Below are 144179 nucleotides of genomic sequence, written 5' to 3' on the forward strand. Positions count from 1 at the left end.
GAGGGGGGAGGGGTGTCTGTGCCCCCGGCCGGGCCGTGTCGGGGGCTCCCCACTCCGCTGCGTGACGACCCGCGCAGGAGAGCGCGTGGGGGGGGTGCCCCCGGCTGGCCTGGGGGGGGCCCGGGCCCCCGGGAAAAGGTAAAGCGGGCCATCGCGGCCGACTAACACAAGATAATACTGCCTAGGTGTTGAAGTTGACAGGAATGGGGGGAGGGGGTAGGCCCCACGGGGGCGATGGACACATAATGCTGGGCTGGGACAAGGCCCAAGACACTGCAGATTACCCTTTCCCCTCATTTATGTTATGTTGCATGCATATGACCAAATGCTTAACCGATATATGTTAGGATGTTGAAGGGTTGATGCGGAACCCCCACCCCCACACACACTATCCCACGAGGGTACTGACAGGCACGAAGGCTACTAGGCCAGAGGACGTGCCCCAAGCAAAGAGGGCGGGGGCCTGTGCCCCGGGCTGGGCTGGGTTGGGGGCTCCTCGCCCCGCCGCGTGACGACCCGTGGGGGCGAGCGCACGGGGGGGGTGCCCTCGGCCGGGCCGGGGGGGCCCGGGCTCCCGGGAGAGGGGCGGGGGCCTCCACGGCCGACTGGCACCGGCTAACACTGCCGGATAGTGAAGCTAATAGGGATGGGGGGGAGGAGGTGGGCCCCACGGGGGCACTGGGCACATGCTACAGGGCTGAGACAAGGCCCAAGACGCCGCAGGTTTTCTTTTTCTCTAATTTTGTTTATTGCTACTAACCAAATGTTTAGAATGTTTACATTGTTTCAATGTTTGAAGGTTATATGGTCATCACAGACCTCCCCCACTCACGCTACCTTTTGACTTACGAGAGATCCGACACGGATGTAGGCTTCATGGCCCAGGGCCACGCATTAGAAAGCGAGGTACACATAGACTACCTAGACACACTACGAGCCGTTAGGGGCCGACATGGATAACGAACCCCAAGACTTAGGGGACCGGTAACACGACAACCCGCACACCCACGAGTGCTGCCACGACACTCGCGACCTCCCTCGACCCCTCTGAGGAAGGGGTAATAGACCCCGGGTAGGGGGTCACCTCACACCCCTGGTGGGAAGGTGACTAACCCGTCCCGGGCAACCCACATCCTAGACAGCGCCTTGACGGACGCTGGTTCACCACAGACTGACTACTCACCCCTGTTTCCCCCCACCCCCCCCTCTCTTTCTCTCCCCAACCCCCCCCCCCCTTTTTTTTTTTTTTTTCCCTTTTCTTTCCCCTTCTTTTCCTTTTTTCCCCTTCTTTTTCCCATACATACCCCCGCCAACGGACTATCCCCCCCCAGACCATCACCCTGAGGTCCCCCAGGTGGCCTACCATGGCGCTTCGACAAGCGGACCTCACAATCACCACTATCAATGCTAGAGGGTTGAACAAACCCGAGAAACGCTCAAGCGCACTGAGGGACTTCTATAAATCCGGAATAGACGTGGTCTATATCCAGGAAACACACTTCAAAGAAGGGCTCCGGCCCAAGCTGACGGACCACAGATACACTAGAGGGTACTATAGCGACTTTAAGAATAGCAAATCAAGAGGGGTCGCCATATTACTCCACAAGAGGGTACCATTCCACGAAACGGGAGCCGAAACGGACCCGGAAGGACGATACCTAGTCCTAAAGGGCACCATATCCGACACTACATATACCTTTGCAAACATATATGCCCCTAACCAAAGACACTACAGCTTCCTCAAGCGCACCTTGCGTAAACTGCTAACCTTCACAGAGGGCATACTAATTATGGGAGGGGATCTCAACTTGACGCTGGACCCTAAATGGGATTCGTCCTCCGGGTCCTCAAGGGTCCCGACCCAACACCTGACACACATCAGGGCCCTACTTCGACGATCGCAATTGATAGACTGCTGGAGAGCGCACCACCCAGACGAAAGGGACTATACGTTCCTGTCCCACCCACACAACACATACTCACGACTTGACTACCTTTTCACGACACACCACCACCTAACCCTGGTGAAGACAACGGAGCTGGGAACAGCAACGTGGTCTGACCATGCACCGGTGACGCTCACTATCTCCTCACCTCTATATAGGCCAAGGGCGACCAAGTGGAGGCTGAATGACTACTTGTTGTCCATGCCTGACGTCCGGACCGAAACAGAAAAGATACTGACGGACTACTTCACTTCCAACACACCAGACCAAACCTCACCCACATACATATGGGAGGCACACAAATGCGTAATAAGAGGACACCTTATACAAAAGGGGTCGTGGTTAAAGCGACAAAGAGAAGCCCGCATCACGTCACTCATACATGACATACAGACGACAGATGACTCGAACAAAAGAGACAACCTCCCCTCATTACAGGCCAAGCTACTTCAGCTAAGAAGGGAACTATCCACACTATTAAACGCTAGACACCATAGAGAGGCGGCCAGACAAAAGACGTTCTTTGAGACCAACAGCAATAAAAGCGGAACATTGCTAGCGAGAATGCTGACCAAACGCAGACAGCTGACGTATATTGACAGAATGAAGGACGGTCAAGGGAGAGTGCTTCGCCTTCCTGCCGAAATTCACAAAATCGTACGCTCCTACTACACAGACCTTTACTCCCTACCGACCCCACAAAACACGCAATCACGAGCCAACCTTATGACCCGGTTAACTAACTTCCTCCAAAAAAACACACACACACACCTGGAACCAGAGGTAGCGGAAGCACTGGAGGAGCCCATCACGGTAGAGGAGATAGCAGGGGCTGTCAAAACATCCAAACTGGGCAAATGCCCGGGGCCGGATGGCCTCCCACTGCGCTACTACAAATGCTTTGCAAAGATCCTATACGCGCCGATGCTATCCTCCTTCAACGCGATTAGGGACGGGCACCACCTGCCTCCACAATCCCTCAGGGCACACATCACACTCATTCCAAAAGAAGGGAAAGATGGCGACTGTTGCCGCAACTACAGACCCATCTCCCTTATAAATAGCGATACGAATCTCCGAGCAAAAATCCTGGCGACCCGCCTGCAACCGCACGTCCCTACCCTGGTACACCCGGACCAGGTGGGGTTCGTGAGGGGACGGGAAGCCAGGGACAACACGATCAGAGCCCTATCAATAGCCCACGGGGAGCAGGGGGGAGTCGGGGGCCTTCTCCTGCTATCCACAGACGCGGAGAAGGCCTTCGACAGGATCGGATGGCCATTCCTATTCCAGGCCCTTTCGCACCTGGGCATGGGAACACACATGAGAGGTTGGATAGAGGCGCTCTACAAACAGCCCAAAGCCCAGATACTCGTGAACGGGGCTCTCACAGAGGACTTTACAATACAGAACGGCACTCGACAGGGATGCCCCCTGTCGCCGATCCTTTTCGTTTTAGCATTAGAACCATTCCTGCAGGCAATCCGGACCAACCCGGACATCACAGGGGTAACCAGAGGCGGGGCACAACACAAGGTCGCGGCGTACGCCGACGACCTTATCTTCTTCGTTTCTAAACCCGAAATCTCACTCCCTAACATTGTAAGAGCCTTTAAAGAGTACGGAGAGATCTCTAACATGAAAATTAATTTCACCAAATCATACATCCTCAACATCTCCATACCCAAACAACGGGAAACACCCCTCCGCCAGAGCTTCTCATTCCAATGGGCAGACTCTAAAATCAGGTACCTGGGAATATGGCTCACCCGCAACACCATGGACCTTTTTAAGGAAAACTTCGCCCAGATGCTGGCCTTGTTTAAGAGAGATACAGGGGAATGGTCATACCCCCACATCTCCTGGTTTGGACGGGTCCAAGTCGTCAAAATGAATTTCCTCCCACGCCTACTGTACCTGATGCAGACGATACCTATACGTATCCCCAAGACATACTTCGCGACCCTACACAGGACCTTAAGGGAATACGTATGGAATGGGAAAAAACCTAGGCTAAAATTCTCTCAACTCACTCAGCCAAGGGAGAGGGGGGGCATGGCATTGCCAGACTTCCACCTTTACTACCTAGCGTGCCATCTCCTCAGAATAGTGGAATGGTCCAAAGGCGCCGTCCACAAGCAATGGAAGACGGTGGAGGAGGGGATCCCCATAGAGTTGGCCCCTTGGTTACCCAGAAGGGGGAAAATGGAGGCACCTAAATATGTGAGACACACTTTACAAGTATGGTACAGCATAGCTGACAGAGCTAGCCTAACCCCGTACCCGTCACCCTTACTACCCCTGACACACAACAAGGATTTCCCCCCGGGACTAGACCCGCTAATCTTTAGGAGCATGATACCTACCCAACTACCTAGACTTCTCCACCTAATCGCACCAACAGGCCGGAAGACCCTCTCAGACCTCATAGGCGACCGGCCCCCGACCTTCTCACAGACACTCACACACGCACAAACGACGAGCTATCTCCGGACCCTGCCACAGGGCAGGGCCCTACACCGTACCCCGACAGAGTTCGAGCGACTGTGCCTAGACCCGGAACCACTCTCACACGGGATATCAAAGCTCTACGGCATGTTACAAACCCAGATCCCCATTGAAGCCCCTAGATTTAAGGGTAAATGGGAAACGGCCCTGAACCTGCAATTAAGCGAAGGGGAATGGGACAAAATATGCACACTGACACACCACTGTGCGATCTTCAGCAGACACCAAGAGGCTGCATACAAACTGCTCACACAATGGTACCGCACACCAGACATACTACACAACATGCACCCAGACCATGACGCAAAATGTTGGCGATGCGGGACTGAAATCGGGACACACCTACACATCTGGTGGTCCTGCGAGAGGATACAACCTTTCTGGCGGGGGATACACAAACTAATACAGAAATTCTCAGACAGCCCCCCCCCCTACGAACCGGCAGCAATGCTCCTACACCACACCAAGGTGCCCGACAACAGATACAAACGCTCATTGACTATACGGATCTTAAACGTTGCCAAACTTCTCATCCCCCTACACTGGAGGGACACGGTGGCCCCTACCCTCAGGGAATGGTTTGCGAAAATGGAGGACCTCAGGGTGATGGAAGACCTACACCTGACGGCGACGGACAGAGCCCAGAGGTACCTAGACACATGGACACACTGGATTCTGACAATGACTGGAGACAGACTCCCAGACTTACTAGGGGAAAATGGTTAGCACTAAGACCCCAGTTACCTACAAACACGAGCTGGTGACCCAAGCGAAGTCCCAGTAAGGGAACTTCACCAACCCAGCGCACCCCGACACCTGGCTTCCCGAGGAGCCGCCACCCCCCTCCCCCCCTCCCCCCCTCCCCCCCTCCCCCTCTACCTTCCCCACCCAAACGGACAGACACCCGACTGACCGACGTGCGGACGCACGCCCGTCCCTCCTCCCCACCCTACCCCGTATGCACGACTAACAGACAAAACGAGACCACACGCAGGTACGAGCACAGACTACTCCCGGAAGCCCTTAGGGAGACTTACCTGGATCCCCGACCGCAAGACAACAAACAACAAGACGACTGCTAGAGACACAGGTGAATAGTCTGACGGGAACAGGAGACCCATTAACCCACTGGGTATATTATGTCGGAACAACGGAACTGGAAGGACGGGGAGCCTCTAACTCCTAAGCCCACAAGTAACCTCATCAGTCCTGTTTTTATGACAGCTCAACCGACGATATATTTAACTCAAATATCCCACACTCACAGCCCTAGAGTGTATCTGTTGGGACCAAAGGGTCCAAATGTTGCTTGCCATGTTTTGAAAGGTATTGACACCGCTACTAGTAATCCTGAACGGGCGACACATACTTATCAGCAAAGACATAGAAAGCCCCAAAGGGGAAATGTAACTGTAATTGCAATTGCTTATACCGAAAATTTTATTGACTCTGTATAACTAATGTGAACCCCACTATGTTCAACCACTTTAAGTATCCCTATTCCTTCTGTACCCTATATACTGACAACTTAAATGAAAACAATAAAAAGAAATTAAACAAGAAGCATCATTCGACGGAGGCACCCAGTTGGGGTGGCAGGCAGTCCGTCACATCCACCTTCACTGGAAGGTTGATTTCCTTGCTCTCCAGCGTCGCTGCATGTTGGGGGCAGAGGCCAGTGGCTCTCTCTCCAGATGCCAGCACTTCAGCTGGGGTGGTGGTTGTGACGAAGTGCCCTTCGCCACTTGTGCCTGGAGAGGACTAATTGCCAGCCCCCTGCCCTGCGACTATGGCCCCTGGAAGATTTTGCCCTTAAAAACGTTATTTGGGCATATTGGATTTTATTGTACTCTGTCCGCCCCTTTAAATTATATTGGAGCAGTCTGCAGCTTTAAATTGTGAAGAAAACCCCTGTTTTATCCCCCTCCCCCCCTACCCTCCTAGAACACCAGTTAAACCCTTAATACCGTGTTACATTCAAACTCTGTCTGAAAACGTTATAACTGTCACATATTCAAACACTGACTGAACTTAACTGTCATATTTTCAAACTCTGTCTGACCCAATAACGGTAATATTCAAACTCTGTCTGACCCAATAACGGTAATATTCAAACTCTGTCTGACCCAATAACGGTAATATTCAAACTCTGTCTGACCCAATAACGGTAATATTCAAACTCTGTCTGACCCAATAACGGTAATATTCAAACTCTGTCTGACCCAATAACTGTCATATTCAAACTCTGTCTGACCCAATAACTGTCATATTTTCAAACTCTGTCTGACCCAATAACGGTCATATTCAAACTCTGTCTGACCCAATAACGGTCATATTCAAACTCTGTCTGACCCAATAACGGTCATATTCAAACTCTGTCTGACCCAATAACGGTAATATTCAAACTCTGTCTGACCCAATAACTGTCATATTCAAACTCTGTCTGACCCAATAACGGTAATATTCAAACTCTGTCTGACCCAATAACGGTCATATTCAAACTCTGTCTGACCCAATAACGGTAATATTCAAACTCTGTCTGACCCAATAACGGTAATATTCAAACTCTGTCTGACCCAATAACGGTAGTATTCAAACTCTGTCTGACCCAATAACTGTCATATTCAAACTCTGTCTGACCCAATAACTTTTATATTCAAACTCTGTCTGACCCAATAACGGTAATATTCAAACTCTGTCTGACCCAATAACTGTCATATTCAAACTCTGTCTGACCCAATAACGGTAATATTCAAACTCTGTCTGAACCAATAACTGTCATATTCAAACTCTGTCTGACCCAATAACTGTCATATTCAAACTCTGTCTGACCCAATAACGGTCATATTCAAACTCTGTCTGACCCAATAATGGTAGTATTCAAACTCTGTCTGACCCAATAACTGTCATATTTTCAAACTCTGTCTGACCCAATAACGGTCATATTCAAACTCTGTCTGACCCAATAACGGTCATATTCAAACTCTGTCTGACCCAATAACTGTCATATTCAAACTCTGTCTGACCCAATAACGGTCATATTCAAACTCTGTCTGACCCAATAACGGTCATATTCAAACTCTGTCTGACCCAATAACTGTCATATTCAAACTCTGTCTGACCCAATAATGGTAATATTCAAACTCTGTCTGACCCAATAACGGTCATATTCAAACTCTGTCTGACCCAATAACGGTCATATTCAAACTCTGTCTGACCCAATAACTGTCATATTCAAACTCTGTCTGACCCAATAACGGTCATATTCAAACTCTGTCTGACCCAATAACTGTCATATTCAAACTCTGTCTGACCCAATAACGGTCATATTCAAACTCTGTCTGACCCAATAACTGTCATATTCAAACTCTGTCTGACCCAATAACGGTCATATTCAAACTCTGTCTGACCCAATAACTGTTGTTTTGTTTTGCTCTGAGGAGGAGTTGTTTTGCTGCATGAGTGCTGTTGCTTTTGTGTGCTCATTATACAGACCAGCTTGACCCTTTCTTGAAGCCTGGGCTCATGCTTGGGGGATGGGATAAGTCTGCATTGCTGATGGTGTCGGTTGGAGTGCTTGGAGTCCTCGGCAAGCACTAGGAGCATCAATTGGCGGAGGTACTCGTTCGGAGTGCCAGCGGTTCCGTCACAGTGGTGTACTCCGCAAGTTCCTTCATCAACGAAAGGCTGTCCTCCCTGCTCTCAAATTCCGGTATTGCTGCAATTTGGGGACAGAGGCCAGTGGTTGTGGGGATATTTATGGGGTGATAAATATTAAAATAATATTTTCATAAAAATTATCAAAATGGGGGTGGAGCCGGACCGCCAAGCAGAGTAGACGCATGGTACTCTAGCTCCTGCAATTTACGGATAATTTGATCCAAAATCCACAATTTCTGGTGCTGAGACACGACAGACAACTACACTATGAGGTGCTAGCCCAGACGATAAGCCGGTGACCCAACTCTTGACCCATTTAGGGGAGAAATCTAAGCTCTGTGACCGAGGCCTAGTCAAGCCTACCCAGGTGGTGAGTAGGGTGGCCGCCCGCCGCCCTGCTATTCTGCCTGTCTGCAACATGGTGGTCCCCTAATACAATGGGGTGATGGCCCTGCTTCCCCCCCTGTGGGCCGGTGAGGGTCAACCCTGGGGCCCTCATTTGACCGGAGACTCGCCTACCCTTCAAGATGGCGTCTGAGGCCTGACCAGCACTCAGTGGAGAGGGTGACCCACCCCCCCCTTCAGGGCTCTTGACACTCACAGCGGGCGACCCTGGGCGATATCGCCAAAGCAACATACCTCTCCTGAGACCCGGCCTGGGGTGCTACCAATCGACACTGGGGAACCTGTGTGGAGATCACCTGACTGGCAAAGCGGTTCTCGAGGAAATCAGGCTACACGCTGGTACGGACACATACCAAGCTACACAACCGAAGGCGGCCGACCACTCTGAAGCTTCTGCACATTTCTTAATCCCAACCGCAAGCGGCTGATACCACCGACAAGCCATACCACGGCTTCAGGGAACTACCCACAGATTAAGCTGGGAAGTGATGGACGGTGTCCTGCCGGTGATGGGAGTGGGCTGCTCTCTGCATGGGGACGGGGGTTGCATTCTCTCTGCTCCTGAGAAGTTCTTATCAGAGTCTCTTTTATCTTTTTAATCTCACTGGGATGAGAGTCTCTGTTTGGGGGCCCGGGGTTCTTTAATCAATGTGGCATGTTCTCTTCAGTTTTTATGCAAACACTCGCCATGCCACTCTGCTTAGCTTATTTGCCTTTCTCACCTAACCTACTTTAACCTACCAGTCACGAAATGTTCATCTTGTAATAACTAAAAATAGTGCATAATTTTCACATGCCACGCTTCTGTATCAAATTGTATGATGCTATATGTCTGTTGATGCTGTCGTGGCACCACAGGATCTTATGTAACTACCTGCACTGCAAAAATAACATTTTTAAAAAATTAAAAATAAAAAATTATCAAAAATGTTTTAAATCATTTTTATTATATCAAAATTTATATAATGGCACTGTCCCCGAATATGATAATAGTATAATAAAGCTGAGAATTATCCACTATATTTAATTCTCTAAGATCCTAGAGGCCGTTCATCAGAGGATTTCACTCCACACAGTAAAGCCACAACTTCTTTGTAAAAAAAAATGTAATTTATTGTGACAATAATAATAAAAATAATAATAACATGTAACATACGTGATAATAATCAGTGAATATTTAGTATAACAAAGGCATACAATATGGCAATGGTTTAAACAATTAAAGTGGCTACAAGCAATCAGCTGTTAAGAGATTTATGATAGGGTACTTCACACAGAACACAGAACTCACAGCACAGCAGGAAGCAATAAATCCTTGGCTAATAGTTAGATCAACTGAGTAACCCTTTCAATGCTGACTGCAATCCTCCGAGACATATAATATCCTATTCTGTTGCAATTTTTCAATTAAAGCAATGTTCATACCAGTTCATTAACCATTCCTGGAACCATCCAATAAGAATAATCTACCAAATTTTACATTAGCCGGATTTTAACTTTCCTAAATAGATACACTATCTTATTTCAGAGCAAGTCAATATTTCTGGATAACATGTGTCATGCTAACCTGTTGGTATGTATGACCGTTAATATATTGTTATTTTATTCCACCTGCCGGAATGGAAATTTTATAACCATATATTCTTTAGTTAATTAAGATTTCTAATGATTGAAATCTGACAAGATTTATCCAGATATATTCCTGCTATGTAAAATGTTATTTAGTTTAAATTAATTAAATAAAACCAGCATAATTACCAGTTATTTTGTAGATGTTCTTATCAGATGAGTAGACTGTTTTTTCCTCCTTCTTATTGTATATACATATATATGTCAATGCATGTTTTAATAGAAACTTCTTAAACATGGTGTTTATATATATATATTTTTTATATACACCTTGTTTTACATGCCCTCATTTTTTATGTATAAAGACTATATTATGGTTCCTAATACTTATATGCTTGTTTTGGTTGTTACCGTATATATGTACAATATCTGTTCTTTGTGATATGTATGCCTTTATTGTCAATAAATATATCAGTGGTCTATAGACATATAGCTTGATTACCACTATGTATTAATGACCATGAACACATGTTCTATATTTATATTTATGGTGCCTATGAGAAAAATATAAATTGACTTATGCTCATCCAACACATTTTATATATATACATTTATTCATTTATACACATCCATATAGCTAAAGCACCTATGTGCATTTATGATTGAAATTTTTTTTTCTCTACTTATTTAGATTTTTTCTCTACTCATTTTTAATCATTAATTTTTCATTTTTAATTGCACTCTTTTAATTTTTATAATTTGTTGTATTTTTATTAAATTTTTTTTAAATTCTTTATTTTTGGTGCAGTTTAGCATGTAACGTACATACATTTTGCATTCAAGTCTGATGCATACATTTTGCAATCTATTCTGGAACAGGGGTAAATATTGTATGTGAAGTCACGTTTTTGTGGGTTCTGGCTGGGTAGCGTGTTGCACAGTTTTAATAGTGTGGTAGTCTGTTGGGTTGTAGCGAGCTGGTCAGTATATGGGTTGATGAACTCCCGCTATGTGTGATGTCTCGTACGTTGTATGCCAGTGAGGTTTGTGAGTATTTTTATTCCATTTTTATCTTCCTCTCTTTTTACTCCCTTTCTTCTCCCCCACCAGTCCTATTTATATTATGTTTGAGCTAGTAGCATTTTTATGTTAGGGGTCAGCTGGGGGGTAGGCAGGCTTGTACACACGGTCCGCATTGATTTGAACGCTCTGGTTTGTAGAGCGTTCATATTGCGGCTGTGTAGAAGATTAATAAAGTTATCCTGCATTCCAGCGTGGTCGCGCATGCGTGGGTAGGTCACACTTGCGTCCTAATGGTGTGCGTGGCGTGGCGCACGCATGTGCGATCACGGTAGCTGTTGGACGGACCGCCAGATAAAAAGGGAGAGGATCGAGAAGAGAGAAGAAGCTCCTGAGGAAGACACATGATGAAACGCGTTGAGCACGACCTGGGACCCTGCACGTTGGTATCAGCTGTTTTTATTTTGCGTGTTTGCTGATTTTACATACTGCTTATGTGCTGATTGTACTATACTTGTATAAGTGATTGGCTTAGTGCACTTTCCCTATAGGGATCTTGCACTTTAGCATTTGCACTTTACTGCCCAGTTCAGTATCATGTTTTGTTGAACTGCTGTACCTAAGGGTTCCTTGCCTATTGTGGCTTTTATATTCTTTATGTATTGCACATATGTTGTGCTGTGATTGTTTTTATTAATAAACTTTTGGTATTTTTATTTCACCATCAATATTCCTTTTCAAACCCTTATTTTAATATATGTATATAGCGACTCTGGCACCCTGTTCTTTCTAGAGGGGAGGATTTTGCTGGAATTAATGGGAGTGTTTTACTGTATTGTACGTGTTTGATTGGCTCTTCCACAAGACCATGTGGGTGGTACTTTGTGTGTAAAAACTTGCATAAAAGAAAGCCCTTTGGTGCTGATTAAACAGAACTACTTGACCCTTTAACTCGCAGCCTCGACTCGTGTTTGGAGGGGACAGCTATAATCACTACAGGGATTGCTATGATCTGCATACTCCCTTAGCTACTGAGTTCTTGTAAGAGCTCTTGTTCCTGATCCTGCTTCACTGTACAGAAGGAAGAGGTTCACCCACTGGAACCTGGAGCCTGGTCATAGGTCCAGTGCATAGCAGATCCCAGCCCAGCAGCGGCGGTTCATGGATTATGGTGTCTGGTGCGGTGCTGATGGTCCTATGGTGAGCGCTTTCTACGGTCCAACTTTCAGCTAGCCTGGAGGCAACCGTTACATATGGTATTGGTATCAATTCTGTGATATACATATATGGTATTGGTTTTTGCCGTGTGATATATATATATATATATAGTATTGGTATCTAACCTGTGATATATATGGTATTGGTATCAATACTCTGATATACATATATGGTATTGGTTTCTGCCGTGTAATATATATATATATATATATATATATATATATATATATAGTATTGATATCTAACCTGTGATATATATGGTATTGGCATCAATCCTGTGATATACATATATGGTATTGGTTTCTGCCGTGTGATATATATATATATATATATATATAGTATTGATATCTAACCTGTGATATATATGGTATTGGCATCAATCCTGTGATATACATATATGGTATTGGTTTCTGCCGTGTGATATAAATTTTTTTTATTTTTTTTTAATTCTTTATTTTGGTGTGCAACATAGTAGTAACATACAGGCTTGCATTGCCACGACAGCTTCTACAAGCTCAATGTAGATAAACAATTCCATACAGTGTCATGACATGAGAAAACACTTGCACTTTTTTATGTATTAAAGAGATATGCTTCAGTATATGTTGTATTATAATTTGCTTTACAGGTATACGCATACTTAATAAGATAAACTATATGCTTGAAATGATAACAGAGAGAACGAATCGGGTATAAAGCCTAAACTAGACAAGCTCTGCTGCCACGGTGGCTGTAAAGTGATTGATTGTGTAACGCAAAACTTGTGAGGATCAGGCAAAATAGGTAACACCTCGCTAGAAACTGCTTAAGCATTGAGTAGTGGTCCCTACTCAGACAGGCTGTACATCGCTAGCTATAGGAACAGACTAGTGCATTTGTCAGTTAATACAATTGCGAACACTCATTAAGTCTTGCTCTGTGACCAGGAGGATGGGATAATGGCAACTTCTCCCAATATCATGGGTATGAGCTCACGGTAGTCCATTCCCCGGCCCATTAAGGTGTCTCCCATGGTAGTCTCACCAGGTGTAGTGATGCTGACAGTACCGGGAGATGTGTTCCAGTGACTCTCTGTGCAGGTTGGAGACCGCATAGGTGATAGTCTCTGGACGTGCCGCTTGAATCAGCCGATGCCCCTTCTGGAGGCTGGGTTTCCAGGTGCTGCGGGTGGATGCTGCTTTCCAGTGTTGCAGAGAATCTGCCTGTTAGGCCTCTTTGATGGTGTGTACCCGTCCTGTTCCTGCTGAGGCCACTTTACTGCCGGGGAGTCAGTGCGAGACGGGGGTCGGCTCCAGCGTCTCTCTTTGGTATGTCTCCTGCCCTGCTTCCTCTGCCGGGTGTTTGTGTGGCCTCTTGAGGGTACCGTTGGTCTGTTCCGCTGCTCAGTGCGGTGCAGCCTCTTGGGCCCCCTCGGTAACTTCGGGGGGTGGGGAAGTGTGTGGGTGCTACTCCGTGCGGGATCAGTGGCTGTGAGCTTGTGGACTCTGTCTGTTCGGAGCCTCAGCCGCTCCCAGAAGGCTTCACATATATTATCAAAGGCTGTCAGGAAGGTTAGTGTAGATCTTTCATGCGTCTCGGTGCTGTGTTCCAGCGCCATCTTGAGAGCCGTCTCCAGGCCCGTGGAGTTTGGCGGAGTGCACTCAGGGCAGACCCAGATGCAGGAGAGTGGCTAAAGTTGCCGGGATATCCCTCACCGGCGGGGGGGTGAGCAGGGCAGTCCTCTGTGGATCTGGCTGGTTTGCGGGCTGAGGGATCGGCCGTCTCTCTCAGACCCGCGCAGCCAGGCCGCTACTAGGCCGCAGGGGTGTCGCTGTTAGTCGTCCAGCGGGAGCCACCTCATAGGTCGTCGGGTGGGTGAGCCGGGAGTCTGCTGACTTTAGTTAGTCGAAGTGTTAGGCAGTAAAGGCATTAGAGCTGGCAAATTTGGTCTGTTTTAACAATATTGTTCCCGGAGCTTTGCTAGTGTGCGACCGTTCGCCATGTTGGGCAAGCCCCGCCCCCCGTGTGATATAAATTTGTGCTCGGAATTTAATATGAAATGGATATTGTTTGATATGAAAAGTTGGTTGTGGTGTGCCGAAACCAACGTCCGAGTGGGCCTGTAAATAAAAGAGGGCCCACCAAGGAGAATTGTATGTTCTAAGGGTGCGTGTGGGTGGGGAACACTTGAACTCGAACGTCAGAGGTGAGTAGGGGCTGGTGGTTTAAGTAGGGGACGTACTCCTCCCACAAATTCAGGCCTAATGGCCTTTCTACTTGTGCTCGGAATTTAATATGAAATGGATATTGTTTGATATGAAAAGTTGGTTGTGGTGTGCCGAAACCAACGTCCGAGTGGGCCAGTAAATAAAAGAGGGCAAAGAGAAGTTCGAAAAAACACACTTTATTGCATTTGTTTACATGACTAAATTCCTGAAGGCTTGGCGAAGCTCTCGTTCTGGTCGTGGAATGTACGTATTGTATATAGAGGATTTCCAACGACCCAGTCTTTTAATGATGTGGAGTGGAGTGTTAGAACTAGAAGCTGCTGAAGGGGCTCCTATGCGGAAGGAATGCCCAGAGAATGAAGCTGGGTTGTAACCCAATTTCCCCAATAAAATTCTAACATGCGTGGTGAATTTTGCTGTAGTGAGTGGGTGCCCTTGTAGTTGCAAGAGTGGTGAGTTTGCAAATTGTGCGTTATTTGTAGACCGTAGGTGGTCTAGTGCCTTAACTGGGCACCAAGCATTGTCTGTTGGAAAGAGAGGGATGATAGTGGGGTGTGGTGAATGATTAGTTTTGGTAGATTGAGGCTGTGATGCTGCACCCCCGTGAGGTATAGTTTGATTGTATTGTGTGAAAGTTTTAAGTGTAAGTGGCAAAAGGAGGCAAAAGCCACCATAGTTTGGGTAGAAAAATCACCTTGTAATCCAAATTCCGCTGTGAATTTATTAAAGAAGGTAAGTGCCCTATTGTAGGTGATAGTTGTGTTGGGTGATAGTGCTTGGTGTGTGAGAGCCCTAGCGTGGTGCATAAGTATGTTTAATCCAGGATTAACTCGTGAAACGTCAGTGTTCTGGATGGTTGATGGTGGGCTGACGGGAGTGCCTGGAAAAATACCTGGAATTGAGATCGAGACAGAGCATCAGCGGCCATGTTGTGAATACCCGGGATGTGAAAGCAAATTAAGTGGAACTGGACGGTTGCTGCCAGCTAGGTCAGCTTGCGGATCAGCCGCATAATGGTAAGGGAGGATGAGCGCCCTTTGTTAATGATATCGCAAGCTGACGAATTGTTGGAATAGCATCTTACTGCCTTGCCGGACCAGAGGTGACCCCAGGTGTGTGCGGCCGCCACGATGGGGTAAATTTCAAAAAGGGCAGATGTTTCTCTAAAAACCGGCAAGGTATCCGTCTCAGTGGGCCAGTGACCCCTAAACCAGTGATTCCCGAATATAGCTGTGAACCCCGTGTTGGCTGCAGCGTCAGTGTAAATGCAGGGTGAGGAGTCGGAGAGAGGGGGAATAAACATGGAGATACCGTTCCACTCAGTCAAAAACTTTCCCCACATGAGTAGGTCAGCTTTGGCGTGTTGGTCCAACGTAATTGAGCATGCGTCCGGTACCCCGTGAATGTCAGGGTACCTGCGGTCTCTACCTCCGAAAGAGGTAGAGACTTAGCTGTTCCTCCATCCAGACGGCCTGATGGCTCCCTTTCCCACGGTCTATCCGGTCATGCAAGGCCGGCCGCGAGGGAGTGACTGCCTTTTACAGCATCTAGGCAGGAAGTTGTCATCAGGACACTCCTCCGGAACGACCTGTCACTCAATTGCTGCAGGACCAATCAGGACGCCTCGGAGGCGTGGTTACTGCTCTGAACAGGGTATTTAACAGAGCTTCTTTCATTAGCTCATTGCCCTGTCGTGGTTCTAGCTTGTTCTAGTCACTCAGTGCTTGTGTATTCTATTATCCCTTTTGGTTTTGACCCGGCTTGTTTACCTTACTCTGCTTATCTCTGTTACCCTTGATTCGGCTTGTCTCTCGCTTACCTGTCTTCTGTTACCCTCGACCTCGGCTTGTCTTTGACCATTCTATACTGTACTACTTACGTTAGTCCGGCCATTCTAAGGTCCGGTATACGTATCTGGCTACTGTTTGTACTCTGCGTGTTGGATCCCTGTCCCGATCCTGACATTACGACAGGGCCAATGGATCCTGCGAGTACAAACAGTCAGCTTGCCTCTCCTGATCCTAGGTTTGAAGCCATGGATCACAGAATGGATCAGACGGCGCTTGCGCTACAGGCTCTATTATCTCGTGCCAATAACCCACCAGAGGAGATACGTAATACCCCTGTTTCTCCTTTCGGTTCAGGTCTAGAGGTAGCCACAGTGGGTGCTTCTTCTCGCATTACCCCCCCAGTACGCTATGGTGGGGCTCCTGAGAAGTGTCGTGGTTTCTTAAACCAAATTAGTATCCATTTTGAATTGCAACCTCGCTCTTATCCTACAGATAGGGCAAAGGTAGGATTTATTATCACCCTACTTATTGAGAAAGCTCTGAGATGGGCCAACCCATTATGGGAGAACGATAACCCATTAGTTTATAACTATAACGCCTTTGTAGCTGCTTTTAGAAGAACATTTGACCCTCCAGGTAGAAAGGTTAATGCAGCCAGATTACTGTTGCGTCTGAGACAGGAGAACCAAACACTGGTGGATTATGCACTAGAGTTCAGGTCTCTGGCGTCAGAGGTCAAGTGGAATGAGCAGGCGTATATGGATGTATTTTTGAATGGCTTATCTGAAGTAATCCTTGATGAGGTTGCTACCAGAGAACTTCCTGAGAGTTTAGAGGATTTAATTTCGTTCATCTCTCGTATAGATGAACGTTTAAGAGAGAGACAGAACACTCGAGAGAGGAACCGGAGACCTTCTTTTAGGTTAGCCCCCGCTTTTCCAAGTCCTGACTCCACGGTATCTTTGCTTCCTAAACCTATGCAGATAGGGTATACCCGCCTCTCTGAGGAGGAAAGACAGTACAGGAGAAGAGAGGGTTTGTGTATGTATTGTGGAGCTAAGGGTCATTTACTCTCGAACTGTTCTAACCGCCCGGGAAACGCTCGCACCTAAGTCTCTCTAGAGGACAGGCCTTGGGTGTTTCTATTTTGTCCTCTACTCCTAATTATAAAGATCACAGGCTTCTGCTACCAGTTTCCTTAACTTGCGGGAGGGAAGTAGTAAGGGCTATGGCTTTGATAGATTCCGGTGCTGCTGAGAATTTTATCGACCAAGCCTTTGCTAGTAAAAACAATTTCCCATCCCAGCTAAGGGAGACACCCTTGGCTGTTGAGGCCATAGATGGTAGACCACTACTAGACCCTGTTATCTTTCGTGAGACCATACCCATTGAGTTAAATGTTGGTATCCTACACGTGGAGAATTTATCTCTTCTGCTCATTTCGTCTCCTTCCGTTCCCATAGTTCTGGGGTACCCATGGTTGAAAGAACATAACCCTATTATTGATTGGGAGTTAGGGGAGATACTCTCGTGGGGCCAGGGCTGCCAGGATCGGTGTTTGTGCAAGGTTTCTCCATTAGCTAATATTAACATACAGGAGAATCCTACTCAGTCCACAGAAAGACAAATACCAGACCTTTACCTAGACTTAAGGGCAGTGTTTGACAAGAAGAATGCCGATTCTTTGCCGCCACACAGGTCATTTGACTGTAAAATTAAGTTTCTACCCGGGACTATGCCTCCGAGGGGCCATGTATATCCTTTGTCTGTTCAGGAAAACTCGGTTCTAGAGGAGTATATTCAGGAGAATTTAGAAAAGGGATTCATCAGGAGGTCTTCTTCTCCGGCCGGGGCGGGGTTCTTTTTCATTAAGAAGAAGGATGGCACGCTGAGACCTTGTATCGATTACCGAGGCTTGAATAAAATAACTGTCAGAAATGCCTATCCTATCCCACTGATTACCGAGTTATTTGATCGTCTTAAGGGCTCCAAAATCTTCACCAAGTTAGATCTCAGAGGGGCTTACAATTTGGTGAGAATCCAGCAAGGTCACGAGTGGATGACGGCATTCAATACCCGGTATGGCCATTACGAATACACTGTTATGCCATTTGGACTATGCAATGCTCCTGCAGTATTTCAAGAGTTGATTAATGAGGTACTTAGGGAGTTTCAGCATGATTGTGTTATTGTTTACCTGGACGACATACTAATACACTCTAAGGAGATTGAGACTCACCATAGACAGGTCAGAAAGGTGTTACACAAACTTCTGCAACATGGTCTATACTGCAAATTGGAAAAGTGCAGTTTTGATCAGTCTCAGGTAGACTTTCTTGGGTACGTGATTTCTGGGGAAGGTTTTAAAATGGATCCTGGTAAACTCCAATCTATTTTAGACTGGCCTTTGCCCAAAGGACTCAAGGCTATCCAAAGGTTTATTGTTTTTTCCAACTACTATAGGCGCTTCATTAAGGGTTACTCCTCTATCATTGCGCCTATTACCAATATGACCAAACAAGGGGCTGATACTAAGTTCTGGTCTGAGGAAGCTCTTGGTGCTTTTAAGACTCTCAAGGACCTTTTTGCCTCAGCTCCCATTCTAGTTCATCCTGATACGACTCTGCCTTTCTTGCTCGAGGTCGATGCTTCTGAGACAGGAGTTGGGGCTGTTCTGTCTCAAAGGTTAGGGGTGCATAAACCGTTACACCCTTGTGGTTTCTTCTCTAAAAAAATTTCTGGGCCTGAGAGCAGATATGACATCGGGGAGAGGGAACTGTTAGCGGTCATTAAGGCTTTAAAGGAGTGGAGACATTTACTGGAAGGGACACTACACCCTGTTACTATCCTAACGGATCATAAGAACTTGTCTTATATTGGGGAGGCTAAGCGCTTGTCCGCCAGGCAGGCTCGCTGGGCTTTGTTCCTCACTCACTTTAATTATGTACTTACGTATAGACCTGGTTCTAAGAACTCTAAAGCCGATGCTTTGTCTCGTCAATATGAACCATCCACTATAACTGAACCACTTCTGTCCTCCATAGTTCCTAAGGGGAATATCATCGCGAACACGAATCTCAGGATTCACTCTCCATTGCTTTCTGAGATCATGAAGTTTCAGCATTTGGCACCCAAACAGACTCCTGGGGATCGACACTTCGTTCCTGCCGCTCTCCAACTGGAGGTGCTACGCTGTCTCCATAACAGCAAGGTGGCTGGGCATCCTGGCATCCGCAAGACCTATGCGCTGGTCTCTAAAGATTTTTGGTGGCCTGACTTACGCAAGGATATTAAAGAATTCATCGGGGCATGTGAAGTTTGTACCAAGACCAAACTACCCCATTCGCTTCCATGCGGATTTCTGCACCCTTTAGAGGTTCCTGAAAAGCCTTGGTCCTGCCTGGCAATGGACTTCATTGTTGATTTGCCTATCTCTAAAAAGCAGACTGTCATCCTCACTGTGGTAGACAGATTTACTAAAATGGCTCACTTCATTCCCTTACCTAAACTCCCATCTTCGCCCGAATTAGCGGAGATATTCGCCAGGGAGATTTTCCGTTTGCATGGGATACCTTCCCAAATTGTCTCTGACAGAGGCTCCCAATTTGTTTCCCGTTTTTGGAGATCATTCTGCTCCCAACTAGGCATCAAATTTAATTTCTCCTCTGCCTATCATCCTCAGTCCAATGGAGCTGCTGAACGCACTAACCAAAAAGTTGAACAATATTTACGTTGTTTCGTTTCAGAACACCAGGACGATTGGGTCGGTTTGATTCCTTGGGCGGAGTTTGCACATAACAATCTCATTTGTGATTCTACGCATTCTAGCCCTTTTTTCTTGAATTATGGCTTTCATCCTTCCATCCTTCCTTCGGAGTCTTCTTCTCAAGGGATACCGTCGGTGGATGTTCATGTTGCCAATTTAAGAGAGTTGTGGGATCAAACTCGACAAATCCTTCTGCACAATTCTACGCTGGTTAAAAAACACGCTGACAAACGTAGAAGGGCAGCACCGGTGTTTGTTCCAGGTGATAGAGTATGGTTAAGTACTAGAAACATTCGGTTAAAAGTGCCGTCCATGAAGTTTGCTCCTCGATATATTGGACCTTACAGGGTACTGTCTCAAATTAACCCAGTTGCGTATCGTTTAGCGTTGCCTAATGCCTTACGCATTCCTAATTCATTTCATGTTTCCTTGCTAAAACCATTAATATGTAACAGGTTCTCCTCCACGATCGCCCCTCCCCGCTCAGTTCAGGTGGAGGGTCAGGAGGAGTATGAGGTCAATTCCATCGTTGATTCTCGAATCTCCCGGGGGAGACTGCAATATCTGGTTGATTGGAAGGGTTATGGTCCTGAGGAGAGAAGTTGGGTACCTCAGGAGGAGGTGCATGCTCCCCGTCTCCGCAGGGCGTTTCACTCTCGATTCCCTTCTCGCCCTGGTGTATTCCGCCCGGTGGGCGTATCTGAGAGGGGGGGTACTGTCAGGGTACCTGCGGTCTCTACCTCCGAAAGAGGTAGAGACTTAGCTGATCCTCCATCCAGACGGCCTGATGGCTCCCTTTCCCACGGTCTATCCGGTCATGCAAGGCCGGCCGCGAGGGAGTGACTGCCTTTTACAGCATCTAGGCAGGAAGTTGTCATCAGGACACTCCTCCGGAACGACCTGTCACTCAATTGCTGCAGGACCAATCAGGACGCCTCGGAGGCGTGGTTACTGCTCTGAACAGGGTATTTAACAGAGCTTCTTTCATTAGCTCATTGCCCTGTCGTGGTTCTAGCTTGTTCTAGTCACTCAGTGCTTGTGTATTCTATTATCCCTTTTGGTTTTGACCCGGCTTGTTTACCTTACTCTGCTTATCTCTGTTACCCTTGATTCGGCTTGTCTCTCGCTTACCTGTCTTCTGTTACCCTCGACCTCGGCTTGTCTTTGACCATTCTATACTGTACTACTTACGTTAGTCCGGCCATTCTAAGGTCCGGTATACGTATCTGGCTACTGTTTGTACTCTGCGTGTTGGATCCCTGTCCCGATCCGGACAGTGAAGCAGACAAAGAAGCCTGGACACAAAGGACCTTCCCTGCGGAATGATGCGCATCGCGAAATTCAGGGACCCTAGTAAGGACTGAAGTTCTTTCCTAGTGCATACATCATTCCGCAGGAACATTTCTATTTCCCCTCTCAGGCGGGCCAATTTTTTTGGGGGGAGACTGGCACGGAAGGTACCAGAGTCCAGCTCTATCCCTAGAAAAGTGAGTTTATTAGTGGGTCCGATAGTTTTAGAGGGAGACAAAGGTACACCAAGGGTGGAAAAAAGTGCAGAGGTGCTGAGAATGTCGGTGGGTGGGTGTGCGCTTGGTTCTATTATGAGGAAGTCATCTAAGTAATGAATGACTGCGTGACACCTAGTAATGTTCAGAAGCAGCCAGCATAGAGTTTCTGCGAAAATATCGAACAGTTTTGGGCTGCTTCTGGACCCGAAAGTAAGTCGCGTGGAAAAATAGTACCTGTTACGCCATTTAACACCATGCAAGTGCCAAAGTGATGGGTGCATGGGCAGTAATTTAAATGCGTTAGTTATGTCCGTTTTACTAAGCCAAGCGTTGTTACCGGTTGATATGATGGTTTGTATGGCGTCGTCGATTCTTTCGTACTGTAGTGAGAATTCGTCTGCGGGAATGAGTGCGTTAATGCTGGGAACAAAAGAGGAGTGCGGTGCCGATAAATCAATAATCATACGCTTTTTATTTGAATATTTGTGTACAGTTATGCCAATGGGGTTGGTGCGCCAGGAGGAAAACGGTGAGGAGGTGAAGGGGCCGATCATGAAACCTAGTGCAATTTCTGTGGAAAGTAGAGTGTCCGTGGCTTCTGGATCTAGACAGGCTGACAGGAGGTTGGGGCATTCCAGCGTCCCTGGGGAAAAGCTATGAGACCCGTGAGAAAGCCCTGGGTGAACCCTGTTATCAGATATTCCACTAGATGTTTATTTGGATGAGTTTTTAAATAAAAAGCCAGGTTGTCGATGTTAATGTCGGTTAGTCATTTGCTAGGGGACAACCTGGCCGAGCACATGGTCTTTGTGTGTGCCCTGAAGCAGATGGAGCAGATGTGCAACAATCTGCAGGCGCTGAAGCTGCAGGAACCAGCATTGAAATTGCTGCACACCTGCGCCTTCCCTAAAAAGGAGATGGGCCTACCCTTTTTATCCCGCTGTCCACCTTCGTGTTTAAAGTGAGGAGTGGAAGTGGATTGAGGGGTGGGAGTGGGGGTAGATGGATCAGCCATAGAAGGGCACAAATCTGCCAAGTGGGTAGAGGAATTACATATGGCACATGACGGGGGCCTGAGACCAGCGAAGTGGCGACAGAATAATTCAGTATCCATCTGGCACCAGTTAATTCTTACATTAACCTGCTTCAGATGTGTCGCCGCTTTCGCTGATATCGCCTTATGATAATCATAAAAAGATGAGCCCCCGTACTTAACGCCCAAATCCACCACTTTATGGAGATAGAGGTCCAGTTCCTCTCTCCTGTGGGGATATACCGAGCAGATGACATCCTGGTATATCCCGAAGGCCAAAACGAAATTGGGAATTGATCATTTTTTTGTTTAGCCTGGGGTCTCTGGTTTTAAGAACCACCGAGATATCGCCAAAGTTATAAGCCCTGTTCTCCAGCACGTCATGGGATGCGATAAGCAGTGACACCAGACACACGTCCTTCCCATCTAGGATTTCTTTCCTAATAGAGTCTGGGACGGAGTGAGCTGGTGACACGAAAGGAGACGCAACTTAGGCGGGAGCTGGAGGGGGAAGTATAGGGACGGGTGTTGGTGCCATAGGTACTGCCGGGGTGAGGGCTGAGAGGACAGGAGGGTTACCTGAGGGGGCTATGGCACTCTCCACCTTGCTTAACCTGCTGCTTAAGGTCTGCAGGTTGGCCAGGATTGCCGCAAGGGTGTCCTGGGTGGTTGTGCCAGCGCCAGATGGTGGACTTTGAGAGCTAGAGCCTCGCCTAGGCTCAGGGGCTTGGTGGGTACAAAGTCTGTATAGTTCCGCCTTTCGGGCCGTAGCCGGAAAGGGGATGCCTCTAAGCCTAAGTTCGGCCGTAATTTTTGGTATAGTCCATGCTCTCAAAGACGTAGGGGTAGGAGGGGCGAGAGATATGCCTGGAGACTCTGGTCTGATGGGAGTGGATATTATGTCCTCAGCAGGCAAATCGTCAATTTGGGGCTTCTGAGAGAATTATTACAAGGGGTGGGAGGGGGGGGGGGATGGGGGGATTCCACAGATGAACTGGACTGTAAGGTTATTGCCGAAGCGAAAAACTTAATTTTTACTAGTGACGGATGAGGCCCTGCTAGTGCCAAGTGGCGGTGAGAGGCTCTATCTATGATTTGGGCGAGGTGACTATGTTGCCACAGATGTGGTGGCGGGATGTTGGCCTCTCGATGATATTTAAAAGGTTCAAAATGTGTGGTCGTGAAAGGTGAGACCCTGACTATGGTCCTGTAGAAGAGCGAATGAGGCGTTTAACTATGATTTGGACGTGGGGCCGTACCTCCGTGTAGAGGTGGGAGATGGCTTTGCGGGGTCTGTAAATGCCTCGGTGAGCTAGGTCTGAAGCCCAGACCCTGTGTGCCAGTTCATGTACCATCTATGGGGTAAATTGGCGAATTGTGTGATGGTGAGATACTAACCTTGATAGTGGTTATACCCGGGGACTTGGACCTTCGAGTATTTGTGGAAGAGAGACCCGGCGGTTGGTGATATCGTAGAAGAGGCCTAAGGGGTTATGAGACAGATGTAGATCTGATTGAGCGTGGCGTATGAGCGCGTAAAGCATTACAGGGGGGCATGGACAGTGATATGAGAGAGTGGCGAGTGAACAGTGAAGGCTGTCTGAGGCCTTAAGAACAAAACTGAAGTAAAATAAATACTGAAGTTTGAAGAAAATACTATACCTGGGTGTAAGGGGCAGGAACAATAATTTCAGATATTTTTTGGAGAGGCAAAGCTGTTGATGCTATCGTAGAAGAACCTAAGGGTTTTGAGACAGATGTAAATCTGAGTGGGCGTATCGTGTGAATGTAGTACAAACCAGGAACTAAAGAATAAGTACTATACCTTGATTAAAGAACAAGAAACAGGGGTTTTCAATATGGAAGGAGCAAACGGTTTGTGCTATTGTAGAATGGCAACCAGGATTTTTTTTTTTTTTTTTTTTAATTCTTTATTTTGGTTGTGCACAGGATGAACAAACAGCCGGTTTGTGCCACAACAGCGACATCCGGTAAAATAGGTTAACATTGGTATAACATGTTGGGGTATATGATATACGGGCACATTTTTTTTTTTTTTACGTGATGTTTGGAACAGTAGTTTAGTTTCGCGTTAGTTTGGAATATGGCAGCATAACGCACATGTCATGGAGCGATAGTTAAAGAAGAGACATAGGAGGAGAGCATGGCGCATGCATGAGAATGTACATAGAAGATTGTGCAAGAATAAAAATAAAGTTAACAAGTTAACAGTACTTAGTAATAGTGTGTATGTATTAGTGAGTTGCATGCTGAAGTCTGGGAGTGTGGAGCACTTAGTGATTATGAGGATAGGCACATCCGAAGTGTATGTGCTATGTTACATTAGGTTAGTGTGATCGAGTTTAGTAAGATTTACTACCTTCTCAGGTGCCATTGCAACTCTTGAATTGCCACAGAAATAGGATAGCTGGTTGTCCTGACTAAGGGGTAGAGAGATTACTACGAGGAGGGAGGGCCCCCCAATTGGTGTCTTGGAGAAGTGGCCTAAACATTGAATTGTAGAGCATCAAAGGAAAAGCAATTAAAACTACAACATTTGCAGATAGATACTATATGAGGCATCTGTAGTGTCTAGAGTCCCGGTCAGCCAACCCCCGCAAGGGGAATACCATAGTCCCACTCTGGTGTCGTTGTGTGCCTTGGTCTCAGCTGCTGTTTGTGCTTGTGAGGCACCCCTTTTTGTGTTTGAGTGCTTTCGGTGGTCCTGCTCGGAATTGCAGCTGTTATGAGCTTCATCTCACGCCGTCCCCGCCTCCAGTAAGGTGCGATATTGTAGTCGTGATGTCCGTCGCTGGCTGCAGCTTGTCGGTAAGGGGGACTTGAGTATTCCGTGCTTTTCGCTTTCTCGGTCTTCCGGGTCTGTTTTAGGCTGCCGCTGGTATTCCTGGGAAGGTCTTTCTTCGGGATAGTGCCCCTGTGGCGCCGGCCCTTCAGGTGCATGGAGCCTGTGGGATTGTTAGCTTGCCATTGTGCGGCCACCTGGACCGGGCATTGTATCTTGCCTCTTGTCAGGGTGTCCGGGAGGGGAGGTCGCATGCGTGCCTCCAGCTTCTCCCAAAAGGAGTCGAAGATCGCGGCTAGTCGGAGCTCCGTGTCCGTCACGATGCTGGAGGCCTCTCTATCCGCCACCATCTTGGATGCATCTTGTATTGGGCTGCCCCGCTGTATTGTTGGCTTGATCTTGTGGTGAGACCTTGTCAAGCCGCCCCTGTTGTCCAGGGAGGACCGGGATATCCCCCGCCGGTCCATAGGGGGGGGGTAGGAGGCCCGCATGTCGAGGGTACCGCGTGTGACATTGCTGTCGAGGAGAGCGGCCGCCTCTCCCCTTTACGGTCTCGTGTAGGCCCCAGTAGCTTGTGAGGGTTCCCGGGGAGTGTGCTTCTCGTTTTTGGGGTCGTTGGATGCCCCCGGGTATCTCTCACCTGCAGCATGCCTTTGTTGCCGTTTTAACTCTAGTTTGCCTGGGTATTTGTCACCCAACAGGTCGTTACATGCAGGAGCCAGGTCACTGCACGTCTGTCCTGCTCGGCAGCCAGGCCCCGCCCCCCGGCAACCAGGATTTTTAAGGAGAAGAACCCCTGTTTTGCAATTATTTGACAAAATATATGACAAAAGTATAATCTGTGGAGATCAAAGAAACATTTTTTAACAGGATTGAGATTGACTTGTACGTAAAGGCATAGTATAATATTGTGCTAGTAGCTGCTGCTGTAATTTAGTGCAGGGAAGCTACATTTTATACAGAATAGGACAGAGAATACCATAAACAACCACTAGGTGGTGATAACAGCCCAAAAACTAGGTATGTGAACTGATACAGGAAAATACAATGAAAGGTATGAATGAAAGTTTTTTCAATCAATAAATGTCTTACATTATTATAGTAAACTTTACTGGCATCATCCCTTTCCCACATAGTTATACAATTTATAGCTTTATAACTGGAAGAGATAATCCCCAAATGTATTTATATGTATATTTAATTTGACAGATTAACGTTTGTACCGAAAGTTTTTAAGTTTGTGAGGGGGGGGCACATAGATGCTGGCATGAGGGGACCGTGGGTGGTCCCCGGTAAGATTTTCCGACGTTGTGCGTTCCGGCCCCCCGGTGACCGGAATGTAACTTGTTTAGACTCACGGTTAGCTAACAAGCCGGACCGTCGAAACCGGAGGATTTTAGCCGTGCAGCCAACACACAAGACGCCCCGAATCGGAAGTGATGCGAACCTGAAGACCCGCGAACCGGAAGTAGATCAAGGGACACTTGAACTCGAACGTCAGAGGTGAGTAGGGGCTGGTGGTTTAAGAAGGGGACTTACTCCTCCCACAAATTCAGGCCTAATGGCCTTTCTACACACACACATATATATATATATATATATATATATATATAGTATTGATATCTAACCTGTGATATATATGGTATTGGTATCAATCCTGTGATATACATATATGGTATTGGTTTCTGCCGTGTGATATATATATATATATATATATATATATATATATAGTATTGATATCTAACCTGTGATATATATATGGTATTCGCATCAATCCTGTGATATACATATATGGTATTGGTTTCTGCTGTGTGATATATATATATTGTGATAAAGCGAAGGCAGAGAGGCTATTTAACCCCGGGGGAGTATATGTAGTTTGTGTGTTGCACAACACAAAGCTAGGTTTAGTTATGGGCCCCTGGGGTGGAGCATTTGGAGAGAAGGGTGGGCCAATGCTCCACTCCACAGTTTGGTGGTTTTCTTGGGAGACATAGATCCAGGCCAGGGTTTTTTGGACTGTCTCCAACCCACTGCTCAGCTGCAGATAATCAGCTGTAGCAGTGGGAATAAACCACTCTCTGCTAGGCAGGTATAGGGGGATTGCTGGCTTTCTCTCAGGAAGCAGGTAGGAGAGGGGCTGTTCTCTCCAGTGAGAGAGTGAAGGAGACTAGGCACTGGGAGTGCAGTCAAGGAAGCAGTCAAGGCTGGCTTGGAGCACTAGGAGTGCGGAAGGAAGCAGTCAAGGCTGGTTTGGAGCACTGGGAGTGCAGAAAGGGAAGCAGTCAAGGCTGGCTTGGAGCACTGGGAGTGCTGAGAGCGGACAAAGAATTAGGTTGGTGAAACCAATATTGTTTTGTTTTAGTTTAACCCCTGAGAGATAGGGAACCTGATATTAGTTAGTGCTCTGACGAGCTAGGTTTTTGTTTAACCCCTTAAGGACACATGACGTGTGTGACACGTCATGATTCCCTTTTATTCCAGAAGTTTGGTCCTTAAGGGGTTAAAGGGATTTATGTTTTCATTTACTGCTGTCTCCTGTGTGGATTTACAATAAAGTTGCCTGGATTATATAAAAGCCAAAGGACTGTGCCTGTTGTTTACCCTAGAGGACCGTGCTATCTACAAACAAGGATCACAATATGGTGGAGAATGCGGGCAGAGTAGCACATTAAGGGTCTGTGGGTGTGCCAGTCATCCGGTTGTCTGCTTGAGGACTTTTATTTTGGCAGACCTGTTAATCAAACAAGTAGCACTGTACCTTTAAGACTGTTACCTGCTTGGTGCTATAATGGAGGACCTGCTGAAGGCTCTGGTACAGGCAACCGCTGTACAACAAGAGGCAACCGCTATACAACAAGACACCAACCATTTCCTGGCTGCACAGGTTATGAACCTGAGGGAGGCTCAGCAGGAGCATAGAGCTGCCCTTACTGAGGTTTTGCAGATTGCCCCCTACAGGGAGCGTGGGGACAAGGGACCCCGTAACCAAGCTACTGACATCCTGCATAAGATGACAGAGGCAGTAGAAGAAGTCTTTTGCAAGCTGAAAAGCATGGAGGCAGCAACGAGTGATGTTGTGAAACACGCAGAAGAGAGAGAACCGGAATTAGAAGGCAAGAAGGATATAACTGAGCCTGAAAGTAGTGATAACGTGGAAGAGGGTGAAAAGCCAGCTGGATCCTCCAGGGACGAAAAAGAAATAAAGTTAGTAAAGAGCCCAGCAAAGCTAAAGGAAAAAGCGGAATTGTCAAGAGGCAGTGATGGTGACACTGATGACATGCGCCAAAGCAAGAAAGGGCAGAAGAATCAGAAGGGAGAACAAGACAAACTTATTACTGAAGTTGACAAGTGTTTATATGAAAATCAAAACATTGCAGCTTCACGTGAAAGCCTCAAACTTGCTCTGAGTGACATCACAACAGATGAAGTCTTAGAAAAAGAGTTGGAAACAAAAACATTTTCAAGCTCAGAAACTGAATCTTGCATGTTTCAAGAGAAAGCTGGAAAGACATTTGGAAACAGAAAGGTACTGATAAATCTTCCCAAGGCAACAAAAGGAGAAAGAAAGACTGTGACTGAGGCCAGTAGGGTAAAGTCGGTTTGTGCTATAAAGAAAGAGACAAGTAAAAATACACCATGTAAAGGTGATAAGACTAAAGCATGCAGAAACATCCTAAAGAAAACTGCAAGGATGAGAAAAAGATGTATGCAAGGCCGAGTGTTGGTGGTAAGCAAAAACCACCCAGAAGGTGTAAGTAAAGCTAGTGTATACAGCCAGGGAAAGAAACATGAAGCAGAAGCCACCTATGTACACCCAAATGAACAAGTCAAGGGCATGGAAAGCAGACTGACTTGGGGAGTCAGAGAAGACAACAGCAGAGGAGCTGAGCAAAATGGAGAGCAGCAAGGCACCCCAGTTGAGTATAACAATGCGGTGCACTGTTTAGTAGCCGAGGCTACCCAAGAATGTCGACCAGCTGTTGAACAGTTGGGCAGAGAAGTAGTGGCAAAACAAAGTCACAATAAGAAAGGCAAAGTAGCCACTTCTGATCTAAGCGAAGAGAGAGCGACAGTTACAGAACCATGCTGTGATGATAAGATGGGTACTTCCGCAGCTAAGCCAGACCAAGGCGAAAGTGACAAAGTGGGTGACATTGGCATAGCAGAATTAAATATTTCGGAGACACCTGCTACAAGGCCTGGGCGCACTGACTACCTGGAACAGCTGCCACATTCTGGGAACACAGTCATGGAATTAAAGGCGGGACTCGGACTGCCTGACAGGCTGTTTGATACCGGGGCTGTCATGACCCAGCGAGAGGCCATAACTGCGTCTCTGTACACCCCTGAGGGAGCAGGGAGACCGCCAGACAGCCCAGAGGAAAGTATTGCTAACATTGAGAGGTGGCTGCTCAAGGCCGAGCAATCAGAGGATACCCCTGGGGAGGAAACCAGGCAAAGGAAAGATGAGCTGGTGACAGAACCAGGTCTTGAAGAGGTTGAGCACCCAGCAAATTCGTCTCATGAAGGAATCAGATTTATAAGTGATATAGAAAAGTCAGTTACAAGCAAAGCCTTTGTAAAGTTTGCGTTTGAAAGTAACTTGGACACTGAGAGAGTATCAAACCAGAAGCTGCTGTGGATGTGGATGCAGCTGATGATTGAGAGGAACTTGGCTACTAAGGAGCCACACAGTATTGCTCCTCAGCCTAGATCCGCTAGCAACCAGATAAGCGGGGAAAATGGAAAGAGAGGACAAAACCTGACACTGAGCCCGGGACAATATAACTATGATGGTAGAACGTACCTAAGAGTCCCATTTTGACTACGAGACCAGACTGAGAAACAACTCGGATGCTTCAACAGCCACATGCAAGGACATATTGCACATAACTGTCCTGAGAGTGAAGAGCCAATACAATATGACATAGTAATAAGGGCTCTGCATAGGATTGTATTGACTTGCTTAAAGAGGTGTATGGTGACTGGTGGTGTTACAGCACAGATAACTGTGGTGATGGTGGTAGGGAAGAGTGCACAAGCACTAATTGATTCAGGGAGTGAGGCTACTTTGAAAAGTGTTCTGCTCCAGCCAGAGCCATGTGATACAGGACAAATGATTGATATTGTGTGTACACATGGTGACACCCGCACATACCCCAAAGTAGAGTTTGTCACAGAAGTTGTAAATGTTAAATGCCCTATAGTACATGTAGCTCAAATGCAAGAGCGAATAAGTAAGGCCAGGTATCTGAGTACCTTGGACCTGATCATAGGGTATTGGCAGGTTCTCCTGACAGAGAAAGCAAAGGGAAGGGCAGCGTTTTCTACTCCCGAGGGGTTATGGCAACATAAAATACTGCCATTCAGGTTGCATGGTGCAACGGCCCCCTTTTTGCATTTGATGAATAGTATACTTTGGCCCCACAGAGAGTATGCAGCTGCCTCCCTTGGTGATGTGTTAATTCACAGGGTGGACTGGGAAGCACACCTGACGAAGGTCCAGTTAGCTGTGAATAATGTAAGGGCTTCCGGTTTGACCACTAACACTAAGTGTTATCTCGGATTAGAGGAGGCTAACTATTTGGGTTATCCTATTGGATGGGGGTTCCTTAAACTACAAGGGAGCAAGGTAGCAGCCATCTACAATAGGCCACTTCCTGTAACTGAGGAGCAAGTCAGGGCTGGTACAGCCCTAGGTGATGTGAGTGTTCACGGTTTGTGTTCTAAGGCCGCTCGACCCGATGGGTCTGAGCTGGGGAGGAGGATATGTGATAAAGCAAAGGCAGAGAGGCTATTTAACCCCAGGGGGAGTATATGTAGTTTGTGTGTTGCACAACACAAAGCTAGGTTTAGTTATGGGCCCCTGGGGTGGAGCATTTGGAGAGAAGGGTGGGCCAATGCTCCACTCCACAGTTTGGTGGTTTTCTTGGGAGACATAGATCCAGGCCAGGGTTTTTTGGACTGTCTCCAACCCACTGCTCAGCTGCAGATAATCAGCTGTAGCAGTGGGAATAAACCACTCTCTGCTAGGCAGGTACAGGGGGATTGCTGGCTTCCTCTCAGGAAGCAGGTAGGAGAGAGGCTGTTTGTAACGGATCACCTGGCACCCCAACTTGGTACCTCCGTTAATGGATGCTCCTAGCGTTTCCTGAGGACTCCAAGCACTCTGGCAGACACCACAATCACCGAATCTGAGAAGCATATGAATGCTCTCAAGCCTCTGAATCCTGTATACAGCTGAATAGGAAAAACCATGCGAATAGGCTTACACTCCTAGCAGTCAACTGGAACAGCATGCAATAAATCCTTCCCCCAATAATGAGACGACACTTCACTTTGAGGGTAAAACAGGAACTCTGGACTGGCACATCCAGCCTGGCTTTTATTACAGTTGTTGAGAATACAGGACCGCCCACAGGGAGGGACAAAACAACCAATAGCATAATGGTTACAACCCCCAGGTTCCCTCCCCTCAGATAACCAGTTAACATAATTATTACAGCCAGGGAAAATACCGTTTTTATACATGTGCTATAACTTTAAAACCATACATCTAATATTCATAACAATTCATTACATATTTGGAATCAGCACACTTTAAACATAAACACTTCCAAAAATCAGCCAAATCCCTCCAGTGGATCAAAAGTTAGCTGGAGGTCCCTTTATGACCGACCGCAAGCACATTTTCCTGCCCAAAACAGTTCCATAGATTTGGGCTGTGCGGTCGGTCAATTTCATGCCGAAAAACGACTAAGTCCCATTTCGAACGGGACTTAGTCTCTGGAGCTGAAAAACGAAATGATGGAGAAGGTAAGGGTCAGCGGTGTTCGGTAAAATGTGTAGCCGATTTCAGTTCCACAGAATCTTTAGCATACACCGCTGACCGCATCTGAATGAACAAAGATGGCCGCCGCCACGTGTTCGTTTGCACGAACTGAGGCCACCCAGTGGTCGGCAATTAACCTGCAGTAACCTCACAGCCTGGGAGGTAAATTGCCTTCACACTTTAACTTCTGGGTGGTCCGCCTGTGTGGTACTTGGTTCAGTAAGCCCTATTTACTGAACCAAGTGTGAGAAAGCCAGGAACAAGTTATTTTACAGGTCTGGGGACATAGTCTTAAATGAGCATTGTTCACCACAGTTATAAGATGTCCCCAGACGGTTCTTAAAGGGCCATACACACCCAATAAAAGTCCATACGTTTTCAGGGGCCATAGTCTTAAAGGGTATTGTTACCCAAAGTCTCAATATGTCCCCAGACAGTTCTTAAAGGGCCAGCAGCAGCACAATAAAATACCATTCCCTGTGCTTAAAGGGCTAGCAGTCGCACAATAAAATACAATATGCCCCAAATAACCCAGGGGCCATAGTCAGCAGGTAGGAGGCGGGCAAACAGGCTTCTCCAGGGCCCAGTGGTGAGGTTGGTTTCGCCACACTGTTCTCTCCAGTGAGAGAGTGAAGGAGACTAGGCACTGGGAGTGCAGTCAAGGAAGCAGTCAAGGCTGGCTTGGAGCACTAGGAGTGCGGAAGGAAGCAGTCAAGGCTGGTTTGGAGCACTGGGAGTGCAGAAAGGGAAGCAGTCAAGGCTGGCTTGGAGCACTGGGAGTGCTGAGAGCGGACAAAGAATTAGGTTGGTGAAACCAATATTGTTTTGTTTTAGTTTAACCCCTGAGAGATAGGGAACCTGATATTAGTTAGTGCTCAGACGAGCTAGGTTTTTGTTTAAAGGGATTTATGTTTTAATTTACTGCTGTCTCCTGTGTGGATTTACAATAAAGTTGCCTGGATTATATAAAAGCCAAAGGACTGTGCCTGTTGTTTACCCTAGAGGACCGTGCTATCTACAAACAAGGATCACAATATATATATATATATATATATATATATATATATATATATATATATATAGTATTGATATCTAACCTGTGATATATATGGTATTGGTATCAATCCTGTGATATACATATATGGTATTGGTTTCTGCCGTGTGATATATATATATATATATATATATATATATATATATATATATATATATAGAGGAAAACAGGATACCGGCACTCAAGGTTTTCTTCAAAGTAATTTTTACTGTACAAATTTATTTGTACAGTAAAAATTACTTTGAAGAAAACCTTGAGTGCCGGTATCCTGTTTTCCTCTACAATTGAGCCACCAGAGCACCAGGTACAGATACTTTTATTCAGTTGGAGTGCAGGGGATTTCTATTTTTCTTATATATATATATATATATATATATATTTATATTGATATCTAACCTGTGATATATATGGTATTGGCATCAATCCTGTGATATACATATATGGTATTGGTTTCTGCCGTGTGATATATATATATATATATATATATATATATAATAAATACACAAGATCCAGCGCACTCTCCTATCTACTAAACAGCAACTTCAATGTTGACAGATTTTATTAGTTTGTAAAAGTTTTTTTAAAAACACCTAATCTAGGCAAAAAAATGGGGATTTAGTTACATTATATGATCATACATTGCATAAGCCTGCCACAACGTCAATGTACCCCATCTTTGGCAGGTCCTACTCTCACAGTCTAATGTCTGCTCTTATGAGATTAACCACTTACTTGGGAAAATATTCCATCTGAGGCTCTCTGCAGTACAAGGCTAAATAGGAACATCCCCCCATGTTTCCTATATATATATATATATATATATATATATATATATATATATTTAGGATCTATCCAGTGGTAACAAATCACTTCATGATTTTTTTATCCTTCAATCAAAACAATAAAAGAAATTGTTCAGCTATATGTTCACTATGCCAGTGAGATTATTATGGTGTCTGGAGTGCTCTGGGGCTTTCTTACTTTTAAGTTTTAAACCGTTTTTAGGCTGATGTTATCTATCAATGCTGCTTGAGCAAATGGTTTCACTTTTGCAGAGCAGTACCAAAAAGAAATGTGACTCTATGTGTGGAGTGCTAAAGAATAGAATACCCCCCAACATTGGTTTCTTGAGAAGCGGGATGCTGGTGTGAGTGTGGTAAACGGGGCACAGCTTGGAAAGGGGGCAGGTATGCCTGAATTACTCAACGGTCAGCCTGGCGTGAATGCACATCACGCTGCTTGTCAATCCTACAGGCCAGCCCACTGAGTGAGCACTGTTTTACTGTTCTTTGCAGGGTACTAGTGCCCTGAGTATCGTCCAAATGTGTCTAATGGTAGGCTCGCGCCCTTCTTGGGTACAATTCCCTGGTGTACCACTTTTGAATAGCTGAAAGACATGTTAAAGGGTTACTCAAAGCACCATGACCACTACAGCATTTTGTTGTGGTCATGGTGCAAAAAGCCTCTATGTGCAGAATTCTATTATGAAACACTGCACATACAGAGATATTTGAAGTTACTGCCTGAAGTGTAATCTACCTGTTGCATCACCATTAGTGAGCCTGGAAAAAGGATTTTGGGCTGGCTATTGTTAAATCGACCGTCAAAAACACGCATAACATTCTGTGTCGTGGCATGGTCCCCCACCTCTGTGCTGCCCAAGTCCTACCTTAGGCCTTCCTCCATGACATACCTTCCCCTGCAGTGAGGGGTAATGATGTGCCGCTAGCTGACCAGTATGCAGGGAGAACTTGGTGCTGAATTTCAAGGTTAGGGGTGTGCCAGGGTTACTCAAACTTGTTTCTGTCTTTAATTACATGCAGAGGTCTTACAGATGGACATGTACTACTTTATTAATTGTACTTTAGCTTTCAGTGCCATGGGAGAGAACAGCACATCATGAAAGGGTTAATTGATGTGGTGTGTAGCTTTCCTAGTGAGACCATAGAAACGACCATACAAAGTTTGGCCAGTTAATAGTAAAAATCTGCCGTGATGGCAATCCTCCCCCCTCCCCCCCCCCCCCACACACACACACATAAAGCTCTAGTATTGTATACATGTATTATAACGTTGACGTTTATAATTAAATGCACAACCAAAAATGATGCAAGTAATGAGTTAGGAATACTAAAATCAAATAAATACAATATAAACAAAATAATAAAATAAATATAATCAATAATAATGCCCTACGCATATTATATATATAAAATGACATCATTTATTTTCAGTAATAATAATAAAAATTATGACAGGTACTTTCCTATACATTATTACTGATGTTTTAAGGATTCAGGCTACCAGAAACCCTAATAGTTATGTAATACCATAACCAAGAGGGTGTCTAGACAAAAACAGTAATAAATTTTAGTCACATTACTGAGCTTTGGACTTATGTTTGATCTTATTTTGTGTCTGCAGGGTGTCTGATCCAGAACATTATGTTACCGTATATTTTCATATCATTGTTTCTAAAAACTTCAACATTGATCCTGGGAACGATAAAGTTTTGGTGAGAGCTGGAGGGATGAAAGAATTCGAGGACTGGAGAGGTGCAGTCTGTGAAATGCGCTGGCAAAGGTAAGTAATGAGAATCTTTATTTGAAACATGTTTTAGTTTATTTAATGTTTGTAACAGCATAAAATATGAAAGTGTGTTCTGGATGTGCATATGATCTTGAACTTTTTTTTTTAGCTTCCCCCCACCCCCTCCAACTGTACACCTCAACAGAGTCTCAGCTAAAACAGCTGCACTTATTTTTATTCTTTATTTTTGGTGGTACCGGATCCTCATTTTAACTGCTGGCAGTGATATAAGCTGTTAGAGGTTAAAATTGAACTGGGCATGTGTGGCACTTGAAAATCTTGCGAGGCAACAGAAGAAGGACAGGATAGAAAGGTAAGTATTGTAGGAAAACTGGACAAAGGAAGTGGAGCTTAATAAGAAAGTCGTCCCTAGGAGAATGTTAGAGGGATTTCAAAGAAACACTCCAAGCTCCATATCCACCACTGCATGCCGTTTGACTTTTTTTTACTCCTGCTGCTCACAGCTCAAGCTAAGCCCACATATCTTTTTCAGCTTCCAAAAAAAAGCACTGCAAAATTTAGGATTGTACTTATATTTTTTTTCAATAAATTGGCAAATTAAATTAAAAGATAAAATATATTTTTGACATTTTGTGCCATCTTGTAATTTATTCAGAAATCGATTATCTAATAAAGTATAAAATATCAAAAATTACAATACTAAATATATTATTTTAAATGACACATAGAAACATGGAATGTGATGGCAGATAAGAACCATTCAGCCCATCTAGTCTGCCCAATAATTTCTAAATACTTTTAATTAGTCCCTGGCCTTATCTTATAGTTAGGATAGCCTTATGCCTATCCCATGCATGCTTAAACTCCCTCACTGTGTTAACCTCTACCACTTCAAAGTGATAGATCAACATCCTGGTTTCACAGTAGGGGTACTTTTAAGTACCATAAACAGTGGTTATGGTGGAGGAATGCCCCTCACACACCGTCAGTTCAATGCCAAACTATTTTCAAGAGGTTAGACTCAAATCGAGGATCCCTTGAGCCCTTGTGGCCTTGTCCTTCTTTCTGAATATTGCTTTTGTGAAAGTTCACACTTCCATGTTAGCAGATGTGTACCTAGATTATTTGGCATCTGGGGAGAGATAATCTAATGGACCTTCCCCCCCAAAGGTTTTGTGTATTGCAGCACTTCTAGTTCTGCATGTCTGCACCCTCACACCTCCCTGTGTGTGCCTCCTAATTCTTATTATGTTGTATTTATCTTCACACCCCCTTACACCTGTTGGTGTTGCTTGTTGGACGAAATGCAATTCGTTCTTTCTTTCATTTGTAACAGTAGTTTAGTTAAACATGGTAGGAGCTACCAACTCGCAGCTCCCTCCTTGTAATCATTAACAAAAGAAGCGGCGTGGAGATGTGCTTGCTATATGCCTGCCCTCAGCCTAATGTTAATGCTTATGTTGGTCAATAATGAAGATTAAATCCACCCACATGCCCCAACTCACCATGCCGTGGGTAGGAGCATGTCAACTGTTATAAAAAAAGACTAACGACTGGCTTACTGTCCCCCTCCAGCCCCACTTGTGGCCAGCCCTTGGGGCTCTTAAGGGGAAATCCAAATTTGGTTTCTGCACAAAAGCTTTGTGAAGATAGGCAAGTACAAACAGTGTCGCGTGATAATCTGTGGTGACTTTAACTGTCCACCGAACCAAACCCAGGATGTTAGGGATTTCCACTCCCGGGCACCTTTGACACACACCACACAACTCCAGTAGTCCCTACTTTGTCTCGGTATATCTTTTGTTTTAAATATGTTTATTAATGTCGCAAACCAAAAAGCGTGAGCAGACATTTTATGAATCTGAAAATAACATATGGTTGCCTGCGCAGAGGCATATAAATCAGAATAAACAAGCAATAGAATACTTTAGATGTACATTGACTTTGCAGCATATGGTATATCAAAGGCATTGGACTGGTATATTAGCGCATTTATATAGGACAATGTATACACATTCACATACATTAAGTATACATAGGCTTTTCAGAAGTAAGCATCACACTCAAAAGCATGTCGTAGCGAGCTAATGTAGTAAAAAAGGCAATGAAAGACTGTTAGTTTGTCAACTGTGGTAACATTAACGTCTGCACCTGGTTGCGTCCTATAATCGTATGTGTTCTCTAATGTTACATGTGGCCTAGGTATATAAGTAAATATAAGAATCAGATTTTCCGCTGCGCGGGACTGAAAAGCTTAATGTATTTACAGCCGTCAGCGTGCCTGTGCCTATAACTGGTTCAAGGCTATACTGATAATAGTCCCATCAGCAGTCTATCGTTTAAGAACCGTGTTGGTAATGTTGATGATGCTAGTTATATGAGGCGAGCATGTTCATTATATATGCAGTCATATATGTAGTGCAATGAGAGATATATTGCGATGTAGAACGGCCTGATAACTTACTCACGGGTAGTAAGGCTCCCCGATCTATCGGATTTCGGAGGCCTGATGCAAGCAAATCATGCAGTTTTAAATAAGTTAGTGCATGGTCAGGTAGTACATAAGCAGTACAGTTAAAGCTACAAGCATGTAGAACGCATTGTAATAGCCTGGCTTAATATATAATAAAGCTATCTGGTTATTAGGTATTTCGAAAGAAGCTACTCCACGGCTTGTCACGTAGCTGGCAGCTATTATATACGCCGCTATAAACAACATCAATCATTGACCCCTATGGGTATTATAGCATAAACTATGAATCCCTTCAGCATTTTAAGCTAACTTAATAAGGACCAACGAGTATCAAATAATCAAAGCAAGGGAAAGCTAAGATTGCATAGAGAACGGTTTCTCAATCGAATTATCGAAATACTGTCCCTTTATCCTTATCTGTCCTTCGTTGCATTATTTATTCCTTGCTTGGGACAGAGCTCAGGCGAAGTAAGTAATAATAATAATAAGAAAAAAAAAAGTCTCTCCGCTGGAGGTGGTATAGCCGGGGCTGGTAAGGTACGGTGCAACTGTGCAGGCCGCTCCTCACTTTGGCACGCTCATGCCAAGGGTGCTCCCATGTGTTCAGTCGGTCGGTCGTTGCAGGGTCTCCTTAGCACCTCCGGTGCATCCGTCTCCCCCATTTCTCCATCCAGGCCTGCTCTGGCCGTGCAGCCGGGTGCACCGCAGTGCTGTGGGCACTCAGGGATGTCAGCAGCCCGGCAGACTTCCACCCCTGAAAAGTCCTCGGCCCCTTATCCCCTGCACTTCCCCAGCTCCTGCAGTGCCCCGTCGGAGCTCCAGCCCCTTGGTGCCTCACCCTTCTCCGGTCACATGCATGTCACTGGTGCTCGCTCCCCCGGCCACCGGTCCGCCGGGGGTCCAGCTCGCCTCAACGACACAGGGCTCACAAAGTTGGGGGCATCCCTCCCTGGACCACCACCAAATCCTGGGGTAAGGGCCGGCTCCGCGCCGTCCATTCTGCCGCCTGGAGGGGTCTATCTGTGGGATCCGCCACCCCGGAGGCCCAGGCGACCCCGCGTACCTCCCTGCAGCTAGCACATTCTGCGGCCATCTTGGCTCTTCATAAGGGAGGGTTCCCCATAATGTGGGCCCCTCTCCTCCAGGCTCCGGAGATGTGACTTATGGGCCGGGATCACCCCCGTCGGCCCGAGGGGGGGGAGCGGGGCCGGGTCACCCCCTCTCCCTCTGCCGTGTTGTCTCGACACATGTGCGTAGGCCCCGTGGGCTTAACCTGCTCGTCGGGCGGATAATTCAACCATGATCGGGCTGAGGCTCATGTGATATGTTCCCGGTCCACCTCTCATTCGATGCCCGTATTTGTCTCGGGTCCAGGTGGGCTTTTAAAGCAGTTTTTCTCCATATTTAGGCTGCTCATTGCCGGAGCTAGCTAGGGCGGCTGCCGCTCAGCTCGGCGGCCCGGCCCCGCCCCCCTCGGTATATCTTTTGACTGGGTTGGAATTTCAGTGAGAATGGTCCAGTCAAATGCTTCGGTTTGACAAGCATTTGATTGGACTGAGCAAGCGAGCCTGTGATGTCGGAAGGGAGCGTAGAGCGGAGCCATTTTATCCTGCATGTTATGGGGGGTAACCTGGTGAGCAATACCCAATAGGGCATTCTATAATAAATTAAAACATTACTTACAAATGGTTTAAGTAACCTTTTACCATACAAAAGACATACACAGCGCAAACCTACACAGCGCAACTAACGTGTATGGGAGCCTGGAGTGTCCCTTTAATAATATAAACCCACCCAGTATAACTGTAACCTAACCTTCACAGTGCACCTAACATGTGTGGGAGCCTGGAGTGTCCCTTTAATAATATAAACCCACCCAGTATAACTAACTGTAACCTAACCTACACAGTGCATCTAACGTGTGCGGGAGCCTAGAGTGTCCCTTTAATAATATAAACCCACCCAGTATAACTAACTGTAATCTAACCTACACAGTGCATCTAACGTGTGCGGGAGCCTAGAGTGTCCCTTTAATAATATAAACCCACCCAGTATAACTAACTGTAACCTAACCTACACGGTGCACGTGTGTGGGAGCCTGGAGTGTCCCTTTAATATGCTAATCATTGATTATGGGGATGTAGTATATGTAGTATATGCATCTGCACCACAATCCCGCATTAATAAACTCAATACATTGTATAACTCGTTCTGCGCTACAATGTAATTACAGGACCCACCATTGTGACATGCTAAAATAACTAAGCTGGCTGTTGCTGGAATCCAGACGCACCCTTCATCTTTCCAGCCTTGTGTTTAAGAGCTTTTCTGGGAAGCTCCCACCCTACCTGAGCAGAATGCTCTCCTCGGCTGTTCTCACCTCCTATAACCTCCAATCCAGTACCAGCACTTTATTTAGACTACCTCAATACAAAAAGAAAGCAGCCCGATCCTCCTTCTCCTACAGAGCGCTGCAATTATGGAACGACCTCCCGCACAATTTAAAATCTTTTCCAAGCCTAAAGTCCTTTAAGAGATCCCTCTCTACATATCTCAAAACAGAATGCACCTGTCATGGTTGATTATATATTTCCTACCTGTTCTATGTTGAATTTTGTATATATCGTGTATTAATATTAATTTTGTATTTTATTGTACCATAATGTATCAATGCAATGTTTTGTGGACCCAGGACATACTTGAAAACGAGAGAAATCGCAACGTATCTTTCCTTTTAAAATATTTTAGAAATAAAAAAATAAAATAAATAAATATAAACCCACCCAGTATAACTAACTGTAACCTGACCTACACAGAGCACCTAACGTGTGGGAGCCTGGAGTGTCCCTTTAACAATATAAACCCACCCAGTATAACTAACTGTAACCTAACCTACACAGTTCATCTAACGTGTGTGGGAACCTGGAGTGTCCCTTTAGAAACATAGAATGTGACGGCAGATAAGATCAATTTGGCCCATCTAGTCTGCCCAATTTTCTAAATACTTTCATTAATCCCTGGCCTTATCTTATAGTTAGGATAGCCTTATGCCTATCCCACACATGCTTAAACTCCTTTACTGTGTTAACCTCTACCACTTCAGCTGGAAGGCTCTTCCATGCATCCACTACCCTCTCAGTAAAGTAATACTTCCTGATATTATTTTTAAACCTTTGTCCCTCTAATTTAAGACTATGTCCTCTTGTTGTGGTAGTTTTTCTTCTTTTAAATATAGTCTCCTCCTTTACTGTGTTGATTCCCTTTATGTATTTAAATGTTTCTATCATATCCCCCCTGTCTTGTCTTTCCTCCATGCTATACATGTTAAGATCCTTTAACCTTTCCTGGTAAGTTTTATCCTGCAATCCATGAACCAGTTTAGTAGCCCTTCTTTGAACTCTCTCTAAGGTATCAATATCCTTCTGAAGATAGGGTCTCCAGTACTGTGTACAGTACTCCAAGTGAGGTCTCACCAGTGTCCTGTACAATGGCATGAGCACTTCCCTCTTTCTACTGCTAATACCTCTCCCTATACAACCAAGCATTCTGCTAGCATTTCCTGCTGCTCTATTACATTGTCTGCCTACCTTTAAGTCATCAGAAATAATCACCCCTAAATCCCTTTCCTTTAATAATATAAACCCACGCAGTATAACTAACTGTACTGTAACATGCATGGAAGTCTGGAGTGTCCCTATAATTAACTGTCTGAAACTTATCTGAAATGAAATGACTGATCAGTTGATTCTCTCAGCCAATTAATGTTTAGGTAATTTAATAAAACAAAATTAAGGAAATTTCATCTATTCCCATTTATTTGGTTAATCTACTTTTTTCTTCAATTTGAAGGGACATTGATGATCTTGGGAGTCTGATGGAAGGCCACGTTAGAATTCATAAAGAAAACCTGGATACATACATACCATATAAATATTTAGTGATTCGTTCAAACGGTGATGTGGAGTATGAGTACATATATGTTCGAAGCTCAGAAAATGTAAATCGTTGTCTCTTCATTCGTTCGGCATATGTTAGTGAAAGAGGTAAGATGTTCTTATTGTAACCCTTTTTAGCCAGTTATTAACATCTTTAAATCATACCCAGTGGGCTATGCTTGAGTATTTTCATGTTATTCTTCGAATGGGTGAAAACTAGACAAAATATAACTGCTTTTAATTGCTGGGAGTTTCTAAAATTGGTTAACTGGTCATCATGGGTAGTTACTGTACTGTGTTTAAAGACTATATCTAAGAAAGCTATTGAAAAAGTAATTTACTAAAAAAGAACAGTAGTGAGAACATCAGGTGAAGTAGCCCTTTTGACTCCAAAAAGTTTATTGAACAAAAAAGACCACTTGTAGATGAAGATAAAATATGTACATTAATATTTTGGATAAATCACTACCACGTCTATCATCCTCTGCTTGCCGGCAGTACTATGGGCTGTGAACTCTAAAAATTCCTTTTAACATCAAATATTAATTTAGCAAGCACACTTCTGGGATTTAACAACTAATGATCTAGCACAGCTCAAATCGCTTTACGTTAAATTACTACTTTTAACACCAGAACAACGTCATTGCAGTGAAGTTGTTATGGTGAGTGGAGTGTCCCTTTAAATCATGTGACTGTTTGGTGAACTGTGTGTACAAAGAACGTATATAAGCGGTAGACAGCCATCGGCACGCCAAATATATTCTTTGCCAGCATGATGGTTGTGGGAGCATTAAAGGGATACTGTAGTGCCAGGAATACAAAGCTGTATTCCTTGCACTACCGATTTTCTATGGGGAAAAATCTGATGCTGGAGGTCTTCATGCAGAGCGTCCCAAAGGTCCGCTACGATTCCGGACGCCCTCTAGTGGCTGTCTGGTACACAGCCATTGTGGGCAGACTTAGTGCTGCAATGTAGACATTGCAGTTCTCTGGAACGGCAATGTTTTACATTGCAGCACTAGGTGCAAAAGGGACACAGCACCCAGTCTACTTCAATTAGCTGAAGTGGTCTGGGTGCCTACTGTAACGGATCTCCGTGTACTCCGACCGAGTACCCTCCGTTGATGGATGCTCCTAGCGCTTCCAGAGGACTCCAAGCACTCCACCAGACACCATAAGCACCGCAGGCTGCAGCTATCTCCCCTCAAAATGAAGTGTCGTCTCGTTCTTGGGGGGAATTGGATTGTAAGCTGACTGCCAGGAGTGTAAGCGGATTGTATGCTTTTCTTGTTCAGCTGTTCCAGTTCGGAGTGTTATCTTGTATCCAGTTCGGGAGTTTGGTGTTCTGCAGTAGCTGTGCCTGTCTCTCAAAAAGGGGATTATCGCCTAAACGGATTTTTCCCCTTTTTTGCTGAAACGGTCCGTTACAATTGGTGGCAAGCGGCGGGATCGTTCCTACAGCCAGAAGGACAGCTACAGGAAACACCATTTCCGTGGATTACAAATTGAGGGCAACGCTAGTACCCGTACAGCGACCCTATCTACAAAAGAATCAACTTCAGCAGAGCAAGCATGGCATATGACTACACTCAGGAGGAGTTGGACAGAGAGGTCAATGAGGTGCTGTCTGGCTATGGACTCAACCCCCCGGAGAGAGACGTGCAGCTCGCCAGGAAACTAGTAGGAGAGTACCTGCAATCCCTAGTAGATTTGGCCAAAAAGGAATCCCAGGTAGCTGAAGGCAGTGTGTACCCCAGGGAGCTGATGGTGTCGTCCGTCCTCCCCAGCGGCAGTGTGTCCCCCAGGGAGCAGAAGGTATCGTCCTTCCTCCCCAGCGGCAGTGTGTACCCCAGGGAGCTGATGGTGTCGTCCGTCCTCCCCAGCGGCAGTGTGTAACCCAGGGAGCAGAAGGTGCCGTCCTTCCTCCCCAGCGGCAGTGTGTACCCCAGGGAGCAGAAGGTACCGTCCTTCCTCCCCAGCAGCAGTGTGTGTCCCAGGGAGCAGAAGGTACAGTCCTTCCTCCCCAGCGGCAGTGTGTACCCCAGGGAGCTGATGGTGTCGTCCGTCCTCCCCAGCAGCAGTGTGTGTCCCAGGGAGCAGAAGGTGCAGTCCTTCCTCCCCAGCGGCAGTGTGTACCCCAGGGAGCTGATGGTGTCGTCCGTCCTCCCCAGCGGCAGTGTGTGTCCCAGGGAGCAGAAGGTGCAGTCCTTCCTCCCCAGCGGCAGTGTGTACCCCAGGGAGCAGAAGGTGTAGTTCTTCCTCCCCAGCGGCAGTGTGTACCCCAGGGAGCAGAAAGTGTAGTCCTTCCTCCCCAGCGGCAGTGTGTACCCCAGGGAGCAGAAGGTGTAGTCCTTGCTCCCCAGCGGCAGTGTGTACCCCAGGGAGCAGAAGGTGCAGTCCTTCCTCCCCAGCGGCAGTGTGTACCCCAGGGAGCTGATGGTGTCGTCCGTCCTCCCCAGCGGCAGTGTGTGTCCCAGGGAGCAGAAGGTGCAGTTCTTCCTCCCCAGCGGCAGTGTGTACCCCAGGGAGCAGAAGGTGTAGTCCTTCCTCCCCAGCGGCAGTGTGTACCCCAGGGAGCAGAAGGTGTAGTCCTTCCTCCCCAGCGGCAGTGTGTACCCCAGGGAGCAGAAGGTGTAGTCCTTCCTCCCCAGCGGCAGTGTGTACCCCAGGGAGCAGAAGGTGTAGTCCTTCCTCCCCAGCGGCAGTGTGTACCCCAGGGAGCAAAAGGTGTAGTCCTTCCTCCCCAGTGGCAGTGTGTACCCCAGGGAGCTGATGGTGTCGTCCGTCCTCCCCAGCGGCAGTGTGTGTCCCAGGGAGCAGAAGGTGCAGTCCTTCCTCCCCAGCGGCAGTGTGTAACCCAGGGAGCAGAAGGTGCCGTCCTTCCTCCCAAGCGGCAGTGTGTACCCCAGGGAGCTGATGGTGCCGTCCTTCCTCCCCAGCGGCAGTGTGTACCCCAGGGAGCTGATGGTGTCGTCCATCCTCCCCAGCGGCAGTGTGTCCTGCAGGGAGCAGAGACAGTCAGTCTCGCACCCCAGCAGCAGGACAAGAGAATGAAAGGGGAGACAGCTGGTCTCCCTTTCCACCAGCAGAGAGAGTGGCAGGGAGAGGAGCCTGCTAACCCCTCTCCCCAGCGGCAGTTCACCGTCCAGAGAGAGGAGCTTGTTACACCCTCTCTCCAACGGCAGCCTAACCCACCAAGGGGAGATGTTAAGCCCCACAACTGTGCAGATGGGACCGTAGTCTCTGCACTTACAGCACAAGGGGTAGGGACGGTCGGTCCTGTCCCCCAGCCACAGAGCGGTGTATCCAAAGGGGAGACAGTCGGTCTCTCCCTCCGGCAGCCGAGCTATGCACCTAAAGGGGAGACAGTCAGTCTCCAGCAACCAGGCTCCAACCAGACTACTCCCGTGGTAGTGCGGGCACCAGGACAGAGTACCGCTGGTCTCTGCCCCCTCAGCAACCCACCAAGGCAGCCTACCAGTCCCCCACACAGCCGTGGTAAGGCACCTGGACATGGACCAGATTCTCCCTTACCCAGGTGTAGTAACCGTTTATTGTGGGTGGGCTGTACTGCTGTTTCTGTTTTGTGGGTGGGCTGCTGGACTAACCAGGGCACTGACCGGCAGGAGGTCAGATACCCTGTTAGTCTATTTGGAAAAGGGGAGAAGTGTGGCGAAACCGACCTCGCCACGTGTCCTTGGAGGGGGCTGCTTGCCTGCCTCTTGCCTTTGGACTATGGACCAGACTTTATGGGAATGTGATACCCCAGATAGCTATACCATGGAGCCTATTCATATAATGAAAGACTATGGGAAAGACTTTAGCTCCATGGCAATTGTACTGTGTGAGTAGGATCTGCGCGCTATTCGGTAGTTTTGTGCGTGCAGATCCCAGCTATCTGGGGATAGGTGAAATGTCTGTGTGTTATGTGTAAATGTGACTTTATGAATTTTAAAGTGTTTTATGTCGTGTTGCAACCATGTGGTTAATGGAGTCTGCCTCTAGTCCTGGATAATTGGATTACTTCTCCAATTAACTCCAGGGCAGAAGGGAGGAAACCAGGGTGCATTGTGGGGATGTTTTTCTGCCAGCCAGAAAGGAACAAAAGATACTTTTAGTAACTTTTGAACCCCTGGTCGGATTCATGCCATTTTTTAATATGTTGTTCCCCTGAATGGATTGATTGTGGATATGTATTTTTATGTGAATGTGATGTATGGTTTTAAAGTTATGAAAGTTGTGTAAAAGTATATTTTACACTGTATGCATAATGGGATTATGTGTCACACTAAGGGGAGGGGATGTGTGGGAGGTAACATCTATGTCATTGGTTCTTTTATGCCTCCCCCTGGGTGTGGCCTGTATGTGTGAGTTGGAAATAAAAGCCAGGCTGGATGAGCCAGTCGAGAGTTCCTGTTTAACCCTCAAAATGAAGTGTCGTCTCGTTCTTGGGGGGAATTGGATTGTAAGCTGACTGCCAGGAGTGTAAGCAGATTGTATGCTTTTCTTGTTCAGCTGTTCCAGTTCGGAGTGTTATCTTGTATCCAGTTCGGGAGTTTGGTGTTCTGCAGTAGCTGTGCCTGTCTCTCAAAAAGGGGATTATCGCCTAAACGGATTTTTCCCCTTTTTTGCTGAAACGGTCCGTTACAATTAGAGAGATGTAGTCCACAAAATCTGGAGTGCCGAATGATGCCTACCCCTATATAGGTATGGATCAGGGCCGGCCCTGATATGTACTCCCTGAGTGTCGGGGTGTTTATGTAGCCCTTGTAGTAGGGGTTCTAAAGCTAGGACGAACAGAAGAGGTGACAGGGGGCAGCCCTGTCCTGCAGGCTTTTTAATGTAAACACTGCCTTTTCATAGAAGCCACTAGAGGTGCTTCCTGGTCATTGGTGCACAGTGTGCAGCACTGCCATTCAGTGTCTCCATGCTCTGCATTGAGACGCTGAATGCTCCCCATAGATATGCATTGATTCAATGCATCTCTATGAGGGGATGCTGGTTGACTAGGGCGGTGTTTGGCCCTGCCCTGCCTCCTTGGCTAAGATCAGCAGAATTGACTATCTCAGGAAATCCAATGCATTCCTATGCGAAAGCATTGTGATTGGTTAACATCATCAATTTTGATGATGTCAACCAAGGAGATAGAACGGGGGTTAAATAAGGTAAGTTTTCTTAATATTCAAGGGAAGCAAAGGGCAGGGGGGCAGGGACCCTAAATGTGTTTTTAACACTATAGGGTCTGGAATACACGTTTGTGTTCCTGACCCTATAGTGTTCGTTTAATGTTTAACAATTGTAAATTCTGAGAGTAAGGAAGTTCTGAGAAAAAAAGCAGCATTTACATTTGTCCATAAGGACACTTATCCAGCCCCTAGATGGGCTTCCTGTAGCTCTGTATGAAGTTACCGAACGCTTCACCATAGAAATGTATTGAGCTAATGTAACTGTATGCGAAAATGCTGATTTGTGCAGTGCTGCATCTGTGTGCATCAGAATCCTATGTGAATCCAATGTAACGTATAGGGTCCAGAAAACCAGAATCCAGAAAAAACATTTTAAAAATATTACATTTCCCTTTCCATTTCTCTTCCTGGTTAATGCTATTCTCACCAGTCATTAAATACCAGGCCATTACAGGCCTGTGGAGGGAAGAATGAGTAGAGATGGAGTACAACATACAGACGCAGAAAAGTGTATTATTGGTTCTTTGAATAGATAGGCTATTTAATGAAGTATTGAAATATTAAAGTATGTTTAGATAGCGCTGTATGAACATGTGTTGATAGAAAGAAAGTAACCTACGGTAATCTTTACTTTCTCTTTTTATGTCAGTGATTTAAGTGCTGCAATAGTCTACTCAATTCAGGGTTTTAGTCAACAAAAATAACAATAACTGTTTCCCATTGTTGAGCAATTCCTGAACTTACTACAGTTTTTATTATTTTTATTTTTTTTGGCAATCTTTCTTTTATTCTCAATTCACAAAAGGTACAGGCAATATACGGTCATAAAATCAAGAACAAAGTACAAATCAGCAGTGGCTTGCCATGAGTAGTATCAGTAAAAGCAACAGGATTATGGGTTTTATGTATAAGTAAATTATAAAATATGTGTAACAATATCTAGCATGAACTGAGCCTGCTACCCTTGAGGGGAATGTTAAATGAACATAGCTGTAAAGGGGCAGTCAAGGCTATGTGCCTCTTTTCACAAGAGAGATGTAGTATGGCATATACACCATGTAAAATAAACTATACAAGAGGCTAACCCCCACATAGTTAGGACTAGATAACAGGCTCAAAACAGAGGTAAGTGAGGGAGGGGGGCAGGTGTACGAGGAGGTGAACCCCCAAGCCAGCAGGAGAAATATAAATGAGTCGTGCCCCATAGGACACTCAACATAGCTTATCTTGTCTGGTGAAGTCAAACAAAAGTAAATATAAACTAGTTATGCATAACAAAATGAGATAAAGCAATAATGGTAAAAGCGCAGGTGGGTTGTTCAATAAATCGATGAGTGTCCCCATTGTGCAGCAGGCATGAATGGGTGAACGCTAGCGGCATCCCAGGTTGGCGGTTGTGCTGGGTGTGCTGTAGGTAATAGACACTCTAATGTGGTAGACAGCCCAAGTGTCAGTAGTGTATCTCTGAGGCCTGAAAAACGTTCAAAGTCCCAGAATCGCGGGATATCAGGAGGCCTCTCGAAGTACCCTATTTGTAAGTTATGTTGTTTGTAGCGAGCTCCGCGGTTATTGGTCGCATGGACCTATGCCAGACCAGTGTTGCTCTGGATAGATCAGGGAAGAATAGCATGGAGTGCTCTTTGAAGTGGTATGGTGATATATTGTGGACCACTGTCATAAAAGCTTGCAGACAGACAGTTGTCTGAGACTTGCCTCACAGCAGGTAGCTCTCTGAGACTTGTGTCCCAGCAGATAGCTCTCTGAGACTGGCCTCTTAACAGGTAGCTCTCTGAGACTGGCCTCTCAGCAGATAGCTATCTGAGACTTGCCACCCAGCGGATTGCTCTCTAAAACTTGCCTCCCAGCAGATAGCTCTTTGAGACTGGCCTCTCGGCAGATAGCTCTTTGAGACTGGCCTCTCGGCAGATAGCTCAGTGAGACTTGCCACCCAGTAAATAGCTCTCTGAGACTTGTTTCCCAGCAGATTGCTCTCTGAGACTGGCCTCTCAGCTATCTGAGACTTGCCACCCAGCGGATTGCTGTCTAAGACTTTCCTCCCCGCAGATAGCTCTTTGAGACTGGCCTCTCGGCAGATAGCTCTTTGAGACTGGTCTCTCGGCAGATAGCTCTTTGAGACTGGCCTCTCGGCAGATAGCTCTTTGAGACTGGCCTCTCGGCAGATAGCTCAATGAGACTTGCCACCCAGTAGATTGCTCTCTGATAATGGCCTCCCAGCAGATAGCTGTCTGAGACTAGCCTTCCAGCAGATATTTCTCTGAGACTGGCCTTCCAGCAGATATCTCTCTGAGACTAGCCTCCCAGCAGATAGCTCTCTAAAACTTGCCACCAAGCAGATAGCTCTCTGAGACTAGCCTCTCAGCAGATAGCTCTCTAAAACTTGCCACCAAGCAGATAGCTCTCTGAGACTAGCCTCTAAGCAGATAGCTCTCTGAGACTTACCACCCTGTAGATAGCTCTCTGATAATGGCCTCCCAGTAGATAGTTCTCTGAGACTAGCCTCCCAGTAGATAGCTCTCTGAAACTGACTCTCAGCAGACAGCTCTCTAAGACTGGCCTCCCGGCAGACGGCTCTCCGAGACTGGCCTCCCGGCAGACGGCTCTCCGAGACTGGCCTCCCGACAGGTGGCTCTCCGAGATTGGCCTCCCGGCAGGTGGCTCTCGGAGACTGGCCTCCCGGCAGGTGGCTCTCGGAGACTGGCCTCCCGGCAGACAGCTCTCGGAGACTGGCCTCCCGGCAGACGGCTCTCGGAGACTGGCCTCCCGGCAGACGGCTCTCGGAGACTGGCCTCCCGGCAGACGGCTCTCGGAGACTGGCCTCCCGGCAGACGGCTCTCGGAGACTGGCCTCCCGGCAGATGGCTCTCGGAGACTGGCCTCCCGGCAGACGGCTCTCCGATACTGGCCTCCCAGCAGACGGCTCTCCGATACTGGCCTCCCGGCAGACGGCTCTAGCCTGCCGGCAGACGGCTCTCCGATACTAGCCTGCCGGCAGACGGCTCTCCGATACTGGCCTCCCGGCAGATGGCTCTAGCCTCCCGGCAGACGGCTCTCCTAGACTGGCCTCCCGGCAGACGGCTCTCCTAGACTGGCCTCCCGGCAGACGGCTCTCCTAGACTGGCCTCCCGGCAGACGGCTCTCCGAGACTGGCCTCCCGGCAGACGGCTCTCCGAGACTGGCCTCCCGGCAGACGGCTCTCCGAGACTGGCCTCCCGGCAGACGGCTCTCCGAGACTGGCCTCCCGGCAGACGGCTCTCCGAGACTGGCCTCCCGGCAGACGGCTCTCCGAGACTGGCCTCCCGGCAGACGGCTCTCCGAGACTGGCCTCCCGGCAGACGGCTCTCCGAGACTGGCCTCCCGGCAGACGGCTCTCCGAGACTGGCCTCCCGGCAGACGGCTCTCCGAGACTGGCCTCCCGGCAGACGGCTCTCCGAGACTGGCCTCCCGGCAGACGGCTCTCCGAGACTGGCCTCCCGGCAGACGGCTCTCCGAGACTGGCCTCCCGGCAGACGGCTCTCCGAGACTGGCCTCCCGGCAGACGGCTCTCCGAGACTGGCCTCCCGGCAGACGGCTCTCCGAGACTGGCCTCCCGGCAGACGGCTCTCCGAGACTGGCCTCCCGGCAGACGGCTCTCGGAGACTGGCCTCCCGGCAGACGGCTCTCGGAGACTGGCCTCCCGGCAGACGGCTCTCGGAGACTGGCCTCCCGGCAGACGGCTCTCGGAGACTGGCCTCCCGGCAGACGGCTCTCGGAGACTGGCCTCCCGGCAGACGGCTCTCGGAGACTGGCCTCCCGGCAGACGGCTCTCGGAGACTGGCCTCCCGGCAGACGGCTCTCGGAGACTGGCCTCCCGGCAGACGGCTCTCGGAGACTGGCCTCCCGGCAGACGGCTCTCGGAGACTGGCCTCCCGGCTGCTGGCTCTTAGAGACTGGCCTCCCGGCTGCTGGCTCTTAGAGACTGGCCTCCCGGCTGCTGGCTCTTAGAGACTGGCCTCCCGGCAGACGGCTCTCGGAGACTGGCCTCCCGGCAGACGGCTCTCGGAGACTGGCCTCCCGGCAGATGGCTCTCGGAGACTGGCCTCCCGGCAGATGGCTCTCGGAGACTGGCCTCCCGGCAGATGGCTCTCGGAGACTGGCCTCCCGGCAGATGGCTCTCGGAGACTGGCCTCCCGGCAGATGGCTCTCGGAGACTGGCCTCCCGGCAGATGGCTCTCGGAGACTGGCCTCCCGGCAGATGGCTCTCGGAGACTGGCCTCCCGGCAGATGGCTCTCGGAGACTGGCCTCCCGGCAGATGGCTCTCGGAGACTGGCCTCCCGGCAGATGGCTCTCGGAGACTGGCCTCCCGGCAGATAACTCTCCGAGACTGGCCTCCCGGCAGATAACTCTCCGAGACGCGTTCCGGCAGGCTCTTCTCGGTTCCTGACAGTATTTTGCATACAGGAAACATAGAAAACACAGCATCTGCCCTTTGGCGAGTTGCCATGATGTGACCACCAAGGTATGTTCTATCTGCAATTTCAGACAGGGAGAAGGTGCATGTATTATTTTTGGAATGCAATGGATCCTGGTGACCCCCCTTGAATTTAGATTGAAAGAACTGCATTTGCCTCACACAGCAGGTGTTGAGAGAAAGTTTATAAAGGGTTTCAGACAGTGTTTGACTGGATGGGGCCTGGGTACCACTGGCACCACAACAGTATGCTGTATCAACGCAAATTAATTGGTTCTAATTGTATTACATTTTTAACATTCAGCTTATGCTTTCTTTTCCAGAGTGGCATCAATACGATGACGTTTGCATGAAAGAAACCAAAAACATGGCAACTAAGTTAATACAATGGTGGACAGACAAATTTTCATATTTATTTCAAGCAAAACAAATGGCAGGAAATGTCATGCTTGATAAGATCTTCAAGGCTCTTTCAATGTGTGATGCCAACAGTCTTTCAAGGTTTTTTAATCAGCTATTACAGTTTTATATTGTGCATGCAGAGCCCAGGGTGTTTGCAGAAAAACCCAAAATATGGAAATCTCATGGATTTGAAAAACACCAGGTAATATGGTGTTTTATCTTATTATACTAATCTTCTTAGGTGTCTTCATTCTGGACTCATTTATATTTTAGCCTATTCAGTGGCAGAATCTTAAACCCCCCAGATTATTTGTAATTTGGTAATATTATGAAGAAATGTAATGATATTCAGACACACATAAGATGGCAAGATGACAGTTTGCATTTATTGAAAATGTCCACATGGAAAGAAAATAGAATTGATCACTTGCTTACTGCAGTGTTCTTCATCTGGCAATTTTACTTTGCAGCATCACATATAAGTTGGCTTTCCCCTAAGCTGATAGGACAGGAAATTAAATTAACTGTCATATAAAGCCTACTCCTCAAGTTATAAAGATCAGATGAATTCTGAGAAGGGAGGGGGCTTGATGCTGCCATGATAAATTGCCACACAAAAAACTAAAAACTGCTATATAGCTGTGATGGACCACCTGTCACCCCGACCGGGTGTCTCCGCAAATCAATACTCCTAGTGCTCACTGAGGACTCCAAGCACTCCACCAGACACCATCAGCACCATAGACTCCCCAAACCGCAGCAGCTTCCAGTGGGTGAACCTCTCCTACTCCAGAGAGTATAACAGGAACAGTTTTTACAAGAGCTAGTTGTAGCGGAGAGCTGATTTCTCACAGCTTAACTCCACCAATATATCCAGAGAATGCAGGAACAAGTAATAAATCCAAGAGAATATCCAGCACAATCAGCAATAAAGTCCCATAGTATCCCATCACCTTTCCCAATCACTGGACGACACACAGTATCTGGAGTAGAACTGACTGTACTGGCACATACAGCCTCTTTTACTCCCAATCCACAAACATAGTACTGCCCACAGGGTTTTACAGAGCAACCAATCAATACGTACAATACACACAGACACTCCCACACAAAATCCTCCCCTCTGCCTGTGATATGATTACTGACATAATGGGTAATATAATTATCACAGACAGAGAAATACAGTTTTATAAAACATATCACAGGGACCCCAAAACATGCAATAACACCATATAAAACCGGGGGATCTGGGTGAACCACATATCCAAAATTCACCCAGATCTGTTCAGTAGTTTGGAAGATACAGTTTAATGCAGATTCCGCAGAACATATACAGATTATATAAAAAATAATTACTGTATAATGTGTCCCCTGTTGTGTAGTTTAAAACTACTACACAATGTCTTTGTGCACCAAATACCGGCGAGATGGCACCGTGTAGAAAAGTCAAAACAGTGTCTGTGAGTTAAAATGGCCGCCATCCATTGTTCTCACCATGTGCTTCATCCATTGTTCTCACCATGTGCCTCTGATACATGAAATGGTGGCCACCCAGTAACTCCACAGTATGTCCCCAGATGGTTCTTAAAGGGCCAGTAGTGCCATTCAACATCCCATGAATCCCAGCCATTGTACTTAAAGGGTCCCATCTTTCTGGGACCATAATCACTGGGCAGGAGGTGAACCATCAGCCCCCTCCAGGAAACTGGAGCATACTCTGTTATAGGACCCAGTCCGCTACACTAGTGATTATGTGAAGGAGTATACAATCCCCAGAGTGAATATAGCTGTCCCCGCCACACATGAGACGAGGCTCTATGTTGAGGGTGAAGAGGAATTGATTTTAATGGTGCCACACTTGGCCTTTTATGACAATCCCCATGCAAGGGACACTCCCACATGGACCTTGTGGGGAACTCTGTTACAAAGTCACAGACCAATAATAACAGTGTTACAATGCATGACACTCCAATATACAATACAATAAGCCTTCCCCTTTACTTAGGATATAATTGAGTCAAGCACTATACTAAACTCAATTATCTCCAAACACCAAAAAAACATACATTTTTACAAAACCCCCGAAATAACTTAAAACACATAAAATCCCCACAAAACTTATATCCCCTGATAGCCCTAATCTAGGTGACCAACATATCACCCAGATCAGTTCAGGGGTTTAGGAATTTCCTGGAAGTCATAGTTTTTACTGACTGCACGCATAGTCCCATGCCCAAAACGGTTCCATAGAATCACAGCTAAGTGCCGCTGGCGACCGACCAGGAACCGTGAAGTTTTCATGCCGAAAATAGTTCCAGGGCATACGTGGCTAAGTCCCCCGAAAGTCTATTTGCGGTTTTGGTCCATGCGAACGGCCGCCAGGGAGCTAGTGTTCGGTTCTAGGGAAAGTGCCAAACCAGGGGGAATAAAATATGTGTCTTTACAGTCGTTGACTTGGCCCATAGTCTTTTGGCAAGAGGCTGGCCAGCAGGGCCTCCAAGCACCGTGACGAGATTCAGTTCATCACAATAGCTAATATCTAATACATTTCCTGGCTAACCATGGCAGTATATTAGAATTCCCCCAAGCCTAAAATGAAGAAAGGGACACATTTTATTGCTCAGTCCAAACATTTTATTAAAATCAGATTTGTTTCTTGCCATCACATCCAACTGATAGCGTTTTATATTTTCACAAGATAGCAGCACTCAAAAGAACTTAATGGTATTAAAAAATATATATATCAGGAGAATGGGTATCCTTGTGGTGCAGATCTATTACACTAACGTGTTTCTGCTGCAAAGAGGCTTTATCAAAGTGTTACAGCATTAGAGGCCTATCCTGTTTAAATAGCAGATACAATTGATTACATCATTACAATTAGTGACATCATCAATCATGTGATACAGAAAACATATTAAAACGTATTAAAGCAAGCAATAATACAGTGTAGATGGGAGGGGGACATAAAATGGGTATAAATTATCAAATGGATAAACATAAATCTTAAAATTGGGGAAGATAAAAGAAGAGATGTGTTCGTTTTAAGAAGGGCACCAAGATGGCTGCCAAATTATGTTAATTGGGGACACCAACATGGCTGCCGCTGGCTTAATTATACCTATGTCAAAAGTGTGGATGGAGTACCTAAATCCCTACTATAGGGGATGGGTAGATGGAAGAGATGTCTCCCTGCTGAAAACAAGCATTTTTAGGTGAACAAAAGTAAAAGAAGAGGGAATTAAAAAAAAAATTCCATCTTTATAAAAAAAATAGAAAAAACAAACAAACAAAATGGCAACCCCAACCCAAACCACATGATCAACTGGGGTCGCGTTGCCATGGAGACCATCCCTACACGGTATTGTAGTGCAGGGGGTAAGGGAGGGCTGGCCTTATGGTGGGGATGACAGAAATGACCTATGTCACATGACTGGCTGGTTCACGTTGTCATGGAGATAGGAAACACTTAGTACCTGAACTGAGAGGAAACAAAGGGAGGAGGCTGGCAAGAGGAAAGGACAACAGGATCCTCCTTCTACCCCATAGAATCATGGGGAATGTAGTAAAAATGAAGAAATACATGCCTGAAAGAAACTAGAAGTGAGAGTAAAAAGGAATATAACTAAAACATAAAATAACAGTACTAAGAGAATGGAACTTAGTAAAAATTAAAAAGATACAGAATAAAAACTCTGGGCAAGTGTAAAAAAAGGTGTGATTAAAAGTATAAGAGAAAGAGGATCAGATAAAATAAATGTAAGAGACCTTGGGACATGAAAAGGTGTCATACATTGTTTATAAAAACAGAATAAACACTTTAGTACCCATGGCAGATGTAAAAGTGGTGTGGTTAAAAATATTATACAAGAAAGAGGACCAGATAACATTAATGTGGGGGACCTTGGAACATAAGATCATAAAAGAGTCATAGTCATAGATTATTATTATTAAGTGTTCTTGCATAGCAAGACCACTTACTGTTATCTCACATATATATTATTAAGTGCTCTTGCATAGTAAGACCACTTACTGTTCTCTCACATATATATTATTATTATTATAGCCAAATTTGCCACCCTAACTCCTCCCACAGTTTTTACACTACATAGACAAAAATATACCAAAACGTGCAGATTGTTCCCGATCGGATTGCTATTACTTTGTGGAACGTTTCGCCGAATGGTTCTCGGAATATCGTCGTTCTTGTGGCAAAATTTGTCCCATAGGAATGAATGGCAAAGCTAGAGTGGGAGACATACTATACATCAAAATGTAGGTCTGGGTCTTGTGAATTTCACAATATAAAGCTCTTCACTGTAGGATTTATAGTTTTTAAAATACGACCGTTTGAAGATGGCAACCGCAAAAATACTCTGACCTGTGCCAAGCTGCAGCAGCAAGTGATGTCATAAACAGGGCCTTTTGCACCTGCTAATGTTTTTATAACTGTATGTTTTAATGTAACTGTGAAGCACTTTGGGCAACAACATTGCAATTAAATGTGCTATATAAATAATAACAGTTACTCCGCCCACTCCAGTTGTAGACTACTGGTGGAGGCAAGAACACTTCACACAATTTCCCCAGAAATTGTAGCTTTTCTAGTTATTATTCTTATTCTTATTATAGCCAAATTTGCCACCCTAACTCCTCCCACAGTTTTTACACCACATAGACAAAAATATACCAAAACGTGCAGATTGTTCCCGATCGGATTGCTATTACTTTGTGGAACGTTTCGGCGAATGGTTCTCGGAATATCGTCGTTCTTGTGGCGAAATTTGTCCCATAGGAATGAATAGCAAAGCTAGAGTGGGAGCTGGCAAAAGCTGAAAAATCAGGACATGATTTCTAAACTGCCACCACTCCCTCATTTTCAGGCCCACCTACACAAATCTTATATCAAAACGTTCAGCTATCCCTGCTGCCACTAGAAATGTCCACAGCTAAGCCATAGTCCTTATAGTTTTCACAATATGACCATTTGTTTGCAACTCACACAGTCCATTGACATTCATTGAAACTTTACTCTGCAAAGCTCACATTTGAAGGGCAATTTCTAAACTGCGACTGTGCCTTCATTGTTAATATCTCAGAGACATACTATACAGGAAAATGTAGGTCTGGGTCTTGTGATTCTCACAATATAAAGCTCTTCACTGTAGGATTTATAGTTTTTTAAAATATGACCGTTTGAAGATGGCAACCGCAAAAATACTCTGACCTGTGCCAAGCTGCAGCAGCAAGTGATGTCATAAACAGGGCCTTTTGCACCTGCTAATGTTTTTATAACTGTATGTTTTAATGTAACTGTGAAGCACTTTGGGCAACAACGTTGCAATTAAATGTGCTATATAAATAATAACAGTTACTACGCCCACTCCAGTTGTAGACTACTGGTGGAGGCAAGAACACTTCACACAATTTCCCCAGAAATTGTAGCTTTTCTAGTTATTATTCTTATTCTTATTATAGCCAAATTTGCCACCCTAACTCCTCCCACAGTTTTTACACCACATAGACAAAAATATACCAAAACGTGCAGATTGTTCCCGATCGGATTGCTATTACTTTGTGGAACGTTTCGCCGAATGGTTCTCGGAATATCGTCGTTCTTGTGGCGAAATTTGTCCCATAGGAATGAATAGCAAAGCTAGAGTGGGAGCTGGCAAAAGCTGAAAAATCAGGACATGATTTCTAAACTGCCACCACTCCCTCATTTTCAGGCCCACCTACACAAATCTTATATCAAAACGTTCAGCTATCCCTGCTGCCACTAGAAATGTCCACGGCTAAGCCATAGTCCTTATAGTTTTCACAATATGACCATTTGTTTGCAACTCACGCCGTCCATTGACATTCATTGAAACTCCACTCTGCAAAGCTCACATTTGAAGGGCAATTTCCAAACTGCGACTGTGCCTTCATTGTTAATATCTCAGAGACATACTATACATCAAAATGTAGGTCTGGGTCTTGTGATTCTCACAATATAAAGCTCTTCGCTGTAGGATTTATAGTTTTTTTTTTTTTTTTAAATACGACCGTTTGAAGATGGCAACCGCAAAAATACTCTGACCTGTGCCAGGCTGCAGCAGCACGTGATGTCATAGACAGGGCCTTTTGTACACCTGCTAATGTTTTTATAAATGTATGTTTTAATGTAACTGTGAAGCACTTTGGGCAACCACGTTCCAATTAAATGTGCTATATAAATAAATAATAACAGTTGCTCCACCCACTCCAGTTGTAGACTACTGGTGGAGGCAAGAACACTTCACACAATTTCCTCAGAAATTGTAGCTTTTCTAGTTATTATTATTATTATAGCCAAATTTGCCACCCTAACTCCTCCCACAGTTTTTACACTACATAGAAAAAAATATACCAAAATGTGCAGATTGTTCCCGATCGGATTGCTATTACTTTGTGGAACATTTCGCCGAATGGTTCTCGGAATATCGTCGTTCTTGTGGTGAAATTTGTCCCATAGGAATGAATGGCAAAGCTAGAGTGTGAGCTGGCAAAAGCTGAAAAATCAGGACATGATTTCTAAACTGCCACCACTCCCTCATTTTCAGGCCCACCTACACAAATCTTATATCAAAACGTTCAGCTATCCCTGCTGCCACTAAAAATGTCCACAGCTAAGCCATAGTCCTGATAGTTTTCACAATATGACCATTTGTTTGCAACTCACGCCGTCCATTGGCATTCATTGAAACTCCACTCTGCAAAGCTCACATTTGAAGGGCAATTTCTAAACTGCGACTGTGCCTTCATTGTTAATATCTCAGAGACATACTATACATCAAAATGTAGGTCTGGGTCTTGTGATTCTCACAATATAAAGCTCTTCACTGTAGGATTTATAGTTTTTAAAATACGACCGTTTGAAGATGGCAACTGCCAGTGAAGTGAGCAATTTGGAGCAGTTTGTTTTTAACCGCTCTTCTCTGCCCTATTTGAAATCTATTAGTTCCTGTTGGCAGTTGGCGGAATGTTCGAGGGATTTGAAACCCTGTGTAACAAGGCTGCAATATGAAGATGCTGTTATATATGTATTAATAAAGTGAGTACTTTATAGTAAAGTACTAATAAAGCGAGCCTCTCTTGGCAAGCTTATTACCTCTTTTGGATTCAAATACCACCTGTACGCTGATGACACCCAGATATATCTCTCCTCCCCAGACCTCTCCCCTAATGTCCTGCAACGTGTCACCTCTTGCCTTTCTTCTATCTCTGATTGGATGTCCTCCCGCTTTCTGAAACGGAATCTTTCCAAAACAGAACTTCTTGTCTTTCCTCCTCCTAATATTAATCCCCCTCTCTTGCTCTCCCTTCAGATTGGTGGTACCCATATCAGTCCATCCTTACAAGCACGTTGTCTTGGTGTTACTTTTGATTCTGGCCTCACCTTTGAGCCTCACATCCGGTGTGTTGTCAAATCATGCCAATTCCACCTCAAAAACATCGCCCGCATCCGCCCCTTTCTTACACAAGATGCTACTAAAGAGCTTGTCCATGGACTATTGTAACTCGCTCCTAATTGGTCTTCCCAATAGCCGTATTGCCCCGCTACAGTCTGTAATGAATGCTGCCGCCAGACTGATTTTCCTCTTTAGTCGGTCCTCTCACACCTCACCCCTCTGTCAGTCCTTACATTGGCTTCCTGTATCCTATAGGAGTCAATTCAAAGTGCTAACCCATACCTATAAAGCACTGAATAATCTTTTCTTCATCCTCCCGTTTTCCTCGGTATGCGCCGATACATCACTTCCTCTGACGTGTTTCCCCAGATGCCTTTAACACGGATCGCGGCACGAAGAAGTCCCTCTGTCAGGGGAAGATTTTCATCTTTGCCCTCCTCCGGTCTCGGCAGTATTGAATGTTGTATCTGGCGGGGAGAACGGAAGTCCTTAAAGTGACATTTTTCAAGAACACAATGTATAAATGGAAATAGAAATAGGAGCATTAGTATTTATGTTTAAAAACACATAATAAGCATACACATAATTTTACAGCAGTGATCATAATGAAAGAACCCAAGCCAAAGAATTACTTATCCTCTATTTTGGGTATATTATGGGATAAATGGCCCAATAGAACACATAATTATTTATAAGAAATCTATACATATAAAAATTAACTTAATAATCGAACATTCAGAGGGTTTTTTTTATTTTGTATTTTATTGTTTTTTTACAACCGGTAAATTGGGGAGGGTGGGGGGGGGGAGGATACAGAAGGAAAGAAGGTGGAGGGGGGGTGGAACAGTCTCATTTCAGTATGTTGTTTCAACTGTCTATGCAGTAGTACAATATAATACAATCATGCGGCATGGTTACATTTCTTAGTCGTACAGCGTGTGGCAGTTTAACCTCAATATACAGCAATGCCTCACTACCTTGACTCGACAACTTGATGGACTCCCACGTACATGCTCCATACACAATACTCATATACATCACTCTGGTATCTGTACAATTATAATCCCTTTCCAGTTACCTCCAGCCAGGGGTGTATTTACCACAAGGCAAACAAGGCATTTGCCTAGGGCGGCACTTTCAGGGGGGCGCCAAAAAACGCCGCCCCAAGTGCCCAGGTAAATGCCTTGTTTGTTGTGTGTACTGGGGGGCCCAAGAAATGGCTGCCACCTTAGGGCCCCCCTAGGTGTTAAAGTACTAATATTCTAGCCGGGCGATGAGGAAGATATGTCCTTTTAGATTAAAAAAAAATATTAATAATTGGTGAGTGTATGATTAAATGTGTGTGTGTGTGTCTGGCAGTGAGTGTGTGTTTGTGTCTGACATTGTGAGTGTGTGTCGGTCAGTCAAAAAAAAGGCCTGGACACGAATTGGTGGGTCAAATTTAGATAAGGGAGAGACGAAATTAGTCGTGCCTAGGGCAGCACAAATCCAGAATACATCACTGCCTCCAGCCCAAACCCAGGTCCCATCTAGTTTGGATAGGTGGTCACGCCCTGTGTCTACGTCTTCCCTATTTGAATTGTTGGGTTCTTCTATGAGTTCAAAGTGTGTGTGGGGGGCACTGGATGCTCATGTAAACTGGCTATGTTACAGGTGTGACTCCTAATAGTCTGGGTTGTCATCTCTCCAGGTGCGCCACCGTTCCCACGCTCCCTTATTCTGGTGATTTTCTGGATGTGCCTTTGTGAACCACGTTTCATAAATTAGTTGCTTATCTATGTCCTGTATAAGGGCAGATGTATTAGGGGGCTTTATAGTTTTCAAGGCTCTTGCTATCAGTCTTTGTGCGGTCAGCAGGACATGGCACATTAGTTTTCTTACTGGTGTGGGTATGTCGTTAGGGATGTCAAGTAATAGAAAGGTTGTGGGCTCAAAGGTCAAGTCAGTATTGGTGACACTGGCGATGAGCTTATGGACCTCTTTCCAGAACCTAACTAGACGAGGGCACCGCCACCAGATGTGGAGGACCGATCCCCTCTCTTGTTTGCATCTCCAACATGTCGGGGGGGGGGGTGTGGGTATAGTTTGTGTAGGCGGGTTGATACCATGTACCACCTACATATTGTTTTCTGGTGTTGTTCTATGAGTGGGGTGGATTTAATCAACCGCCTTGTAGAGGAGGTAATGCGTTTCCACCTACTTTCTGTGATTGTGGTCTGGAGATCTGAGTCCCAGTGTCCTGCCTGTGTTGAGCTATGAAACGGCTGGTATACCTGGAGGAGCTTGTAGCATCCGGAGAGTGGCTTGTACCTGGGTGGAGGTTTTCCCGATATCCCTATTTGTTCCCAAAGTGAAAGCACCTCTGGCTCAGGGTTTTAATAAAAAAAAAAAAAAAGTGTTGAAGGAGGATTTAAAGGAGTAACATGAGATAGGTATGGGATTGGTGTGGTTTTTTGAATTACTACATGATGGGTTTGCTCAGGTAGGACCAGGGTTTGGAGAGACATCACCAGCTGGTAGGAGCAGAAGGATAGAAAGGAAGAGAAGGTGGGAGTAGGATTTGTATTTAGAGGATTTAGAAAGAGTTGGTGGAGATAGGCTAGAAAGGTGTAAGTAGAGTGCATGGGATGAATAGAGAGAGAGATTTTAGTGATGAGAGAAGTTAGAGTGCAAGTGAAAAGCAGAAGGGAGAACATTATTAAGATAAAATGTTGTCATTGTCATGGTAGAAATAGAAGCTGCCTCACCCCTACTGGATCGACCAGAAACCACTATTGCACAGCCTTTTTTAATTTTTTAATTTCAAATTTCTTATCTCCAGCTATGTTAATATTCTCCTAAACCCTGCAGGAGCATCCTGTATAAACGTCTAAAGCAAGTTAACATCTCATCTGGTCAAAATGGCAGAGAATTAAGCTATAAGACTGCAGGGGCATGATTTACACCAAAACTGCTCCATTAAGCTAAAGTTGTTTTGATGCCTGTGTCCTTTTAAATTCATGGGGTAATTACAAAAATACATTTAGTTCCAAGAAAACAGACAGTCAGAATAAGTTATAATCAGGGTAAAATGTAAGGAAACCACATATCAGTCTGTTTTCTACAGGAGAAAATAAATAGAAACATAAAATCAATTGAAAATTTTCTAAAAAAAAAAACCAAAACAAAACAAATGCAATCATGTTACGTCTGACCTAAAATTTGTGTAAGAAAAAGTGTGGAGCATCTCAAAAAATACAAAAGTGAAAAAAATATTAAAATGGTTATCTTATATACTTTTTGCTATGATTTATGCTTTATTGATGCATTTTATAATGTGATATGTTTAGCGCATCTTACCTTCTATATAAGATCACCGTAGAAAGATAATGTGTCAGATTCACATATATAAATTTTATGTGACCTACATGTCAGCAATTCTTTCCATGTAGGTCACAAATTAAATAATCACATTTCTTGGAGATGTTGGTGGAGCGTTAGGAGATTTAGCAACCCAATAATAGGCATTCATAAGGATGCTGTTAGCTTGCTTAGGTGGCAATAAACCATGAAATAGGCATCGTAGGAACTGCAGTATTTCCCCCACATCTATGGCTTATAACATTTCTCTTAAGAGGACTCCTGTCCTCTTGGGCCGACATTTTCAGCAATAGCTTGTCAATAGCGTTGTGGAGCTTTGATTGAATAACTAGGATAGAGGTCTGCTGGGATCATGTATCAAGGCATGTTAAGGTATGAATGTCCTCCCTCATGGAAGTGAGGTATGCATGAAAAAGTCGCAATAAAGATCTTATATCTTTTTTTGTGGCTGGTTTATTGTTATCTTTGTTGGAAGATGAGTGGTGTAACCCTCCACTGTCTGAACTTACCTCGACAACATCAAGTGTAAGTTCCTCAAAGGATGACCCTTCCAAATCCTGTGGAACCCTCATTTTAAGATTGGTCCACTTCGGGCCTTGAACTCGAAAATCCTCAATATTTTGGGTTCATGCTGGAATAATCAATTTCTGTTTTGTATTCTTCCCTTTGTCAGCCAGAGTGGATAGGGCAGAATCAAAGGTAGTTTCACAGATAGCGAGTAATATCAGGCTTTGCTGCTATTTTAGACCGGAGCTTGGTAAAAATATCTGTGCTTGGTAAAAACGTCTGTGCTATTGAGATCTTGCTCTGCCCCCCAAGTATACATTGTTTAAACAGTAAATGATTTATTGGTTGCGAATTAATGAGATGCTTTAGTCACCAATGCAAGTCTAGTTTACTAAAGCAGTTTTGGTGTATAGATCATGCTCCTGCAGTCTCTCTGCTCACATCTCTGTAATTTAGTTAATCACTTGTTTATACAGTCCTAGTCACATCTCCCTGCATGTGACTTGAACAGCCTTCATAAACACTTCTTGTAAAGTGACATCTAATTTTTACACGTCCTTCATTGCAAATGCTGTTTAATTTAGATTTTTTTGTCTCCTGCTCTATTATCAGCTTGCTTGACCCTATAGGAGCCTCCTGTATGCAACTTAGTTAAATTTATAGAGCAAGAGATGAAAACTTTTAAAGTAAGTTACTTGAGATTGAAAATGAAACCATTTTGTTTTCATGCAGACTGTGTCAGTCACAGCCAGGGGAGGTGTGGCTAGGGCTGCATAAACAGAAACAAAAGTGATTTAACTCCTAAATGGCAGATGATTGAGCAGTGAGACTGCAGGGGCATGTTCTATACACCAAAACTGCTTCATTAAGCTAAAGTTGTTTTGGTGACTATAGTGTCCCTTTAAGTCCCATACTTTATTTCTAGCATACATTGCTATTCTGAGATGCCAAAAATTAAGAAAGTCTAAAAAGTCATAAAATCTACCTGTAATCAAGCATCAAGACAGTCTACTTACTGCAGCTGAACCTTGTCCTTTAACCCCTTAAGGACCAAACTTCTGGAATAAAAGGGAATCATGACATGTCACACATGTCCTGTGTCCTTAAGGGGTTAAACTCATTAGTTCTGATTTCTTTTGTCCAATCCTGTACTGCCTATAGAGAAGCACTGGTGACGTTCATGTGTGGCAATTGCTCTGCTTGTCAATCCAATGCATCTCCTGGAAAAGCACCAGAAGAACACTACAAGCCATGTGAATTGTTGACTATATGTGAGTGTGCTGTTTGCTTGTGTCTATATGAGTATATGCCAGTATGTATGTTTCTTTATGACTGTGTGCTCATGTGTGTCTATTTGGCTGTATGCATGTGTATCTCACTTCTGCTAAAGTGCAAAGTCAGCAAAGATAACTCGATCTCAATTTCAACAGCTAACAAGCAGAAATATGGGCTTATGTTGTGTGTAAATACCAGAGCCCATTTTCTAGTCTGTAAAGTCGGTAAAATATGCTTAACAGTTTATTATATGCCATTGTCATATTATCGAAATGGTTGTGCATTATAATTCAGATTATGTATTGCTCTATTAAGATCTAAAATGTTTAACATTTACACAAGTGTTACTTAAATATAAACCATTTTATTGGTATTAATTCCATTGTTTGTGAGTTTTAATAACTCTTTTGCATTCTGTCATTTAGGTAAAAGAACTGATTTTGAGAAAATGTAACATAATCTGTGAGTCCCTTGTCAACACAGATTCACAGCTGGAAAATCACATTATAGACAACAGGCTTGTGGCAGGGCTTGTGTTCCTCCAAGTACTGCAATCTTACAATATACCAACAACCAAAGAAATCTGTGAAACTATCTGCTTTGTCCTGTGTTTAGAGGAAAAAATCAAGGGGTCTCTACACAAAGAGCTTGAAAACATAAAGAAAATTTTCTCTGTAATCCCACGGTAAGCTATTCATGTGAAATTAAACTGAAGTTGTCACAGAAGAGACAGTTCATTATTTCTACACCCATTAAAAATTATTTATGTGTTCAATTTACTAGTGTGAATAAGATAGCGAATACATTTTTAAAAAAAAAACAAACTGTGAATTTGGTGTTTAGGATGAATTTGCTTTCCAGTACTATATTGCCTTGGGTGCACTTTTTAAATGCTGTGCAAGCACTTAAGCTCCATTGTGCATTTCTACAGCAGTACTATACATGTGAATGGCACTGCACAGGTTAATTTACATGCTGTGGCCAGCTTACCCAGCAGTGCATCTCACTTTACAAATGAATACCAGTGTGATTTTTACTAAATAATGCGCAATCCATTTCTTTTTTTTTTTTTTTTAAATTCTTTATTTATTCCAGTGCAAAACATCACAAGCAATACATGCACAGTAATACAGAAATTCCAAACATAAAGCAAGTATATTGATACCGTTACATGAAATACCAACAAGAGGAGTGAACTAGCATGAATTTCCAGGTCACCCTTTCTCGTATCCCCATAAGCATGCCCAACTCCCGTTCACCACAGAAATCAAAAACCCCACAGGAGCTTGGATGTTCCGCCTGGCTTTTTTGTTATTATATAAAACAGTAATCGGTTAACCGATGAATAAGGTCGGCCGCACCTCCATCGCAAATTTGAGGAAAGAAGCATCTCGATAGAGTTTAGCACCCCAGCGTACTACCTTTCCTGTAGCATTAGCGTCACTCAAAAATAGTTCCGCTACGTGTGGCTCAGCCGTAAGAAGATTAAGAGACAGGAGAAAAGAGAAAGATGAAAGGTAGAGCCCGAGAGGTCGGGGCCTTAGAGAATGGGATAGAGAGAGAAGGAGGAGGGGGGGGGGGGGAGGGGGGGGTATCCGAGGAGTGAAGCCCCCCACGAAGCCTCGTGAGGGGTATGATGCCCGCTCACCACTATCTCATACAGGATTAATTAGTTCTTCTCCCTGTAGGTCGTATCTAGTCCGCCTAAAAAACCGCCTAACACAGAGGTCCCCTAGTAACATCTAGACGCCCCAATCAGTCCCTACCGTCTTAATCGCTGACAGTGCAATCTATCCAGGGGCCCCAAAGTTTGTCAAATTTCTTCGTTGTCCCCCTCACCCGAGCTGTCAACTTGTCCATCAGAAAGGTGTCTTTTATTTTTTGTATCACCGTCGCTATCGTAGGGGTCTCCCCCTGTAGCCATACCTGCGCCAGAGCTCTCCTAGCCGACAGATTTATCTTTTGGACAAGGGCCTGTTCCATTTTCGTCCAACCATCCATGGATCTAGACAGTAGGAACACCCACGGGTCTAGCCTCACTTCCCTGCCTAAAATTTCCCTCAGTAAAGCAGCTACTCGTTTCCAATAGGCTTGCGCCTCCAGGCACTCCCACCACATGTGGATATACGTGCCCTTGTGACCGCAACCTCTCCAACAGAGGTCCGTCGGGTTTTTGCCCATCCGGTGCAGCGTTACTGGGGTTGTGTACCACCTGAATAACGTCTTATAGGATTGTTCCTGCAGCGAGACGCACACCGACGATTTTGCCGCGGCCTCCCATATCTCTTGCCATTCTATTCCTTCCAATACCTCGTTAAGATCTGCCTCCCACCTATGTATGTATGTGATGTCACCCCATTCTAGCGTACTTGTGCTCAAGTGGGAATACAAGCACGAGATCAGGCCCGTAGGGAACTGTTCCCTCTTACACATTTTTTCAAAGAATGTTAATTGCATCGTTGCAGCCGCCTTGATCCTGAAACCCCGGGCAAAATCTCTGAGCTGCAAGTACCGGAAGTAATCAAAGGGACGCAGAGGAGCTCTGCTCTGTAGTGCATCGAATGTGATGAAGGTGCCGTTTTCAAAGAGGTCGCACAACCGCTGTAATCCTGAGTTTTCTATACCCTTGAAATCTCGAGGGCACATGCCCGGTATAAACTTTTTATTTCGCAAAAATGGGGTCATGGGTGATGGTACAGAAGCCAGTCTGTATTTAAGTACTGCAGCGTCCCAGACCCTAAGGGAAGTGTGAATCGCTGCGCAATCCACTCGATCTGCTGGTCTATGTTCCTTAGGAATCCACATAAGAAATTGTGGTCTATCTGGGCCCATCATGGTGGATTCCAGATCCACCCACCTCCGCTCCCCTGGGGGGGAGTGCCACAGTGCAATCTGAGTCAATTGAGCCGCCACATAATAAAAATATAAGTTCGGGAGACCAAGGCCTCCCCTGTCTTTTGCCCTATACAGGACGTTGCGGGAAACCCTTTGCCTTTTATTCTGCCAGATAAACCTTCCTATGGCCTGTTGAAGCGGTCCCAAGGCGGATTTACTCAAGTGGACTGGCAGAGCCTGGAACAAAAAAAGTATCCTAGGCAGCACATTCATTTTTACTGAATGCAATCTTCCGATCCACGAGATCGGCTTGTCTACCCATGTCTCCATGTCAGCTATCAACTGTCTAATCAGTGGGATATAATTTTGCCTATGGAGTTGAGAGGGGTCCGCTGTCAACCAAATGCCCAGGAATTTAATCTGGTCCTTCTCTATCCGTAGGTGATAGGTCCTCCCTATAGACGCTGCGTCTTCGTCCGTCATACCTAAGGGGATCGCGCTCGATTTATGCAGGTTGACCTTATATCCCGACACCTCCCCGTATGCTTCCAGCATCCTAGTCAGTGCCTCCATGGAGGCCTCCGGTTCTGTTAACGTCAACAAGACGTCATCTGCGAAACCCGAAACAACGTATTGTGTGTCTCCCACCAAGATACCCTTAACATCAGGAGCTTCTCGTATGGCCTGCATGAGGGGCTCCAGCGAGAGCACGAATAGCAGCGGTGAAAGAGGGCAACCCTGCCTCGTACCATTGCTCAGGTGGAACGGTTCGACTCGCGCTCCCGAAATTTGAATCTGTGCCCTAACGTTGGAGTACATAGCTTGAATAGTTGTAATAAACGGGGCCGGCACGCCATAGTGTCGCAACACCTCAAATAAGTAAGGCCATTTCACTCTATCGAATGCCTTTTCGGCATCTAGGGACAACAGTAGTGTCGGGGTGCCCTTCGTGACCTGCCTCCCTATGAGATCTATATTGCGTCTCGTGTTCTCGAAAAGTTGTCTCCCAGGTATAAAGCCCACCTGATCCGGGTGAATCATACCCGTAAGGAGTGGGCCTAATCTGCCCGCAAGCACCTTTGCCAAGATCTTTGAGTCGTGGTTGATCAAGGAAATAGGGCGAAAGTTCTCCGGGACCGAGTCGTCCCTTCCAGGTTTGGGCAATAGAACGATATTCGCCAAGGACATATCTCTATCAGGCGTCCCCCCATCCATCAACTCATTAAACCAGGGTTCCAAGTGAGGGAGGAGTTCTTCCCGGAAGGTTTTATAGTAGCTCCCCGAAAAGCCATCAGGTCCAGGTGCTTTGTTGTTTTTCAAGGCGGATATTGCCGCGTCTATCTCCTCTCCCGTGATACGGCTTCCCAGTACATTCGAAACCGCTGCTTCTAGTTTAGGGAGTCGTAATCCAGATAGGAAATTCTGAATCCCTTCTAGTTCCCGGCCCGTGTCCGTGGCGCCTTCCGAAGAGTGGTTATAAAGTTTAGCGTAAAAATCTGAGAACACCGTGGCTATGTCTGTGGGGTTTGTCTGGTAGATACCCGCTTCATTCTTGATCCTCGTAATGTGTGTGCTCCTTTGCCGTGGTCGAAGGGATCTAGCTAGCAAGGTATCCATCTTGTTCGCCTTCTCATAGAAGGTGCGCTTGGCCCATATCATAGCCCTTGCGGTATCATCCAGGAGCGTTTCTCTAATCGAGATCCTTATGTTCTGCAATGATGTCAAATTGGCAGGCGTAGGGTCCGATTTGTGTCTGTTTTCCGCCGTTCTCAATGCTTCCAGTAATGTGGCCAATCGTTGAAATTTACGTCGCTTCCTCAACGTCGCTTCTCTGATCAGTACACCCCTAATGACCGTCTTATGGGCTGCCCACACCGTAGCCTTCGTAACTCCTGACTCCGCTTCCCTTTCAAAGTAGTCCCTGAGTTCCGAACGAATAATCTCTACAATAGCTGGATCTTGGAGTAGAGACGTATTCAACCGCCACGACCAAGGGGACGCCGCGCTTAGCCTGTCTAGGGTTAGGGAGATATCTGCGTGATCCGACCAGGTTATGGACCCCACCCTGGACTCTGATACCCTGGGAACAGTTAGTGAGTTTACAAGAAACAGGTCTATCCTTGAATACGTGTCGTGAGGTGGCGAGTAGAACGTATAGTCAGTATCGTCTGGATGTTGAGCCCTCCATATATCCAGCAAATCAGTGTGTTGTATAAAAGTGTGTAACAATTTATCTTGCCCTCCCCGTTTGTGCGATCTCGGAGCTCCCCTACAGGGCCCCCTGTCCATTGCTGGGGATGGAGCCGCGTTAAAATCCCCCCCTACGATGACCATACCATGTGGCAGCGAGTTGACCACGCGGGTCATCTCTGTCCAGAATTCCCTGGACTGCTCGTTAGGGGCGTAGAGATTGAGAACATGGATAGTGTGAGAGTGTAAGGACCCTGATACTAAAACATAGCGTCCGCTCGGATCCGTACTGACCTTGCTAACCCTGAGCGGGCATCTATGATGTATAAGAATAGCTACCCCGTTCCTCTTATTGAGTGCTCTGGCCTCAAACGAGGTTCGAAATGTATGATCTTTAAGGGCAAACTTAGCTGATTTCGGCAGGTGCGTCTCCTGCAGGAAGGCTATATCCGGGTTCATGCGCTTCAGTTCCCGAAACATGAGACGTCGCTTTTTAGGGGCATTTAGACCCTTAACATTAAGGGACATTAGTTTCACAGGCATAACTCATCTTGTGGAATATCGCTATTGTGGAGCCTACCGACACTACCATCTGTGGCCAAGATACTGAGGGCGTTCCTCGATTCCCCCCCCAGAGGAGAGATATGATGGGAAAGGGCAGAGTGGAGAGGGAAAAGAAAAAGTAGAGAGAAGAAGAAGGAAGAACAACATAACATATTGTACAAAAGTCGCCTGGTCTTACCTAAAGCCAGGCTTATCCGGGGTATATGTCCCGTCATCCCCATAACTAAGAAAAGGTTCTGGGATGCTCGGGACATGGACCAGCCAATAATGGCACTACTTGAGTGCCAACTGAAGTTAAATATAGGAAAAAACACTGCAGACCCTGCATAACCCTTAACGGCAGGGAGGGCAAACAAAACCGAGTAAATGAGCCAGAGTATCTAATGTCTTATGCTCCAATATGCATAACCAGAGGAGACATAGTTGAGAAGGTATTAATCGTAATTGAACAAATGTATTTCTTTTTGTTGTTTTATTTTGTATTTTTTTTTCCCTTTTTCTTTTTTTTTCTCTTTTTTTTTTTTTTTTTTTAACTATTATTCTTGTTTTTTTTTTCTTCTAATATAAGATATATAGTTTTTTTTTTTTTTTTTTGCTAAGTAGAAGTCGTACACACCAATAAAGCAAGCCTAATATAAGGCAATGAATAAACGAATAACCCGGTGCTGAGAGAGTACTGCAAAAGAAATAAACGAATGAGTACATAGGTATAGTGCAAGAATAAACTCGGGCGGATGGCCGCCGGTGCGGAGGGGCGTCCCCCAAGGTGAGACTACGTTCCCAAGCCGGGGATAGGAGGGGCCAGGAGCAGGGAGGGGAAGGTCACTCTACCCCATACTACCTAGGGGGATCCCGGCGCCATCTCGTGGCTCCGGCCCAGACACCACCCTCCCCCACCCATACGGGGACGAGAGAGCGAGCCCATGCTTCCATGCCCCCTGTAGGGCCTAACCATCTAAGCCAACCATAGCAATTACACCTCAAAAAACTAGGGCCCTATTGCCTACCCGGCTCCCCACGGTTCCGTCCCCCACCCGTGCAAACATAATACAACGCAATACAATTGCGCAAAAAAGTACATAGCGACATACATAACAGTAGCCAGACATCATCCCCCCACCTCCCTCCTTGCGGCCGTGGGTTATATAAAAACAGTAGCCCGGGAGAGAGAAAAAAAAAGAAAAAGGGAGAGGGGGGGGACAATATCGTCTAAAGGCATGATAGTTCCGTAGTCTACTTTGAGATGCTGGCTAGGAAGCAAATGACCCCCAGTCCCGATCCTCTCCGATCCCCGATCCCCGCACCCCAACATGAGAAAACAGAAATATAAAAATAAACGGTGAATCTGACCACCCCGGCGTGCAGCCCATAAAGAAAAAACATAGGGGGCACGCATAATCAATGAAGGGGCGTCATGTCTCAGCAACCCTAACCCACCCAATAAGGGGAATAGGTGCTCCACGAACCCACCCGGGCCCGAGGGCCTTCTCAGGGACCCTCACGGGAGCTCCCCAACCATGCCCCCACTGGGTGAGCCCCAATGGAAATTAGGCTCCAAAAACCCGCCATACCATCCGCATCTTAAGAGCCCCCCCTCCGGAGTGGAGAGACAAAAAACCCGATCTCCTCTCCGCCAACCACCGCCGGATCCGGGTCGGCCTACCACACCGGGACTCACTCACCCGCCGTGGCCCACTCACCGGGGAGGGGACGCAGCTCCTCTACGGCAGGAGGAAGCTCCGACAGCTCGATCTGGTCTCGGATATCCAGGCTCCTCAGAAACGCCGCCGGGTCTCCGTCCGCGTACAAGGTTTTGGTGCGACCATCCCGGAACGCCAACAAACGGAATGGAAAGCCCCAAGCGTATTTCACTCCATGCCTCTGTAGGAGCCCCGTCACAGGGCGCCACAGCCTTCTTTTTTGGAGTGTGGCCGGTGTCAGGTCTTGAAACAGGGTGAGTTCTACCCCGCCATACCTGATTGGGCCCTCTCTACTCCTCTTCAGCAGGGCTTCTTTCGTCTGGTAGAAGAGAAACTTAATAATCACGTCCCTCGGGCGGTTGTCAGTCGCTCTTCTTGCCCTGAGAGCTCTGTGCGCTCTCTCGATATGCCACTGATTATCCGGCATGTCCGGCAGCAAAGGCTTCAGGATCTTAGTGACCACTTCCAGCAGCGGGCCCTCACCTTCCTGTTCGGGTAGACCCCGAAGCCTGATGTTGTTCCGCCTGGACCTGTTCCCCAGGTCGTCCAGGGCAGATTCCGCCGCGGTCAATCTGGAAGACAGCTGGTTAATCTGAGCCGTAGCGGCATTGTGGGCCACGACCGTGGACTCCACACGCTGCTCCAGCACCGCCGTCCTCGCTCCCAAGGCCTGAATTTCGGCCTTGACCTCGTGTGTGTTTCTGGTGATTTCCGCAGCTAAGTAACCGCGAACCTCCGCCAGTTTTGCTAGGATTTGCGCAGTATTAGCTTCCGACACTTCCGAGGCCGCCGCCGCTCCCGGGCTAGAGGGTGATCTCGGAGCCATCGGGCTTTCCCGTCCGCCATCTTGGGCTTGCGATCGCATGGCGCGGGAGGCCGCAAACAGATCAGTCACCGTGGCTCCGTGTTCCGATGGCTTTTTGGACTGTTTCTTCGGTGCCCGCCTGTCCATAATGGCTCCCCCGGTTATTTTCTCGTCCAGGTCAGTGTTTTTAGCGCTATTGTAAGCTTATGGCATAGTGGTCCTAACGGAGCTTCAGGAGGACACGTCCATCTTGCTCCGGCTTCAGACCACGCCCCCGCAATCCATTTCTAACTGTTAATACACCATCGATTTGTGCAAAAGTCTTACAGGTGACAGTTCATCTTTAATAAGTGTGATACCGGAGAAACTGACGGAAGCGAAGCACAGAGAGATGGACACAGGTTTCTTCAGGAAGGAAGAGATTCTTTATTGGATCACCGATCGGGACTCAGAGGGACTAACGTTACCAAAATACAGCAAGTTCTGAGCCCCGGACAATAGTGCAGGCTCCTTATATAGGCACATAACTCCTCCCATATTAAGCTCCACCCGCACATTCTCTTGACCAATCAATACAAGTAAGAATTAACTTCCTGCTTGACCGCATGGCTTGTCCAGCACAATGGAGGAGGGGAATACTACATCCTGTATTCTTGCACATGCTCCGTACACTACTGATCGTATCTTACCACGTGCAACCAACTGATCGATACGTCAGCATATGCACGTACACATGCCACGTGGTAATCTCGGCCTACTAAATTTATTTTTACCGAGATTCCACCACATTCCCCCCTTTGATGCCTCTTGATATTTCACAATTACTTGAGGCATCACTTAACCTTAGTTTGCATACACCGCAAGTTACCTTGAACCAGACCAGACTTATCTTATGATGTGAATCTTCAACACTCATCTTCCTGCATTGGTTCTCCCTGATCTAGAGCCTCATATTTATAAATTGCCATTATCTGTGCAGCAGCCTTCCTCTCTGCTATATTTTCTATCAGGCTTTGCACAGACCTAACTACTAAGGGTATAAGACACGGCAGGAGTAGACACAACATTAAAATCAGTAGGACTCCACCTACCACTGCCTTAAGCCCTCCAAACCACTCATACCAGCTACCAAACCAACTACTTGGATTGTACCCTTTCCATACCTGAGTAGGCACATGCGCTAGTTTAACCATATGGCTAGTAAGCTCAGCTATTGCTTGCCCTTAGTCATCTATTTGAAGACAACAATTGCTCAGGTTAAACTTCCCACATACACCTCCCTCTACTGCCAAAAGGTAATCCAAGGCTAATCTATTTTGGTAGACTGCTGTCCTCATCCTGGTATTATGCTTCGCTAGAAGATTGAGCGCTTGTGATGTCTCGTTAGTAATAATCTCAACCACCGCCTGTAATCTTATAATACGGTTGAGCATATAAATAGGGGTTCTATAACCAAAGGTACCATCTTCTGCCCACGTGGCTGGCCCATAATAATCTATAATACGCTGGGGAGGCCATTCATTATCTTCCCAGGCGCCTATCTCTATGGGTCCCCTTTTCTTCCTATGATTCACATCATACACTTTAACACCTAAAGTCTCACCTGTTTCAATAGGTAACAAGAAGAAGGATGGTTTGAGCATACCCAACACACATGCCCCTTCCCAGTCCTGTGGCAACTCCGAATAGGCTTTCTTACCACAGATCCAGTACAAATTTGCTGGGGCTCTCCAGGTAGATGTGATGGATAAATCAAACCACACATCCTTTAAATTGGCGTATCTAGCAAACGGGTTAGATGGTTCTGAGACATTTGAAGCCGACCACCAAGTTGTATTCTTTGTATCATCATCATAAGCTTTTTGCCCTAGACAAGTTAATTCTCCTACAGAAGTATTATACATTATTCCTTTCCTTGCTATGCAAACATAACCTATGATGGAGGTCTTTAATCTCCACTCAGATTTACCTCTAACACTCATATGATAATCGGCTTGTGTAGATATTAGTTGGTCAACTGCCTCAGAACCGGACATTACCTCCTTTGCTTCCCAAGGCCATTGGTCTCCCATGTTAGTACCTCCACACACATAGCAGTTGGTAACATTAAGACTACCGGCAATACTTTCAGCTAAATCAATGAACAGGTTTTTAGCATTATGGGGGATCTTATTATCTATGCTCATCTCTTCATAAAAGGAATGGTATACTTGATGAGTTTGGGAGGATACCGTATCAGTCTCTATCCCTATAAACAATACTGTCCCAGGATCTAAACCCGTCCCGTATATTTGAAACCCAAATAAATTGCCATACTTGTCTAAGAACTTATCGGGGTTATTTATAAGTATATGGACTGGGTTGCATTCCATAGACTTACAATATGGGCTGGTAGGCAACTTAGTCACTATCATGTCTTTGTCTACTGTCTGTCCCCAAGTTGCCCACCCCACACAAGACCAATATGGGCAAAAGTTATAATCTCTATTTGGGCATCTAGGACTCACATATTTATTTTTACTACTGGGACAAATATATATATCATTAGACCCATACGTCCTCTCCCATCTAAGATCCCCACATACATTCCACGGCTTTCTACCACTTGATATCGCTTTACACGCATCAAATAGCAGAACACCCGAAGAATGTACGGATTCTAACACCGTCTTATTAATTAGGGTCCCCTGAGGATCTCCATTCCTGAGAGTCAACCAAATTGTACGGGGTTGATACTCCGGACTGAAGCACTTAGGTTCTCCTACTCCTAAATGGCACACACTATAGTCTATATTTAGGTATCTACATCTCGATACATCTCCTTTACACTCGTATTGTGAATGCCAAATTAGGGTTTGGGAAATATGGTTACCTGTTCTTGTAGTCTTAATGCATACCTCACAGCTAGGAGTGTCGGTACCTCTACCTTCCTGAATATAAAAATACACATAAATAAACATTATCATCAACACATCTTTCGCGTCATCCTCAGTCTTCATCCGTGCGAAGGCACCTCAGCTTCCAGGATGTAAGGGCTGCAGGGAATGGAGTTCTGCTCGTCTTCACAGGAGTCCCTTCGAGACTTTCCCTGGCTTATACACTATACGTCGGTGGGCGGACAGGCTTTATTATGGCCTTCTCACTCACGCACCAAATCCCAAAAATAATAAAATTTTGTAATCCACACAAGTTCCTCGTTACTCCGACTGAGTCGTGCGTTTTAACCGGATCTTGCAGGGATTCTCTGGATCTGCTGTAACTTGCCAAGAATCGACTGCTGCTGGTTTAACCCTGGAGTGATGTATCCACGGAGTCACTTCGGCTACTTTTATCGCTGTAGGGGTAGACAAAAGAACAACATAAGGACCTCTCCACTTGGGCCCTAACGGTACATTATTCCACTCTTTAATCCACACTTGATCTCCTGGATGATAACTATGAACTGGGGGATAAATATTCACAGGTAATCTATCTTGTACCCATTTCTGTATCTCCTCCATAGTCTTACCCAACTCTACAACCTGCTGCCGGGTAATTCCTTCTCCCAACTGACTCAAGTCCCCCCTTAAGTTACCAAGTACGGGAGGTGGTCGCCCATACATGATTTCAAAAGGAGAGAGGCCCATCCTTCTGGTAGGGGTACTGCGGATTCGCAATAGAGCTATGGGTAAGAGAACGTTCCACTTAAGTTGGGTTTCCTGACACATTTTAGCCAACTGATTCTTAATAGTTCTATTCATTCTCTCTACCTTACCAGAACTCTGGGGTCTATATGCCGTATGAAGCCTCCACTTTATACCAAGCATATGAGTCAGTTGTTGTAGGCACTGATGAACAAAAGCTGGACCATTGTCCGATCCTATAGAGCAGGGTAGTCCATATCGGGGTATTATTTCTCGTAACAGGAATCTCACAACTTCTCCTGCTTTCTCTGTACGAGTAGGACATGCTTCTACCCAGCCTGAATAGGTGCACACAATTACCAGCAGGTAACGATGTCCACCCGATTTAGGCATCACTGTAAAGTCAATTTGTAAATCGGACATGGGGAGTCCCCCCATAAACTGGACTCCTGGTGGCTTTACTGGTCCTTGTCTTGCATTATTTTTAGCACACGTTACACATATGTAGAAATGTTTTCTGAGAGATTCTTCTGTGCTATCTCTCCCAGAATGTGTCCCGTTGTGATAATTTTGGACAATTTCTACCGCTAGTGATGCTGGTATGACTATTCTTCCATCTTCTAGCTGATACCACTTGTTCTCCAAATACTTTCCTGGTTCAGTCTTTAACCACTCCTCTTCTTGAGCTGTATAAACTGGAGTCCATTGGGACAGTGGAGTTGGTATAAGAGCAGCTATATGCCCCACATATTCCTGTCTTCCTGATTCAGCAGCACGCTTAGCTGCACTATCTGCCATCCGATTTCCTTTGGTTACATCACCATCTCCTCTCAGATGCGCTCGACAATGTATGATACCGACTTCTTTCGGCTCCCACACTGCTTCCAATAGTTGTAGGATTTCAGCTGCGTACTTGATTTCTTTGCCTTCTGAATTCAGTAGTCCTCTTTCTTTATACAAAGCTCCGTGGGCATGAGTGGTTAAAAACGCATATTTGGAGTCCGTGTAGATGTTCACTCTTAAACCTTCAGCCAATTGTAACGCTCGTGTCAGTGCTATCAATTCTGCCTTTTGTGCTGATGTTCCTTTCGCCAGTGGCCGAGCTTCTATCACCTTGTCTATTGTTGTTACTGCATATCCTGCATAGCGGATCCCTTCTTTCACATAACTACTGCCGTCGGTATAATATTGAACATCGGGGTTCTGGATGGGAAAATCACGAAGATCTGGTCTACTTGAGAATACTTCATCCATTACTTCCAAACAATCATGTTGACTTTCAGTAGGTTGTGGCAAAAGGGTAGCTGGATTTAAGGTGTTTACAGTCTCTAAATGCACTCTTGGGTTTTCACACAACATTGCTTGATACTTGGTCATACGGCTGTTACTAAACCAATGATTTCCTTTGTAATCCAACAACGTCTGTACTGCATGTGGGACTCGTACATAAAGTTCTTGACCCAGAGTGAGTTTATCGGCTTCAGCTACTAGCAGGGCGGCTGCAGCTACGGCTCTTAGACAAGGTGGAAGTCCGCTGGCCACTGCATCCAATTGCTTAGACATGTAGGCAACAGGTCTTTGCCATGATCCCAAGTACTGTGTCAATACTCCCACAGCCATTCTTCTTTGCTCATGTACATACAGGTAGAATGGTCGTGTGTGATCAGGTAGGCCTAATGCTGGGGCACTCATCAAAGCCTTCTTCACATCTTCAAATGCCGTTTGCTGTTCTTGAGTCCATAAGAAGGGGTCGTGCTCTGTACCTTTGATAGCTGCGTACAGAGGTTTTGCCAGTATCGCGTAGCTGGGAATCCATATCCTACAGAAGCCTGCTGCCCCCAAGAATTCTCGCACTTGTCTTCTATTCTTGGGTATCGGTATTTGGCACACAGCTTCTTTTCTCTCTGGCCCCATAATTCTTTGACCTTCAGAGATATGGAATCCCAGATATTTGACAGTTGGCAAACACAACTGAGCCTTCTTTCTAGACACCTTGTATCCTGCCTTCCAGAGAATGTGTAGTAGATCGTGCGTTGCTTGCTGACAGATTTCTTTTGTAACTGCTGCTATCAACAAGTCATCTACATACTGTAACAATACACACTCTCCTGGGATGGACTCGAAATCCAGTAGATCTTGACTTAGAGCTGAACCAAATAGGGTAGGTGAATTTTTAAACCCTTGGGGCAGTCTTGTCCAGGTCATTTGGCGTTTTGAGCCCGTTACAGCGTTCTCCCATTGGAAAGCGAAAATACATTGACTTTCTGCGGCAATTCGGAGGCAAAAGAAGGCATCTTTGAGGTCTAAGACTGTAAAGTAAGTAGCCCCGCCCGGAATTAAAGCAAGCAGGTTATATGGATTGGGTACAACTGGATGTATACTAACAACCGCATCATTGACTGCTCTCAAGTCCTGCACAGGTCGATACTCATCTGTACCGGGCTTTTGAACAGGCAGCAATGGGGTGTTCCAGGGGGAAGTACAGAATTTTAGGATACCATACCGTATGAACTTATCCAGATAAGATTGGATGTTCTTCTTAGCCTTCTGCGGGATGTGGTATTGTCTTAGGCTTACTGGATAAACCCCAAGTTTTAATTCAATTTTAATAGGTGGAATATTGCGGGCCAGTCCTGGTGGGTTGTTCTCTGCCCAAACTCCTGGTATGTTGAATAATGACTCATCACTCCTAGGGTTTTGGCTAGTCAACGCTGTATAAAGTCGCCACTCTTCTTCCTTTGGTACAGATAATGTCATAATACCTGAAGGTCCATTAAACTTTAAGGATGTTGTTCCATTTGGTAGGAACGTAATCTGCGCTTGTAATTTTGATAGCATATCACGTCCCAGCAATTGGACTGGACATTCAGGCATATAAAGGAATTGATGTTTTACTACGTGGCCTCCCAATGTACAGAGTCGACTTTTAAGAACCGGTTTTTCAGCACTTCTTCCAGTTGCTCCTATTACAGTAATAGTCCTTCCAGATGGAGGAGCAACTAGATTAGTCACCACTGAATGTTCAGCACCAGTGTCGATCATGAACGCACTCCTTTTTCCCCCTATTGATACATCGACCATAGGCTCCGCTCGACCAAGGGGGATGGAGCCCGGTCGGTATCAATAGTCCTCCATGACCGTGTCAGCCAATCCTACAAAGTCCCTACCTTCTCTATCGCGGGACCTTTGCGCTGCTGGGAAATACCTATCTTCCCTAACACTTCCTCTGTTCCCATTGCTCCCTCTATTACCATTACTCCCTCCGGGGCCTCCTCTACCTCTCGCTCTGCCTCTAAAGTTTCCGTAACCTGCCCTGGGTTGGTCTCTCTCGTACTGCTCTCTTTGTGGCCATTCGTTCCTCCAATGCCCCTCTTCCTTGCAATACGCGCACTGATTCCTACTCAAAGGCTCCCTACTCCATCTACTATCGCCTCTATCTGGGCCCCGTCTATCTACGCCTGCGATCGCTACCGCTAACATATCTGCCTTTCTACGCATCTTGCGCTCTTCCTCTTTCTTACTTTCTGTTTCCCTATTCATATACACCTTATTCGCTACCTCCATTAGTTGGGTGATGGACATACCTGCAAACCCTTCTAACTTCTGTAGCTTGCGCTTAATATCTCCGTAAGCTTGGCTGACAAAGGCGGAGTTCACCATTCGGGAATTATCTGCGTCTTCCGGATTAAAGGGGGTATACAAGCGGTATGCCTCCAATAATCGGTCATAAAAGACACTGGGCGCTTCATCACTTTTCTGAATCACCTCAACTGTCTTCGACATATTAATGGCTTTCTTTCCTCCGGCTTTCATGCCAGCAATTATAGCGTCTCTATAGGCTCTGAGTTGAACCATATCAGCACCATTTACATTCCAATCGGGATCGGTGTTGGGATAATGTGTTGCGGCCCATGCTGATGGATTGGCTTGGTTCAAAGTACGGGCTTTATCCTCTAGCGCTTTAATGGCCGCTTGATTAATTCTTGTCCTTTCCTCATTGTTAAACAAAGTCATTAATAACTGCTGGCAATCAGCCCATGTCGGGTTATGTGTCTGTACTATTGAGGTGAACAGATCAGTCATAGCTTGTGGTTTCTCAGTATACGAGGAATTGTGGGTCTTCCAATTTAAGAGATCGGTTGTCGTGAACGGGACATATACGAAGACTGGGTCAGCATGTGCCATTTGGCCTGCGGCATCGATATAGGCTGGCCCGGGATTCAGACGAAGAGGCATCTGATAATGTTTTAATTGTTGGGTACCGGTCAGTTGTCGGGTTTGTATGGGGCTACGTGGAGGGGCGTCAGTTATGGGTTCCAGTCGGGGAGAAATAGGGTATGAGGATGTGGGAGCTTGGTTTTGGGAAAAGGTTGTAAATAAAACACTTCGAGCCGAGCTAGAAGAAGCTTGACCGGAAGTCTGAAGTGGCGCCAAATCAGGATATTCGGATCTAATGGGGGTTGGCTCTGATTCCGGAAGGGGAGATTTAGTACGAGAGGGGGTGGATTCTGTACTGGAGGAGGAAGCGGAAGTGGATGAGGGCAATGAGGGAAGGGTTGCAGGACTTCCTGCATTTGCGTCACTTCCTCTTAACGGAAAGTAAGGGGGCGGCAAAGGGATCTCGGACTCAGGGGGCGTGTCCAAAATGGGCCTAACACCAGTCCTAGTGGACAAACAAGTCCTAGCTACCATGAGGCGACATTGCTCCTCGTGGCATGTCTGAAGCCATTTTGGCGAGTCATTTACGGCCTGTCTCCAACAATCAATATAAGGAAACTGGCCGTAAAGTTCAGGCCTACCCGATACAGCCACGTGTAAGCGCTGTACCAGAGTTGGATCCAAACTGCCACGTGGCGGCCATGCCGCAACCAAAGTAGGCCACTCCCTAGTACACAAAGTGACCAAACGTACAGGAGACATTTTAACCCCAAAATCACATGTCTTGAATCCCTTTTTAAAATTCTTCACCATACAACCTAAGGGATCCGGAATCGTTGACTGCGACGCGCCCATACTTATCAATGGAACGTTGTTGACAACGAATACTATGCACGCGTACTATTCAACAGTCACACCCGTTTCCTCTGGCAACAGCACCACGTGGTACGGTTACCAAGTGAAACGTATACAATAACACAATAAACACTCAGGGAATTCCCGTACACACACAGCTGTTACACCAGTCACTAGATAATCAATATTATGCCCTTTGGCGAAACTATACAGTCACCCACGCTATAATTCTCTATATACGAATTACCCGTCTATAACACACCCCAGTAACATCGTCTTTTACAAATAGCGGTTACAGTACGGTTAGCATAGGTCAAAGCACAAGTTAAGGTCACAATACAATTATTAGTGGTTATGGTGTTAAACATGCAATGGACGACAATGATTAGTACTTATATACAGTGTCAGTAAATATACAGGGTTATGGTACCGTGCACTATAATACAGCAACACACTATTAACACTCTCGCTAGACGGCTGAGCTCGCGCTATCTAACAAGATAGATATACACTCTACTAAACAATCTTTATCACATTTACAATTCCCAACTAAACTATTGGCCAGTACCTTGATGGACTACCTAAAACTATATACACCCGTTTTGGTTAGCCACACTGCCCAAGCACCACATATAGCGAGCTAGAGGACCGAATTTACACAGGCGCCTCTTAGTCGATTACTATCAAAAATCTAGTGGGTTCCAAATTTACACGCCTTCCCACATAGCCAAGATAGGTTGAGAGCTAGCGAACCGAATTTACACAGGCGCCGCTTAGTCTCCCGGTCCCTCCGACCTAGCGAACGTAATATACACCCTAGAACGCTAGTCTAGACAAGACACCGGTGTCCGGCTAGGGCTATTTACACAGGACCCCGCCTGACTAACCAAATCAAACGGTCTGACTAAAGAGCGTTCGATCGAGCGGTGCGCCTTCGCTCCTTCCCTCCGACAGAGGGGGCAGATTCCATACACAAATAACCACTTATGGGCCTAACGCACAATCAGTATACCCCTAGTGGGTCTGCCGTCTAAAACAGCAGTTGTCTTACCTCCTCGTTCCTGAACCTGAGTTCACACTCATCGACGGGGACACCCCAGCACTTCTTACGTAGAGGCCGATGATCTCCTGGACAACAGACCAGTGGCGCCGAGACGAAGGGAGGTCCATGCAGAAGTTCAGGGGTGCAGCCGTAGAGAACGTGGGCAAAGATAGACCGTCTCACGCCTCTGCCTCTCAGCTACCGTTGAACGATGAGCTTTCCGGCCAATGCACCAAATGATACCGGAGAAACTGACGGAAGCGAAGCACAGAGAGATGGACACAGGTTTCTTCTGGAAGGAAGAGATTCTTTATTGGATCACCGATCGGGACTCAGAGGGACTAGCGTCACCAAAATACAACAAGTTCTGAGCCCCGGACAATAGTGCAGGCTCCTTATATAGGCACATAACTCCTCCCATATTAAGCTCCACCCGCACATTCTCTTGACCAATCAATACAAGTAAGAATTAACTTCCTGCTTGACCGCATGGCTTGTCCAGCACAATGGAGGAGGGGAATACTACATCCTGTATTCTTGCACATGCTCCGTACACTACTGATCGTATCTTGCCTCGTGCAACCAACTGATCGATACGTCAGCATATGCACGTACACATGCCACGTGGTAATCTCGGCCTACTAAATTTATTTTTACCGAGATTCCACCACAAGTGGTACACTTGAGAAATATAGGATGGATGCAGTGGTTCTCTTACTTAACACAGTCAAAACGTAAAATATAAAAATTGAAGCAAAAACAGATACAATATAGAGTAAAATTAAATAACTTTCATAAAAAGTACAAAATCTGTATTGCCTATTCACAATTTAAACATGGAAAAGTTGCCAGAGATGTAGTTAGTAATTGTATAATATGGTGCTTTGGTTTGAAGAGGGGTGTGGACATTTTTTTAAAATATCTACTTGTCCACCATAACAATCTACTTGTAAATCATGACAATCTAGTTGTCATAACGCATAAAATAATTTCAGATTGGGGCCCCTGTCTAGAGCACTGGACATTAACTCGGTTATTCACTAAAGTTAGAATTTTTGCAAATTAAACCCAAATGGAAAAACTGAGACAAAAATAGGTGATATGAAAAAATTGTGTGCAGTGTGTTCCACCTGTATGCAGTGTGTCTCTGGTGTGCGCTGGCTGTGTGTAATGTGTGTCGGATATTTGCTGGCTGTGTGTAATATGTGTAAGAAAGTTACTCTCTGTGTATAGTGTGTGATGTTTGCTGTTTGTAATGCATGTGTGTTTTGTGCTGGCAACGTGTGTGCGATGCTTGCTGGCTGTGTGTAATGTGTGTGTGTAATGTCTGCTGGCTGTGTGATGTTGGCTGGCCGTGTGTAATGTGTGTATTGTCTTTGCTTAAGTCCTCTATTTCCTCCCCCTCCCCCCTTCTGCACAGCTTCACATGCAGTAACAGGGAATATCGTCCATGCTGATCCTTTGGGTGCTGAACTACCTGGTGGTCCAGACCAAATACGTTGTCTACCCACACTGGAGGTACATACTACACACTCCCTGCCCCAGCTTTATACTCACTGTAGAGCCCTGCTGCTCGCCCGCAGCAGGGCTAAAATCTCCCTGCCGGTGCCCAGAGCTTCATCTACCAGTTGCTGGAGCGATAGGAATCTCTCATCCCTGGAGAATGATGTATGCATATGTGACAAACTACCCTTCTCACATGAGTTTGCCATGAGCTCCTGGAGGAGCCTGCTTGCCAGCCTCCTGCCCACAGACTATGGGCCCTGCAGGGAAACCTTTTAAAGACTACCGAACTTGACCGACCGTTAGCACTGATATCATGGAACTATTTGGGGCATAGCACCATGTGCACAGTCGGTCAAATTTAGGACTTCCAGAAATTCCCGAACCCCTGAAACGATTTGGGTGATTTTTGGATATGTTGGTCACCCAGATCGGGGCTATAAGGGGATGTAACTTGTGTGGGGTTATTATGTGTTTTAAAAGTATTTGGGGGGGTTTTGTAATATTGTATGTTTCTCTGTGCCTGGAGATAATTGAGTTAGTTCAGTTCTTGACTCAATTATCTCCCAGGCACAGGGGAGGGATAATCCTGTTTTGTGTGGGAGTGTCCTGGACCTGAGAGCCAATGTAATTACAGTGTGTATCTTGTCCCCTCTCAGGTCCAGTGGGGAATGCCCCTGGAATTTGTTATGGGAAACCCCTTGTATGGGGACTTGCATATAAACCGACCAGTTGGTCTGAATAAATGCATTCCAGCTTATACTCCCAGAACTATGTGTCGTCTGGTTACTGGGAGGGGAAAGGGCTAATCACTACTCCAGCTTGTTCCAGTGTGGAGAATTCAACGGGGAATGTCCTTGTATGGACTAGAGCTCCCAGGACTGAGTGTTGTCCAGTGCCTGGGGGTGGATAGAGCGAGTTCCCCATTCGGCTCCAGGAGGGAGCGGTTCCAGGACCCCAGTCAAGCCACGTCGACTGTGGGCAGAAGTGCTGCAGTTTCCAGCTAGGAAGCAATCCTTGGCGGAGGTACCCAGCCAGGGGTACAGGGAGCTCCGTTACAGCATATGTAAAGTCCCTTGTGTCATTGGGTGATGCCAAAAGACACATATGCTGACAAATTATGCAACAGTAGGCTTGATGTCCATATGACCCTTGATGGCAGGTATTTAAGTCTGTAATACATTCACTTTCTTCTTCTTATGATATAATTTTCTTTTCTCTTCTTGGTGGGTGGTTTGCCTGATGTTGATATACACAATTAAATTCAAGCTGCTTTAAAACGGGTAATGGATCTGTCCTCTTCTTCTCTTTCTCAGCACACCCCACTTATTTGAATTGTGATTGACCAGAAAAGCCTGGCACGGCAGATGTTCAATCAAATTCCCCTACCTCGTGAAAATCCCCTACCGTCGTGTGAGGGAAATCAGCTGGATCCTGTGCTGCACATGCGTGCTAGCACTCCTGCTACTCCTCCACAGCAAGGTCATGGAAGGTAAGTAAAACTAGTTTTACACTTTCATTATAGTTAGTGCATTCACATGGGACATTTAGGGTTAAGTGAGGGTTCAAATTAGGTTTAGGTAAGTTATTTTAACCTCTTTCACTCTCTATTCTAATCCTAACCCTTGGGGTAAGGGTTAAAATAAAGTGTGAAAAATAAAAATGTATAGATATTCTCCTAATATGAAATATCACTAAATATAAACAAGTCCCTAATCCTAACCCTAATTTCAACCCTAACATTAACCCTAAATGTCCCGTGTGCCTAAGCTTAGTGAATGCACTAACTATAATGAAAGTGTAAAACTAGCTTTACTTACCTTCCAGGACCTTGTTGTGGGGGAGTAGCAGGAATGCTAGCACGCATGTGCAGCACAGGATCCAGCTGGTTTCCGTCACAGAAAGTGATGAGGGTAGGGGATTTTCACGAGTAGGGAATTTTGATGTAACACCGGCCAGATGTAATACATTCACTTTCTTCTTCTTACAATGTTAATATACATCTATATTATGATTCTTCTGTGTGTCAGTTAGAAACATCAATACGCATCATACTTACATTTTCTTCAGGATTAATCTTACAGTTACTGATATATAAAAAAAAAAAACAACAAAGTTGTTACAGGATAATAGATGCTCAACAGCAGATGTTAATTTATGGACTCCTGAAGGGAGAGTTAGACATTACCAAGTTAGAGAATAGATGGAGAACAAGCCTTGTGGTCCTTTATCCACTATTCTATATAGCTATGACCATAATGACGTCAGACCTTTTAAATATAACTCTGCCCGTATAAGGACAAGACATGCAATCCGCATTCCAGACTTCTCAGACAAAGAAAGTTTTCTGACTTATTAAAACCTTCTGTTACTCATGTCAATCCTGATATCTATACCTAATTTGATAACATAGAATATGTAATATTCTACATTCCATCTGTTTATGGTTTGTCTTAAAGGGACACTACAGGCACCCAGAACACTTCTGCCTATTGGAGTGGTCTGGGTGCCAACTCCCACTACCTTTAACCCTGCAAGTGTAATTATTGCAGTTTTCATGAACTGCAATATTTACCTTGCAGGGTTAAGTCCTCCTCTAGTGGCTGTCTATGAGACAGCCACTAGAGGGACTTCCGTGTTCTTAGAACACGAAAAGTGTTTAAAGCAACGCTGGACGTCCTCACGCTATGTGAGGACCTCCAGCGTCGCCGTAATCCCCATAGGAAAGCATTGAATAATGCTTTCAAATGGGGAGGTCTAAGGTGCGTGCGCGGCCATTGCTGCGCATGCGCATTAGGTCTCCCCCGCAGGCTAACGTTGGCGGGGGAGGAGAGTGGGCTGATACTGACCCGCAATGGGGGGTGGGAGGGAGAGGGGCACTCCAGGGTCCTGCAGTGCCAGGAAAACAAATATGTTTTCCTTGCACTGGAGAATCCCTTTTAAACCATAACACAATGTCACTAACCTGTCCATTCATACATCTTTTGCATCACATTCATATCACAGTCATTGAGCATAAGACAAGATATTAGTCACCATGTTCTGTTATATGAGAGTTCTTTGAAGTTTGAGGTTTTACCCTTCTTACTGTTTTACTTCAAACTTCCTCTGTTTCAGCTATGTATTGATATCCATATCCACGCTACTTCATAACTACTTGAAAATAAAATAAATAAAAATATACATATTATATTAAATGGATAAAATAAAATATTTACAAAGTGTTGATCCAATAGAAACTATAAAGCAATCCGAAAGATCCCCTGGCTCAGGTGCATTAATGTCTTTGTAGACAATAAAATCAAGATTTGTAACTTTCTAAATAAGAACTGTGAATCACTAACATATACCAATTTTATGAATATGATACCGCCTTTAAAATTAGATACAAAATAATTGATAAGTATTTAATAATCAGATTTGCGCATTTCGTATACTTGCTTTAGTAGCAAGTGCTAGACATGTGCAATTCGTTTCGTTCCGAATGTCAATTCAGACAAACTTCGGGCAATTCGGACATTCGGATACTTCTGAATGTCCGAATAGCTGACTTGCCGAAGTTCCGAATTGCCGAAGTTACCGAAGTGTTGAAGTTCCGAAGCACAGTATTGCCGAAGTACTAATATACCTACCCAGTTGAAGAATGTTACACTGTATACAAGTTTAAATAAAAAGTATACAAACATAGCCAGAATTCAGCTGTAAGCATTTGCAACACTTACAACACTTGCAACACTTATCAAGTAACACACATTCATATAAAATGTAAGTTACTTAGCCAGTCAATGGGATGACGGGAATGAATAAGTAGATAACTCCCTAATTCCCACGGTATTAGGGAGCTATCTACCAAAAGGCTGAAGGACCTAAATTGGTCTTTCAGCCAAATGTACTAATACTAAGTAAAGATTACTTAGTATTAGTAAATTATGTCCCTACCTCGCTATACCGCGAGTAGGGGCATGTCTAGTAAACAGTGACGCTGTAAAAAACACGTGTCCCCACTCCCGAGCCCCCACATGTGCCGCACAAGTGGGGGCTTCTAACCTGAAGGGGAGACCTATGCCCCCCCAGGCCCCCACTCCTGAATAGCGGGTAGGGGCCCTAAAGTAAAATAAGGGGGAGGGAACTATTGTCCTCCCCCCGGCCCCCATCCCTGAGCGGTGTGTGGGGGCCCTAAATTAGAATAAGGGGGGACCTATTGTCCTCCCCCCAGCCCACACCCTTGAGCGGTGGGTGTGGGGCCCTAAATTAGAATAAGGGAGGGGCCTATGGTCCTCCCCGTGACCCCCACCCGTGAGCGGTGGGTGGGGGCCCTAAAGTAAAATAAGGGGGGGACCTATTGTCCTCCCCCCTGCCCCAGCCCTGAGCGGTGGGTGGGGGCCCTAAATTAGAATAAGGGGGGGCTATTGTCCTCCTCCCTGGCCCCCACCCCTGAGCGGTGGGTGGGGGCCCTAAATACCAAAAAGGGGGGACCTATTGTCCTCCCCACTGGCCCCCACCCTAAAGTAAAATAAGAGGGGACCTATTGTCTTCTCCCCCGGCCCCCACCCCGAGCGGTGGTTGGGGGCCCTAAATTAGAATAGGTGGGGGGGCTGATCGGTGGGTGGGGGCCCTAAATAAAAATGTATCACCCCCCCAGTTGACTAGGGGTCCGCAAACTTTTAGTCACCCCCCTCCCAACAAAATTAATTAACCCCTACCTACCTCCCTCACCCTAAAAATAGTGAGGGGGGACCAATAACTAGGTACCTGTTAAAAAAAAAAAAAATTACCATTTGAGGTCTCCTTTTTTCTAAAATCTTTTTTCAGCCCCAAAAAAGGCCAAATAAAAGTATATAATAACCGTCGCACTTTGAAAAAACAAAAATGTGCAAAAAATGTAATCCATCTTCACCCATAGAGGGCACCGCGCAGACTGTGCTCTGCAGGGCGGGGGAAGGCTTATAAAGCCTACCCCCGCCATGCAATTAGGCTCAGAGCACCCTAGCAAGTGCTCTGCAACCTCATTACTCTGTAGTTGTGCTATAGCACATAAACTTTACTTCCTCAAATGTTACAACCACAAATGTCAAAAACAATAATAAAAACCAAAACAGTACTCAATATGCTAAAGAGTATATCAAATCTAACATGTCAATATATTCATAAATAGATCAGTTGTAAAAATCCCTACAGCGCATGCTTCCTATGCCAAAAAAGTGTACATCACCATTATGAGAATTAGTCGCAGAAATTAATTTAGTCAATCCACAAGGGTTGAGGATCCTGTGTATAAATTGTCAATGAAAAGATGAGTAAAAAAATAAATAAAATAAACTGCTATCTGAGGTGGTCCCAGTAAGGACAGCTCTCACCACTACTGCAAAGGAGTTTCCTTGGAGTGCCTTGATATCCACTTTATTTTTTTTTCTGAGGGCCACCTTGATACCACCACCAGCAGGGACGGGAGAGAACCAACACATTGTATATGTTCTATATAATTAAAGGATCACTATAGTCAACATATAAAAGCAAGAAAGACAGATCCCCATGCCTTCTTTCTTGTTTTGATATGAACTTCCCATAAAAAAAAGAAATCTGTATTTTTTTATTATTAAAACTCACCTCTGTTCCAGCGCCGAGATCCCCGTCAGGCCGCGCCCCCTTTTTTGTCAAAATGACGAAGTAGCAGGGCTCATTCAGACGCTTCTCTTAGAGAAGCGTCATAGCGATCTGGTGCGCATGCGCGGGTTCACGCTGCACAAATCACATTCTTCATAGAGCGGCATTGAATGCCGCCCTATCAATGAACACTGAGCGCTCTACCGTGCATGTGCACGGTATGCGCGTTCGCAAGATGACTGACAGCTCAGCTCGCTGTCTCTGCCCGCCCCCCTCCTAACCCAAAGTAAGTATACAAACACTATATATAGAGAAATCTCTATATAGTGTTTGTATAAAACCACACAGATTTTAAATATTGTTAAACATATACACACTATCTCTTTCTATCTGTCTGTTTCTACCTGTCTGTTTCTGTCTCTCTCACACTCTCACACTCACTGTCTCTCTCACACTCTGTCTCTCTCGCACTCACACACTCTCTCACTCACACACTCTCTCACACTCACTCTAAATTTCTAAAATAAGTGTACTTACTGTTTGAAGTCAGGACATCTCTGCATCCTCCTGTCTTCAGCCTGTCAGCTCGAGCCGACGCTTTGTGCAGGAGATCTTATCTCCCCACTGTCGACTCTGAGCTGACAGGCTCTGGGGTTACTATGGGACATAGGAGTCGCGTTCACAGTGCCTCCTATCTCCTGTCTGCTGATAGCATGTTTGATGTCTTCACCCAAGCGTGACGACGTCAAATGCGGATGAATGCAAATTATGCATTCATCAACTCGGAAGTCCCTCTGGTGGCCGTCTGAGTGACTGCAACTGGAGGTGTTCCTAGCTTCCAATGTAAACACTGTATTTTCTCAGAAAATACAGTGTTAACATGAGAGAGGCTGCAGGGAGCTATAGTTCTCACCTGAACTACCTCATTAAGCTGAAGTTGTTCAGGTGACTATAGTGTCCCTTTAACATATAGTCCTAATACTGACACATATAAAAAACTTTTTTTCATTTTCAAGAAGTGATATTACTTAGGTACTGATACATGTATTACTTTTATATCCCATCCACTTATATTTCCATGAATCATGTTTTCTAGTGAACTTAAACTCTTGAAGTCATTTGTATTCATGAATTACATTCCTATACCATTAATACCACCTAGTTACGATTGTATCAGTACTTTACAATCATAGTATTCAATTTGTATATTCACTAGACTCTAACTACCTAAAATATACCAACACTACTAATAATACTCATAATAGTTTATAAACATTCAAAGGTTGTGTTATTATCAACCATGAAGTTTTGTAATAATTATTTAAATAATATTCATGTTGTTAACAATACTTATTGTTCTATATATTCTCCACCCAGAAATCTTTCTCACATCTATTTGTTATTATATAGATAGTTATAATTTTCATTTAAATACCACCTTATAGTAACAAACGTTTTATTCAATAGAAGAATGGTTTACTTTAAAAAAAAAAAAACTTGGTAAGAATAAAATAAATTTGATGGCTAAAAAAAGTTAACAGAGAGTAGCAGTTATTGGTAAAATATAAAGGGAATGAAGAGGTAATTTAGTGAGAATCTCAAATAGCTGGAGGAGCATGCTATATATTTAGAGGGAACCTGGGTCAGCAAGAGGATGGGAGGGTGAGTAGTGCTCTGGAAAAAATGCAGAGCTTGAATATTGTTGTTTCTGTGAGTGAGATTAGGCCTGAAGAACAGAGATGGAGATGGAATGGAACAGTTATATGAAGGTATTTACAGCCGGGAGGAGCATTGGAAAAAGGGGGAGGGTAGAGTAGCCATGTGTTGTATACAACTGAAAAGCTTAGCAACCAAATTCTAACACCCAAAATATTAATAATGTGCACATGAAATATTGGTCAGAAACCTTAAATGACAATAATAATAATTGCATGCACATAACATGACAGTGGCCAACTACAGGTAAAAAATGGTAACAATTCTATAGTAACACATGATAATATGGTAGAAATGCAAGAATAAATGAGGTGAAGTATCTTCCAAGCTTCAGTCAGTAACTGGGAGTTGTGGGAGTTTCTGCAGGATGTTAAATGCAGAGCTTGAGCATTGTTGGTTCTCTGAGTGTGAGGTAAGGCCTGCCTCAACAAATTACTCATTCCTTTTATTTATTTTTAATATTATTAATTTTGGCATTGGACCTATGGTACAATTTATCAATGTAAAAGGCTACTAAAAAAGACTGGACATACCCCATTTTGAATACCCTGGGTTGTCTACTTTTAAAAAAATATGTACATGTGAGGTGTGATTCGGGGATTTAGGACAGTGTTACAATGTCGCTATTGATAAATTTAAAAAAAATATATATATTGAAACAGCAATGTTCTACTTGTATTTATAGGCCTATAACTTGCAAAAAAAAGCAATAAAGCATGTAAACACTGGGTGTTTTTAAACTCGGGACAAAATTTTGAATCTACCGCATATACTCGAGTATAAGCCGACCCGAATATAAGCCGAGGCCCCTAATTTTACCCCAAAAAACTGGGAAAACGTATTGACTCGAGTATAAGACTAGGGTGGGAAATGCAGCAGCTACTGGTAAATTTATAAATAAAATTAGATCCTAAAAAAATTATATTGAATATTTATTTACAGTGTGTGTATATAATGAATGCAGTGTGTGTGTATGAATGCAGTGTGTGCGTATGAGAATGCAGTGTGTGCGTATGAGAATGCAGTGTGTGCGTATGAGAATGCAGTGTGTGCGTATGGGTGCGTGTGCGTATGGGTGCAGCGTGTGCGTATGGGTGCAGCGTGTGCGTATGGGTGCAGTGTGTGTGTATGAGTGCAGTGTGTGTGTATGAGTGCAGTGTGTGCGTGAATGCAGTGTGTGTGTGTGATGCAGAGTGTGATGCAGAGTGTGATGCAGAGTGTGATGCAGAGTGTGATGCAGAGCCTGGGTGGGGGGGTTGGCATTTTAATATATTTTTTATTATTATTATTTTAAAAAAAAATTGTTATATTATTTTTTTTATTACTATTTTTATTATTATTATTGTATTATTATTTTCATTTTTTTGTTATATTATTAATTTATTTTTTATTATTATTCATTTTTTCGTCCCCCCTCCCTGCTTACTAGCTGGCAGGGAGGGGGGCTCCTTCCCTGGTGGTCCTAGTGGCATTGGTAGTTCAGTGGGGGCAAGAGGGGGGCTGGCAGAGCTGTAACTTACCTGTCCTGCAGCTCCTGTCAGCTCCCTTCTCCTCCGCACCGGTCCGTGCAGCTCTTCTGTCAGTTCACACTGTAAGTCTCTCGCGAGACTTACACTGGGAGCTGACCGAGGTGCTGAACGGACGGCGCAGAGGAGGAGAGAGCTGACAGGAGCTGCAGGAAAGGTAAGTACAGCTCTGCCAGCACCCCTCTTCCCCCAGTCTGTATTATGGCAATGCAAATTGCCATAATACAAACACTGACTCGAGTATAAGCCGAGTTGGGGTTTTTCAGCACAAAAAATGTGCTGAAAAACTCGGCTTATACTCGAGTATATACGGTATTTAGCTGTTTTTTTCATTAGCTTTTGTAGATAAGTAAAATATTTTTCAAGTAAAAGTCCAAAAACATGTATTTTTTAAATTTTTCACCATATTTTATTATTTCTTTTAAATACAATATATGGACATGATACAAATAATGGTATGTAAAGAAAGCCCTTCTTGTCCTGAAAAAAACAATATATAACTTGCATGGGAACCGTAAATGAGAGAAAGGAAAATTACAGCTAAACACAAACACCACAAAAGTGTTAAAACTGCTCTGGTCCTTAACGTACAACATCGCAAAAACAGGCCGGTCCTTAAGGGGTAAACATGGAAACTTAGTTATTTATATCTTTGAGTGGGATTAGAGGTCAATCCCCAAATATTTGAAAGCCATACGATTAATCTTTATGTGGTGTGCTTCAGTAATACAAGTTGTGTCGGCAGCTAACATTAAGATTGACCTTGTAGCCCGATAAGTTACCATAGTCATCTAAAGTCTCTATCAGGGCCTGCATGGATTCTTTAGGTATAGTTAACGTAAGTAGGATATCATCCGCATATCCAGAGACCTTAAACTGTTCTCCTCCCACTGTCACCCCATGAATATCGGGATGGTTCCTAATCCTATGTAATATGGGTTCAAGGGCCAGTATAAACAGCAGCGGGCAAAGTGGGAAGCCCTGTATGGTCCCGTAACTGAGTTGAAATGGTACATTCGAAGCCCCCTAAATCTTGACCTGTGCTTTGACATCTGTATACATTGCCCTGATCGCTCTAATGTAGGGTTCTGGGAATCCTAGACAAGACAATAGGGTGACAAAGTTGGGCCATTTGACCCTGTCAATCGCCTTTTCAACGTCTAGTGACAGGATCAAAAACAGCATCTCAGTCTTGGTCTGTCTCCAAATGATATCAATGTGACATAGTTACATAGTTACATAGCTGAAAAGAGACTTGCATCCATCAAGTTCAGCCTTCCTCACATATGCTTTTGCTGTTGATCCAAAAGAAGGCAAAAAACCTAGTCTGAAGCGCTTCTAATTTTGCAACAAACTAGGAAAAAATTCCTTCTTGACCCCAAAATAGCAGTCAGATGTCTCCTTGGATCAAGCAGCTATTACCCCACTAATTAGAAATTATATCCCTGTATGTTTTGTTTTTGCAAGTATTTATCCAATTGCAGTTTAAACATCTGTATAGACTCTGACAAAACCACCTCTTCAGGCAAAGAATTCCATATCCTTATTGCTCTTACTGTAAAAAAACCTTTTCTTTGCTTTAGATGAAATCTCCTTTCTTCAAGCCTAAATGTGTGACCTTGTGTCCTATGTATAGCCCTGTTTATGAATAGATTTCCAGATAATGGTTTGTACTGGCCCCGAATATATTTGTGTAATGTTATCATATCCCCTCTTAGGCGCCGTTTTTCCAAACTAAAGAGATTTACATTTTTTAACCTTTCTTCATAACTAAAATGCTCCATTCCTTTTATCAATTTTGTAGCTCGTCTCTGCACTTTTTCTAGTGCCATGATATCTTTCTTTAGAACAGGTGCCCAAAATTGCACAGCATATTCAAGGTGTGGTCTAACCAGCGATTTATAAAGAGGCAAAATTATATTTTCATCTCGAGAATTTATGCCCCTATTTATACATGACAAAACCTTACTGGCCTTAGCAACGGCATATTGACATTGCATTTTGCTACCTAATTTGTTGTCTATAACAATTCCCAAATCCTTCTCGTATGTGGTTATCCCTAGTTCACTACCATTTAGGGTGTAAATTGCTTGTACATTCTTAACCCCGAAGTGCATAACTTTGCATTTTTCTACGTTAAATTTCATCTGCCATTTTAGTGCCCAGTCCCCCAATCTATCCAAATCCCTCTGCAGCAAGGCAATATCCTGCTCACATTTTATTACTTTACAAAGTTTTGTGTCATCTGCAAACACTGATACATGGCTTTCATTGTCCATTTCAAGATCATTTATAAATATGTTAAATAGAAGCGGTCCCAAAACAGAACCCTGAGGGACACCACTTACCACTTTTGTTCAGCTTGAAAATGTACCATTTATGACAACTCGTACTCTATCCTTAAGCCAATGTTCTACCCAAGAACAAGAATATTCATCTAGACCAATTTCTTTTAGTTTGAAGACTAACCTATTGTGAGGAACAGTATCAAATGCCTTGGCAAATCCAAGTAGATCACATCCACTGCAACACCCTGATCTATATTTCTACTTACTTCTTCGTAGAATGCAATTAGGTTAGTTTGACATGACCTATGTTTCATAAAACCATGCTGATTATTGCTAATAACACAGTTCTTCCCAATGAATTCCTGAATATTATCCCTTAATAGCCGTTACAAATAATTTCCCAGTCACAGAAGTTAAGCTCACAGGTCTAAAATTTCCAGGCAAGGATTTTGAACCCTTTTTAAATATAGGAACAACATCTGCCTTCCTCCAATACTCCAGTACAATACCTGAAACAAAAGAATCTTGAAAAATTAAATACAGAGGTTCACTTATTTCCCCACTTAGATCCTTAAGTACTCGTGGGTGGATACCGTCAGGCCCCGGAGCTTTATTTACATTACTTTTCTTTAATAGCTGTAGCACCTTGTCTCGAGTTATCCAATCACAAGTTATCTGCAAGTTTGTTTCAGAAATCATTTGCATATCTCTTGCCATAGGAACCTCATTAATATATACTGAAGAAAAATAGTAATAACTTGATAAACAATTTGGGGTTGGTTTTGCATTCTTTGGCTATCAATTTCTAATTTTCTAGTTTAGCCACTTTAATTGCCTTTTTGCAAGTATTATTGGCTTCCTTATATCTTATATAGGATGCCTCTGATTTGTCCGATTTAAATGCTTTAAAAGCCCTTTTCTTATTTTTAATCTCTTGTTTTACTTCTCTACTAAGCCACATTGGTTTTAATTTGTTTCTTTTATATTTATTACCCAATGGTACATACTGTGAAATGTACCTTTCTAATATTTGTTTGAATAGTTTCCATTTATCCTCAGTGTTTTTATCACTAAGGAGTTTATGCCATTCGATATGTTGTAGAGCTGCCCTAATCTTATTAAAATTGGCTTTTTTTAAAATTATACGTTTTAATATACTCCACGTGCTTTTGCTTTTTTGAGTTTATTTCAAAAGTTACCATATTGTGATCACTATTTCCCAAATGCTCCCCTATTTGAATGTTGGTTAAAAGATTAACATTGTTTGTTATAACGAGATCCAGACAAGCATCCTTTCTAGTTGTGACATAAAGGTGTCATTTAACACATTCAAAAACCGGATTCCCCTAGCTGAAGTACTAGTCCCTCTATCCCAATTTATGTCCGGGTAATTAAAATCTCCAATAATTAACGTGTTACCCCGATTTGCAGCTTTACCAATTTGCTCTAACAGCAGTTCTTCCTCATTAATATTTATATTTGGTGGTTTATAACATATCCCAACCAATAACGTATTTCCCTTTGTTTGCCCCAAGCAGATATCTACCCATAAAGCTTCCATTTTCCTCGTCACACTTCACATGCCTAAGACTTGACTTTAACTCATGGCTGACATACAAACATACCCCACCACCCTTCTTGTTTTTCCTATCCCTCCTAAATAACGTGTACCCATTTAAGTAAACTGCCCAGTCATGTGTCTCATCCCACCATGTTTCTGTTATGCCTATTCTATCGTATTGTTTAGTGTATGCTATTGCCTCTAGTTCCCCCATTTTGTTATATAGGCTCCTTGCATTAGTAAGCATACATTTAATATTACCATGAGTCATTTGTACTTTTTTTGAATTATCAATATTACATACCTCCTCTGTTCTAAACTTCCCCCATCTCCACCCCCTTTGTTCTGAGCTAAAGCCCATCTAATTTCTATCCTATCTCCATTTTCTAGATTGCTTTGGCCCTCCCCCCTACTACTAGTTTAAAATCTCCTCCAACCTTCTAGCCATCATATCCCCCAGCGCAGCAGACCCTCTTCCGTTTAGGTGCAATCCATCAGGGCCATACAGGTTATACCCAAGCGCAAAATCGGCCCAGTGCTCTAAAAACCCAAAACCCTCTTTCCTGCACCAAGACTTCAGCCACGCATTGACCTCTCTAATCTCCCGCTGCCTTTCTGCTGTAGCGCGCGGCACAGGTAATATTTCTGAAAATATTACCTTGGAGGTCCTTTTCTTTAGCTTACTTCCTAGATCCCTGAACTCACTCTTTAGGACCTTCCATTTTCCTCTGACTTTGTCATTGGTACCAATATGGACCATGACAGCTGGGTCATCCCCAGCCCCTCCCAATAATCCCTCCACTCTGTCGGCAACATGCCGGACCCGAGCAACCGGGCTACAGCAAACTGTCCGGTTGAGTCGATCAGAGTGGCAGATTACCCTATCTACTCTCTTAATAAAAGAGTCCCCTACCACCACAACCTGTCTAGACTTCCTTACCCTCTCAACCCCACCTGTACTAGAGGAGCTGTTCCCACGGCTGTTAGAAGGAACAGCTTCCTGCAGTACAGCTACTCCTGAGCGGATGCTCCCAACATCTTCACTCAAACGGGCAAATCTGTTAGGCTGCACTAGATCAGGACTAGCTAAACCTTTCCTCTTCCCTCCCCATCTGCTTCCTCGCCCCACTGTTACCCAGCTATGTGCCTGTTCTCCAACTGTCTCATCTCCTCCCACTCCACTACCTGCACCCACTAAACTCTGCTCAGTGAGCAGCAGACTCCTCTCAAGATTATCAATCTCCCTCAGTGTTGCAATTTGCCTCTCCAGATCTCCAATCCGAGCTTCCAGAAAAGCCACTCGCTCACACCCACCACAGAGGTATGGACCCTGGACAGATGTATCCAGGCATGCATACATGCAGCAGGATGTACTCTGAGTAAAACTTGTAATCTTGCTAGCACTCATCCCCAGTTACAAAAAATACAAGTGAGCAAAAACAATATTTACCCTCTTGATTTCAACTCCTGTTGTTTTAACTCCTACTTAAAAGAGACTACTTTAAATAGCCTACTTTCAAGCAAACTCCAGTGAGCAAGCTATGTGAGTCAGTAGTGGGTTTCCACAGGTGGAAATTAAGGGGCACTCCCCCATCATGTATTTTCGAAAAGCACTTGATCTGCGTGGACTTATAATTGCAGTAGGGGATTTATTCTTGCCGCTAGAATCTTTGCCAAAATCTTAACCTCATGATTGTTTAGGGATAAAGGTATGTAGTTCTCTGGATTAGAATCGTTCCTGTCAGGTTTTGGGATCAGGAAGATATTTGCTAGCCCCCTATAAAGTCTTAAATCAGATCTTCATTTGTGGCACTAATTCTTCCCTAAAAGTCTTTTAATAACTACCATCAAAGGTATCCAGTCCCGGGGATTTATTACCTTTCAGTGAGGATATCGCTGTCTCTATTTCGTCGTTGGTGTTATGACCTCCCAAAGTCTCCGCAGCCTCATCAGTCAATCTTGGCAAGTCCAGTTTGAGCGAGATAGGTGTATATGGCCTCCGTGTCCTTCACCTACCCATCTATAGATTGAAGAATGTGATTATACAGGGTTTTTAAAAAAATCTTAAAAAACCTGAGAAATGTCACCTGGGGAAGTCTTAAGAGCTCAGTGTATGTCTTTAATTCTAGTAATATGCAAGTGTGGTGTACTGCCTGGCACCCCGACTGGGTACCTTCACTAATCGCTGCTTCCTAGTGCTCACTGAGTACTTCCAAGCACTCCACTAGACACCATAACCACTTTAGTCTCTACAGCCAGTGATACAGCTTGGTTGGGGTTTCGTTGTCCTCCACCCACCATGGACCCAAGACCAGGATACAGCTTCCAGTGGGTAGACCTCTCCTAATCCAGAGAGTAAAGCAGGATGCTCTTACAAGAGCAAGTGATTATAATCCAAGGGAGTATAGTGATATAGCAATTCCCAGAGTAGATATTGCTGTTCCCTCCACACATGAGACGAGGCTCTATGTTGAGGGTGAAGAGGAACTGTTTAATGGCAGCCACAACTGGCCTTAAATGCAGGTCCCCATGCAAGGGGTTTGCTATGACATATACCAGGGGCATTTCCCACTGGACTTGAGAGGGGACTAAGGTAAAGTACACACTCTCAGGTCCAGGACACTCCCACACAAAACAAGGTAATCCCTCCCCTGTGCCTGAGAGATATTTGAGTCAGGAATTGTACTAAACTCAATTATCTCCAGGCACAGAAAACATACATTTTAACAACACCCCAAAAGTACCCCCAAAACACATGGAAACCCCATGTCACACCCGCTGATAGCCCCGATCTAGGGGACCAACATATAAAAAAATCACCCAGTTCGGTTCAGGGGTTTGGGATTTCCATGGAAGTCATAATTTGACCGACCATGCACATGGTCCTATGCCCAAACCAGTTCCAGTGAATCAGGGCTAAACGGTCGGTCTCTCTTTCTGACTACAAAAGTATATAAATCACATGAATGGAGCCTTTTAAAGTACATTGGGCAAGATATATTGCAGGTCGCATAGTCCTGAGGCAGGAGACTGGCCAGAAGGCCCCTCCAAGAACCTGTGATGAGGTTCAGTTCGTCACAGGGAGTGTCTTTGTCTGGGTTTCAGTATCCTAGCTAGTAATTATTCAATTTTATAGGCTTGATCGTAAAAAAGATCCTCCTAGACCAGGTAAGGGATCTAGCTGTGTTATCTAGCAGTGTTTCACGGACTCCTGAGCGTACGTCCTGTAATTTGTCAGGGGTAGGATACTGCTTATGTTGTTGTTTCACTGCGCGTAGGGAATTAAGTTGGTCTTGTAGTTTGTGTTTTTTGTTTCATTTTCAATATAGCCAATTTGACGAGGCTACCACGAATCATTGCCTTATAGGCTACCAAAATAGTGGCTGGTGGGGCATTATGCTTAGTGTTAAGACTAAAGTAGTCCCCAAGTTATTTTTGTACTGCCTCAACCACAGTCGGGTCCCGAAGCACAGCCGTATTGAGCTTCCAACTCCAGGGGGTGGCAGGCAGCGCTGCGTTTGTCAAAGGTCAGCATGATGTCGGCCAGGATACAGATCCTATGTGTGAGTTGGTAACTTGGGCTATGCCTAAACTGTTTATGAGAAACAGGTCTATTTGCGAAAAAGTGTTGTGGGGTGCAGAGTGGAATGTGTAGTCCTTTGTGCCTGGGTGGTGTGCCTTTCATACAACCATAAGCCCAGTCTGCTGGATAAATAAGTTTCACAATTTATCCTGTGACCCTTTACCTTGAGAGCGCAAGTGCGCCCCAGCTGAGCTCCTGTCTATTGCTGGACACAGGGCTGCATTAAGTCCCCACCCCGGAGATCATAATTCTGTGAGAAAGTTTGTTGAATAAACCTGTTATCTTATTCAAAAAGCCTTGCACTGGATCATTAGGGGCATAGATATTAACTAGGTGTATAGTATCGGAGAACAAGGTTCCAGAAACTATAAGGAATCTCCCCTCTGGATCTGAGAGTCCACGTAACCTAAAACAGACGAATGTGATGGATGAGTATAGCCACCCCATTTTGTTTTCTAAATGTTCTAGGTTCAAAAACAGATCAATATATGTGATCTTTTAAAACCACATGAGAGCAGTGGGGCAAATGTGTCTCTTGTAAGAAGTTGAATCGTTTTTTTGGGGATGTTCAGTCCCTTTATATTAAGACATACTAAACGTAATTACATTTTGTTTATAAGAGATCTTTGCTTTTAGACAAGTCAGGGGCCAGCTAGAAGAAGTCAGTGTACTTTTTAGAAGTGTCAAGGTACTTTCAACATCATACATCCATAAGGGGCCATTGTCAACAGTCATCACATCCTGCTCCACTTCCTCCTTGAAGACCCCCACCAAAAACAGGAAGAGAGAGAGAGAGAGAAGGATAGGAAAGAGGGAGAGAAATAAGGACATAAAAAAGCCTGAGTTTAGTCTTCGCCAGGCAAATCAGGGTTTATACTCCACTCGCTCCCGCACCCATATTGTATGCAAGTGGTGTCTGTGCATTGATTGACTAATTAATTTCACCTCTAAGGTTCCAGTTTAGAACATTACATGGACAAAGAATAATTAGTAAAACAGGTACAGCACTATATTTAAATAGGGAGTAGAACCAAGAGGTTTCCCTCTTTAACGGAATAGCTGGCACCCCGACCGGATACCTTCCGCTGACGGATGCTCCTAGTGCTTCCTGAGGGCTCCAAGCACTCCACCTGACACCATAACCACTGAAGACCCCATGAACCGCCGCAGCTTGGTTGGGGTCTCGCAGTCTCCACCCACTCTGGACCCAAGACCAGGGTCCAGCTTCCAGTAGGTCGACCTCTCCGAATTCCAGAAAGCAGGAACAGGAACAGGAACAAGCTCTTAGCAATCTTATAAGCAATCCCCAGAGTGTAGTTCTCCAATCCCCCAAACATGAACTGAAACTTCATGAAGGTACAAGATGATCTGTTTAATGAGCACAAAAGACATTCCTTTTATACACATTTTCCTTGACCTGGTGGTAAACGGGGACAAAAGGGACACAAACCAATGGGAACACTAATTAACACAATAACACTCCCACATACACAATACCGTAGTAACTCAATTATCTCATCTCAATTTACAATAACAGTAAAAATACATAAAAATACATAATTTCTATTATACTGAACAGGACCCCCACATTAACCCTATCCCCAGATAGCTCGGATCTGAGCGCCCAATATAGGCGAACAGCGCTCATATCCCACGAACAGAGTACATTTGCCATGGGGTTAAAGTTTTGTGGAAGCCTCTTTTGACCGACCGCACGCAGGATTTCCTGCCCGAAACAGTTCCACAGAATTTGGCTGTGCGTCCGGTCTATTTCCAATGTTACAGTCAGTTCACATAGACGAACTGCAACGAAAAAGGTAAGGAAGAAGAGGGTGGCTGAAAAATATGTGTGCATATGTATGCGTCTGCATGTATGTGTCTGTTTGTCTGTATGTATGTGTGTATATATCTATGTGTGTATGTATGTCAGTATATATATATCAGTATATATGTGTATGTATGTATGTATGTATATATATATATATATCAGTATGTATGTATGTATGTATATATCTATCAGTATGTATGTATGTATGTATGTCTGTATATATCTATCAGTATGTTGTATGTATGTGTGTATCTATGTATGTGTATATGTATGTATCTATCAGTATGTGTGTATGCATGTATGGATATATCTATTTGTATGCGTGTATGTATGTCAGTATGCATGTCTGTGTTTTAGTATATACGTGTATGTATGTCTGTATGTATGTATTTATGTGTGTGTATGTATGTCTGTGTGTATATATATATGTCAGTATGTATGTATGTCTGTGTGTGTGTATATATGTCAGTATGTATGTCAGTATGTATGTCTGTGTGTGTCAGTATGTATGCCTGTATATATGTATAGATCTATCAGTGTGTATGTATGTGTGTATCTATGTATGTGTATATGTATGTATATATCTATCAGTATGTGTGTATGCATGTATGGATATATCTATTTGTATGCGTGTATGTATGTCAGTATGCATGTCTGTGTTTTAGTATATATGTGTATGTATGTCTGTATGTATGTATTTATGTGTGTGTATATATATATATATGTCAGTATGTATGTCTGTGTGTGTGTGTGTATATATGTCAGTATGTATGTCTGTGTGTGTGTGTGTGTGTGTGTGTCAGTATGTATGCCTGTATATATGTATATATCTATCAGTGTGTATGTAAGTCAGTATGCATGTCAGTGTGTATGTATATATCTATCTGTATGTGTGTGTATGTCAGTATGTATGAATGTCTGTATGTATGTATGTATGTATATGTGCCTGTATGTATTTATGTGTGTCTGTTTGTATGTCAGTTTGTATGTATGTCTGTATGTGTGTGTATGTACGTCAGTGTGTGTGTGTGTGTGTGTGTGTGTGTCTGTATGTCAGTATGTATGTGTATCTCCTTAGGCATGTGTGTGTCTGTGTATGTCTGTGTGTCTGTTTCAGTATGTGTGTATGTCTGTTTCAGTGTTTGTGTATGTTAGTATGTGTGTATCTTCCTGTGTCTGTGTCCATTTGTGTCTGTGTGTGTATTCCTGTGGGCGGGATTTGGAGACGGGGCTTGGAGGTGGGCACCCGGGGTCCCAGACTTCAATCTGTGTTAGAGGCCCCAAAATTTTTGATGTCGGCCCTGAGTGTATGTGTGTCGGAGTGATTCTGTGTGAATGTCAGTGCGTGTGTCTCAGTACTCGAGTATATATGGTAACTCGTATAAGGACAAGACCCGCAATCCGCATTCCAGACTTCTCAGACAAAGAAAGCGTTCTGACTTATTAAAACCTTCTGTTACTCATGTCAATCCTGATATCTATACCTAATTTGATAACATAGAATATGTAATATTCAAGAAAGTCATTAATGGAGAAGTGGTCAAAGTCATTCATCATATTGTTTGAAGTTCTGTAAAATAATGTAACAGCGTGAATGGATAAAGCACTGGGTACAGGTAAATTTATAAATGACTTAGAGGCGAAAATAAGAGAGAGAAGTGTACTGTTTATCTCTGTCTCTGTGTCTATCGGTCTGTCTCTATCTGTCTCTCAGTCTATCCATTTCTCTGTCTATCCATCTCTCCTTCCATCCTGTGAATCTTAGGGGTGACCAGTAGGCTTCTAAATGGTAAGTATAATACCCAGATAAATAGATGAACAACAGACTTAGAGAAGTTTCCAGCACACAGCAGAGATTGACCAGGCCATTACAGAGGGTCAGGAATACCTACTTCCCACATGGTGAGCACAATGTGAAGCCCCAGGGTATGCTGAATATGTAGATTTCTATAATGGACCTTCATTCATGCTGGCTTTGAGCTCATTATCAAATCATTCCAGCTGGGAATAATATAAACAATATGAAACATCAAGCTTACTGCCACAGAAAGTTAAGTAATCAGGTCAGTAGGTTGCAATGCCAGTTTTAACCTTATGTTTTTTTTAGATTTTTTCTTAGATTTGGACCTGCAATTTTGAAACATTTTTTAGGAAGGGACAGATAAGAGTTACGTTTTAAGATGGAAGCTGCAGGATTTGCAATTTGACTAGATGTGGGTAATATATATGAGGTCAGAATCAAAAAAACACCATAATGTTGAGAAAAATATAGTTTCTATTGAGGATTACTGTTGAATGAATTGCTCCATTGAATCATTCTCAGTTAATATTATTTCTCATTACAGACTTTATAATACCTTGTTGGACTTCTGCCAGATCTGCATTGATAAAGGAGTCCACCACTGGATTTGGGTTCTGCCATTGCTGCACACATTTTCTCCATCTAAACAGAATGATACTCACACAAAGTTCATCCAAGAAGATGCCTGGGCAGGGCTGGAAGGACTTGAATACGGCAAAATATTTACACATAACAAAAGGTAAATTTTAACCCCTTAGGGACAGATAACGGACCTGGTCCGTCATGCTGGGGAAGCACTTAACGACGGATGACTGACTCGGTCCGTCATGCGCTAAAATTAACCCCAGATTGACGCAGTGCTGGCGATCGCGGAATTGAATGATGTTACTGGGTGCCTACGAGTCAGTGGCAGACCAGCAACATCAAATCACGATGTCCCGGCCCACGTGATCGCTGTGACAGCCAGTCACAACGGTCACAATGCTGCTGGGATTTTAGATCCGCTTCCCTCCACCTCTGTTGGATTTGTGAAGTGGAGAGAGACGGATCGTTGTTACTTTGTGTCCCAGAAGAGAATACATTTTGTGAAGAGATTCCAAATCCCCTTTAACCTGTGCTTTAAAAAAAAAAAAAAAAAAAAATAACCCTTTCCCTGCCAGCAGTGATCAAAGTATAGATCACAGTACTTTACTGTGATGTAGGTTTTTTTTTTTTTTACCCTCAGAGGTTAAATTAGAATATATTTTTTTTGTAACTCTAAGTGGTTAAATGTTAATTGTCACGGCAAGGGTGCATATTTTATTATTACACTATGAAATATTATCCTTTAATGTAATTTGTGTAGTAAATGGCACAAATTACAGAGATGGTATTGCTGAGGTCAAAAGGGGGTTACATCTTTTGAAGCTGGGACCCCCACAGAGGTCGGATGACAGAAGGAGAAGTGTGGATGGCATAGCAATGTGAAAAGGATTTTACTATATGGATGTGAAGTAATCAAGGCTCTGCAAGGTGTGAGGTTCTACACTTGGAAAAAGTCTGAATGTCTCTTCATCCATTTGGCATGTACCTTGTAAGTGATGAGTAAATCTCTTTGATATGTAAATGCCATTAGCTTTGTTCCAGTATTATATCCAAAGGAAGGACAAAAACATTAATATTTACCCCACAGAAATAATAATTGCCTCTATGAATTTGTTATTGTTTTCCCATTCCATAGACATGTTACACGCCCCACCTGCGATCCAATAGGACAGACATCACAATTCCTGCCACACGGTTTAAGTTGTGCAACTCATGTTTAGGCTTAATTAAAAGATTGGGCTTGTCCCATTCCAAATATAATAAAAATGAGGCTTTATTATTATTATTCTGTGGGGTAAATATGAATGTTTTTGTCCTTCCTTTGGATATGATACTGGAACAAAGCTAATCCCAGCAGCAACCACTGACTACCAAGGACTGAGGATCCACTCCAGCCCTTCTAGAGCTAAGTAGGGAGGCTGGGTGGACCTCTTAATTATTAAATGTGTGTATGGGATTGTGTTTATCTGTGATTATGTGTATCTCTGTGGTTAAGTGTGTGTTGTGATTATGTGTGTTTATATATGTGATTGTGTGTGTGTTCAGCGGTGTATCCTGGTTTTGTGCTGCCCTAGGCAGGACAAAACTCAGGCGCCCCCTCCCCCCCCCGTGCCCTTCTGCCCTGCCCCGCCTTCTAAATACACACAAATTCACTGACAAACACGCATACACTAGCTAACAGACATACACACTCACTAACAGACACATACAGTCACTAGCAGACACACACATTCACTAACAGACACGCATACACTCTCACTGACACACACATAGTAACACACTCCCTAACAGACACACTCCCTAACAGACACACACACACTCACTGACACACACACTAACAGACACACACACTAACAGACACACACACACTAACAGACACACACTCACTCACTAACATATACACACACACTAACAGATACACACTAACTCACTAACACACACACTAACAGATACACACACACACACACACACACACATTAACACAGTCACTTGTGTTTGTTTTTTTTTTTTTTAATTCAACCCCCCCCCCCCCAGCCTCCTTACCTTTGGGAATGCTGGGGGAGGGGGGAGTTCTCCCTTTCCCTGGGGGTCCAGTGGCTGCTGGAGCACTTTCCCCTGATCTCGCGTCATATTCCGGCTCCCGGCATCACTCTGCCGCCCACCTGCCTGGACTGTTAGTCGCAAGGCTAACAAGACATTTGCCCTGGGCATTTGGGGGCGGCTTTTTTTGCCGCCCCCTGAAAAATGCCGCCCAAGGCAAATGCCTTGTTTGCCTCGCGGCTAATACGTCCCTGTGTGTGGTTATGTGGGCTAATGTCTTTGATTGTGCGTGTATATATATATATATATATATATATATATGCACAACCACAGATATACACACACACAGACATACACCTATAATATTATTGTGTGTTTATAAATGTGTATATGTTTAGTAGATAGATCCCTTATTTGGGGTCCTAAAATATTGCAATCCTACATAAGAATAACAAATAAGAGATGTATCTACAAAACTAAAAATGCTTTTTTAATGTTGATCTTTTAGCTGTTTAGTAGATAATTCCCTGAATTGGTGCTCTCATGTGAGATTTCCATATTTAAAGATACCAAATGGGGGTGCTGTTTTTTTTTGTGACCTTAAATATGGCAATCCCACATAATAATAACAAATAGGGGAGTTATCTGTTAAACAGAGTGTGAAGTTAAGAGGTGTCAGCCAGCCCACAACAATAAATCTGGGTGGCTAATGTGAATTATATGCAAATGTGTAGTCAGATGCCAGCATGCAGAGCACAGCATGCTGGCATCAGACAGCCACTGGCAGCACAGTACTCCATCACCTAGTGAAAAGTTTTAGTGCTCTCCCCCCTCCCCCCCCCCATTTTGACTGTGATATATGTATTAAGGCTGTTTGGCCTGTAATTGTGGGTACACCCCTTACCTGACTCCATACCGATCAAGGTCAGCATCTGAATGCACTTCCGGTCCATCCAGTCGCCATTTTGGAATACTTCTGTTTTCTCACAAGGTCTTCCACGCTGAGATGTGTCCAGGAATCTAGCTGCAGGCTTTTTCCGTCCGACCAGCTTCTTGCTTCTTTCATCGCCGCAGATCACGTCCTAGTGACTCACAAACCATAAGTTGACCTACCCGTTACGCCAGGCAACAGTCCCACTGCATCATTCACGGGTCATGACCTCACTTTACGGTTACGTTCGGCGATTTCATGCTACACTGCATATTCAGTTTGTTCGTTTTCAGCCATTCGTTTACACGGCCATTTCGGGCATATCTCACACTATGTTTTCCCCGTTCGGGCTTTTCGGGATTGTATTACTATGTATTTCCCCGTTCGGACACTTCACTGACAACTCATTCGTATAGATATCTCTGTTCGTGCACTTCAAACACACGAACAGATTAGATACACATGTTCCGTTTTACATTTTAGTGTAAGTACAGCACGAACGGGATACATTAATACTAATCTTTCATTCACTACAGATCGACCAGGCACAGTTTGTGCGGTTAAACGCACGAACATGCAGTTTTGGGGGATTTAACCTTGTTTTCTTTTCGGTATTAACTACTGGTTATTTGTATGTTCCATGGATATGTGTTATTTATAAATGACTTGCAATAAATAAAGCATGGAGAAACTAATTAATACAGGCTATAGCCACCTGGGTGCTAATCCTCACTGGTACTCCCTCAAATACCAATATAAATAGTAACAAAACAAGAAAGAGAATGCACACCAGAAATCACAGAAAATAATCAACCTGGTTTAATAAATCAATACTAGGTTGAAGCACAAAATACCAGTAATATATAAAGTGATACAAAAACAGGCACAAAGCATATATAATAAACAATAATAGTTTACCAAAATTCGCACAAGCCTAACAGGGCAGAAACAGGAATCAAAAATAACCCCCCAACATTTCGGCACCTCCTGCTTGCCTTTATCAAGGGCGTTTATATCCAGACTCACTACAAATCCCCTTAACCCCTTAAGGACCAATCTTCTGGAATAAAAGGGAATCATGACATGTGACACATGTCATGTGTCCTTAAGGGGTTAAATAACACATACACATCTGATGGCAATCAGTATGATAGGGAAAGCCGAAACCGGAAGTGACATCATCACCTCCCCCTTCGGTTTCATCACATACATATAAAACCCTCCTTAAATAATAATTATCAACACAACTCAGAATGATAGTATTAACATGATATATTATATGCCCACAGGTTCCCAATTAGCACCTAGCAGCAATCAGTAATCAAGAGTAGTAACACACATCTTCAACTGCTCGCTCTCTTCTGGCATCGTCCCTTCTGACCTTAAACATGCCACTGTAGTACCTATACTAAAAAAAAAATCCCTCGACCCATCCACCCCCTCTAACTACCGTCCCATATCCCTGCTCCCTTTTTCTGGAAAGACTTGTCTTTACCCGTGTGTCTCACTTCCTCAGTTCCAACTCTCTCCTTGACCCCCTCCAATCTGGCTTCCGCCCTCTCCACTCTACAGAGACTGCCCTTATCAAAGTTACTAACGACCTAATCGCAGCTAAATCCAAAGGCCACTACTCCATACTAATTCTTCCTGACCTCTCAGCAGCTTTTGACACCGTTGATCATGCTCTCCTTCTTCAAACTCTTCAATCGCTTGGTCTCTGTGACTCTGTCCTCTCGTGGTTTTCCTCTTATCTCTCCCAACGCTCATTCAGTGTCTCTTTTTCTAATGATACCTCCTCCCCTCGTCCTGTCTCGGTTGGTGTCCCCCAAGGCCCCCCTTCTATTTTCTCTTTATACTGACTCTCTTGGCAAACTTATTACCTCTTTTGGATTCCGCTACCACCTGTATGCTGATGACACCCAGCTATATCTCTCCTCCCCGGACCTCTCCCCTGCCGTCCTGCAACGTGTCACTGCTTGCCTTTCTTCCATCTCTGACTGGATGTCCTCCCGCTTTCTGAAACTCAATCTCTCAATCTCTCAAAAACTGAGCTCCTAAATCAGAAAAACTAAATGAATTTTGTTTTGTTTTTAATTCTTTATTTTTGTCGTGCACGTATCAATAACAATTACACAGAGCCACACTAGCGTCTGTGTGCATTTTTTAGCATTTGACAATGTCTCAGGTTAATACAGCACGGTTTTTAAGTTTAAGAGTAAAAAAACATAAAAAACAATTCTGTTGGTTAATAGTGAGTTGGAATACACGCATCTCTTCATACATAGTCAAAATCAAATTCTGTGTTGAAAAGTAATGGCAGTCTTGCTATCTACGTTGCTTATTAATAGAGAAAGAAGCACATTGACTGTGAGAGAAGCCCAGAAAATAGCAAGTAAATAACAAGTTAGCCCTTGCGCATGGCGTATTGCATAGAGGTATATTGAAATCACATGCCCATCCTTGACATAGGCCCAAGGCGCCCGCTGTCTAAAGTTAGGTATTGTAGAATACGACTTGCATGACAGCAAGACCATGATCCCAGTCTACGTGAGTGCCCAACTTGCTCACAGACTACATTGTTCATCCAACCGTATCTTCGTATCTAAAGGAAGCGAAAAAAGAAACGCCTCCTCCCATGGAAAAACCAGTGGGAGGGTTGTGAGAAAAAATAAAAATAAAAAGATGAGACTGAAAAAAAGTGAAAGTCCAGAGCAAAGAGATAGGAAAAAGGAGAAGTAGCCGAAATATATAGAGTAGAGTAGTTGCGAGGAAAGAGAGAGGGAGGCTCCCTGCCACATGGGGCCCATCCCTCTGTAACAAGACAAGGTTCCGTCAATCACTGCTCGAGCCCAGTAGACTACTGTCCCACGGTTCCCAAGTTTTTTGAAACAACGTCATTGTCCCCCGCACTCTAGCAGTCAAGTCATCCATTATTCTACATTCTCTAATCCTAGATATAACCCCGGAGAAGTCCGGGTCTTCCGGGGAAAGCCACGCGATCGCTATAGCACGGCGCGCTTAGGGTTATCTTATGCACCAATTTTTGTTCCCTCCTGGTCCAACCATCGAGAGACCTATTTAGCAGGTATACCCAGGGATCCATACGTAGGGGTTTATTGAACGTCTGCCTCAGGAGGTCCTCTACTGACCTCCAGAAACCGGTGAGTTTTGAGCATTCCCACTGTCAGGGTACCTGAAGTCTCTACCTCTGAGAGAGGTAGAGACTTAGAAGTTTATCCGTCCAGAAGGGCTGTTTCCTCCGTTCCTCGCGGTCCTTCCGGTCATTTACACGCCGGCCACAAGGGATCCACTTCCTTTTGTAACACGACGCCCAGCAGTCGACGTCATGACGCCAACCCGGACCGACCTGTCACTCAATTGTCTGGAGACTAATCAGGACTCGTCGGAGGCGTGTCTACTCTCCTGAGCCAGGGTATTTAACAGTGCTTCTTCCATTTGCTCATTGCCCTGTCGTGGTTCTAGCCTGTCTAGTCACCCAGCGCTCTTGTATTCCAGTTATCCTTTTGGTTCCGACCCGGCTTGTTTTACTCTGCTTCTCTGTTACCCCTTTGACTCGGCTTGTTCCTCGCTTACCTGTCTTCTCGTTCCCTCGACCTCGGCTTGTCTTTGATCATTCTCTATATCTCCGTACGTTAGTCCGGCCATTCTAAGGTCCGGTATACGTACCTTTCTACTGTCTGTACTCTGCGTGTTGGATCCCTGTCCCGATCCTGACATTACGACAGGGCCAATGGATCCTGCAAGTACAAACAGTCAGCTTGGTCCTTCCGATCCTAGGTTTGAAGCCATGGAACACAGAATGGATCAGATGGCCCTAGCACTACAGGCGTTATTATCTCGTGCTAATAACCCACCAGAGGAGACGCGTACTACTTCTATTTCCCCTGTGAGTTCAGGCCTAGAGGTAGCCACTGTAGGTGCCTCTTCCCGCATTACCCCACCAGTACGTTATGGTGGTTCACCTGAGAAGTGTCGTGGTTTTTTAAACCAGATCAGTATCCACTTTGAATTACAACCTCGCTCCTATCCTACAGATAGGGCGAAGGTTGGATTTATTATCACCTTACTCATTGAGAGAGCTCTGAGATGGGCCAACCCATTATGGGAGAATGATAACCCGTTAGTATATAATTATAATGCCATTGTAGCTGCCTTTAGAAGAACTTTTGACCCTCCTGGTAGAAAGGTCAATGCAGCTAGATTACTTTTGCGCCTGAGACAAGAGAACCGAACACTGGTGGATTATGCACTAGAGTTCAGGTCTCTGGCGTCAGAAGTAAAGTGGAATGAGCAGGCTTATATAGATGTATTTTTGAACGGGCTATCAGATGTAATCCTTGACGAGGTTGCTACTAGAGAGCTTCCTGGAAATTTGGAGGATTTAATTTCGTTCATATCTCGTATTGATGAGCGTTTAAGAGAGAGACAGAACACTCGAGAGAGGAACTTTAGACCTTCCTTTAAATTAGCTCCCGCATTTCAAAGTCCTGATTCCACTACCTCACTGTTTCCTGAACCTATGCAGATAGGCAATACTCGCCTCTCAGAAGAGGAAAGACAGTACAGGAGAAGGGAGGGATTGTGTATGTATTGTGGAGTCAGAGGTCACTTACGCCTGAATTGTCCTAATCGCTCAGGAAACGCCCGCACCTAAGTTTCTCTAGAGGACAGGCCTTGGGTGTTTCTATTTTGTCCTCTACTCATAACTATAAAGATCACAGGCTTCTGCTACCAGTTTCTTTAACTTGGGAGAAGGGAGTACTAAAGACCATGGCTTTGCTAGATTCCGGAGCTGCTGAGAATTTTATCGACCAGGCCTTTGCTACTAAACACACTATCCCATCCCAGTTAAGGGATACACCCTTGGCCGTTGAGGCCATAGATGGTAGACCTTTACTTGAGCCGGTTATCTTTCGTGAAACCATACCCGTTAACTTAACTGTTGGTATCTTACACGAGGAAAACTTATCGCTTATGCTTATTTCGTCCCCTTCTGTTCCCATAGTCCTGGGTTACCCATGGTTAAAGAGACATAACCCTATTATTGATTGGGAGTTAGGGGAGATACTCTCATGGGGCCAGGGTTGCCAGGAGAGGTGTTTACGGAGGGTTTCTCCATTGGGTATAATTAACACACCAGGTAGTTCTACCCAGTCTACAGATTTACAGATACCGCCTCGGTACCTGGATTTAAAAGCAGTATTCGACAAAAAGAATGTTGATACTCTACCTCCACACAGGACTTTTGACTGTAAAATGAATCTGCTACCTGGTACCATGCCTCCGAGGGGTAATGTATATCCTCTATCCACCAAAGAGAATTCAGTTCTAGAGGAATATATTCGGGAGAATCTAGACAAAGGATTCATTAGGAGATCTTCTTCTCCTGCCGGGGCTGGTTTGTTTTTTGTTAAAAAGAAGGATGGTTCCCTAAGACCTTGCATTGATTACCGAGGTTTGAATAAAATAACCATCAGAAACGCCTATCCGATCCCCTTGATTACCGAGCTGTTTGATCGCCTAAAGGGCTCTAAAATTTTCACCAAGTTGGATCTCAGAGGGGCATATAACTTGGTGAGAATCCAGCAAGGACACGAGTGGATGACAGCGTTCAATACCCGTTATGGGCATTATGAATACACGGTCATGCCTTTTGGTCTTTGTAACGCACCGGCAGTATTTCAGGATTTGATTAATGAAGTTCTCAGGGAATTTCAACATGATTGTGTTATTGTGTACCTGGACGACATACTTATACACTCTAGAGAGATTGAGACCCACCACAGACAAGTCAGAAAGGTATTACACAAACTTCTTCAACATGGGTTATACTGCAAATTGGAGAAATTTAGTTTTGACCAGTCTCAGATAGACTTTCTTGGTTACGTGATTTCTGGGGAAGGCTTTAAGATGGATCCCGACAAACTCCAGTCTATTTTAGATTGGCCATTGCCTAAGGGACTCAAGGCTATTCAGAGGTTTATTGGTTTCTCCAATTATTATAGGCGCTTTATTAAGGGATACTCTTCTATTATTGCGCCTATTACCAATATGACCAGACAGGGGGCTGACACTAAGACTTGGTCTACTGAAGCTCTTGTTGCTTTCAAGACTCTCAAAGAACTTTTTGCCTCTGCTCCAATTTTAGTCCACCCTGATACGACACTGCCGTTCCTACTCGAGGTCGATGCCTCTGAGACAGGCGTAGGTGCTGTTCTGTCACAAAGGTTGGGGGTGGACAAACCACTACACCCTTGTGGTTTTTTTTCCCAAGAAACTGTCTGGTCCTGAGAGCAGATATGACATCGGTGATAGGGAATTATTAGCGGTCATTATGGCTTTAAAGGAGTGGAGACATTTATTGGAGGGGACCTTACATCCTGTTACCATTTTAACGGATCACAAGAACTTGTCCTATATTGGGGAGGCTAAGCGACTGTCCGCCAGACAAGCTCGTTGGTCCTTATTCCTGACCCACTTCAATTATGTACTTACTTATAGACCTGCTTCTAAGAACTCTAAAGCCGATGCTTTGTCTCGCCAATATGAACCTTCTACTATATCTGAACCTGTTCTTTCCTCTATAGTTCCGAAATGCAATATTATCGCTAACACGAATCTCAGGATTCACTCTCCGTTACTTGCCGAGATCTTAAAGCTGCAACATCTAGCCCCTAAACAGACTCCCGGGGGTCGACATTTCGTTCCTCCTGCTCTTCAACTGGAACTGTTACAATGTTTCCACAACAGCAAGGTGGCTGGACATCCTGGCATTCGCAAGACGTGCGCTTTGATCTCTAAAGACTTCTGGTGGCCTGCTTTACGTAGGGATATCAAAGATTTCATCGGTGCGTGTGAGGTTTGTACTAAGACCAAGCAACCTCATACGCTTCCATGTGGATTCCTGCATCCCTTAGAGGTTCCAGAAAAGCCCTGGTCCTGCTTGGCTATGGACTTTATTGTCAATTTACCTATATCTAAAAAACAGACTGTTATCCTCACCGTGGTTGACAGATTCACCAAGATGGCTCACTTCGTTCCCCTGCCTAAACTTCCATCTTCTCCCGAGTTGGCAGAGATATTCGCAAGGGAGATTTTTCGTTTACATGGGATACCCTCCCAAATTGTATCTGACAGAGGTTCCCAATTTGTTTCTCGTTTTTGGAGATCCTTCTGCTCTCAACTGGGTATCAAATTGAATTTCTCTTCCGCCTATCATCCTCAGTCTAACGGAGCTGCTGAACGCACCAACCAAAAGATTGAACAATATTTACGTTGTTTTGTTTCCGAACACCAGGACGATTGGGTCAGTTTGATTCCTTGGGCGGAGTTCGCGCACAACAATCACGTTTGTGATTCTACTCATTCAAGCCCCTTCTTCATGAATTATGGCTTTCATCCATCCATTCTTCCCTCGGTTTCTCCTTCCCAAGGGGTACCGTCGGTTGATGTTCAGGTTGACAATTTGAGGAAGTTGTGGGATCAGACTCGACAAATTCTTCTGCACAATTCTATGCTGGTTAAGAAACACGCTGATAAACGTAGAAGGTCGGCTCCGGTTTTTGTTCCAGGCGATAGAGTATGGTTAAGCACTAGAAACATTCGTTTAAAAGTGCCTTCCATGAAGTTCGCTCCTCGTTATATTGGACCTTACAGGGTTGTGACTAGAATTAACCCAGTTGCGTATCGTCTAGCCCTCCCATCTGCCTTACGCATCCCTAACTCCTTTCATGTTTCATTGCTGAAACCGCTAGTCTGCAACAGATTTTCCTCCACGGTATCCTCTCCTCGCTCTGTTCAGGTGGAGGGTCAGGAGGAGTATGAGGTCAACTCTATCATCGATTCTCGAATATCCCGGGGGAGAGTACAATATCTGGTCGACTGGAAAGGATATGGTCCTGAGGAGAGGAGTTGGGTACCTCAAGAGGATGTTCATGCTCCTCGCCTCCGCAGGGCGTTTCACTCCCGCTTTCCATCTCGTCCCGGTTCCTTCTGCCCGGTGGGCGTATCTGAGAGGGGGGGTACTGTCAGGGTACCTGAAGTCTCTACCTCTGAGAGAGGTAGAGACTTAGAAGTTTATCCGTCCAGAAGGGCTGTTTCCTCCGTTCCTCGCGGTCCTTCCGGTCATTTACACGCCGGCCGCGAGGGATCCACTTCCTTTTGTAACACGACGCCCAGCAGTCGACGTCATGACGCCAACCCGGACCGACCTGTCACTCAATTGTCTGGAGACTAATCAGGACTCGTCGTAGGCGTGTCTACTCTCCTGAGCCAGGGTATTTAACAGTGCTTCTTCCATTTGCTCATTGCCCTGTCGTGGTTCTAGCCTGTCTAGTCACCCAGCGCTCTTGTATTCCAGTTATCCTTTTGGTTCCGACCCGGCTTGTTTGTTTTACTCTGCTTCTCTGTTACCCTTTGACTCGGCTTGTTCCTCGCTTACCTGTCTTCTCGTTCCCTCGACCTCGGCTTGTCTTTGACCATTCTCTATATCTCCGTACGTTAGTCCGGCCATTCTAAGGTCCGGTATACGTACCTTTCTACTGTCTGTACTCTGCGTGTTGGATCCCTGTCCCGATCCTGACACCCACCACGTGTGGATATTTGTGCCCCGGGAACCACAGCCCCGCCAGCAGTCATCATTATCTAATTTGTGCATGCGATATAGTTTGACAGGCGTGGTATACCACCGAAGCATAGTTTTCCATGCTTGCTCTTGGAGAGTGACACAGATCGAGACAGTGGTATTCGCCTCCCATATCTCCCTCCACTCCAGCCCCTCCAAGACTTCACCGAGGTCCGTTTCCCATTGGTCCGTGTAATTCAAACTTCCCCATTCTCCAGTTTCTTTGCTCAAGTGAGCGTACAGAAGCGTAATCATTCCCTTGGGGGTGATCCCGTTGGAGCAAAGCCTCTCATAAAAGGTCAACTGACCCAAAGCAGCTTTTTTAATGTGAGGTTTGCTAGCGAAGTCACGAATCTGGACATAGCGGAAAAAGTCTGTAGGGGTTAAATGGGCCCCTTGTTGTAGTTCCGCAAATTGAACCACCGCACCATTTCGATATAGCTGATGTAGACGTTGCAACCCTGTTCGTTCGATCTTACGAAAATCTCTGGGAGCCATGCCGGGGAGAAAGTCCCCGTTTCTAAGGATTGGAGTCAGTGGGGAGAAGGACGTTGCCAGTCTGTATTTGAGATGACATGCATCCCAAATCCGAATAGAATTGAGTATGGACGGACACGTTCTCTGTATCGCGGGTCTATGCCCCCTGGGAACCCACATCGCGAACTGGGGGGCATCGACCCCTACCATCATAGATTCTATGTCAGCCCATCTCCTCTCCTCCGGCGGGGAGTGCCACATGGCTACCTGCGTGAGCTGGGCTGCGATATAATAGAAATATAAATTCAGGAGGCCCAGACCCCCCTCTATCTTTTCGTCTATACAGCACTTGTCGAGAAATTATGTGCCTCTTATTCTGCCAAATGAAGTCCCCCATCGATCGTTGCAAAGGGGCCAATTTAGTTTTTGTGACGCGGACGGGAAGAGCCTGAAATAAAAACAGTATACGTGGCAATATGTTCATCTTGACAGAATGGATGCGGCCTATCCAGGAAATGGGTTTATCAGTCCACTTATCGAGGTCACCCATCAGGGCTCTAATCATCGGAACGTAGTTAGCGAGGTATAAGCGATCAGGGTCAGCTGTCAGGTGAATCCCAAGGTACTTCACGGAATGTGTTTCTATCCTGATTTGACATGTTTCCCTTATTCGAACAACCTCTGCGTCCGTGAGGCTGACCGGGAGAGCACTAGATTTCTGGATATTTGCCTTATAACCTGATAACGCACCGTATTCCGCCATGACCCCCTGTAGCGCCAACATGGAGTCCATAGGATTTGTAACAGTCAGGAGGACGTCATCCGCATAGGCCGACACTTTATATTCTTCGGCTCCTACCTTAACTCCTCCAATATTGGGATTCCGTTGAATGGCTTGCAGTAGCGGTTCTAAGGCCAACACAAATAGGAGGGGGGAGAGAGGGCATCCCTGCTTGGTTCCATTGTACAGCCGAAACGTCTTTGGGGCACCCGTTATCTGGACCTGTGCTCGCACGTCATGATACATCGCTCTTGTTACCATCACATATTCGTCCGGGAAGCCCATATTCTTCAATACCGGGAAAATAAATTGCCATCTCACCCTATCAAAGGCCTTTTCGGCATCTATGGACACTGCCAGAGTGGGGGTCCCTGTGGTCCTTTGTTTCCATATCAAGTCAATATTCTGTCTGGTATTTTCGAACAGTTGCCTACCTTGAATAAAACCGACTTGATCGGCATGTATAAGCGAGGTCAACTGTGGGTTCAACCTGTCCGCTTGAATCTTTGCCAAGATCTTCAAATCATGGTTAATCAAGGATATGGGCCTATAGTTTTCTGGTAGGAGTGGGTCCTTTCCTGGTTTGGGCAACAATACGATAGTAGCCAAAGACATATCGAGATCCAGCCGTCCTCCTTGATGCAGATGTTCGAAGAGTCGAACCAACTGAGGTACAAGCTCGTCTCTAAAGGTTTTGTAATACGTGCCATCAAAGCCATCCGGCCCCGGTGCTTTATTACCTTTCAGATGAGAGATAGCCTTGTCAACTTCTTCCTCCGTGATCTCAGCCGCCAACACGCCTGCTGCCTCTCCGCTCAGTTTAGGCATCCCTAGGTTATCCAAATATCGTAAAATCCGTTCCTCCTCCCTCTCCCCATGAGGACTACCGTCAGGTGTGTGATTGTACAACTTCTTATAAAAGTCAAATTAATTTATTTTTAATTACTTTCCCTAACCTGCACTAATTATGCACACATTATTATTGCAAAAACTGTAAAAAATAAATTGTCTTTTTTTATTATTTTTTTTTATTAATAATAAGCATTTATATATGTATATGTTACATCGAATTAAAGCCATTTTTGTCCTTTAAAAAACTGTATATAATATGTGTTGGTGCAATAAATTAGTAAAATGCAAATTGCAGTTGAACACAAACAGTAAAAAATTAAAAAATTGGTTGTGTCATAAAGTGCAAGACAAGCTTTTGAAGCTGTGTCCTTAAGGGGTTAAAATGAATGTTTCACTTTGGTTACATTTGTTCAACAGATGGTTCTCCATCTATTGTAGAACTAAACTGTTTATGATGTATTTCAGGCATTCTGTCTTGTAAAACATCATATGTGCTTTTGTTTCTCGACGGCTATAGAGCCACCTTCTAGGTACCCCCTGCAGTTTGATAATGCTTGCTATCTAGGTTTATAATATTTAGAGGGTAATCTAAGCACTATAATAATGTGCTCATTTTATAGGCTGAGTGCATGGAACCCCTTGTCCCTGTCTCCGTGCATGTAGTTGCTTTTTATTGCAGCAATGTGCAAAGATCACCGCAGCTATAAGCTTGCCCCTCTGGTGTGTATAAGAAAGGAGACAATTGTACTTCCTCCTTAATGCACAACCTCTGTCCAATATGTGTGTGTGTGTGGCATGTCCATGCTGAGGAGTGCACAGCCCACATGTCCATACAACGTTCCAAGCCATGGCTGTGCACATGCAAGGTCACTGGTGCACTAAACCTTATTCACAAATCTACTGTAAACAGGGCGGTAAATAGGCTTTTAGCAACCCTATTACTACTGGCAACTTACTAAGCACTTTCACCAGTAACCAGATTGAATGTCTGTAAGTGGGCAGTGATTTCTGGAATAAGAAAAAAAAACCTATAGACCACAATGAGAAGTTCCTTATTGGAAGGCAAACAATTTTAGCAAGGTTTAGCAACTTACCAGGGTCCCGTGGGCACCAACACCGCACTCTCATGCAATGAAAAGCCATATATCTCTGTTGAAAAAGGCACAGCCAATCTAAGACCACAGCAGAGAGCTCTTTTCTGACATTTACAGACAGTGAGAGAGTTCCTACATGGCCCTGTTTTACTCTGTATATCAAACCAGGTCCTCCTGCAGGAGAAGACCAGTAGCAGGGACTGAAACCCAGAGTTCACGTTGGAACCCAGGTAATGTTTCGAACTGTGATAAAATGGTTTAACTACTTACTGTGGGATGGCAACGAGTCACTCCAAGTATCATATCCACTACAGAGGGCCCTTGTGCATTGCTTTTTTTTCCCCGTTAAAATTCATTTTTCTCTCAGGTACCTTCAGTCGATGACAAGCAAGCAACATTTGCTGCAAATAGATGACCGTTTAATCCGCTCATGGCTGTGCTTGGTTCCAGTAGAGGAGATGACAGTGTTTTTGGAACATATTCCAACACCCATGGAGGATGTTCTTACCGCATGTTACTTTAAATTTTCCAAATGCAGTTTTCAAAATAAGGCTGAGGTTTGTTATTTTTCTATTTTAAAATTGGTGACTTGATGTGCTCTGTGCTGTTTGGTTGTAAACAAGTTATGCTTTTTGCTGCATGGAAAGAAAATAATTTATATTGTATTATTTATGGTAGAGGTATCAATCCAGTTATAGCAGTCACAATGATAATCTATAGTTTGCAAACAAAAAAAAGAAAAATGACCAGAGCAGGGATGGCTTTAAATATAATATATTAATTAAACATGGTATGGAGGCACTCTGAACCACTTTTCTGTTTATGACAGATAGTCACATCATGGGAATTCTCATATATTTTTACTTTCTTTTTAACCTCTGTGTGTTGAGAAATAAATAGCCAAATACATGCATGCAATTTAGAATATTAATTTCTATCTCTGTGTTTTTTTCTGTATTGATAGAGTTATGGAAAAGTTTTAAAGAAAGTTTTGATGAAATTTCAAGACCTTAAGGAAGGGTGAGTAGCCATTTAATTTATGTAAGCCCTTGGATAGTGTGTGATTTTGCTCCCATGAAAAATTGCCGAATGATGTGAAAATAGTTGGTAATCATCTAACACAAGTATTAAAGCAGCTCTGTCATGGGCTTTGACTTTTGCTCAGCCCCGACTCCAGGTTTTTCACTGTTCAAGTGTTGCAGAAATGTGAGGCCAGGAAACACATACGAGACTGGACACAGCTTTCTCAGGAAGCAATCAACCGTTTATTCAGTAGCCAGCTACGTCTCAGCTGGTGTCTAAAGGGAAGAGCCACATATCTGCAGCATTTTTATATCAATTATGATGCAGATAATACGTAAGCAAGATGTTCGGAGGTAAATCCCATACTGTGGCCAATTATTAACCAATTAGCAAGCTCTAATTTTCTTTCTATGCGTTTACTATTGCACTATGTATCAATATTCCTAACATTCCTACACATGTGTATTGGTCCTGATTATGTACAGCACATGACGATGAGAACTGTAGGGTTCGGGCCGAGTAGGAGCGGGGCTATACAGTGTCTTGTTGATTGAGTGATTTATATTTCCACTGGGCTAGGACATGGGCTGCTGTCTCATTGGTCACTTTCTCAACCACAGCCTGTCATCTGATTATACGATTCAGCATTTACATAGGGGTGCAATAGCCATAAGTATCATCTTCAGCCTAAGAGGCAGGGTTGGTTATAATAACTAATTATATGTTCAGGGGGCTGCTCGTCATCTTTCCACTGCCCTGTAGTCAGTGCCCTCCGTTCCCTCAGTAACTGTTCATATACTGAAGATCGTAGTTTCTCGCCTTCCATCAGGGGGATTGGGAAAAAGGAAGGTTTAAGGATTCCCAATGCACAGGCTCCTGACCAATCCTTAGGGAGTTCAGAGAAGGCCTTAAAGCCACAGATCCAATACATATTGTTGGGCTCTCTTCAGGTGTACCCTGCAGACAGATTGACCCATATATCCTTCAGATGGGAATAGTTTCCAAAGGGGCTTTGGACCGGATTAGGGATATTGGCTTCAGACCACCAGGAGGTTGTCCTATCAGAGGAATTGTATGCATGTAGCCCTAAACACGTGAGAGTACCTACAAGAGTCTTAAATTCTGGACCAGAACTGCCTATGCACACATTCCCGGTTATGGAGGTTTTTTAGCAACAATCAGATTTAGGATGGGGTAATAAACTTCCCTCCTCCCCTTGCTGTAATACTTACAGATCTGTCTCACGTGCTTCCCAGTGCCACTGATAATCCATGTTGGTGCCACCACATACATAGCAATTGGTGACATTGAGAGATTGAACTATGTTTTCAGCTAGGTCAAGAAACAGATTACGGGTGGTGTGGGAAATCTCGAACTGGGATCCCATTTCTTCATAAAAGGATTTAAAATCCTGATGGCTCACACTATTTACAACCTCAGTTTCAATATCGAAATACAGTATGGTTTCCGGGTCTGTACCAGAAGCATAGATCTGCAGACCATGGAAGGTGCCCCACTTGTGCAGGAATACCAGGGGTATTCCTGCACAGTGTCAGGTTCAATGTGTTACAGGTGCCAGGACCACAACTAGATGTGGCCGGCGTTTTCTGCAAACTCGCAGTTAGGGTATCTACCAACCCACACAACTCCAGTAGGAGCAGTAGTTATACCCACCATCTATGCAATCCCTATTCTTTGGGCATATGTACTTATCGTTTAACATATAAGTTCTTTCCCATACTACATTGGCACAGATAGACCAGGCCATTTATTAAAATTGATAGCTGCGCACACATCAAAATAGATGGAGGCGGGTTTTTCTCCATTTAGTACCAACGTTCTGTTTATGATGCGGCCTCCTGAGTGGAAGTTATGGGCTACTAAACAGACCCTGCGAGGAGCAAACTTGGGGTCAAAACAGATTGGGCTTTGTGGCATGTTACAAACAGAGTAGGTAGTACCTTGGTATAGACAGGTGGAAATATCACTAGTGGTACAATCAAAGTGGGAATGCCAAATCAAAGTTTTGTTAACGTGGTACCCAGTCCTGGTGGTATAAATACATTGGGTGCAAGGGGTGGAAAGAAAAGGGTGACAGAAGAATATCAACATAAACACAAGAGGAGCAGATTATCCTGAAGAAGCTTCGACCGTGCGTCAGCACCTCACCTTCCGGATGTGAGGGCTGCAGGATAAGCACTTCTGATTCTGTTCGGCTTCACAAGGCCTCCTTTGGGGGCCTCTGCTTTCCATCAATGGCAGGTGGTCAGGCATTATTATTGCCATCAAAACACCTACTTGTTGGAATTTTCTCCAGCAGGTATTGTCACTCTCTTGAAGCGGAATTTCAGAGGGTTATCAGGATCAGCAGAATTTACTTCCCATGGAGCAGAGGCAGGCTTGATTCTGGAATGGTGGATCCATGGGGTGATCTCAGTGACTTTTAATGCCTGAACTTTGAAGTATGTAGGCAGTGTGCAGTTTCCACTTAGGACTGAGGCTAGTGGCTAACTCTTGCAAGCACTTATTCACAAAGGCCGGGCCATTATTAGATCCCACTGATGTGGGTGTCCCATACCTTGGGAGGATTTCAGAGAACAGGAATCGGACCACTTCTTTGTTTTTTTGTGTCCTGGTAGGCCGGGCTTCCACCCAGCCAGAGTAGGAACACACAATAACAAGAACGTAGTGGAATCCACCAGATTTTGGCATGACAGTAAAAGCAATGAGTAGATCAAACATAGGTAGTGCTCCTACAGTTTAAATTCCCGGTGCCCGGCTTGGTCCTTGTTGGGGGTTATTTTTGGCACATTATATACATCCTCTGGTCACTGCCTGTGTTAATGAAGACAGACCTGGTAGGTAGAAGAAGCAGTTAAGTGTTCATGGATGATGTCCCTGCGTGGGGACAACTATTCTTCCATCTTCTAATTGGTACCATTTATTGTCCATAAAATGGCCTGGCTCTGTTTACACCAAAGAAAAGAACAACATGGCGCTCAATACACGTCTAAAAACAGATGGCGCTCAATACACGTCTAAAATCGTGAATAATTATATTAAAAAAAAAATGAAGACCTTAGAAGCAGCTCCCTTATAAAGTGCAATAGCTCATAGAACACTAAAAATACAATAATACAGAAAAAGGGTGCGCTGTGTCTTTAAGACAAGAATGTGCAATATTTCTTTAAAACACTCTGGTGCTTATGTCCATTCACAGTCTCTGTCTTATAAGTGTAATATTATTACATACACTGGTGTAAATACAAAAAAGTGCAAAAGTGCAAATACCACTGATATCCCAGTGCTATAGTGAAAAAAAAAAATAGAAAATAGAATAGATAAAATAAACGGAGCACATACGTTCCAGAGAAGGACTGAGGGAGCTAAGTGACACCACTTTGGAGATTTTTAAATTGTGAAGAATTGCTGGAATTAAAGAGTATTTTTTTCCGATTTGCTGCCGTCTTGTGATCCTTGGCTTAACCCCTTAAGGACCAAACTTCTGAAATAAAAGGGAATCATGACATGTCACACATGTCATGTGTCCTTAAGGGGTTAAAGCATACATAAAGCGGATACAGTTAGAGCAGACTCATCTGCTCTCCACTTGTGATTGCATCTAAATATATTGTCTCTATATTATAATTTGTAATACTGTATTACACTATGCATCTCTTTTTGCTTTTCATACATATGTACATATAATTCGGAGAAACCTGATCCAGGGTATACACAGCTGGGTATTGCATGTGCTCCGTTTATTTTATCTATTCTATTTCCTATTTTTTTTTTCCACTATAGCACTGGGATATCAGTGGTATTTGCACTTTTGCACTTTTTTGTATTTACACCAGTGTATGTAATAATATTACACTTATAAGACAGAGACTGTGAATGGACATAAGTGTCAGGATCGGGACAGGGATCCAACACGCAGAGTACAAACAGTAGAAAGGTACGTATACCGGACCTTAGAATGGCCGGACTAACGTACAGAGAATAATAGAGAATGGTCAGAGACAAGCCGAGGTCGAGGGAACGAGAAGACAGGTAAGCGAGAGACAAGCCGGATCAAAGGGATAACAGAGATAAGCAGAGTAGTACAACAAGCCGGGTCAGAACCAAAGAGAATACTAGAATACCAGAGCACTGAGTGACTAGACAAGCTAGAACCACGACAGGGCAATGAGCTGAAGAGGGAAGCAAGCTTAAATACCCTGACTCCGGAGAGTAGACACGCCTCCGACGAGTCCTGATTTGATATCGGACAATTGAGTGACAGGTCACTCGGGATTGGCGTCATGACGTCACGTACCGAGCGTCATGTTAGAAAAGGAAGCGGATCCCTCGCGGCCAGCGTTTAAGTGACTGGATGGACCGCGAGGAACGGAGGAAACGGCTCGTCTAGACGGATAAACGACTAAGTCTCTACCTCTCTCAGAGGTAGAGACTTCAGGTACCCTGACAATAAGCACCAGAGTGTTTTAAAGAAATATTGCACATTTTTTGTCTTAAAGACACAGCGCACCCCTTTTCTGTATTACTGGCTCTGTTTACAGCCATATTTGTTCAGCAGGGCTGTAAAGGGAGGGACTAGTCAGTGATGGGTACCAGGAACGGGCAAGGGTAGGCTGAGGTTTTTTTTTTTTTTTCACTATAGCACTGGGATATCTTTTATGGCGGCATGATTTGCAGTTCCATTAGCCAGCCTATTTCCAATTGTCACATGGGTGTCGCCTTCTGGTGGGCACGACAATGGATAACACTGACTTGGGCAGGGGCCCAGATCACCTCGAGTAGTTCAAAAATTTCAGATGAGTGCTTGATGTCTTTTCCTCCAGAGTTAAGTAGGCCCTGTTCCTTATATAGGGCCCCGTGGGAGTGAGTGGTGAAAAATGCATATTTCGGTATAAATGTTAACATGTAACCCCGGGCCACTTGCATGGCCCTGGTCAGGGTTATTAATTCAGCTTTTTGTGCAGAGGTGCCCTTTGGAAGGGGTTTAGCTTCGATGACAGAACTGATGGTGGTGACTGTGAATCCAGCATATCTGATCCAGTCTTTGACAAAACTACTACTGTTGGTGAAATATTCAGCATCTGGCCTGTCCTGGGAGTAGTCTCTGAGGTCAGGTCTACTGGAAAATATTTCATCCATGACTTCCATGCAGCCATGTTGAGTCTGAGCAGGTTCCAGAAATGAGGTGGCCGGATTTATTGAGTTAACAGTTTTAAGGTGTAGATAGACGTGTAGGTAGGAGCTACGTGCAGAAACTGCTCCTTAGCTAATTTACCTACCAATTTAAAATGTCCCAGTGGGAGGACTGCCCAGTAATTATTTATTTTCTTTTTTTCCTCCTCTTACATCCACACTGTTCACTCATTAATTACCCCAATGAAAGCTTCGCAAAAAAAAGGCAAAATTTTCTGTACTGGCTTTCTTCCAGCCCAGTATGAGACCGCCTAGTGAACTGGAAGTGCTATAAGCCCAAACATTAGTGGTGAAGAAGGGAGATGCTGAAGATATTGCAAATATTGTGCTACAGATGAGAGCAGATAGGGAGTTTCTTGCAGCTGAAATGGAAAGGAACACCAAGGAGATCCAGCTGTAGATTCAATCACTGGGAGCCAGAACAGCCACGCTGGAGGGCAGAATGGAGGCTGTAGTCAAGGCTCTTAATACACTACAAGCACATAATTATGAGTGGGAGTCCCGAATGGATGCTTTGGAGTCAGCTTTTGCAGGCCTTATAAATAGTTCAAGGCATAACAATATCCATATATGTGGAGTGCCAGAAGTTGCCGCGGAGGGTCCCGGCCTGAATAAGGTACTGGACATTTTTAAACCTCTGCTACCAGAGATATGGAGGTAGGGTTAGGGTTAAAGGTAGGGTTAGGGTTAGTGGTAGGGTTAGGGAGCCCTTCAGATGTGTAAGTGGTTGTGGTCACAAGAGAGGGATGCTTACGAATGTCCGAAGTGCTGAAGTCCCGAATTGCCAAAGTCCTGAATTTCGGAAGTGCTGAACCGAAGTCCTGAATTACCGAAGTCCCGAATTGCCAAAGTCCCTAATTTTGGAAGTGCCGAATTGCCAAAGTGCAATTTTTTTACTTACCCTAATTTCCGAACCGAACCAAACTTTTTGCCCATGCACAACCCCTACTACCTCCTACTACTTAAAATCACCTATCCTAGCACATACGTGTGGGAAGCCTACATTTGGTTTAATAATTTGGGTATTATTTCTGAACTATCCCCTGAGCAATTCCTTATTCATATTTATAGTTCATATTTCTTTGTTATTTGAGAACATACATACAAAATAAGTGGTCAATATGTAAATGTCTGTTTTCATGCATACAAACACAAATATATAATACAAAAACTCACACCCTTTTGTTGAAAGTGCAATAATACACAATGTGAAGATAACCTCTTAAAAATAAGTTTACCTAGTAAAACAATTCTCAAAACTGTAGAAATACAAATAAATTGTAGATTATGCTGAGGTAGTGTACTTATATTCTTGATTTTAGTAAATAGTTGCTAAAATATTCTTTAATAAAATCTCCAGCAGTATAGATCAATCAAGAAATTTGAACCAATCAAAACAAAGAGTTCAAACATATATAAGGTTGTGGCACCCTAGGCTCCTCCTCTTTCTTTGACGTGGAGGAACAGATCAAACAAATAACAGGAAAACAGAATTATAGCAAAATTAGCATAATTAAAAAATAAATAAAACCAGCACACCACTGTTTGACACACTAAATAAATATACTTAAGAGTCCAAAGGGTATATCAGAAAGTTTCCATACATAAATAATCTAAAAAGAAACATAAGGGAGGTGGAGCCTGACCGTCAAGATAGCCAGACGTGAAAAGCTTGAGCTCCTGCATTAATAATTGAAAAAAGGGTATTAAACACGATTTGCTGGCTACCACGACCCACTCGAAGTGTTCCTGAGAGCAGGGTACCCTGGGAAAACTGTCTAATACCCCAGTCGAGGATTCGTCCTGCTATATGCCCGAGAGTCCTGTTGAGGCCTGCTGGGAACGGGGCAAGGGAGAAGTGGCTGATCTTCCTGCGCTCTGGTTCTAGGCTGCGTTTGACTGCACCCCTACCCCACCCACCCAGCCCCCCTTTGGACGATGGGGAATATCCCAGTCCCTTTAGAGCTGATTAAGCAAGCCTCACCATGACGCATACGTTGCAGTGATCAGCTCTCCAAGATCTCAAAATGGCGGACGCCCTTCACTTGGACTCACACACTGCGAGTTTCATCCAGGGGGATTCCCGCAACATTGTTGCTGAAGCCTTTACACGGCTCGACCAAATTTTCCAACACTTCTGGCTCAAACTCCAACAGGGCATCATGGCTGAGCCCAGGAAGAGAGTAAGAAGAGGCAAACAACCGCAGGGGAAGGGACCTACTCAGGTCGCATGTGCAACCAACTGTGGCTCACAAGCCCTGCATCATCCACGAAGACTGAAGATTGGCCACGCAAAGCGGCAAACAACAGATAAATCCTATGACTACCCTAAAATGCAAAAAATGTATATAGTCACACAGGATATATATATATATACACAATAGGGCGCCACAATCACATACAGTAGATGTAACCATATTTACCACTCAAATGGTGAATGCATGTAAATGGGAGAAAAAGAGAAAAAAGATCATAGTATAGTATTTATTGACAACAAAATAAATATCAAAAAGTTAAAATCACACTCACAAAAGAAATGGCACAATTAGAAATATGTTTTGACCATTTGGGAGGGGAGCAGATCCCACTTGGAAGAATATTTAAGTTATATATATCAAAATACTTATGGACTGAAATTTACAGCCGATATTAATGAAACCGAAAATCAATTTTTTAGATTTGACATTTTTTTCTAAAAACAATTTGGTCTGTAGTAGGACATTTTTTTAAACCTACTGTGGTGAAACCAACCTCACCACTATGTTCTGGAGAAGCCTGGTTGCCCGCCTGTTGCCCCAGGGTTATGGCCTCCATGTAAAAACCTTTATTTTTCCATGTAGAAAGGCTTGTTTGTGCCTTTCTGCCAGGGGGTTCGGTAAATTCAAACTACCGAACAAACGTACGAATGACCGGACCACCTGGGTATGGAGTGTGCAGGCAATTGATCTCCCAGAAGCTGCGGTTAACCGCAGCTTAATTGACAAACGCTGGGTGGCTGTTGTTCGTATAGCCGAACACATGGCAGCGGCCATCTTAAACTGCCGAATGGCCAGCGGTGTTCAGCTACAAAACTCTGGAACTGAAAACGGACACTTTTCTTCACGAACACCGCTAAAGCCGCCGACCCCCCTTCTCATGCATTTCTTCATTAATCCAAACGCCAGTCCATTCGGTACTTTGACTGTGTGAACAGTGCTACCCCAGATAGCTATGCCATGGAGCTCATTCGTCTAACGAAAGACTATGTGAAAGACTGTGGCTCCGTGGCGATTTAACTATATGTATGTGATCTGAGCGCCATTCGGTAATAATGTGTGCTCAGATCCAAGCTATCTGGGGATATGTTGAATGTATATGTTTTATGCAGTAGTTATAACATTGTGTATTTTTATGTCTTTTATTGCCATGTGTATAATGGAGTTTTGCCTCTGTCCTCGGAGATAATTGAGTTACTTCCCAATTATCTCCAGGATAGAGAGGAGGATTATAATGTGTATGTGGGAGTGTTTACGGCTAAACTGTCCTGATTGGTTAATGTCCAGTATGTGTCCCAGTTTTCCATCAGGTCCCCTAGGGGAGTGTCCATCTGGTGGAAGACCTGCATAAATACCAGGCAGGTAGCCCAGATTAAACAGATCACCTGCTGACCCTACAGAGCCTCATCTCGTACTTGGGGGGGTTATTCGTATGGTTTTACTATTTGGCTGCCTGGAGTGTAAACCTATTCGTATGTTTTTTCCTGTTCGGCTGTTTGGAGTATTCATATGGTTCTTCATGTTCGGCGGATTGGTGTCTTTGGTAGCTGCCTTTATATCTGGAAGGGGAATATCTACTAAACGGCTTTTAACTCCTTTTATGCTCGGGGTGCCGTTACACCTACAGACGGTAACGGTGTCATCGAATATTCGAGCTGCCACCATCCTAAATGGTTAAATAATATTCCGAAAGGCCAACAATTGAGAATTTTAAGAAACTGCATGGAGAAAGAAGATTTTAATGAACAAGTTGAAATTTTAAACAATAAATTTAAGAATAGACATTACCCATCTGAACTTATTTTTAACACGTGGGAACAAATTAAAGGAATAGATAGAAATAATCTATTTAAAGGTAAAAAAAAAATATCTAAAGGTTCTAAGGATTGCAGTGTATCATTTACAACTAAATACAATAGCAAAGCACATTTAATTGAGAAAGATATTATAAAGCACTGGCCAATACTAACTCAGGATCGTTTTTTAAGAAATGTTCTGCCCAAAAAAACCTCATGTCTTATATAGAAAGACACAAAATTTTAAATCTATTTTAGCACCGAGTGTATTACCTAGAATGAAACCTAAAAATGAAATAACACATTTTTAAAGTGAAAAATCAAACATTTTTTTCAAATGCGGCCATTGTAGTACATGCAAATTTCAAGCTACAAAAACGACAGAGTTTAAAAGCACAGTTACTAAAGAAAGTTTAGAATCAAACACTTTATCAACTGTCAGACGAAAAACTTAATATATTTATTACAATGCAAATGCGTTATGCAATATGTGGGCCGCACCATCAGAAAGTTACATGTTAGGTTTCTAGAGCACTTTAGTGGTATTAATAGAAGGAATTTCAAACACAGTGTACCGAACCATTGTGGAAATTGTAAGGATTTTAGCTTTCAGAATTTTATCTGTATTGGTATAGATGTCATCTCTCCTGGAAGGGAGGTAACATGGAGAAAATTATAGCCATGAGAGAGACTGAATGGATCCACAAGTTAAAAACCTCTGTACCCTTGGGTCTGAATGTAGATTTAGACCTATTGTTTTTTATGGATTGAAAGTCCTTAACATATGCCACATATTTGCAATATATGATTTTGTTGTACTGTATTTTTAATGAGGTTGTGTTTTTAATGAGGTGGTTTTTAGTAGCAATTCAGATTCGTCATTCTTAATGTTTACATAATATTTCTACAGTGTTGGTGTGCTTTGATTTTGACAATAGATTTTTTATACATATTTTACACCTGAAGTTATATCTATGCATTTTTAAGCTCTTTTCATTCATATTACCTTAATGGTTCTATTTTTTACTTTTATTTTTCATTATTATTTTTATTTCTATTTTTATTGTTATATTCATTAATTTTTCCTCGTTATTCCTGCGTTTTTCTCCTTCTTATTCCCTAATAAGAGTATTACATAATGTAATAGACCATATATTAATTTTAATGTCCTTATTGAAATGGTGATCGGCATTTATTATCTTACATGTCTTGAATATTTAGTGATACACATTATATGCCCTTCTGTTTCTATTTCCGCGGACGGTATAGTCCCAAATACATTTTATGTATTGCAGACTTGTAGTTTGTCCGCGAATAGTAGTATCAATATAGTTAATTTGCATTCCAGAATGGTATCCACGCATGTGCGGTAGGACAAGGTACATAATGACATATATTGCGTTCCGGTTGTCGCCCGTGCATGAGCATTCAGGATGGAAAAACAAACAAAATTTGGACTTATAAACAATCTGAACACAGAAGAAGATTATGCTGTTGAAAAAGTCGGTAGAGACGAAACACGTCGAGCGGTAACCTTTCCCAAAGAAGTGTTTCAGTCCTCACCTCTATCAATATACAGCATATGGACCTTCCTACCAAGTGAACATTTGGAGATCTAAGGAGGTGGGACTGCTTGTTAATCAAGCGGTATTAAAGGCTGCACGAGGGAACTTAGCCCTTCAAGTGGCTTACAAGCTTTTATGCACAATTTAGGAATATTTCTAATTGTGCCATTTTGTTTTGTGAGTGTGATTTTAACTTTGATATTTATTTTGTTGTCAATAAATACTATACTATGATCTTTTTTCTCTTTTTCTCCCATTTACATGCATTCATCATTTGAGTTGTAAATATGGTTACATCTATGGGATTGTGGCGCCCTATTGTGTATATATATTCTCTGTGACTATATACATTTTTTGCACTTTTGGATTGAGGGATTTGGGGAGTGATCCTTATATAGAAGCTAGCCTGCACGTTTTTGTACAGCTCCCAATATACCTGTTTTCTTTCAGTCTACCCTAAGACAGGGACAGACTCGGATTCTCGCAGCACCCAAGTCGGTGGTATACGGGTGCCGGTTCTCACCCGGACCTGGGGCGGACGGGGGCACCCGACTCTGGTGCGAAGCTATCTTTGGCAGTGCAGTAATCATGCCATTTGCGGGTATTGCCTGAGGCTCAGGAGCACTCACTCAGAGACAATGGTCACCATAGTTCTAACGAGCACCGTGCTTCTCTTTAACCCCTTAACGCCGTTATGGCGTACCATGCCGTCACGCATTAAATGGGCTTTAAAGCCGTTGCAACGGCATGGTACGCCGTAACGGCTTAAGCCCCCAAGAAGAGAGGTGTACTTACCTCCGCCGCGATCCTCTTCTGGGGGGCTGCCTGAGAGCCCAGGCAGTCCCCTTCCGGCAAATGAGGCCCCCGGGGGCCATGTGATCGCTCTCAAAGAGTGATCACATGGCCTCCTATAGCTGGCTGTGGATCTGCCAGCAGGGGGACTGTCTCAAATATCAGACAGTCCCCCTGCTGGTAGGTAGTGTAAAAAAAATAAATTAGACATGTGTAAAAATAAAATAAATATATATATATATATATATATATATATATATATATATATATATATATATATATAATATGTATATATATTATATATATATAATATATATACATATTATATATATGTAACGTCATACAAAGTGTATTTTAATATTAATATAAGTACATATATTAATATTAAAATACACTTAGAATGATGTTACATATATATATATTATATGTATATATATTATATATATAATAGATGTACATATATATATTATATATAAATACGTATAATTAAAATAATAAATAAATAAAATAATAAAATAAATAAATAAAATATTGAAACAAAATTTAATATAAATTATATATGCATATGTAATTTCATTCTAACTGTATTTTGTTATTAATATATATATATCGGTAACAAAATACACTTAGAATGACATTCTATATATATCTATCTATATATAAAATGCAAAAAACCGCAAATATATATATATATATAGATAAATACATATAATTACATAAAAGATTACATTAGTATACGCGTAGAATTTAAATACCTATAAATGCATATATATTAAAATTCTACGTGTATATTTAAATAATCTTTTAACGTAATTATGTGATTTGATTAATTAAAATTTGATTGACATGCCTGACAACACAGGGAGAAAGTGCAGAGAATTTAATTCGCAAGCACTATATTTGACCCTGTAACTCTCCAAGACACCATAAAACCTGTACATAGGGGGTACTGTTTTACTCGGGAGACTTCGCTGAACTCAAATATTAGTGTTTCAAACTGGTAAATTGTATTACAACGATGATATTTTAAGTAAAAGTGACGTTTTTCGCATTTTTTACAAGCGAACAACACTTTTATGGTCTATATTATTGTTGTAATATGTTTTACTGTTTTAAAACACTAATATTTGTGTTTAGTGAAGTCTCCCGAGAATAACAGTAACCCCCATGTACAGGTTTTATGGTGTTTTGGAAAGCTAGAGAGTCACATATAAGGCTTGCATTTAATTTTTTTCACATTGAAATTTGCCAGATTGGTTATGTTGCCTTTGAGAGCGTATGGTAGCCCAGGAATGAGAATTACCCCCATGATGGCATACCATTTGCAAAAGTAGACAACCCGAGGTATTGCAAGTGGGGTATGTCCAGTCTTTCTTAGTAGCCACTTAGTCACAAACACTGGCCAAATATTCGTTTTTTGCTTTTTTCACACAAAAACAAATATGAACGCTAACTTTGGCCAGTGTTTGTGACTAAGTGGCTACTAAAAAAGACTAAACATACCCCACTTTCAATACCTTGGCTTGTCTACTTTTTCAAATGCTATGCCATTATGGGGGTAATGCTCATTCCTGGCTACCACACCGTCTCAAAGGTAACATTACTAATCTGGAAAATTTCAATTTGAAAATGGAATGTTCTATATTTGACCCTGTAACTTTCCAAAACAACTTAAAACCTGTTAATGGGGGGTACTGTTGTACTCGTGAGACATTGATGATTACAAATCTGTGCATTTTTTTGCAGTAAAACCTAACAGTGTTATGACATTCACAGTTAAAATGTCAGACGGAAATGCACATTTTAAAAAAAATCTAATTTTCTCACATTTTTTTTTAATTTTATTCATAATAAATTATGTTCCATATATGAATAGTTAATGATAGATTAAAGCCCTGTTTCTCCTGAACAAAATGATATATAATAAGTGTGGGTGCATATAATTTGAAAGAGGGGAACTACGGGTGAACAGACATATAGCGCAAATTCCAGTTTTTGTTTACGTTTTGTTTTGATCAGAACGTGCACTATTGACTCCGTCCTGAAGGGGTTAATTTGCTGGTTTCAACACCATTTTTCTTTCTCTTTTTTTACTGTGGTATGGCACAGAGTAGCTATGTTCAGTGACATACATACCGGGGTCGCGGCTGCCACCGGGCCCGGCCCACCAGGGGGCCCGGCCCACCAGGGGGCCCGGCCGCCCTGCGACCCCGGTATGTATGTCACTGGGCCAGCCTCTTCTCCTGGGGGGCCCAGGAGCCGGCCACCTCAGGGCCCCCCGAGGCTGACCCTGCTGTCACCCGGCTGGCCGGTCCTGCGGGCGCGCGAGGGAGCACTGTCCCCTGGGTGCTTCATCTTCAGCTCCCTCGCGCGCCGCAATGATACCGGAGCCGGAAGATGACGTCATCTTCCGGCTCCGGTATCATTGCGGCGCGCGAGGGAGCTGAAGATGAAGCACCCAGGGGACAGTGCTCCCTCGCGCGCCCGCAGGACCGGCCAGCCGGGTGACAGCAGGGTCAGCAACACCACTGGACCCCAGGGAATCCCCTCAGCTCTCCCACAGGTAAGGAGGCTGGGGGGATTAAAAAAAAAAGTGTTTGTGAGTGTGTGTGAGTGTGTGTTAGAGTGTGTTAGTGAGTTTGTGAGTGTGTGTTTGTGAGTTTGTGAGTGTGTGTATGGTAGTGTGTGGGAGTGTGTGTTAGTGAGTGTGTTAGTGTGTGTGAGTGCATGTTAGTGTGTGTTTGGGAGTGTGTGTTAGTGAGTGTGTTAGTGTGTGTGAGTGTATGTTAGTGTGTATGGTAGTGTGTGTGAGTGAGTGTGTTTGTGAGTGTATGTTAGTGTATGTGAGTGTATGTTAGTGTGAGTGTGTGTTTTAGTGTTAGAGTGTGTGTGTGTGTGTGTTAGTTTTAGAGTGTGTGAGTGTGTGTTAGAGTGTGTGTTAGTGTGTGTGTCTGTTACTGAGTATGTTTGTGTGCATCTGTTAGTAAGTGTGTATGTATGTCTGTCACTGAGTGTGTGTCTGTCAGTAAATGTGTGCGTCTGTTCATGAGAGTGTCTGTGTGTGTGTCTTAAGCACTTACCTTTCTCCAGCGCCGGACTCCCTTGGCGCTGGGAATCTCTCCGCCCTGATCCGCCTCTCAGCTCCGAATGCGCATGCGTGGCAAGAGCCACGTGCGCATTCAAACCGCCCATAGGAAAGCATTACTCAATGCTTTCCTATGGACGTTCAGCGTCTTCTCACTGTGATTTTCACAGTGAGAATCGCAGAAAATCCTCTAGCGGCTGTCAATGAGACAGCCACTAGAGGCTGGATTAACCCTCAGTGAAACATAGCAGTTTCTCTGAAACTGCTATGTTTTCAGCTGCAGGGTTAAAACTAGAGACCTGGCACCCAGACCACTTCATTGAGCTGATGTGATCTGGGTGTCTGTAGTGGTCCTTTAAGTGTATGTGTTTATGCATGCACTGGCGTACATACGGCGGTCGCACAGGTCGTAGCCCTGCGACCAGGTGCCCGCCGCCATGTGTTGCGGCCCCAGCCCGCGCAGAGTAAGCGCGCGGGGGGGGCCCACGGATCAGTTTTCGCACCGGGGCCCCATGGGTTGTGTGTACGCCACTGGCTATGTTTCATGCCTGAGGTTATATATCTAAAACCCAAGATGTCTTATTGTGGATAGTACATTCATATATACTGCAATTTGCCTTTAGCAGCACTAGGCATGGCTAACACACACGCTGGTATAAGGAGCTATAAGCCCTTTGCTAAATTTAAGTCAGAGTAATATGTGTTTCCTGTACCCCAGACACCAACAATCATAATCGGAAGGAAAACAAAGAAACAAAAGTCGGACAGACCCAAAACAAAGGTCAGTATCAGTGGTTTATTATGCCAGATGCAAGGCGCATAATTTAAATAACGTGCAGAGTCGCAGAAGATATACCCACAGAGGAAATCCCACACCTCCTAAGGTGCTTCATCGGAGCCTTACTGGCACCCAAACAAGCGAAAAGCATCAGTTTGGAGGTGGCCTTCCAGATCCCCACCCCCAGAGATGGCCCCTCAAGACCTCGTGTTACGGTTCAGGAACTCGACTGACAAAATGTCAGTTCTCACTGCTCTCAAAGGGTCTGCAACCTACAGCTTCAAAAATATTGCCTTGTCCTTTTATGCAGACCTATCGGGCGACACCCTGCAATGGCGGAGGACTCTGCAGCCATTCACCACACTTCTCAGGAACCACCACATTAAATACCGCTGGCGCTCATCGCGTACACTGCAGATAATGCACAACAACCAGGCCCACTCCTTTTCGGACCTCCAAGAAGCGATGGCCCTGCTGTGCCCACTCGGACTACCAACAGAGGGGTTGCCGGCCGCTACCACTTCTTAGCTGCCCAGAGCAAACTCACGGTGGGACCCAGCAAAAATTGTTCCCTATGTCCCACAGGGAGCTGGGAATGCTGCATTCGCGGCTGCCACCATATGAAAGACGGACATCTATACTGGCACTCTTTCACCCAAAAAGGACAATAAACCAATAACAGTTCGAAGTTGATTCTACATTACTTTCTCGGACTTACCATTTTAAAACAGCCACTGGACTCATACCTGCTTTAATTTGCCCCAGGACTCACTAGATGTACCCAGGGGCAGACAAGGCCTCACAATCCGAGACTTTCAGCCCAACAGCCAATACACTGTTACTGAGCTTAAACCTGCGGTTCAAAGTTACATTTGTTCCCACCTCCAAGCAGACAAAACCCTTTTCTCTATTGTTCTTTTGTTTGTTTTATGTTTTTACCGTGCTCTGTAACTCCATCCATGGCTAAAACAGGCCCTACTGACATACAGGAGTATTCCCACCCACCCCACCTCTACGACGAGAACCGACAAAGCACTAGACAAATAGTGAAACCTATGCAGCCAAGACAATAGCATAGGGATCAACTCTGACGCAACCCGCACCCGCGACCCCAATACAGGGGCCCATGCTACTGCCCCTCTGTAATTAGCATTCTCTATAGTTTCCTATGGGCTTAACGTCACTCATACACACACGACAGACCTTCATTGACCAGACACCAACCATAACCACTCGACACTGACCAAGCAACATAAAAAAAAACCTCCTCTCAAGCAAAGCCTATTCGTGACAGAGTACACATAGTTACATAGCTGAAAAGAGACTTGCGTCCATCAAGTTCAGCCTTCCTCACATTTGTTTTTTTGCTGTTGATCCAAAAGAAGGCAAAAAAAAACCAATTTGAAGCACAATTTTGCAACAAGCTAGGAAAAAAATCCTTCTTGACCCCAGAATGGCAGTCAGATTTACACAGTAGCAAGTATGAAACAATTGTGTGACATTGTATGTATACCCTGTTTTTTATGTCTCTATCGATCCTTTCATGCTTGTGCGAAGGGTACAAATAAAGAATATTTTTTTTTTTTTAAAAAGCCAACAGACCCATCTCGCCAAAGTCGTGGTAGAAACCGGATTACGTGGTTTGACAAGTCGCACGAGCAGTTGTCCAGTCTAGTTACGATGAAAAGAGGCTTTGACTTCTAGGTAGTGCAAGAGTGTCTTAACAACGTATACACACAGAGCCATAGGTAAATTATCCCAGCTGGTCTCAGCTCTTTGGTAGCTATGTTCATCAATTTCTTATCTACGTGCAGTAGTGCAGTTTGGCATCGTTTAGTGCAGAGGTCTGCCTTGTTGTCCCCAATTGACAGACAGCGTTGCGCCCAGATGGCATGTGGGTCAAGCTGGGTGCCTTGAGATAGGGCCAAATCTGCAAAGTAATGGATTTTTGTTAGATGCAACAGCTTGTCTTGAATTGCCTTCAGAACGCTAAACATAAAGACGACCACTGCTTGGCCAAATTCAGCAGTGATTTAATCCGGGAGAGAGGGGCACAGGCATTTTGCCTACAAGCAAACCCTGACCTCTCGATCCAAAGGCTTCCGGATCCAGAAGTGGGTGAACCTAGACAGGTGGGCAGGTAGGGTCCATTTTGAGGAACGTGGATGTTAAACGGACCTGGGGTCGAACAATGGACAAGCCTGTGAGCCCAGGAAGGATCCGTCCAAATGTTGAGGAGTCATGGATATCTTCAGGGGGAAGAGGGGCATCCGCGAACGACTCCACATACCTGGAGTCTGGATGCGGCAGATTGTGCCAGACATCTGCAGGCGCGGAACCTTCCGCGCGCCACTCATCCAAAACGTCCAATGAAGACGGAGGGTAAATGTCTTCTTCTTCAGAAAATAGTATCAGAGGAGGTGGTTCAGAAACCACCGTCTGTGTGGAGCGCTTAGCTGGTGTTTTTCCCTTAGATGAGGGGTTAGTGCCTTCAGCGTGCCTTTCCTGTGGCGTTTCGTGATATGAGGGAGGTCCTTGGCCGACACCTCTGAACCCAGTGTCTCTACATCCCTGAGAGAAAAGGAGAGAATACTGTCCTATGTTAAATTATTAGATAATATTTAAAATGTAACTTTTAATATTGAAATACATATAAAAAACACATATTTAGTGATAAAACAAAAGGTAATTAATAATACTTTATTACAATATTCATAAGTTACTATAGTCCATATCTATACATGTCATTCTATTTTTTTTTTAAACTTAAATTTGCAGGGAGTATACTTTCTCTCACGACCTGTATATATTGATATTTTCTCAAATTCCTTTATTAGATATTTAGTTTTTTTTCTAAGATTTGTTGTCTTATTCTAAACGTATTATTTACCTTGTGTTTTCTCACTAAATATGTTTTTTATATGTATTTCAATATTAAAAGTTACATTTTAAATATTATCTAATAATTTAACATAGGACAGCGTTCTCTCCTTTTCTATTTATATTTCTCAATCAGGGTTAACCCCTTCACTGCCCTAAGATCTATTTTTTGATTAGCTCCCACTTTTTCTAATTTTGTATATCCCTGAGAGACTGCAGCCTGCGGCTTGGTAAGAGACCTCAGGAGGAGGTTGCGTAAAGATTTTGGAGAGAGTCTTCTTTAATGAGGCTGCAAAAGCAGTATTTATCATGGACTGAAAGTCCTGGGTTTGCGGTGGCATGTCACTTACAATTGATTGTAGAATGTTCTGTGGGGAGAGGAAATATATTAGTAAGCAGTTGGGTAAGGCCTAATGAGGTGTTCCCTTGGCCATTACAATTGGAGGCATGTCAGGCTGAGCTAACCGCCGGCACACTTGTACAGTACAGAGGTGTCACTGATACCACTTTGAGGGGTTCACTCTGAGATCCTTACGAGTGATAGGTACCCAAAAGCAAGATGTAGTCCGTGGTGGACATATGCCACTTGATAGTGTAGGGGTACTTCAGATGGGCTCACTTTTGTAGCAGAGTATATAGACTCCCCTTCCAGGAGTCCAATAGTAAATGTAGGGGACGGTATAGCTCATCTCAGTGGCACTGTAGGGATCACCTGGTGTGCTGTATGAGGCCATAAGGCAGTATATATAGTGCAATATAAGTTCAGCAGTGATGGCACTTGCAGTATATAGTATACAGGTTTTTTTGTTTTTTTTAAATGGGTTTTTATTTTGTTTACAGTATGCTTGCATGCTTAATGCTAGGCACGAGTATTAATACAGCATTGCCTACGCAGAGACTCAGTATTGCAAGTTGTGATACATGCACATATGCCTACGCAGAGGCCAAATACATTTTTACAGTATAGTATCCGCATTTCTTGAGCACTACTTAAGCATTTGAATGCAAAGCTGTGTATATACGCTACTGATCGCTTTGTGAGCTGATTGTGAACTCTATGCAATCAATTTTCCTAAGATAAATGCAAACATTAAATAACGTATGTTGTATTCACACAGTATAGACTTTAAGGCGTCTAGTATCATTAACAAGGATATGTTGTATTTAAGCTAATGTAATAAAAGGAGCGAATAAAGAAAAAAAATTACAAATAAGTAACATTTTGTACCTATAATATGCAGTATAAATCCTTACATGAATAAACGCTCTAGGGTATTCCTATTTACTTTTAAACTAAAAGCTGCATGGTCCGACATATAGCGCAGTTAATCAACTGAGCCTACACTCTGGTGTATAATCGTGAGAAGCATATGTAATTTCTGGCTGAGGCGTGAGTATGTAATTATCTATGCATTGATCATGCTATTAAATATGTAAAAGACATAAGCACCCTCTAGTATAAGCGTAAAACTACACTATTAGCTATATATCCAGTTAATTTAAGTAACTTAATAGTTAACAAACAAACTCTGCAGTGTCATTATAATTGCATGGTAAAGCCATATATCGCCATCTATGATATGCCTACAGGTTGACTAATAGCTATGTGCCAAGTTAATTTAGTTAAATGCTGGTAGGCAGAACCTGCAATATTATTATCACCATATGTTAAGGTCATTATTACACGGTCCAAACTGTCAGTTGTAGCATGAAGAATTATATATAAAAAAATAAATAAATAAAAAAAAAAAAAAAAAACCCTCATGAGGACATCTGAAATATATGAAAATTTAGAAATACGAATATATGGCAAGGTAGGGTACAAGCATAATGACCGTAGTTTGGGACTCTGCAATGATCCGATCTGGGCCAATCTTGGCACAGCAACAACATGTTCCCAGTGCGCCGGGTTTCCATCCGTCTTCCCCAGACAGGTCACTGTCCGCCCGCAGAGCTTTCCGTGGCTCCATGGGCACTCAGGGCCAGAGAACGTCCACAGGACCCCCACACCTAGGGCCTGAGCACCCCCTGCACCTCCCCAGCACCTCTCAAGCTTCTGTGGAGTGTAAGCCCCCGTCTCTCCTGGTGCCGGCCGCACACTTGGGGACGATGCGCATCCCTCATGGCCACTGGTCCGCCGGAAGGCCCGCATCCTCTTGGTCCACAGGACTCTCAGCACCAGGGACTCGACTCCCCGAGGACCCCCACAGACTCGGTAAGTCCGGGCTGTCACTCCTTCGGCGGGCAGGTAGTTGGGGAATACATTTAGTTGCCGGCGACATCTGTGGCCACATGTGCCGTACCTGCCAGCCCTTCCGAAGCAGTTAATAGTCCCCTTCATGCCGTCTTTCGTCGTAATGAGCTCGTATGTAAAATGGTCCTTACGACTCTGTTACTGGCGGGCTCCTTTTCGGCAGCCTTTGCCAGTTCAGGAGGGCAGTCTGGGCCCAGCACGGGGAACTCCCATCTCGGCGCGTGTTGCCTCCATGAGGCCGGATTACCCGCGTCCCAAGCCAGCAGCGTCCGTTGCCTGGGTAAGTTGCATTTGTTTTTCTTTAAGTTGTCTGTGTCCAGGCGCGGAGGATCGGCATGTATTCTGACCGACTCATGGTCACTCGAGTCTGGTCTTGCGGCCGAGGGTAGGCCTTGAAAGTCCTTTACGGTGCTCACAGCCTTCTTTTAGGGTCTAATTGGCATAATTGTAAAGCTGGTGTTATCCTTCCCTTTATTTCAGCGGGTAACCTGGTCTTCGTGCATTCTGTGGGCGTTTCAGAGCCAATTTAGTTTGTTTGGGCCGGGAGCCATGTTAGTCTGCTGCCATGCAGCTCGGCGGCTCGGCCCCACCCCCCAGTATACAGGTTTTGTAGTAGTAGCATACAAGGTAACAAAAAGCAATCCAACCTCTAACAAATATAGATATGAATGCACCTGGTAGCCTTGGAGTTGTGGGAGTTCCAGTCTAGGTGACCCGAGAGTTTGTCAAATGCACAGTAATGCCAATGAGTGAATCATGTTGCAGGCCATGATCGCGCCGGTTTGCAACGAAAACCAAAATGGCCACAGAGAACCTCTCGATCTTCAAGATCCAAGATGGCCGCCACGTGCGAGGACCCAGAGGGAACAACCTCTGCGGGTCCATGCGAGCGGCAGAAATCACCACAAAAGGAGCTCTGGACTCTGACACCCCCAGCCCAGCCCACAGGAGAGTGAATGGTAGCAAATTAAAGCGTGCTGCGAGCACTGTGCCTCCCAAAGTATGCGAGTAGTATAATGTTAGATGTAAAAAAAAAAAAAAAAAGGGGGAGCAGGCCCCAAGCAAGTAAGAGGACAGAAAACCCATAAATTGGAAAAAAAGAGGGGTAATGGCCAGCGAGGGTATAAAGTAGGATGTACAGAGCAAGTAAAAAAAAACAAAAAACCTCTTTATTGAATGATAAGCAATAAATGAGCAGAAACAATCAAAACGTATACAGAATTATGTAGAGAGCAGAATACTCTGACCCGTGCACAGCAGCAGCAGCAGCAAAGAAAGAGGATAAGCCTAGGGTGTCACAACCTTATATATGTTTAAACTTTTAGTTTTGATTGGTCTAATTATCTTGATTGATCTGTGCTGCTGAAGATTTTAGTAAAGAAAGTTTATGCAAAATATGGAGCCTCCTGTCGTGTGGTAACATTTTGATCACTGCACTTTAAATTTTGTTTTGTTATTTTAACAAGCAATCTTATGTTTATGAATTTGTAGGATGCTTGGTGATAAATCCATTGACTTGAGCCTTAAAGGAAGCCATCATCTTCAAAACATTATCTGTACGACTAGTCCATTAAACAATGACTGTGAGCTGCTAGCCCTTTCAACAGAAATCAGTCTAAGACTGATAGGACTTGCAGCTGTACAGGTGAGTGTCTTCTGACCCACTGCAGTGAGTGTACTCTTAAAACCTGCAGATAATTTTATTAAATGAGTATTGATGAATATTAACACAATAAATAATATACAATAATAATCCATGGTGAAAATATTCATAGGTATATGTTTTTGTGGTAATACGTTTGAATATGTGAACACTAAAATCACAAATATAATTACTAAATGCAGTTGTAACCAAAATTATTCAACCTCAATTGAAAAGCAGGTTTAGTGTCAAAATATACTGACTTTTAACTTTTTGCAATGAACAAAAGCAATGGAAATAGCTCAACACAATGAAAGCTTCAAGATTTGCGGCTAAGTGCCGCTGGAGGACCACCTGGGAACCGCAAGGATTTCATGCCAAAAATAGTTCCAGGGCATTTGTAGCTAAGTACCCCTGAAGTCTATTCGCGGTTTTAGCCCATGCAAACAAGATGGCCGCCACCACGTGTTCGAATGTTGAATGGCGGCCACTTCGACTGTTCAGGAGTGCTAGGAACCAATGTTTAAAATCCCAATAGGCACAATTAGGGTCTCTCAGCCAAAATAAATTAAAGGAGCCATAGTCATAGGGTAAAAGGCTGGCAAATAGTCCTCTCCAAAGCCCAGTGGCGAAGTGGCTTTCATCACACACCTTCCCTTTCTGGGGTAGACCAACCAGGTACCTGACCTTCTGTCGATCAGTGCCTGAGTTAGTCGAGCAACCCACCCACAACAAGCAAATACTGGACCTGGTGACGGAGCTGTAGGTACTTGGTGGGCAGAGGCCAACTGCGCTCTGCCCTGGTGCCAGCACTTCTGCTGGGGGAACGGGTACATAGTCCTGCCATGTAACAAGGGGAAAGTTAGGGCAGAGGCCTGGAGCGCTCTGCCCTTAAGCCAGCTCTTCTGCGGGAAGGGGGCCAGTGGGGTTTTTGGTCTCATTTACTGGCCCCAGTAGCTGGTTGAGAGTTGGCTGTGGAGGGGAGAAGTCACTTACCCCCTCCTCCTTGTACTTAGGCGTGGTGAGTTGGGGATCTGGACCGACCGTCCAGCATCCATGTAGCTCTGGTGCAGAGACTGCGGTCCCATCTGCACCATTGGGATCGGGCGTGCTGTCCCCCTGTAGTTGGGGAGAGGGACCAGTTGTTTCCTCTTCCAGCATATCCGGCTGCCGCTGGGGAGGGAGACCGGTTGTCTCCTCTCCCTGTTAGATGCACTCCCGCTGGGGAGAGACCGGTTGTCGCCTCTCCCTGTAAAAGTCTGGGTCGGTAAATATTTCCCAGAACAGGCCAGGGCCATCGTAACCCTCGTCCTCAGGGTTTTGGTACTTAGCCAGCTCTGGAACACGCTGGACCGCATGCCACGGTAGCGCCTGGTACAGTTCTTTCCACACTGGTAT

General features: G+C 44.4%; 1 protein-coding gene across 1 annotated transcript; it reads left to right on the forward strand.

Moving 5' to 3' along the window:
- The first annotated feature begins 30453 nt into the window (after positions 1-30453).
- Positions 30454-116680, forward strand: LOC134585304 (E3 ubiquitin-protein ligase RNF213-like). Its single transcript, XM_063440724.1, has 7 exons — positions 30454-30683; positions 35747-35905; positions 42195-42388; positions 52258-52538; positions 65337-65596; positions 104638-104832; positions 116512-116680. The coding sequence occupies exons 1-7, from the start codon at positions 30454-30456 to the stop codon at positions 116678-116680; spliced, it is 1488 nt and encodes a 495-aa protein (XP_063296794.1).
- Positions 116681-144179: the final 27499 nt, after the last annotated feature.

This window comes from Pelobates fuscus, unplaced genomic scaffold, assembly GCF_036172605.1.
Source record: "Pelobates fuscus isolate aPelFus1 unplaced genomic scaffold, aPelFus1.pri H_1, whole genome shotgun sequence".
Taxonomy (NCBI): domain Eukaryota; kingdom Metazoa; phylum Chordata; class Amphibia; order Anura; family Pelobatidae; genus Pelobates; species Pelobates fuscus.

Coding starts and splice junctions, on each gene's coding strand:
- LOC134585304 (XM_063440724.1), top strand. CDS start 30,454: ATGGTGGTAGGGAAGAGTGCACAAGCACTAATTGATTCAGGGAGTGAG. Junction 65,597..104,637: donor ATTTTCTCTGTAATCCCACG/GTAAGCTATTCA, acceptor TTCTCATTACAG/ACTTTATAATACCTTGTTGG. Junction 104,833..116,511: donor ATATTTACACATAACAAAAG/GTAAATTTTAAC, acceptor CCCATTCTCCAG/TTTCTTTGCTCAAGTGAGCG.